Raw genomic sequence first — 143633 nt, forward strand, 5'->3', positions numbered from 1 at the left:
GTGCTGTGATTGGCCTCCTGGTTGGAGGGAAACTCTTCTGGGTCCTTGACGGTATAACGTTGATCGGTGCTCAGTAGTTTCGGGATTGGTCAAGTATGGTACAAACAAGTTGTTAGCTTTGTTAGAAGTTTGTTAGGTTGTTAAGTGTGTTGGGTTATGGATATATAGCTAAACTATTGTAACAGATAACATCAATCAATTCAAGAGCCTTCATTTTCCTCTACAATCTATCTTGTTTCTCTCTATCATCTTCCTCTTCCTTTGTATAAATTCTTCATCTTTTGCAATGTAGTTAATACGATCAATCCTATATAACAATAAGATCTCCTATATCTTAATCCAACCTGACCTCACGCATTTCATCTGTGTGACAACTCTATTCTATTGGCAGCCCTAGATCTAGCAAACATGTCATGTTTATTGTTTTCGTCCTTTATCTTAATGAGTCGTGTACCTGACTCGTTAACGGGTCGTGTCGTTTCATGTCGAGTTAATATGTCATGCAAGAAATTGTTATGCCTTATGTGTAGACCTAGCAAACGGGTCGTGTTCGTGTCATTTACGTGTCATACGTGTGACCTTAACGAATTCTCAATGTGTGACCTGATAACAACCCAACTCATTAATTGATGACCCTATAATATTCCAGACTCGTACAATTTGACTCCAAAGATATTATTTCCGTATCATTTTAACTAGTCGTGCAAGAAATTATCAGAGATTGGCCATATCAATCGTGCAAGGATGAATGGAATCATCCACAACCTAAAAAACCTCATTTGTCACATGCATTCCAACAGTGTGCCGCTTTACAATTACAAACCCCACATTCATTCTTCCCCTTTTTTTCTTAATTTAAGGCAACTCCTTTGTTGCAAGCAGAACGCAACGAGGTGGAAATCCCTTGCACCCTGGTTCACGGACTCACACCAAATACTCCAAAAATGGATCCCGCAACACCAAATCCAACCCCCGATCCGTTCCCTCCCTACACCTGCCCGCAATGCAATTTTCCCTAACCTACTCCATCTAACAACTTAAGGTCATCTCCAACCGAAGGAGGGCCAAATGATCATGCTTAGCCCTATAGTCCAGCGAGAAATTATATTTTAATGAACAGTGTCAGTCCATATTTTATACCATCTCCCACTAAGAGGGCCAAAGAGCCATAGGCCAAACATAGCCATTTGACCAAAAACTCATCTCCAACCAAAAGGGTCAAAGGGCCATAAACCAAAAATAACCCCCTCAATAATTTATTATTTTAATTGAATTAATATGGTTAATTAAATTAAACTATCATATGAAAATAAGGTTTTCGGACATATTTTGAGTGTTACTTGCCACAGTAATGAAGAAAAAGTGGTATTCTTGTACCTGCCACAAAGTCAGTCTTGACATTCTAGCGCTGAAGGGTTGGGCTGGCTGACTGGAAATGGCGAGCTCACTGGCCTGATTTGGGGGGTTTTGGTTCGGTGGGGCCTACAAACCCTTTGACCTAGCCCTCGATTGGAAACACTTTTCATGTTATTTCGAGTTATTTTTAGCCCTATAGCCTTTTGACCAAATAGTTAGAGATGCCTAACAATCCACTTATAAACCGTTGTCCCACGCGATAGTAGGGCTGGGTATTGCTGTGTTTTGAAAAAAAAAAACTGCTTCTGTTGTTCTGTGAGAATAAGCTCATTTTTGCTGTTTCACATTTTCAACTTTTTCACCCAAAGAAGCTGCTTTTAAGTGTTTACTAAACATCTTTTTAAGCTCAGTTTTTTTTTATACTCATTTTTTATAAAAGCACCTCAACATCAAACCAGTACTTAAAAACATATAAATTTTTATGGCAGATGTAACTAAAAGTGGTCGTTAGCCATTCCACTAGCATTCCCCAACAGGTCCATATGTATACACACAAAAAAGGAAAACTTTGGAGTGAGTAAATCAATCACTGAAAAGAGTAATAGGGAGACCCTATATTTATATTATATTGATGTACTTATCATATGATAAGTGATTCATACAACTAAGATGAGATAAATTCATTAATTGACACGGTATTTATACATGACTTGCAAATCAGATGATACACCAGGTACGACAGTTCGTTACAGCCCGGCGCCTTCTCTCTCCTCTGCCAAGTATCTCTCTCCCGTTTCTCATTCATTCTCTCTCAACCCAAAACGCAGACGCACAAGCCATGGAACGCAAGATTTCTTTCCTCCCTCACCTCCTTGCCTTTCTCTCTCTTCACCTCCTCCTCCTCTCTCCTCTCGCCGCCGCGAAGCTCACGAACCCTCCCGGGCTCGCCAGGTCCGGCTTCCCTTCCGTGCACGCGAAGCAGCTGATCAGAGCCTTCAATCTCTTCCCCGAGGAAGACATCAACATCATCGACGCCCCCGATTCCTCGACCACCGCCGTCACCGACGCGCCGAGGCTCGTCGAGAAGCGCTTTAGGCTCCCCAACCTCGTGTACTCCGGTGACTCCATCGAGGACCTCGGCCACCATGCCGGTTACTATAAGATCGAGCATTCTCATGCCGCTAAGTGAGCTTCGTAATCTCTTTAAATTTCGTCGTCTTTATGATACTTTGAACTGTTAATTTCGCGCTGCATGGTGGATTTGAAGTAATTTAGGGGTTTTTGTTTTGATCTCATTTGAACTTTAGGGTTTTAGGCAGAAAATTTATGCTTAGCTGGACCTCAACTTAAGAAAATAGGTCCTCAAATTATGCAAAATTTTGGATTTTTTCGATTGTATAGTGAATTTAGCTGCCCGCTTCGTGTTCTTACTATTCAATTTTTGTGGTAATGTAGGATGTTTTACCTCTTCTTCGAATCTCGCACCAACAAGAAGGATCCTGTTGTTATTTGGTTGACTGGCGGTCCGGGGTGCAGCAGTGAATTGGCTGTATTTTACGAAAATGGTCCTTTCACCATCGCAAATAACTTGTCCCTTGTGTGGAACGAGTATGGCTGGGATAACGTAATATGAAACTCTCTGTCACTTTATGCTTCGTTGTTATGTTTGGATGTGATTGTTTATTGCCGGCGTGAGCAATGTTAACAGATTGAAAGTTGCAACCGCTATCTTAGAATCTCTGCTATTGACTAATTCATTTCTGCCCATATGACGAGATAATTACACACGTATGTGACTGAACATTTGATAGGAGAGGTTTTAAAACATGTCCTAGAAGTATTTGTGGTAATATTTTGTTCTTAGTTATCGTTCATAGAACCTTTTCCAAATCATGTTGCACTGGAATGAAAGTGACTCGAAGACACACCTCTTCACTTATATTTACTTTTACCTGCATGATATCTGAGGCTGTCACTGGTTATATGTGTCCTACTTCTGTAAGTCAGAGCTTGATGCTGTTGGATGATTTGGGATGATCATATAATGTTAGTCATCCAAATAAGAATCATTTGGAAATGATGGAACTTGATGTCAGCTCATTCTTCATTTTCCGGAGACGTAACCAATATTTTGATACACTTTCTGTTTTGCAGGCATCTAACCTTCTGTATGTCGACCAGCCTATCGGGACTGGCTTTAGTTATAGTAGTGACAGACGTGACATTCGTCACTCTGAAGATGGTGTTAGTAATGACCTCTATGACTTCTTACAGGTATGTCATTATCCTTCATTTATAAAGCAGTAATGTTAAGTATAATTTTCACAAACTGTATGAGCTTTTAGTTTCCTATAAACATATCACCAAATGGCAGTTATTTTGTGTATGGAATATGTATACACACATACATGTATATATACACACACAGACACACATATGTATGTATATATTAATGTCATTCTCAAACTTCACTGCAGTGCCTTTTAGTCGAAAAACTGCATGATTATTAACTTGAGAATTTGGAGGAAAGCAAACATCTTAGATGTTTAACGTTTATTGCTGTAATGGATAGTAATATGACTTATTGCCTATCTACGATATTAGGCCTTCTTTGCTGAGCACCCTGAGTTGGCAGAGAATGACTTTTTCATAACTGGAGAATCATATGCTGGACACTACATTCCTGCTGTTGCTGCTCGAGTTCACCGAGGAAACAAAGCTAAAAAAGGAATTCATATAAATTTAAAGGTTATATATCTCAAATATACACTAGCTTGATAATTGTAATGGGTCATATCGTGGTTTATTAAGTTAAGAAAAACTTGTTGAACAGGGATTTGCCATTGGCAATGGGCTTACTGATCCTGCAATCCAGTATAAAGCTTACACAGATTTTGCGTTGGACAATGGCTTAATCACAAACACTTCCTATAATCTCATTAACAAAGTGCTTCCAGTCTGTGAAATGGCTATAAAGCTCTGTGGTAAGTGACATTTTAGTGGCGCCTTCCTCATTTTTTTTTTTGTCTCTTTTTTTTTTCTTTTCAAATTTCTATTACCGTGTTTTTATCTTTAGACCCTATGACATGCGAATTTGTTAATTAGAATTTGCAGTTCTTTTGATCATTTTCATGTTAACGCGTTAGGGGTGGCTCCTTTCTTTTATATCCCATCTCTATGTATTTCTTTCTCTCTTTTCTAAGTTATGAATGTTTTATTTGTATTATGCAAGAGTGTCTTTACATATTAGCCACATTAATTGGTTACTGCTGCTGTTTAAATAACATATACTTCTGTTGTTTCAGGCACTGATGGTACAGTCTCTTGCGTGGCTTCGTATTTTGTTTGCAATACCATATTCACTAGCATCATTGCGAAGGCTGGAAACATAAATGTAAGAAGATCAGTTACTCATTATTATCAGAATGATTGCTCCTTAATCTTTATGTTGTCATTTTATTATTCTACATGTTCTTTTCCAAAAAAGCACATGAAACTTATTGCTCTGAAAATTTGAAGGAAATGGTTCACATGACTCAATTAAAGAGGCGGAAACTAATGTGTTTCTACAATTGCATGTTCTTAAACATTTTTTTTTTTTTGCCTGAACCTCAGCCAGGAAATATTTATTGTTATTAGCAAATTTCGTGAGCATTTGGTATTCCACTAATGATCTGAAGTTTGACAGAATTTTTCTAATATTATGAATATGCAGTACTATGACATCAGGAAGAAGTGTGAGGGTAGCCTTTGCTACGACTTCTCAAACATGGAGAAATTCCTGAACCAGAAACCTGTTAGAGAGTCACTTGGAGTTGGGGACAGAAAATTTGTTTCATGCAGCACTACAGTGTATCTTGCCATGTTGGTCGACTGGATGAGGAACCTCGAAGTGGGCATCCCTACTCTTCTCGAGGACGGAATTCAACTGCTTGTGTATGCAGGAGAATATGATCTAATCTGCAACTGGCTTGGTAGACCTCTAGGCTTTATCTGATACGACATGCCAAACCACTCGTTAAATATATTTTCTTTTAATTTGTGATGTGTAATTCTTACCCGTGCATATAAATTTGTATGCGATAGGTAACTCAAGATGGGTCCATGCCATGGAATGGTCTGGTCAGAAAGAGTTTGTGTCTTCTCCGGAAGTTCCTTTTGTTGTCGATGATTCAGAAGCAGGAGTTCTCAAGAACTATGGGCCTCTTAGTTTCCTTAAGGTCTCTTTCTCTGTCCTTTTCCCTTACATATCTAGATTTCTCTCTCACACATATCTGTATTCCATCCATCCATAGACAATGATTAATTACCGATCCCGATTGCTGAACTAGTTATATGGTATGCTATCTTGCAACAAACAGGTCCATGACGCCGGTCATATGGTTCCAATGGACCAACCCAAGGCTGCACTAGAGATGCTGAGGAGGTGGACTCAGGGATCACTTGCTGAATCCGCAAGGGAACCAGAAAAACTGGTTGCTCAGATGTGATTTTGCGCAGGAACATGAACGGAGTGAAGAGTATAGGATGGATTATACGCTTGTAAATATTTTGCCTAGACTGGTGAAGCTAATAGTGTTTCTAGACAATGTGCTACGTTTGCTTACACCACTTTTAAGATGAATCAGAAAGACTGCTTGTGGATAAGTATCTGTAGTCTTATATACGATTTACGCCTTGGTTCTGTTTGTAAATTTGGGTGGTTGAAGTAATATGATCTTCCAACAGCCAACAGAGAGCATTCATCTTTGCATACGAGATAGAAGCAGAGGGATATTCCTCTATCAGTCTCCGGTTACGAGAATTTATTCTACACTCAAGAGATTCTATCTTACAAGTTGCAACCATGAGAATGTATTAACATAAGATACACTTGCCGAATGCCTTGCTTTAGATTCCCGTATCTCTATATAGTCAGTCACCTGTAAGTGGCGGTTAGTTTCTCTCCTATTGTTGTCGATCTTATGTGTCTTCTCATGCAGATACAACAGTTTCTGAAACAGCTAGATGGAGAATTCCTCAAGATAATCATGTCATCGCTTACAAGAGTGGGATGAATGTTACGCAGGCATGTCTCCTGCAAAAAGCATGAATATGTGCAGTAAAGGAAACAGTATCAGTGAGTTTCCATTTGCTCCCCCGGTCGCTTTTTCTGTACATGAATATGTGCAGCTTAGCATGTCTGGTAGTACGGGAGAACGTCCTTTTGCTGATATTGTTACCTATATTCCATACGGGGTCATTCATAACAAACCTATACCTTCCCTATTTACTCAACTATCCTTGCAGAACGGGACTCCTTGTATATCGGTAGGTGATTCTTGACCATTGATCGCTGTTAAACCTACATTTGAATTTGACCAACAGTTAATAGGCGATTGATCGCATACTAAACATAGCAAAAATCCCAAAATATTTTCCTGATCTAAGAAAACTCTCGGACCGGGGAAATGTGGAAACACAACTAGGGGTGGGTTCGGTTCAAATCGGTTCGGTTTTTTTGCCAAAACCGAAAGTTCGGTTCGGTTTTTTCCGGTTCGGTTTCGGTTTTTTTTTCAAAAAATGAAAAAATTTGAAATCTTAAATTTTAACATATCTAACACAATCATAATATAAATATTCCAACTAGACTTAAAGATAATGAAAATAAACATTTAAAGTTCAACTAGAATTATAACATAAAGGTTTTTTTAAAATATTTGGGGTTTAAAGTTTAACTGTAAATAAATTTCTTTTTAGACGATGATGATGGAGTACGACCTTATTCATTCCTCTCTCTCTCTCTCTCTCTCTCTCTCTCTCTCTCTCTCTCTCTCTCTCTCTCTATATATATATATATATATATATATATGTATTCTTCACTAGCAATAAGATAAACATTCTATAATATACTATTTATTTTGATTATTGTTTAGGTAACAATTTTTGATATTTTCTTTATCTTTATGGTCCGAATTTTTTTTATCCATATATGTGGTTACATAATATAATTTCTACATTCTGTGTTCAGCTTCTACCACCAACAAATTTTGAAGAGGTGTTCATCAATATTTTTGAATATATTGATATACTTTTCAAAATTGTTAGGCCACAGAAGCTACTATACTTGGCCATAGGTGAGAAAGTTTGAATTTTGTTTTTGATCTCGTAGTGTTTAATAAACTCATGAGACTTTTATACGCTATTTGCTTTCCCTAATCAACTGCAGTGCAATTGAGATATGTGTTCTTATATATGTGTTGCACTTAATGATATAAACTAGAAATATTGCATGTAATGGTATTAGTTCTAATTTTTGTTGTAAATGGAGAGGCTGAGAAGACAATTTGAATTGGAAAGCAAACAAGTCCTACCAAAGCAGCAGTCCGAAGTATCATATTCTAATATAATAAAATCAAATAATTAAATAAATAAAATTAAAAAAATATTAATTTAATTATTTCGGTTCGGTTCGGTTTTGTTCGGTTTCTAGACCACCAAAACTGAATCAAACCAAAAGAGTTCGGTTCAATTTGATTTTTTCAATTCGGTTCGGTTTTTTCGTTCGGTTCAGTTTTTTCGGTTTCGGTTCGGTTTGGTTTTCGGTTTTTTTCGGTTTTCAATTTTTTAAACCCACCCCTAAACACAACGGATGCTTGAAGCTATGATCAAATGCTATGTTGATGCATAAAACCAGAGGGGTCTTGGGACAACGTAAATCCAACCGTAAATCTGCAAGAAAGTAAGAACACAAGAGGTATCGTGGTTCACCCCAATGTTTGGGTTACGTCCTAACTGATATTGTATTTCTCTATTTGTGAGAGGATTGTGAGGGAGAGAGAGCTTTGAATATGAGAGTGAGGCTTGAGGTTTGTGAGGGTGAGGAAGCCTTTTATAGAATAAGGGCTCTTCACTTATTACATATTTTCCCCTTCATTTATTACATAATTACATTTGAGTCCCCCTATTATACGAGGTCTAAATACGGAGACCCTAAGTATGGTACAAATAGTAGTCCCCCAAGTCTTCAGTCAAGAGAGTCTTTTGGCTGGAGACTTGAAATTCAGTCCATGTGTGGGCCGAAGTAACTAGATGTCGTCTAGGATTGATACTCGATAAGAGGCAATGCTCAATCTGAAATGATGCTCAACTAGAAGTAGCACATGTTGCGAGGCTGCTCGACTTATGGCTTATGTTGCCTTGGTTGGCTCGGCTTGTGGCGTTGAAGGTGAGGGAGTCCCTTTTATAAAAGAAGGGCTCGCTACTCAGTACATAAATGATAGGCTAGAGTTGATGCTCACGGCGAGGCGGTTGCTCAACAGGCGGCGATGCTCTCTAATGATGGTGAGGGAGTCCCTTTTATAGAATAAGGGATCGCTCCTCAATACATAATTGATGGGTTAGAAGTGATGCTCACGGCGAGGTGATTGCTCAGCAGGCAACGATACTCTCTAATGATGGTAAGGGAGTCCCTTTTATAGAATAAGGGTTCGCTCCTCAATACATAAGTGATGGGTTAGGAGTGATGCTTGCGGCGAGGCGGTTGCTTAGCAGGCAGCGATGCTCTCTAATGATGGTGAAGGAGTCCTTTTATAGAATAAGGGATCGTTCCTCAATACATAAATGATAAGCTAGAGTTGATGCTCGGGCGAGGCGATTGCTCAGCAGACGGCGATACTCTCTAATGATGGTGAGGGAGTCATTTTTATAGAATAAGGGTTCACTCCTCAATACATAAGTGATGGGCGCTCTTTAATGAAAATGAGGGAGTCTCTTTTATAAAATAAGGATTTGCTCCTCAATACATGAATAATGGGTTAAGTTCCTCAAGCATTTTTCATTAGGCCCATTTGTGGAAGCCCAATATATGGTACATAGTGTAGTCCCCAAGTCTTTAGTCAATAGAGGCTGTTGTCTGGAGACTTCAAATTTGATCCATGTATGGGCCGAAGTAGCAGTTGATCGGAAGCGGTCTTTGTATATCATGCACTGAAGCTTTGTAGGTGAAGCTTTGAAGCTGGAGTTTTTGTAAATGAAGCTTTTAAAGCTGGAGCTCTGTAAATGAAGCTTTCGAAGCTGATTGACACGAGTGATGCTCATGAATGTTTATGTTGATTGACATGAGTGATGCTCATGGATGTTGACATGAGTGATGCTCATGAATGTTGATATAAATGATGGTCATGAATGTTTATGTATGATTGCATTAGTTATGCTCATGAATGTTTATGTATGATTGACATGAGTGATGCTCATGTCTAATTTTGGATTACTGGACGTACTTTTGATCACCTAGTTAGTGATAATAACGGCAGGCTGCCGAATAATTTTGGAGTACTGGACGTACTTTTGATCACCTGGTTGGTGATAATAGCGGCAGATTGCCGAATAATTTTGGAGTACTGGACGTACTTTTGATCACCTGATTGGTGATAATAGCGGCAGGCTGCCGAATAATTTTTTTTGTAGTACTAGACGTACTTTTGATCACCTGATTGGTGATAATAGAGGATCTGGCTCTTTTGGGCATATGGGCATTCGCCCTCTACATAACATTCTAGCCCATTATTTTAGGCTTACCCTTTTTTTTTATTTATTATTTTTTTTTATTACCATCTGATGGAGTTATACAGATGTCTCCGAAAGATAAGAAAAATAAATCACATCATTCAAAAATAAATCCGACTCTCAGCTCAATAGGTCACGTCCACAATTCCCTTTTCTGCATGCCATCACCACTGCAATTATGTCTGCTTCTTTTTATCTTATTTTGCTTTCTACTTTTCTTTCTGCTTTCTGCTTTTGTTTCCCACTCCATTTCCAGACATCCTTTTGCTTTTTCTTTTCTCTTTCCACTGCGCCTATGTCTCTGTCTCTGTCTCTGCACTACTATACAATGCCAGCACTACTGTGTCTAATCTAGGTCACCTGTTGGAAAGAAATACCAGAATTCTGGCAAATTCATCGCACATAACCCGAAAAAGTCAACCGGAATTAGAACTTGAGCTTTCTGATTAACCCCACATCAATGTTCCTTGACTTCCCTGATGGCCTCAGGGGAGCACCAGGACAAGAATCAGCTGCTCCAGTTTCTTCGTCCGAAATGGATTCCACATCAGTCCAAACCTCATCTTCTGAAGTTTGAACTGGAGAATCAAATTAAGTTGATGAGCAACCATGCCCCCACACTTGCTGACATATTTTTTGCATTGCGGTGCCTTCACTAGGTTTTCCCGACCAGGGGCAAAGGGATCGAAGACATCATCCACTGGTGTCCTGGGGCTGCTATCATTAGAACAACCAAATAGGTTGTCCTCATTTTGGATAGCATATGAATCCAAGCAAGTTACATTAGATGACTTCTTGCAAACTGACGGCGGAGATTTCAGATCAACGAGCAAGTCCCTGTTTTCTCGGACTGCATTAGGAGTAACAGGCCCTAGAAAAGCCACCCCATTAGCAATCAATTTCACCGGTGGCTCCGCAGCGGCCTTATGAAGCCCCAAAACACTAGCTTTATCAGATTCTTCCAAAGATTTCGAAGGTTGCAATTTGCATTCCTCCAGTCCATTGGTACAACCTCCAGAACCCATTCATTCAAACAAATGGTAGCAACAGAGAGAGACAGAAGAGAGAAAGATAGCAGAGAGTTGGAGAACAACAGAAGCAGAAGATAGAGTGTTCTGTGAAATGAGAAACTAAGTCAGTGGCGTTGTTTGTGTTTCGAGTCATGGTGTCGTTTGTACGAGCAAAAGGCGTTGGGGGACTGACGAAAACCCAAAACTTGTTTTCTGGTTGGGCTTCCTTCTCCGAGACGACCGTTTCTTCCTCGGAACGATCGGGAAGGAATCAAGATCAGATTTCGATTTCATGGCAACACAGGAACGGATGAAATCACATCTGCAAAAACAACTTCCAACTAGTTGAAAAAGTTCTCTCTCCACCTCTCGTACTTTGCAGCAGTCTTAGTTTCTGTCTCTTTTGTTTTGGTGGGCTGTGGGGAAAGGCGTGAGTTCAGAGGTAGAAAGAGAGAGAGAGAGCTATGTCTGTGTCTCTGTGTGGGTTTTGCATATACATGGTGGAGGTGAAAAAATGAAAGAGAACCGACACAACTTTTTGTATCGTTTCCCACAGACTGCGCCAAATGTTGATGCACAAAACTGGAGGGGTCTTGGGACAACGTAAATCCGACCATGAATCTGCAAAAAAGTAAGAACACAAGAGGTATAGTGGTTCACCCTAATGTTTGGGCTACGTCCACACTGATATTGTATTTCTCTATTTATGAGAGGATAATGAGGGAGATAGAGCTTTGAATATGATAGTGAGGCTTGAGGTTTGTGAAGGTGAGGATGCCCTTTTATAGAATAAAGGATCATCACTTATTACATATTTGCCCCTTCATTTATTACATAATTACATTTAAGTCCTCCGAGTATTTATACGAGGTCTAAATACGGAGACCCTAAGTATGGTACAAACAGTAGTCCCCCAAGTCTTCAGTCAAGAGTCTTTTGGCTGGAGACTTGAAATTCAGTCCATGTGTAGGCCGAAGTAACTAGATGTCGTCTAGGACTGATACTCGATATGAGGTGGTGCTCAATCTGAAATGATGCTCAACTAGAAGTAGCACATGTTGCGAGGCTGCTCGGCTTATGGCTTATGTTGCCTTGGTTGGCTCGGCTTGTGGCGTTGAAGGTGAGGGAGTCCCTTTTATAAAATAAGGGATCGCTCATCAGTACATAAATGATGGACTAGAGTTGATGCTCGCGACGAGGCGATTGCTCAACAGGCGACGATGCTCTCTAATGATGGTGAGGGAGTCCCTTTTATAGAATAAAGCATCGCTCCTCAATACATAAGTGATGGGTTAGGAGTGATGCTCAAGGCGAGGCAGTTGCTCAGCAGGCGGCGATGCTCTCTAATGATGGTGAGGGAGACCCTTTTATAGAATAAGGGCTCGCTCCTCAATATATAAGTGATGGGTTAGGAGTGATGCTCGTGGCGAAGCGGTTGCTCAGCAGGCGGCGATGCTCTCTAATGATGGTGAGGGAGTCCCTTTTATAAAATAAGGGATTGCTCCTCAATACATAAATAATGGGCTAGAGTTGATGCTCGCGGCGAGGCGGTTGCTCAACAGGCGGCAATACTCTATAATGATGGTGAGGGGGTCCCTTTTATAGAATAAGGGTTCGCTCCTCAATACATAAGTGATGGGTGCTCTCTAATGAAAGTGAGGGAGTCTCTTTTATAAAATAAGGGTTTGCTCCTCAATACATGAATAATGGGTTAAGTCCCTCAAGCATTTTTCATGAGGCCTATTTGTGGAAGCCCAATATATGGTACATAGTGTAGTCCCCCAAGTCTTTAGTCAATAGAGGTTGTTGGCTGGAGACTTCAAATTCAATCCATTTATAGGCCAAAGTGGCGGTTGATCGGAGGCGATCTTTGTATACCATGCACTGAAGCTTTGAAAGTGAAGCTTTGAAGCTAGAGCTTTTGTAAATGAAGCTTTTGCTCTCGAAGCTGGAGCTCTGTACATGAAGCTTTCGAAGCTAATTAACATGAGTGATACTCATGAATGTTTATGTTGATTGACATGAGTGATGCTCATAGATGTTGACATGAGTAATGCTCATGAATGTTGACATGAGTGATGCTCATAAATGTTGACATGAATGATGATCATGAATAGTTATGTATGATTGACATGAATGATGCTCATGAATGTTTATGTATGATTGACATGAGTGATGCTCTTTTTGTTTTTTGATTTATGTTTCGATGATTTGTTCGGTTTTTGCTGTTTTTGATTGAGAAAAGTAATTGTTGATGTACAAAATCAGTGGGGACTTTGGTACAACAGAAAGTGTTAAGTTTGTAACCTTCGCTAGATTGCTCTGATCACTAGTGTGGATAAGTATATAAATGGATAGAGACATGGAAGCAAACACAAGATATACGTGGTTCACCCAGATTGGCTACGTCCACAGAATAAAGGAGTTCTCATTAATTGTGAAGGGCTTACACAAGTACATAGGTTCAAACTCTCCTTTAGTAAGTACTAGTGAATGATTTAGTACAAATGACATTCGGAAATATTGTGGGAGAATGATCTCCTTTTATAGAAGAGTTTCTAGCTTTGTTTTGATATTGACACGTGTCGTGTTGTTATTAGCTTCTGATGTTGACATGTGTCACGCTATGATTGGCTTTTGATGTCGACACGTGTCGCGCTATGATTGGCCTCCTGGTTTGAGGGAAACTCTTCTGTGTCCTTGACGGTATAACGTTAACCAGTGCTCAGTAGTTTCGGGATTGGTCAAGTATGGTACAAACAATAGTCAATGTGATGCTGGTTTAGCTGAGCAACAGAGTAGTAATGTAGTTGGGGTTTTAGATTATGTGGGATTGGATTGTAAATTTCGTTGCAAGTTGTTTCGAAAGCATGATCAAATATCTTTGCTTGTTAGATACACATACTTAAGCTATGCAATTATGCATGATGTTCATTTTCAGATTAGTTGGTGGCATAATATTTTCACATTGTAGCATGTTTGTACCATACTTAGGGCCTCCGTATTTAGACCTCGTATAAATACTTGGAGGACTCAAATGTAATTATGTAATAAATGAAGGGGCAAATATGTAATAAGTGAGGAACCCTTATTCTATAAAAGGGTCTCCTCACCCTTACAAACCCCAAGCCTCACTCTCATATTCAAAGCTCTCTTTCCCTCACAATCCTCTTACAAATAGATAAATACAATATCAGTGTGGACGTAGCCCAAACATTGGGGTGAACCACGATACCTCTTGTATTCTTACTTTCTTGCAGATTCACGGTCGGATTTACGTTGTCCCAAGACCCCTCCGATTTTGTGCATCAACATTTGGCGTCGTCTGTGGGAAGGGATACAAAAAGAGTCAGGCCCTCTATTATTTCCGAATGTCATTTGTACTAAATCATTCACTAGTACTCATTAAATGATAGCTTGAGCCTATGTACTTGTGTAAGCCCTTCACAATTCATGAGAACTCCTCTACTCCGTGGACGTAGTCAATCTGGGTGAACCACGTATATCTTGTGTTTGCTTCCCTGTCTCTATCCATTTACATACTTATCCACACTAGTGACCGGAGCAATCTAGCGAAGGTCACAAAGTTAACAATTTCTGTTGTACCAAAGTCCCCATTGATTTTGTGCATCAACAACTACTTTTCTCAATCAAAAATAGCAAAAACCGAACAAATCATCAAAACAAAAATCAAAAAACAAAAAGAACATTGAAATCCCTCAATTCCAAACAAAACCCACCTCCCAAAATCAACTAAAACCCTTCACCAAATCACTCAATCTTCATCATCACTCTCATTACTAAAGTAACCAGCTTTCTTCACAACCTTCTTCTTCTTCTCCTCCGCCTCCGCATCTGCCCCCAACCGCAACCTTAGATTAGCCACATCATCCAGCACCGACGCCCAATTATCATCCTCAAACTTCTCACCACCACTATCATACTCTTCCTCGTCTACAAGCGCCACCCTGCCGCCATTACCATTACCACCGCCACCGTCACCGCCACCTCTTCTCACTCGCTTCGACGACGGCTGCTCCCTGGGCTCCAGCTGGTTCTTCGGGCACTCATACGACAAGTGCCCCTCTTCGCCGCATTCGTAGCAACGGCTCTTGTCCTTATACTCCCTCTTACGAATGAATTCGACCGCCCGACCGTTGTCGGTAACGATGAAGATGAAGAGCTTCCTCCTGTTAAGTATCTTATCGTGCATCTCACTCACTGCCACGGAAGCATCAGTGCGGGACACAAATTGGACGAAGGCGATGCCGTGGCTCTGGAAGGTCTTACGATTCTTGAGGACGGTGACTCGGGAACCTTGCCGAAGTAGGAGAAGAAGGTGTGGAGATCCAAATTGGTGAGGGAGTAGTCAAAGTTGAAGACATTGAGGGTCGATTTCGATGGCGCTAAGGTTCCTGAGTCGGACACACTTACAGTTTTTCGGTTAATGGGTTTTGGGGTTTGTGGGGCGGAGGAGGCGTAACGATAGTAGAAGGTGTCGTATTTGTCTTCGTTGCTGGTTTTCTTATTCTTCTTCCTTTTTCCGCCATTGTCGATGCCACTCTCGAAGCTCCCAACTTTCAGTCAGAGATGAGGATAGTGGGCCTCAATCAAAGGCATTCAAGAAACTTACATCCACCCCGTTGCGTACGAGGTGATTTTCTTACGGACCTGATCGGATTTCACCTAGAAAATGAGAACCTCATCAAAATGAATTTTAAATATTTTCAATTTTCTCCAATATCTTAACACAACTATTTCACCAAACAATATTGCTTGGAACAAAGTCAAATAGTTAGAGATCATATATTACACTTTCTTCCTATTCTTCCTTGTTTCGTAATGAACAATATATCAAAAAGTCACACAATCTTCTTAGCAAAAAAAAAAAAAATCACATAATTGTTACTTACCTCCATACAATTCACATGTCTCACATAAATGTTGCTTACCTCCACAATTCACATGTCTCAGTTCTCAGACTCATCAGACTCATAATGTTATAGCATACATACTATTCTTCTTCTTCTTGGGCATAAAATGCCAAAAGCACTTGCATTTATCAAATCAACACTTACATGAACAACAACATGCCAACAAAAATTGACTTGAAAAAACCTCACTGTCATATGTTTTATTATTTTGCTGATGTGATGTGCTCAAAATAAATGGTTAGATTGGCCCAAGTGTTACGTGTTCATGCATAAAATGATAATGTTGGAGGCAATGTCATCATCTCTTCTTGTATATACCAAATAAGCAAACAAATCAACAAAAACCCAGAAATGCAGCTCACATATGTAATTATACGAATGCAAGACTCGGCATCTTACTTGATAATATCAGACTCGTGTCTATGACCATGATGATCTTTTTAGGACACAAAAAATCACTCTTTTTTCTTTATATACTACTTAGGCAGAAAACACTAAAACACAACCCCTAAATCCAACTCAATCAGATGTAAAACAAATTCGAATATAATTTTCTAAATTCAAATAAAAAAAATCTATTTGTTTCTAAAGCCCAATTATATTAAATCACAAATTTGAAGCAGATTTTGGCACACAATAGGTCAATAAGGTAGGAATCGTTTCAGACTAACCTTGATGGCCGGCGTTGGAGGAATCGTCCAATTACTGTCAGAAAGCTTGAGGAGGAATTTCAATTTGAAAGATCTCAAGCAAAATGGCTTGCTTGGTGAGGAGGAGTCTCACAAGATTTTCAATTGGAAAACAAGACGACGACCAGGCAAGGAGAAATCAGGAGGAAAGAGATGACTGCGACGCATTTTTGTCCGTGTCAAAAATGTAATAATGCAAACTTAGCAGGTGTAAAACAAGAAGCACACTGTGCTTATAAATAGTATTTCAATGTGTTTTGGGTTTTAGTATAAATTAAACTAGCAAAGATACCTCGCGCTCTACCACGGTTTGAAACCTAACCACAATTTAACACTCATCTCAAGTAATGAGACCAATTAATCTTTCCAACAATGATTCGCAACTAAGAATAAGATTGGTCCACAAATCAATAAAAAAAGAAAGAAAGACCAAGTGAAAATCTGAACACTATTGCGGATCCATAAATTTTATCTTGAGTGGGTGCAAAACGTGCCAACATACTTTGAACAACATATACCCTTTAAAAAAATGAGAACATACTACTATACTTCACAATTAAACCAAATTTAAATCAATAACCTGCGCAACTTATTGTTGTCACTTTTTATAATCAAATGTTTTCTATTTTGCTTTTTTCCTTTCCGTTGGTCGACTTCTTTGCAGCCTCTTTCTCATACACAAACGTTTCTCAAATCTTCTCAATTTCAAAACCACACCCATCTCTAGATAATTCAGAAACCAAAAAAGCAATTTAAAACATCTATCTCTAAACTATTCAGAAACCAATCAAAGTATCTGCATGATAAAATAATTCTTTCAATAACTCCAATATAATACAGAATACCAATTTCAATAACCCCAACCGTTATTCAAATCTAATAACCCAGAATACTAAATTCAACTCGACTATAATCAATAACAGCCCCAGAAGTTTAAATTCCTTACCTTGAGTAGAGAGGGATTGGAGAGACAAAGGACACCAAGTTTGAGCCTGGAAACAAGACCCTCAAAATCAGAAAAATTACAACAACAAAAAACCCTGATAATTACGCATTTTTTTCCAACGCTATGCTTTGGTTCAATCGAGAAAGGGGAATTTGCACCGCAACGTAGAAATCAAGAAATGAACAGACGAAAAACGAAAATGGGTAAAAAAAAAAGGTCGTACCCAGTGCACAAGGCTCCCGCTTTATGCAGGGTCTGGGAGAGGTGAATGTCGGCTAGCCTTACCCCCATTTATGGAGAGGCTGCTCCCAAGTCTCGAACCCGAGACCTACCGCTCATGGGCGAAGGCACTTGCCATCGCACCAAGTGCGACCTCTACCAATTCAAACAATAATAAAGGAAAAATAAAATGAATACAGGAGCCCATCAAGACTAAAAATAAACTGACAACCTAAAACCAAACTCTCCAGTGTAGCCATTCTAAATCTACTCTCTAGTCTAGCCATTCTAAATCTATGTACGCTGTGACTTTCAAGACTTGTTTTCACATGTAGCATTATGAAATCAATCTTTTAGACACCATGGGACAAGAACAATGATAAATTTCCTTTTCTAGAACAATACTGGAAATATTTAAAATAACCGGGAGGACCATCAAGTTTCAGAGAATTTGGGAGTGAACTGCAGAATACATGTTCTTTGTCGTACTCCCTTATAGTTCTACTTCTAAATGCGTCTGCTGTTATATGTTTTGAGCTAAAATCACAAAGCCATATTTGTAAATAATTCTTTCAATCCTTGGGTATCCAGAAAAATCACCAGAAGATATATTTCTGTTGTAAAGAACATCCTCAAATGTAAAGCATGGAAAATTGCTTACCTCCCGTAAAGAGGGTTATGGAAAACGCGCGCATGGAATGTTGATGCGTCGCGTTTCACGCGTGCGCTTTGGAGCGAGTCGCCAGATTTGCGTGAACTTGTTGCGGCGGTGGTATGAGAGAACCGGTGGAGCAGCAAGGAAGAGGCGGAGGAGATTGGGATGAGTATTCGGTCCAATTGCAGAAACCAGAAAAATGACAAGATTGGTTCATCGCACGTGGATGTCACGTGAGATTGCCAAATCCGGAAGAATAAATAAAAGAAAAAAGAAGAAAACATGGTCGTTTGGAACAGAGGGAGATGGAGAGAGACGAAGCCTTCTTCTTCTTCTTCTTCCAACGAATTGAAAGCTCAGTCGCTGATTGTTGTCTCTGGACAAATATGCAGCTGAGAACAAAAGCTTCAGGTGATTCCTAATCACATTATTCTTCTGCAATCAGACACCGCCTGCCCAGTTCTAGGGTTTCCTCTGAGCCCCCTTCCCTTCTCTAAAGGTTCCATTTTGCTCTTTTACTTTTCTGATTTTTCTTGTTTTTCACCTTATTTGATTGAATAAATCGGTGAAAAATCGATTTCTGAGAATTGGGTATTGGATATTTTGTTGTTTCCTGATATGGGAATTGGTTCAAATTTGAAATCTTTACTTGTTGGCTTTTGGATTAATGATTTCGTATTTCTGTATGCATTGTGATTTGGAAGACAATAGGCAACAATTTGATTCGTAATTTCGATAGAGACTACCGGAAAGATTGAATATAACATGTCAAGATTTGATGGACTTGTAATGTGATAAGAAAAATATGGAATTATTAATAACAATCTTAAATAGTCATTTTGTTTGGTTTTTCGCGCTCGGGTGGAGCGTAGAATGAATATTTTGGAGTGCCAATCAACTATAATACAGGCAGTTGAAATAAAAGTTCTCTTATATTGTGGTTGAGTTCGTTCGACGTGCATAAACTGCGTTGTGATTCTTATGCCGAAATAGTATAGAGCCAATAAGTATAGATTCCACTTATCCTTTTCAGTTGGTAAAATAGCTCTTGAGTGCCTTTTTCTGTTGAATTTCTATATCGACTAATGATGCATGAACCTACAAAGTTAATCGACTGTATTGATAAGTCTTTGTTTTTTCTTTTTTCGCGTGTACCATTTAACTTTTCTGACTTTCCGCTCTTCCTTTTTGGCTAAAACAGTGATGATGAACTGCCTTTGGCTTTGAAAAGATGCATGAGTTCTCCATCGTGGAAGGCTTTATGGGGATAACTGAAGGCTTGGGAGAGATGATTCGATACGTGGCAAATGAACCGTCAGTAGGGCTTTTTTATATTCAGCAGCACACACAAAATGCAGTGCCCAATCTTGTTAGTCTTAGAAGTAATGTTGCGGAAAAGTCTTGTGAAACAGCTTTGCACACTGAGGATTCAGAGGATTCCATAGCTATGTTGAGATCAATGAAAGAATGTGGATTCCCCGTTGCCGATGAGATGATTAGAGATATAAAGAAATCTCTAGTGCTTATGTCAACAAAGAAGCCGAAGAGAGGTGTAATCCATCAGCAAACACCAGGTTTTCAGATGGGAAGAACAAGCTCTTGGAAGCCAACAAGTTGGGTTCGTTCCCCTGGTGATGCCCAACAGGATACTGAAAGCGGTTATATTTCTACCGTAATCAAATCTGCCAGACAAAAGGCGAGTAGTTTCAAGTGGCCGCAACTTGATCCTAAAGAATTAACACAGACCTCTAGTTCTAACCCATCACTATCAGTTGCTTCTGCAAGCACCAGTTCATCTGAGCCGGATGTAGAACTTGAAGAGTTGCCCTTATCGAGTCATGTTGCTGACGAACAACAAGAAGAACAAGCTGATGGTAGCTTGTCGAGTCCTCATTTATTATCAATGGCAGAATACTATGATGAATTTAAGGCTGATGAAGAAAATAAACTACAAGAGTGGTTGGAAGGGGCCGGTAATCTAGATAATCGCAGAGGAGCAAGCGATGCAGAAAGATTTTAGCTTGTCAAAACTACGATACTGAAAGATCTTTAGCCTGTACATACTGTGTTGTCGCGTGTTATTCTCTGTGGATTGTAAAGTATACACAATTATTTGAATATTCCAGGGTGATAATAAAGATTTATTCTCTGACTCTTATTGGTTCAAGAAAACTTATGGTATTTGATGATGGTGAGTGATTTGAGTTTCATGTGGATTGGCTACCATGAATCTTGAATTCCGTCGTGGCAGGAGTCGTCAATCCACCCTGACTTCGTTCATCTCGTATCGGAGAATTGCGGTTGTGCTTTTGAAGGATGCACTAGTCGACTTCAATGTCCTCGTACTGACGGCATTGTTGTGCTTTTGAAGGATGTACTGACGGCGTAGTACTTTTGAGGATGGCTACGTGGTATAAGCCTTCTACAAAATAGTTTTCGCTTCAAACGGATCAAAAATGTGTGAGTTCTTTTATCGTTCTCTTTTCTTTATCAACAATTGTCGTCCATGAGATTTGTCATCGTTGAACAGCCAACGGTTATAAGAATTCCCGTCCTAAAGCTGTCAAGAATGCCACGTCCTAAAACTAAGCATGTACAGAATTATCTGATTGTTAATTACAAGCACCAAGCAGACAGCATTTACATGGCAAACACTGAGAAAATTCCAGGCAGCACTGGTTTGTGATCCAAATACAAATTGGTCATTCCATTGGTTTAGAGAAAGATTTTCTTGCATTTTATCATATAAAATCTTGTCTAAATTGTAGCACAAGGAAAATCATAATCATGATCCGAAATCTGTTTATATTATTTCGTAGTTCGGTAAAAAAACAACACCGTAAATCTGCGAAGATTGCTTCCTTCACACGTTAATTTAACAAGTTGTGGACCTGGAAAGATCACAACTCAAGTCTCATTCCACCAGTCAACAATCACTGGTGTCGGGCTTATTGGAAGATGGCGCAGAGTTGCTCTTGCTCAATTCAATTGGATACCAAATTGCTCATTGACCCGAGTGGAGGAGAGCAAGCGGCACAAATTTCTTCTGCAATTGAGGATGGTGGCGGTGGTTATCCAGCAAAGAACATGCTGAGCAGAAAATAGATCTTGCAAGGCTTGGTAGCAGAAGGGCCAACTCCCTTGGGCCGAAGGGTGTAACAAGGCTCGCCGAGTGGAACCACTTTTTCAAGTTAAAGAAAAGTTGACATCCCACCCAAGGCTCGACCAAACAAAAAGTTGACATCTCACCCCTAACAGAAAAAGGTCATCTACTCATTCTTCAACACGTTGGAAAATAATCAGATGTTTATCGGCAAAATTTTATAACCATTTTGAAAAAAAAGCAGAAGAAGAAACCATTACCACAGTTGGCCATATAAGACAATTCTGACACACTAAATATGCATAGAGTAATAAGAATATGTAAGGACCCCTTCAAGTTTACCTGGACCAAGTGCGTTGGAGGGAACTTGACTTGTGGTAGTTTCGTTGACAGTTTACCATTAACCAAGTTTCCCATTACCATTGCGCATTATTTTGGCCCTTCTGCGAAAATAAAGGAAAATAAAAAGAGAATAAATTAATAGTTTAAATGAGTAAAAGAGATCAATCACATGAGAGAAAAAAGAAATGCATGAATTATCTACGAAACAGAAGATTCAGAGCTCATACCTGACCAATTTTTGTTTCAAATTGTCAGCTTTCAGCTTTGATGTCCCTACAAAAACCAATATAATTGTTATTCCCATTTATATAGTTTACTAATTCTTTCTTACTTTTCAGGAGACCATATGGATTAAAATCAGTGTGAACCACTCACCAGACTTTAAAGTCAATGAAGTTGAAGCTGGTTTGCGATTACCCCTCTCAGCTTTTATCAAGGCAATAACATAAAAACTCCCAAATTCTAAATCAGGCTCCCTAAATAAGTCTGCAAGAAGGGAAGCACAAGAATGGGCGTTCTTTGATGGGTTCCTGTTAATTTTTATCCTCAGGGCTCCAGCATTAGCATAGTGAGCCATATTAGCAGCTTCTCTAAGCCCACTAAGAAAAGCGTCATGCATGGTTGCAGGATATCTCCGATTGGTAGCCTCACCTGCAAAGAAAAGTCGTCCATCTCCCACACTTTCTGCTAAAATATCATAATCATCTCCTGATGCCCCTACTGCAACAGTAGAGTAAGCGCCTAGGCTGAAGGGATCGCTTCCCCATCTGGTACAGATTGTTTGGATGGGCTCTGGAACAGCAATTCCTTGTGGTTCATAATTACCTGCTTTGATTTATGTCAGCACCTCATAAAATTACTATATAATCGGCAGCTATCTAATGGTTGATATATAAAAACTTGAACCACCAATGATATTCGGAATAATGATTGGGAGTCGTCATGATTACATATAGCAAAACTCCAGAACTGGGTTTAGTGATTGTCTGCCTATTTCCTAAACATTGAAAAATACCAAGAATGGAAAAAACATGAGTATGGAATTGGTATTTAAGTTTATTTGGAATGATATTCACAGCAAAATTATATATTCTAACTTGTAAATCATTATTTATCATGACAGTTTCTATTCCATAACTAACTGTTGGGTTAACTATCGAACTTGAGGAACTTTAAATATGTATGGGAACTATGATTTCTTAACATATCATATGACCAAATCCTTTAAACACGGAATCATGTTAGAACCATATGTATTTGTGTAATTTGTAGTCAAATATATGAGAAATGCCAAAAGGGCAAAGCCGCAAATCATATAACCAAAGTTCAAAGAATGAAAGGATTACCCTTGAGAATCTGAATAACCCGAGTCACAGCATCTGTAGGGGGCATGGTCTCAAACTTATGTGCAGCTTCACCTGCTACTAAAGCAATCAAAAGGGGACCGCCAGCAACAGTTGCATAGCTGTAAAACAAGAAGAACTCTCCTCAACGGCTTGGATCATCAGAAAGGTAGCCAAAGGTATCAAGATCTGTGCCCCAAAACACATGAAGAAAAAGCATTGCAACCTTATTCAACAGTCTGAACCCCACCCTCTTTATTCCATCAAGTTTTCTCGGGGGCAACTCTGGATTAAATTTGATGGACCCGCTTTTCAAAACCCCAAATGGGCCATATCACCCTCAAAAACCTAGTTGCCAGCAATAACCTGCACTCTGCCACTACCATACCTAACGGTATTCACAATTCTCTCATATAAGATCGGCACATTCTCTGCCAAAGCATGCACCAGCCTTCCATTACCTCCAGGCAAGAAGCAATGGTCTCCGCCCATGTCATATGGATCATCTTGGTCCCAAAATGCAAGTGACAGTTTAGATATTAAATCTGCATTTGCTTATTCCAAATTTGCAAGATGCCAATTAAACAAGTTCGTCTCCTCAGCATCCACTGCCTACCAGAACATTTCCAGTGCTGCACCAAGAGACGCATCAACTGAAAAACACCCCATTAACTGCCTAAGGCTACTTGCCTTATCTAACAGATGGTTAAAAGCTGCTTCCACCTTCATATCCATATCAGGGTCTACAGGCTTCCCATCAAAACTATAAGGCAGGCACTTGTCTCTCACTTTATGAAGCACATAACCCAATTGGCGTGCAACAATGCCGAGTGGGTTCCCTAATGTGCCAGTTAAAACACTTCCACCTAAATCTGCAGCTACACCTTCCCTAATTCCTCCCTCCATTTTCTTTGTATAAACCCACCCACCTGCACGGTTCCGGCCTTCCAAAGCTGTCACTTTAAACCCAAAACGCATCATTTGCCTGGCAGCAGCCAGACCAGCAAGCCCATGACCAATCACAATCACATGTGGTTTACTAGGCTCAGACGGAATCTTCTCTTTAATAGCCGGAGCAATCCCAAAGTTAATACATCCATGTGAAACTAGATACTTATAAGTAGATTCCAAAAGGGAATAGCAATGCTTAGGTATAGAATCAACAAACATCTTTCAACACATTTTCGCGCCATCTAGCAATTATATGGTTTCTAATGATAATGTAATTGACCTGCTCTATTCCCCCAATAACTCGAATTACTGGGAAATCAAGTTTCTCTTCAGTGAGGGAATCGGCAGGAAAACCAGCCGAGAGGGCGATCAGCGCCTCGGCTGTGGATTCCTTGTCGATCACAATAATCTTGTCGGAGATATCAGGCACGGGTTTCCTACATTGTGTCTAGTCGAATGAACTGAAATGGAACTTGAAGAAGAAGCAAGACCGTTACTATTACCGAAGCGCCGTTCAGAATCGAAGGCAGCTGAAATGACGTCGCGACGCGATGAGACCTGCCTCGTCTTCGTTTCTTTGGGACCGAGAAGGAAAGAAGATGGGCGGAGCAAGAGTTTTCGACTGTGTTTGGAATCGGCGGTGCGTTTGAATTAGGTTTACGGATTGGATATTCTGGGGGCTCAAAAAGGGCGAAGGGGATAGGAGGGAAGGAGGAAAAATCATCGGGAATTCGTTTGGCGGATCCATGGCAGTCCGTTCTGGCTGTGGTGGTGGTGGTGGTGGTGGGGGCGGTAAGTTAGAGGCGGTTGAAGAGGGTTGGACTGTTTATTTCCCGGGCAAATTTAGCACGGTAATTTACCATTAATGCAAAGTCTCTTTACCAATGTGGTAGAAAAATGCAGAGTAATTGCATGAAATCGTGGATTCAAACTCCGTTGAGAGCAGTTCCACCGGGGACTCTTTAGGCTTGCACCCAGCTAATTTATTGGCCTGGCACCCAGCCAATTCACTCCAGCCCAACAGATAGGCTGGCATCCAACCCAAGCTGGTCTCCAGGCCAGCCTAGAATAGACAGAGCCATGAACCGGCCCATTTGACGTCATCGTGGCATCGGAGGGCATTTGAAATTTTTTTGCCCTAAACGCTTGCGATACACGTACGCGTGGCCATGCATCCCGACAACAAAAAGTGGGGGTGGCCCACCAACGCAGGCCCACTGAGATGATCAGATGGAGTCCATGTGTTCGTTTCTAGGCCATTAGATTTCCAACGGTGAAAAAAAATTGAAATTTAAAATTAATGGGTACTGACATGGCACAATGAGGACCGTTTGATTTTCAGATCAATGATCCAGATTTTTCAGACAAAAAACTTAATAAATAAATAAATAAAAATATCAAAAATTAATAATATTTTTTTATAAAGTCAAAAATTAAAAATAAATTATTACTTTTTATTATTTTATAATAAAAATAATAAAATTTTAATAAAATTGACTAGGCTATTTTTTGTTAGGGATAGAGATATATTTGGCCTATTACTATTTATTAGGGTCTATTACTGTTCACTTAGTGGATTAAATAGGCTGGTTGTTAGCGCATTTTTTTAGGAATATACTTGCTCTGAAGCAGTTGAATATTAATTTAATATCTAATCTAACAAAATTTATCTTTGACAAAAAAAAAATTATTACTAATTTGTTTGGGAAATGTGCTTTTTAATAAAATTCTCAAGAATAAGAAATTATATTAGGGTAATTAATTATTTTTATAAAAAGTCTTAATCTCCCTAAAAACAAAAAGTCTTAATCATGTGTCCTTTCTTCCACCACATCAACCTTCCGTCGCCCTTCTCGTCCAATAGAAATGTTTTTGTTTATCGAGTGAAAGGACATTTACAAAAAAATTCATTTTCACCTGTAACACATAACGCCACTTAATGTTTCAATTTCACCCCTCATTTAAATGACTAACTTGCCTCTAATAATACAGGCATATGCTGAACATTTTTTATTTTTGTTTTATAAATGAAATGAGATAAAGAGAGTAAGAGAGAACGTGGAGTTAGCCCTGGCAAATGGGTCGTGTCGTGTCATGTCACATCCGTTATGACTCATTATGACATGTTAAGAAAAATATTTTTTTTCTTCTTAAATTTGCACATACCACACATTGCCACATAAATATTACTTCCAAACATTAAAACATATTTGTTGTTTAAGTACTACATCTACACTCGAAAAAAAGAGCTTAATAAACAAACATCCATACACTACTAGTCTATTACAAAATATTAAATGTGCAAGGATATGCAAAATGAAAAAAGTTTTTTCTTTCAAGGTTGTGAAGCCTTTCTCAAAAGTTTAAACCTTGTCAATGGAACTCAAAACTTACATGTTATTCCTTTTATAAAATCATCAAAATCGGAGTATGTGAGGATCAAGGAGTATGGAACTCATTATATTCATATAGGGTCAAGGAGTGTAACTGTAAAAAATTATCAAAATCGGAGTTAAAATTACCGTTAAATCATGATTTTTCGTTGATAACCGTCGAAAAGTTTTGTCCCGTTACTTGGATCTTTGAATATTTGTTTTCTGCAATTTTTTGCGTATGCGATCTCGAAGTATATACAAACATGTTTAACGATTAGATCGTTGAAACTAATTTCGTAGAATGCATATCCTATCAAAACAATAGATTCACTAACACTTAAGAGTTTATTCATACCTTCATTAAGTATAACATAAGATTTTGTGGTATCCACTAGTGTAAATATTTTAAATTGAAGATCGAGTTCATTCTTTGTATTCGTATAGGGTCAAGGAGTAAAGTTGTAAAAAAATCATCAAAATCAAAGTTAAACACCTTTAAATCATGATTTTTCATTGATAACCGTCAAAAAGTTTTGTCCTGTTACTTGATCTCTGAATGTTTATTTTTTGCGATTTTTAGCGTATGCGATCTTGAAGCATACACAAACAAATTTGACGGTTAGATCTTTGAAATTAGTTTCATATAATGTGTATCTCATCAAAACGATAGATTCACTAACACTTATAATTTATTTATACTTTCATTAAATATAAGATAAGATTTTGTGGTATCCACTAATTTCAATATTTTAAATTGAAGATCGAATTCATTCATTGTATTCATATATGGTCAAGGAGTGTAACTGTAAAAATCATCATAATCGGAGTTAAAATAACCGTTTAATCGTGATTTTTCGTTGATAATCGTCGAAAATTTTTGTCCCGTTACTTGATCTTTGAATGTTTGTTTTCTGCAATTTTTGGTGTATATGATCTCGAAACATGTACAAACAATTTTGACAGTTGGATCGTTGAAATTAGTTTCGTAGAATGCGTATCCCATCAAAATGATAGATTCACTAACACTTAAGAGTTTATTCATACTTTCATTAAGTATAAAATAAGATTTTGTGGTATCCACTAGTGTAAATATTTTAAATTGAAGATCGAGTTCATTCATTGTATTCATATTAGGTCAAGGAGTGTAGCTGTAAAAAAATCATTAAAATCGGAGTTAAAATAACCGTTAAATCGTGATTTTTCGTTGATAATCTTTAAAAAAATTTGTCCCGTTACTTGATCTCTGAATGTTTGTTTTTTGCAATTTTTGGCGTATGTGATCTCGAAGTATATACAAACATGTTTGACAGTTGGATCGTTGAAACTAGTTTCGTAGAATGCGTATCCCATCAAAACAATAGATTCACTAACACTAAATAGTTTATTCATACTTTCATTAAGTATAACATAAGATTTTGTGGTATCCACTAGTGTAATATATTTTAAATTGAAGATCGAGTTCATTCATTATATTAGTATAGGGTCAAGGAGTGTAGCTGTAAAAAATCATCAAAATCGGAGTTAAAATAACCATTAAATCATGATTTGTCATTAATAACCGTCGAAAAGTTTTCTCTTGTTACTTGATATCTGAATGTTTATTTTTTTGTGATTTTTAGCGTATGCGATCTTGAAGCATACACAAACAAGTTTGATGATTGGATCATTGAAATTAATTTTGTAGAATGCGTATCCCATCAAAACGATAGATTCACTAACACTTAGAGTTTATTTATACCTTCATCAAATATAATATAAGATTTTGTGGTATCCACTAGTGTCGATATTTTAAATTGAAGATCGAATTCATTCATTGTATTCATATAGGGTCAAGGAGTGTAGCTGTCAAAAATCATCAAAATCGAAGTTAAAATAATCGTTAAATTGTGATTTTTCGTTTATAACCATCGAAATTTTTTGTCTCGTTGCTTGATATCTGAATGTTTATTTTTTGCAATTTTTGGCGTATGCGATCTCAAAGTATATATAAATATGTTTAACGGTTGGATCGTTGAAACTAGTTTCGTACAATACGTATCTCATCAAAACAATAGATTAACTAACACTTAAGAGTTTATTCAAACTTTCATTAAGTATAACATAAGATTTTGTGGTATCCACTAATGTAAATATTTAAATTGAAGATCGAGTTCATTCATTGTATTCATATAGGGTCAATGAGTGTAGCTATAAAAAAATCATCAAAATCGGAGTTAAAATAACGGTTAAATCGTGATTTTTCATTGATAACCGTAAAAAAGTTTTGTCCCGTTACTTGATCTCTGAATGTTTTTTTTTTGCAATTTTTTGCTGATGCGATCTCAAAGCATATACAAACAAGTTTGACAGTTGGATCGTTGAAATTAGTTTTGTAGAATTCATATCCCATCAAGTTCAATGGTGTGTGTATATATTTATATATTAAATAGATTTAAATTTATTTATTTTGTACATATAACACTTAAGAAATTGAATGATATGTATATTTAAGCTGATCCAATGGTCACCAATTTTTAATATTTAATTTGATATATATATATATATAATTATTATAGTTTTTAGGGGTATAAATTTTTTTAAATTAATATATATAATTATTATAGTAATTTTTTAAGGAAAACTAATGAAAAGGGCTTGAAAACTTTGAGTTTTAATGATAAGGACAAAATAAAGAGTAAAGTGAATAGTACCAGGATTGACTTTTTAGTGTAAAAATGTGGTTTTTCGTTAAAGTGAACAGTACCGGGAGCTTTTCGTTAAAGTTCCCAATTTTTTAAGGTAATAAAATTAATATTTTGTTTATCGTGTATCGTGTTACCCATGTATATACCCGAACCAACCTCGTTATCTAACAAGTGCTTATCGGGTTACCCGATAACCACCCGATTCGTTATCGTGTTGACCCGAACACCTGTTAATTTCGTGTCATGTCGTATCATGTTTGGTTATCGGGTCGTGTCAGGAATTGTCAGGGCTACGTGAAGTGATGAGAAAGGGTAAACAAGTTTATTTTACTTTATGTTTTTTAATATTAAAGATATATTATTATCATATGTGGATGAAACTTAAAAAATAATAGTAAAATTTGATTTGTCTGAAATTATATTTTGTTTATGTTTTTTTTTATTTATGTTCAGTTTTAATTAGAAGATTAAATTGGTAATTTTATGAAGTTGGTTGACAATTAGAGTTTTATTGATAGGGTTAATCTCAGTTTACTATCTTGAAATTTCTTGGTTTTCAACATTTCATACATTAAGTTTTTTTTTTATCTCAGTCGGGTACCTAAAGTCATAATTATAAGACACTTTCTGACACACCCCGACCCGGAAAGTCCACTAAGACTCCGAATCGAGTTGTGCTGGGCGATACCTGGAAGGTGATAAAGCCATAAAGTGTGATGATATAGAAAATGTGAATAAATTTAATTCTAAAAGTGCCAAAGTACACGAGTGCGCGGTAAGCGGGCATGGACCCATTTCACACGCGATGTCAGAGTATAAGTAAACCAGGTGAAGTAAATTAATGAAAAGTGAAATGTTAGCTGGATCCACCTATGGTGGCCTGTACGGCTGAACCTATAGCTCATCAAGTATGCTTGCACACGAGTCGGAACCACCTAATGTGGTAAGTACAACAGGACTAGGTGTAATAAGTACGCTTAAGTGCTACGATCACGTAAAAACTGTGCGAATAATCGCAGATTACCTACGAGTCGAAACCACCTATAGTGATATGTACGATAGGACTGTGCACCAAACTTGGATCCAAGGTGAGCGTGCGGTGCGGGAGGTAAACATCACATGAAAGACTGTGCCCTGGCCACGAGCAGAAGCACTAACACTAGGGTGCAGGTTTATGAGCTCTAAATGCATCAAGGGTAATCATAACCATACAACTCACATCCACAATCTATAAACTCACTTGGAACTTGCATGAGCGTTCGCAACGTCAACAATAACATAAGTAACTACTAAATGCATATTCTAAATATAAAACATTTGGCATGGCATTTAAGAGCATACAACCATTTAAATAAGTTTTATGGGAAAAATACCAAGCATATATATACTGAAAACCAAAAGCCCACTCGCCTGGAGTCTACGCTACAATTCCCTGACACAACTTCGAGACGTCACGAACAATCAGCGCCTAGAACAATTACCAAACCATATCTTAAAATTCTTGTCAATAGAACACTTAACTTACAAATCCTATTCGGGAAGATCCGTACGTCGGATTCCCGATCCGTAAGTTTCTAAAATCCTCAAATATTATGTACTACAACGTATCAAAGTTTAGTGACGATCCAACTGTCAAATCGTCAATTGCTATAATAATCGGGTGGCGATTCTTAATGAAACTAGGTACAAATGACGAAAATTTGTTAATCGGAAGGTCAGGGGATATCTCGGCCTAAGCGCCGCCGCAGGTGGTGGTCGGCCCCCCGATTTGCCAGAAAATTCAACTATTTCTAAAAATTACCAAATTTCATAGAAATGAAGATTTCAATTAGTAGAACAACTTTCATACTTGAGACTAAGGCTAATTTTGTTGGGAAAAGCCTCAATTTCACGAAAATCAACTTTGACGCCCCAAATGTTGATTGGGCTTTGTTCCTGGCCTCAAGGGGAGTCTAGTGGTAGTGGTAATTGGGACAGAACATTTCCAAAATGGTGGATTTGAGCCATGGTGCTGTCGTACCCTCTGTGTGGTTTTGCAAAAATCAAGCCAAATTCTCTAATTTTTGGGGTGGAATTGACAGAGGTATCGATTGGCCTCGATTGACACCAAGATAGCCGTCCATGGTGGCCAGAGTTGGGAGATAAACCCGAGTCGGGTCACGGTTCCTCAAAGGGATCCAGCCGATGCCCTTCTTCTTCTCCTCCCTCATTTCCCTCCTTTCTTATGTTTCTGATTAGTCTGTTCCTTCTCTCTCCTTTCCACATTCCTCAATGTTTCTCCCCTGTTCCTTCTTTATTTCCCATCCGCGCTGCCCATCTTTGCTTGCTTCAATCCTAGCTACACACGTGGCATGACTAGATTAAACTCCAGAAATCTGGAGCTTTCTAGAAAATAGAAATTTACAATTTTGCCCTCAACTTTAAACGTTAATATCTCTTTCGTTGTAACTCCAAATTGCGTTCCGTTTGCGCCCACGTATCCTTAGCGATGAGTACTACGAGAATACGCCAAGAAAATAAACCTTACGTGACACGACACGACAATCAACAAAAGTCAACACTTTGCCTCAAAGGGCATTTTCGTAAACTCACTTATTAAAATTATAAAATCATAATTTTTAGGGACGGGCTGTTACACTTTCATACCTCCATTAAGTTAAGGGACCAATGATCGTGTCACGTGGATATTAACAATTTAAAAATTAAAAAACAAAAAAAATTAAAAAATAAAAATCAAATCCCAATCATCTCTCCAAATATAAGAAAGCATTTTCCCAAATCCCTAAAGTCAGAAAAGGATCCTTTCCGGATCTGCTTGTTGGGATCTGGTAGATCAATCAATCATGTCCGTTCATCGTACATCATTCAAAACTGACCGCACGATATATGATGAACGAACTTAATTAATTGATCTCTCGGATCCCCACAAAGAGGATCCGGATAGGATCTTTTTCCCCCAAAGCCAACAACCCCAATTTTCGCCATGGACCCATATTGACACGTGACGCTAAGCCATTATCCACTTGGAAGCCACGTCACTAGTTAACAGCTAACTTAACCGCAACCTTAACAAATTTACGAAACTGTCCTAAAATTTTGACTTTAGGTACCACTCAGAGATAAAAAACTTGATGTACCAAATGTTGAAAACCAAAAACCTTGATAATAGTAAACTGAGATTAACTCTTATTAATATGTAGTTTTGATTAATTGTTTCATGTTTAGATTATATGAAGAGATAATTGTAACAATAATGCTTAATTTTAACCCAATTGGAGTAATAGTCATCAACTAAAAATATATGATTATTAGTTATTTAACTCATCAAAACATACTGTTATGATTAAATTGTAAATGTTTTATTAATTTTGGCAAAATTCCTAAAATAAAATAGCTATTTCATTATTTTCTCCATAACCAAAATTTACCATTCATCCTAAGTATGATCCGACCCGTCAATATCCAAATATTCCATATTTACCTTAACAAAAAAATTAAGAAAAAAGAAAGTCGGTTGAAAGCTGCAGGCGTGTCGTTCTTTCATACTTTTCTTCTTCAACCTCTTCGTCTCTGGCAAACCATCGATCCAGTTGGCCTCTACGTACCACCGTCGCATTCCGATTCGCTGCCACGAGCTCCGACCTCCAATACGCCTCCGGCTTCGACGACCTGATCCATATCTAGCTCCAGACCCTACCCTACCCCAAATCCCAGCTCCGAAACACTCTTCACTTCTCCACTAATCTCCCATTCAATTGACTTCCGTCCGAACACAGTTCTACATCTCCAGGACGACGCCGTTTTCCGTTCAAGATTCGATTACGAACATTGCCGCCTCAATAATCGGTGATCATTTGATTTTTTCAATGAATTTCACTGTTCATTTTTTCAATGATTATCGAATTGAATCTGTTATTGGTTTGTTAGAAGCTTAGGTCTTCCTATTGCGCGTAATTGCTTTGGTTTCGGAGTTCTTCGTACTGGATCTAGAGGTAATATTTGTTTCCAATCTTTACCTTTCCGTTTGGTTGCTGAGAAAGTTGTGGGGAACATAAAAAAAATGAATGGAAAGTTTGAAGTGTTGCGGCATATGTTGTGTTTTTAGCTTTTGGGTAATATAATATTCAACTCAAACATGCATAGTAGTTGTCTCGAGCTCAGTTGAAGATATTCCACTTCTACGTCTAGGAGATATTGCATATGGATTTTGGAACTGGAATTTTTATAATGCCATATTCGGTTGCTCGAATTTCGTCGAAAGATTAGGAAAGAAATTAATTTGAATTGGAATTTACTTTATTGGTTGTTTAGTTGAAAAAGAAAAGCTAAATATTTTAGCTCAACAAAGTATTATTGAAGATGGCTTATTTGAGTTTCCCATTCCGTCCTTATTAATTGAAAAAAACCATCCCTTTATTTCCAGTTGGGGATAAGCTGGAATGAGTTGAGTTGTACAGCTCCGCCGAGGTAAAAGCTCACTATGGGACTTTTTGATGGATTGCCCGTGTCTCCAGACAAGGCAGTAAGTTCAAGTCACTTATCTTACTACACCTGTTAATAACTATATATTTGGTTGTTTGCACTGGATATGGAGCTCATAATCCATTTCTCAGGCAAAGGGGGTTTGGCGGTGCAGGTGTCTATGGTAGGAATCGCAATTCGTAAAAGGGTTCTGCATAAAATTAACTTTTGACTGTATAGAGTTGGTTCTATTTTCATTATTCTTGATATGTCTTCAGAATTCACAAGACATGTTCTTTATTCGATTGTAAATAAAAGTTGCATGCTTTAGCTGCTAGAAACTTAGTGCTTTATTTTTTGCTGTTGGTGCATGTTTCTCATTTCAAAGTTCTGATAATATATCTGATTTGACTTCAATAAGGAAAAGATTCTTGCTAAAAGTTTGATTGACGAAAACGTGTTGTGTCATCAGTTCATAGATGTTTACCGTTTGCTGTAGGCTTAAATTTATACCCGCCATAATGCTACTTGTCAATTACAAAATGGGGTTTATTTACTATATTTTGCAAGTTTGACTTGATCCCAACACTCCTTGTTTTCTGAAGATGCAGTTTTTCTGGAAAACACCCGGGTTCACTTCATCTTATTTGTTTGCTTTTTTTTGTTGTAACAAATTTGTCTTTTGTGTATGCTTCCTGCACACACCCAGTTTCACCCCTTTGGCATGTCTTAAATAAAATTAGGTAATAAAAAAATGTCGTACACACTATAAAAGGTGAAGATCCTTATAGTTTTCTTCAGTAAAACTGGAAGGAACAGTTTATTAGTGATTCTAAATTGAAAAATAATCTCAGAAAAAAGTTTATGGAATCCACGTTGTAATAACTATACTTATCAGAAAAAGAGCTGTAGGTTTTTATATGTTCATGCCTGGCACTCTGTTAGAATTTCGACTCCCCTCTGGATTTTGTTCTTTAATGCATCTGGCAATAGACTGAGGGCCTGTTTGGAACTGCTTTTAAATTGATTGAAAGCGCTTTTAGAGAAAATGTTTATGTGTTCCAAAAGCACTTAAAATGCTTCCTGCAAGAAGCACCAGTTATGTGATTCTTGGATATGAAGAAACAAAGTGCTTTTTTAGGATTCAATTGTCATTTTACAAAGGATTGGTTCCAAAATCATTTTCACCAAAAGTGCTTTTAGCCATTTTAAAAGCACTTCCAAACAAGCCATAAACTTAGCAAATAGAGAATAACTAGAAACACACAAGTTTTATACTGCTTCGGTAGAACCTTTGCCTACGTCCTGTTGTGATTTCTCTGGTTTGAGAAATCACGGCTTCTTTGAATTAATAATAGAGTAAACAGTGCTTTTGTAAACCATAGAACTAATCCCTCTCTTTCTCTTGGTTGTCTCTCTGATCTCTCTTGTGTTTATAGGGTGTGGCTTACCCACCTATTTACTTATTAAGTCTCCTAATCTATTTAGGAAGGCACACTTGCATTCCCATTCCGTTTCTGCATTTAGGATTCCTAATCTAATTGTACAAGAAAACTTAATTCTTTCCTAATCATGGTAGGACAAGAATCTGTGCACCTTTATCTTTCCTAATACAATCCTAAACAAAATTGGACTATTAACAAATGACGAACCAAATCCTAACATGCTCTTGATAATGTTTTAAAAGGCTTGCCTCAGGGCGCGCCTAGGCGCCCTGTGAGGCTAGGCTTGAGGGTTGCCGCCTCTGTTTTGAGGGAGTGGGCGGAAGGCGCCGACGGAGCCGCCTAGGTGCGCCTCAGGGGATTTTTTTTTTTACTCCCAAACTCAAATTTTGGGTAGGGTTTTAACTGCCTCATACCTCTTCCTTGTACTATCATCTCTCTGCCTTTTTTTCTGATTTTTATTTTTTTATATAATGGATGTGTGTGCTGTCTGCGTGCATTATTATATGTGTGCTCATTGTGCTTTTCATCCTCTATTATATATATATAATATAATATATGTATATATATGTGTGCCTATGTATTTATAATATATGTGTGTGCTCAGGGTGATTATTGATTAATAATCTTTTTTTTTAATATAATATATATGTACGCTCGGTGTATTTATTAAAAAATTTAGGTCCCGTGAGGCTTTGCCTCACGCCTAGGCTGGGTTATCCCTCGGATGCCTCGCCCATGCCTCACGCTTTTAATACATGTCTTTTACATACAGAGAATTCACTGTAATATCTAGAAGCATGCACCAGCATATGAAAACAATAATTTAATACAGTGTTTAAACTTTAGCATGCATGCTTTGTTATGCATAGTGCTTCTTGATGTTACTTTCTCAATTTTTCTTCTGTCATCATGGTAATTTCAGTATCTGAGGGAAGAGATTGCAAAGATCGATGAGAGCTGGGCTGCTGCTCGTTTTGATTCATTACCTCATGTTGTTCGTATTTTGACGTCCAAAGATCGTGAAGGTGAAGTCCAGTTTTTGAAGGAGCAAAGTGATGTTGTTGAGGAGGTTGTGGATGAAGTTGTGCATAATTATCACAGTGGCTTCAATAAAGCAATTCAAAATTATTCTCAGGTCTTGTATATCTTTCTGGATAAGAATATTTAATCTATTTGTCCATTTTTTTCTTTAATTTTTTCAATCTTGTATATTTTTAGCATCCGTGGTCGTATAAGAAACTGAATCTTGTGGGTGCTTCAATAATTCATCTGTTTCCTGACAAAAAAAAAATTATTTATCAAAATGTTTTGCTTTGAAAATGCTAGTGTTTTAATGGTTTTTTTTTGTTTCTGATTTTGGGGGAAGTGGACGGTTGTCAAAAACAAGAGTTGACTCTTGCATACTACTATCTTACTCTACTCAATTCTTTCCAGATCTTGCGGTTGTTCAGCGAATCTACTCAAAGTGTTGGTGTCCTGAAGGTTGATTTGGCTGAAGCAAAGAAGCGTCTCAGTGCCCGTAGTAAACAACTGCATCAGTTATGGTACCGGTCAGTTACTTTGCGGCACATAATCTCCCTCTTAGATCAAATTGAGGGCATATCTAAGGTTCGTCTTATCTTCTTCTTTTTTTTTAAATTTATTAATTTATTAATTTTTATATCTTTAGACAATACCAGGCTCAGGAGTATTGGGATTATTTCATTCAGTCAATAGTATTTGAACTCTTCACCATGAAGTTAGCTTTTTGGAGGGTGTGTCAACTGCGTTCTGCTCAATCCATTGTACTTGAGTTGCAATTGTATTAGTTTGCTCATTCATATTTAAATCCATGAGTATGCATATGTACATAAAGAAATTGATGAGCATGTGTTCATGTCTATTTTTATTTGAATTTTGAAATAAGTTTTATTTAAACCCTGACCTTTACAGCTCATGAGATAGCTGGGGGCCCACATGGCGGGCTATTAGCTCAGTGGTAGAGAGCGCCCCTGATAACTGCATCATTGTGCCTGGGCTGTGAGGGCTCTCAGATATCATGCAAACCCTTTCTATACTAATAGAATAGAATCTTACTCCATTTAATCTAATAAAAGTTAAATGTTTTTTAGTACACGCACGCTCACAGCTTACAACTCATTACTTAGCAATGTAGCTTTAGATTTAACACTTATGTTTTATGCTTTGATACATCTGTATTGTCTGGTATCCGTACTTTTTCATTGAACTACCGGCGATAAAAATATTCCAACTGAATCAACTTTGTGCCTAAATGTTTCATTTCATCTATTATCTGGTCAAAATGTGGCTCAGGTTCCAGCTCGGATAGAGAAGCTGATTGCCGAAAAGCAGTATTATGCTGCTGTTCAATTTCATGTTCAATCAATGTTGATGCTTGAAAGAGAGGGGCTTCAAACGGTAGGGTGTTTTATATTAAAAGAATAAAATATTATCTTCAAACAGTACATTTGTCAACTACTTTATTTGTTTTTAAATTGAAATTTGTACATAAATGTTTTTCCTACTCTTTTATGGTGGCTTGGTTGAAACTTTAGTTTTATCTAACTACTAGATCCTAAAACAGTTTGTCCCATTTTATTCTCAAGTTTCATTATTGCCGGCCGGTTCAGTAATAATGTTGTCAACTTCAAGGTTCAATATTTTTCTTCATCCAATATATCATAGCGTTTCACCATTTTTCTTTTTTATATTTTTAAATTGTTAGCTTCTTTGCACCACAAGGTGTGGTGGAACTATTTTAATGATATTAGATATTGAATTATTATCTGGTTGATGCGTCCTTAAAGGTGGTGCATCTGACACTAACAGTTCTTGAAAATATCAGAACAGGGCCTTTAATAGAAATTCACTTTCATTTTCTTCTTCTGGATGCAATATAACTTTGAGGAAACCGTTTTAGTGAATATATGATTTGGTAGTTATAATTGATTGGCTCAGGTCGGTGCCCTTCAAGATGTTCGCTCTGAGTTGACAAAGTTGCGAGGAGTTCTGTTTTATAAAGTGCTAGAGGATTTACATGCTCATCTTTACAACAAGGGTGAATATAGGTATTTACTTGTGTTGACGTTTTTTTCCTTTTGGGTACCTTCATATACTTAGCATCATTTTAAAAATAAGACCTTCTAGGGGAAAAAATGAAGAAACATTTTACTTTATTGCTTTCAGTTTATTTGCATACTTATGGGGTGGCTGGGATGTTCTGGGATTTAGGCATTATAGGATTTGTTTTCCATCTACTGCTTTCTATTTCATGTTAGCTGCACACTTTTTTGTTCCTGCTGCTGTGACAAACCATAATTATATGAAATTGTGATGATTTTATAGAACTCTACTTCTCTGGGAGCACTTGTCCTCTTCTTTTGGGGAAATTGATGATTGATCAATTTTCTAGCTTTGTATTTTTCTTTTTATCCTGTGCTATACTCTCAAAAGCTATTTCTCATATATATTGTCCTTGTGCTGATTCTTTCTGCAGCTCAGCTGCTTTAAGTTTGCAAGAAATGGATGATGAGGTACCAACCACCACAGCTGCTGTATTTTCACTGAGTAATTCACAATCCCTGTCTCGAAGAACCAGGCTGTTAAAAGGTGACAATCAGTTCGGTAATCAAGGAGATGGATCATATAGGACAGGTTCTGTTGATGGAGGGTAAGATTATTATCGCATTATTATTGCATGCTGGGTTTTTCCTTCAACCTGCATTATTATCGCATTATTTTCATATGAAAATTATATCACTTGCAAGTTGTGGATTTTTTTGTTTATACTCTCTTCTAGAATCAAAGTAAGTTCACAATGCCTCAAATTCTTATTGGACATTTTATCTGCTGCTGCATTATTTTATGTGGTTAATTTCTTCAAGACCCTCCTGGAGGTTTGTATATTGGTTTGAATATTATAGTATCCATCTTCAATTAAGAGGAAGGTTCCCCGTGAGTTCAATATGCTGGAGAGAATATATTTTAGGCTTTTTAGCCAAAGTGGTCCTGAGATTTGCATAACTCCTCACTTTGGTCCCTGAGATTTGAAATCAATAGAAGTGGTCCTTGAGATTGTCCACCATCAATCATTTTGGTACTTTGATGAAAAATTATGTTAAGGATCAAAATGACAAAAATACCCTCAATTTAATAAACAATAGGGCAAAATGATTTGACAAAATTTGAGGGTATTTTTGTCATTTTATTCTTATTTAATAGAGATATTTCAGAGAATGACCAAAATGGTTGATTGTTGACAAACTCAGGGACCAATTCTATCAATTTCAAATCTCAAGGACCAAAGTGAGGAGTTATGCAAATCTCAGGGACCATTTTGGCTAAAAAGCCTATATTTTATTGGCTGTTGAGTACCCATTGAAAGTAGTCTTTGGAAAGAAGTTAAAAAATGCCACTAGTGTTTTTATAGTAATGTGTGGCTACTTGTGGATAGGCCTCCATGATTTTTTACATAGCTTTTTTGCAATATTCTTTTTACGTCTGTTCGATTGAAGGTCATAATCTTGTATGGATGAATTACATTTATAATTGGAAGATTGAATTCTTAATATTATTATGTTGTCGTTTTCCTTTGGTAATTCTACATCTAAATTCTAAATGTTTTAGTTCATCTTTTGATGGTGTTGATGAGGAGGGCACTTCGGAACTGCATGATGAAGCTACCTCAGATGGGCATACTTCAGTGAGGATCAATGGTGATGTCAAAATTGTTCCTCGTGAGATGCCAACATGGCTTCAGTATTCCACTCCGGATGAATTTCTTGTATGACAACTGTGATTATTCACATCTCATGTTGTCTTTTGAATGAATTTCTTTTGTGCTGAAAGTTCTGGGGTTTTTATTTGGATGTAGGAAGCAATAAAGAAAAGTGATGCTCCACTTCATATCAAGTATTTGCAGACCATGGTTGAGTGCCTTTGCATGCTTAGAAAAGTTGCAGCTGCTGGTGCTATAATATGGTTTGTTATCTGGTTTTACTTTTACCTCTTTTGGTTGGTTGTCTGCCGTATTTCAAGAATACTTATCAACTTATTTGATATTTTGTTCTTACCCATAACAGCCAAAGATTGCGACCTACAATTCATGAGATCATCACATCCAAGATTAAAGCTCATGCCGAGCTTCTTAATTCCTCAAGGTCTGGGATTGGGCAAGCTTCCCGAACTGCTACAGCTGGCCTACATTTTATGAAGGGGCAGTTACAAAGTTATCAGTTGCCAAAACAGAAACGTCAGAATGGGATATCACTGTCTGGAACTCTATTGGCAGTAAGCCCTGTCTCACCTGTGATGGCTCCTGCAGGGAAAGCACAAGCCGCGGCAAAAGAACTTCTTGATTCAGTTTTGGATGCTGTTGTTCGGATATTTGGTGTGATATTTTTCAGTTTTTAATGTGTTCTTTATTCTATTTTAGGTTTTTAGTTATGTGCATATACGTATATGTATTTAACAATGAAACTAAATTCTCCTAATATAATTCTTCAGAGAACCATGTTGTTGTTGGGGAGCTTTTGGAATCAAAGTCCTCTGTTGACATGAACACGCCAAAATCAATGCCAACAGATGTAAATCGGAATACTGATTTAGAAGCATCTCAAGTTACTGGAGGCTATAGCATTGGTTTTTCCTTGACAGTATTACAGGTAAGCTATCTGTTTCAAGTTTTTAATGGTTAAAAAATTCCACATGGTGTATCCCTTAAAGGAAATTCTGTGCAGTGACATGCATGGCAGTTCTAAAACTTACTTTATTTTTCCCTTTTTCTTTTCATGTGTTAAAGAGTGAATGCCAACAACTTATTTGTGAGATTCTGCGGGCAACTCCTGAAGCTGCATCTGCTGATGCTGCTGTACAGACAGCTAGACTTGCAAACAAGGTCCCTTCCAAAGACAAGAGGCAAGGAAATTGGTTTCATATTCCATCTAACTGTATACTGCTTGATAGTCTGGTGGTTTTCTAGTTAAAAAACTAATGAAAGCACCACCAGTGGGCAGTGGTTCGAAAATGCTTGATAGTAGATATGTTCTCGACTACTTTAATCTATGGGTGCTCTTCATTTTAAAGCCAATCCTTGGGTATGCAGAATGAAACACATGGTTAAATGAAACATTTGTGACTGGTTGGAAAATTTTAATCCACCATAAACGCCAAAGGTTCATATATTGTTGTATAGATATGATGTCACTTGTGACATTAGGTCCCTCTTCTTACTCTTTGGGATATATCTCCTTTTGCAAGGAGTTACTATGTACTTATGCCTTTTTTTCATGATGATGGGTTACAGGGATGGTGCAGAAGAGGGTCTGACATTTGCTTTTCGCTTCACAGATGCTACAATTTCTATTCCCAACCAAGGTATGCTTGATTTTCTCCTGCAGTACTTAATACCATCTAGAGTAATGATAGTTGAATAACACCATGCAGTAATAATTAAATATACTGTGTCTATCCTTGTTAGAATGTCAGCCATATCTGATGGATAGCATCAAACTATGGCAGCCTTATTTAGTAAATGTTAATGTTATGAATATTGCAAGGGTTCATGGACCCTTTACTTCACCTTGTTGCTTGTACCTGTGTCAATAAGACATGACACTGTTAACTGGTAAGGATATGTCAATAGGAACTGCTGATGCATAGAAGACCTTTGGAGAAATACAAACCCTGATATACTTGGGTGTGGGCCCTCACATGATTTCCATAATCAAGTTCATGTAGCTTTGATAGCTTTATAAATTCCTTTAGAAATGAGTTCTTTCTGTGTACTTAGTTGATGAGCTACTTGTTAGTTATGCATATTAGAAGCATAAAATGCTGATGACAGAAGATTTTTACTTCTGAGGTTCTCATAGAGCCCTTTGTTTTTCACGATAGACATGATACAGTTTGTTTGATATGTGTTACTTCAGAGGTACTGATAGTCTTCTTGAGCTTGTCTGATGTGTGTTCAAGGTTACTCAATAAATTAGTGCATTGAATTATTGATTGTGTCATAAGACCTGTATGTCCAAGCCCCAATAGAATTATTGCTTTAATCATTTATTTTGTTTATGTTTCTCATATTTCTGGAGATTACCATGACCATGGACTACAAGGGAGAATTTTTCCTACTCTGAATCATTCTGATTTATCATTGTAGTGAATATCACGTTTAAGAATGGGAAAAACAAGGCAAACTCAGGAAACCGAAAACAAATAATCAAAGATAAATCGCACCAAGAGTTTACGTGGTTCGGCTATTTGCCTACGTCCACAGGGCAGCAACAACAAACTTTCACTGTATCAATAATGAGTACAATGAATAATCTTGTCAAGCCTCTAGAAATAAAACTTGACGAAAAACCTGAAAGAACAAGAGCAAGAAATACACCCTTCTCTCTTTTCTCTCCTCTTGCACGCACTTGGCCGTTACAATATTCTTTCACTCTAACTCCTTTTGAGTGGTATACAACTTATTGTTTTTTTTCCACATTCAAAACTAGTGCAATAGCCCCTTTATATAGACATAATAGAGGTTGTCTTCAATAAGGAATACTAATCCTAATTGGAATATAGTTATGAATCCTTCTCCAGTTGAGAAACCAACTCCAATTGGGGAAACCACTCCATTTGGGAAAACAATTTAATCCTCTTAAGACTATAATTCCTAATAGACTTAGGACAACTCAAATGGGCTGGGAAATACAACATTCATCACCTCAAGAATTTCATAGAGAGACCTTAGATCACTATCACTTTTCTTGTATAATTGAAATGCTCCGTTGTATGTAAGTCGTCGGTTTTTCAAAACCATTGCTTTATGGCATTTGATGTCACAACCAATCTTCAAGTTGGAGTGTTTTGTTCTATCTACTGAATAAATTACATACTTCTTAAGGGTACTTTTCTAGTTTAAAAACTTTCTCAATAGGCTGTTGCTTTCATAAGTTATATTTCTAAATTCTTCTCGATTCAAAGTTTCTTCAGCTTTCAACGTGTTGTGTCTGGCATTTCTATTAGTTAGTAACATGTTACGGTGGTCTGCATCTTCCATTCTCCAGGGGTTGATCTCATTCGTCAAGGCTGGAGTAGGAAAGGTCCAAACGTTTCACAAGAAGGTTATGGGTCTGCAGCTATCTTGCCTGAGCAAGGCATATATCTTGCAGCATCTGTATACCGGCCTGTTATTCAGGTTTTACGATCGTTCTTAATCATGTCTTTAAACATGAGCTTTATGATCTGTACACAGTGGTTTGTCTTTTGACCTTTTCTGACTTTATATGTTCTTCAGTTTACAGATAAGGTTGCATCAATGCTTCCGAAAAAGTATTCCCAGTTAGGGTAAGCCTCAAAATCATATTACTCTTTTCTTTGTAATTGTGCATATCACTTTATGTTTAACAGCAATGGGGCATGCTATTTGTTAGTTTCTTTCACTTTATTTCCATTTTATTGCTTAATCAAATATTACTTGGCATGGGAAGGAAATATGCTGATAGAAGAAAATACTGTTGAACTTTAATCTGAACTTCTGATCCTGTTTCTGTAATTAGTCTTGTTGATGAGCTATATAAATACTAGCCTCTTGCCACAAGCGTAGCCACATGCCTATGTGTGTGGCAATTGGCTCTTTTTATTGTTTTACATTTTTTTTAAAATTTTATTGTTTTACATTTTTTTAATTATAGTTATTTTAGATATTATTGTTTTTATTAATATATTTTGAAAAATAATGAACGTAAACATTCACTGTCACGTAATGTTGTTTTTTTTATTCCTAATGGGAGTAGGGTAATTTGGGTATTATGGAAGCTTCACCCTTTTTGCCTTCTCCCTTTATCCATATATATATACAAGCCTCTTGCCATAGGCTCCCTCATGTGGCAATTTTCTATTTTACATCTTATTCTTTACCTGTAATTTTTATTCTTGTTTTTTGTTTAAAATATTTTTTTATATAAAAAAAATTAAAGAAATAAAAAAAGAAAAACTACCGACCTGTGTAGTTGGTAGTTTTGTTCTGTTTAGAATTTTATTAAAACGAAATTGTTTCATTTTAAACTCTTAATTAGGGAGCGGTAATTTTGGAATTATGAATGATTCAACGTTTTTGCCTTCTGGCTTTAAATATATATAGATATGTTGGCAATATTCTCTAAAGTCAATGCCAAGTCGTCTTTCTTGATATATTTGAAGTTTTGAACCTACTCGACCTCTTTTATCTGTCTAAGTATATTTAAGAGGAAGGTAAAGGTAGCATCTGTCCAGTAACTGTCATGTATGCATTGCTCATCTGTCCACCAGAAGGGATCCAATTCAGTTGTGCCATTGCCAACTAGATATTGATAGCTTACAGTTCTGAATAGTCATTTGTATATATGTTGTCTCTATCAAAAAAAGGAAAAAATGTATCACTTTTTGCAGTCACCCTTCATATGTCCATACTGATGCATGAGTTTCGGTATTTTACTATGGATAGGCAGAAGTATGATAACCATCAAATATGGTCAAACACACGAGGGAATGGGTGGTGAAATCTTTTCCTGCTTAGTCACAATGATATGGACTTAACTATTGTAGGGGCTACAAGGAGGAATATGGGTTTGAAGTTTCGAATGTCTCAGGCATAAGTTGTAGTCTCACTAACCCCACACATATAGGTTCAAATATAGTAATCCTTCAAAATTGGGACTCTTGCTGTTTGAAGTTGGTTATGCTTTGGGTTAGTGAACAACTGGTCCTGTTATCTGTGTGCTTATTGATCCACAGATGAGTTCGGTTCATCTTCTTTGTTATCTTCATATTTCTTGTTATTGTTATCATGAATTTGGTTGTTACATTTCCTCTTCTTTGTTTCCATTTACTTTTTTGGAAAAAATTGTAATATTAACTTCTGAATCTGCAGTAACGATGGATTGATGGCTTTTGTGGAGAACTTTGTGAAGGACCATTTTCTTCCCACGATGTTTGTGGACTACAGAAAAGGCGTACAGCAAGCTATATCAAGCAAGTTTTATAACTAATTATTCTACAGTGATCTTGTTTATTCTTTTTATTTTCTTGCATGGCATGAAACTATGTCGATTAAATGATGTCACTCATGTGTCCTAAAACCTAATAAAATTTGCTTTTGAAAAAAATGTAGATACTATTATTTAATGATACTTAGGTGTAAGAAAAATGTAGATACTTATATTTAATGATACTTAGGTGTAAGCTATATATCTTTAAGTAATCTTACCCAAGTAAAAGGTTGGAGGCTCGTGCACTTTGTATAATTACTGTTTGAATCCTGTAGACGTGCAGATTATATTTTATATAGAGTTTCTATGGCATTGACTTTTCAGTACGAAATGACCATGAAAAGCGGAAGACTTTCATTTTCTCGGGAACTTTCAATGCAACCCTAACAAAATGGACGTTTAAAAATTAAAACATATTCATAGGTACATGCTTGGACACCATTTCTGTAAACAATAAGGAATTCCACTATTACTGCCTCACTCATCTGGAGCATTGAACAAAAGTTTTCTCATACATAACAGAACAGTCACATCATTTGCACTAAAAAGATCTGATTTTGGGAAGTCTTTGAATTCTTATAGGTCCAGCTGCATTCCGGCCCAGAGCACATGCTGCTGCATCTTATACTCCTTCAATTGAGAAGGGTCGACCTGTCTTACAGGGACTGTTGGCAATATATTTTTTAGCAAAAGAGGCAAGTTTGAACTTTTCCTTAAGATAATTTCATTTATAGTATTGCAGTAGTGTCTCTCTGCTCCACTGCGGATGATTCTTTTTTAACATTGTGCTCAAGTTATTTTAAATATATGGACAAATAATCTCGTTTGAAATTATTTACTCTAGGTGCTTGGTTGGGCACAAGCTATGCCTAAATTTGCCGTTGACCTTGTGAAGTATGTGCAAACTTTCCTTGAGCGAACCTTTGAACGATGCCGGACGGCATACATGGAGGCAAGGATGTTTCCCTTCTCACTCTCCTATTACCTTAGCGCAGCAGTATTATTTGTAGATCTGATATATTTTGAGTCTACTTGTTTTGCTTTATGTTAATGTTTTGAATATTTATTTTTCTTCTGGATTTGGTTGTTTCAAGCTGCTATAGCAAAGTGTCATCTCCTTTCCTTTCAGAAAGAGAAGTAGAGTTTAGCGGACAAGCACTATATTGACATTATTTTTACAATATGCAATGGCCATACAGTTATAGGATTGATGGCAACCATACATTAGAACATAGATTTAATTACCGCAATAGTTGCTATATTGTAAGACTTGAGATGCCAACTGTAAACAAATATAAATGTCAACAATGTGAAAGAGTGATTTTCACATTTTATTTCATTTATAGGTTCTTGAATTCTAATCAGTACCCTGAAATGTAGGTGGCACGTGCCATGATATTTGATTTGTTTAATCCAATTTTTGGTATTCTTCAGGCGGTTCTGGAGAAACAGAGCTATATGCTCATTGGAAGACATGATATCGAGCAGTTGATGCGTCTTGATCCAGCAAGTACCTGTTTACCAAATTCGTTTGGTCAGTCAAACTTCGAAACCCATTCTTCAGATTCTGAAAGTCTTGAGGTTGAATTACAATTAAGCGACTTATTATTGAATTTGCGGCCTATTAAGCAGGTATTTCAGTTGCCAGTCTGATGTTAAAAGTTTTTTCTACTTAAATGATAAAATTCTTATTGTTATCATTTATTGTTTCTATTTTATCACTAAAATATTTTAGACTAACTTCTCTTCAGATCTTGTAGTAGTGAGGCCTTGCTGACGAAGTAATTGATTAATTCATTGAATTTTTAGATTATGGATGGATTGACTTTCTTTTTCAACTCTGCCTCTCACAGGATAATCTAATTCGTGATGATAACAAACTAATATTGCTGGCTTCCCTTAGTGATTCATTGGAGTATGTTGCAGAGTCTATTGAAAGGCAAGTTCTCATCCGGCTGCAGTCTAGAATTTGTTTTGAATTTTCTTTTATTACATCAGTGGGGTATGTAAGTGATTACATAGCAGACAACAAGAAACTTGTTAATTTATTTTAAAAGCAGCAAGATCCTATTTTTAATCCCTATGCTTTCCTCCATATGGCAATGAGTTGTGTTATCCGAGACTAATGTGGCAACAAGTTCTCTTATGTAACAAGTTATCATGAAAACAATCATGCATTTCGTGTGGATGCTAATGAAACTGTCTGATGCTCCTTTCCTCGAAGAAAATGCAATGTATGCCCACAAAATTATGTTGCTTTCATGAATGCAAAGAGTCAGTTTCAGGAGTTTTTCCCTTCACTCCCTTGTGTGTGAAGTTTATTATTTATTTTCAGAAGTTTCTACAACCCCCTTATTTTTCTGATCTTTGTTTTTAACTTGTACATGTCCAGTTTCAACCTTAAACATGGAATCTTTTTTATGCTTTTATTCAGTTTGACTTCCTACATTTGTTACACATTTATCCATGATAGATGAACGAGCACAACTTTTTTTCATTATATAGGCTGGGGCAGACAACCTTCAGATCTCCAAATCAAGTAGAAGAGAGTGGTAAGAACCGTCATCAACGAGCAACTAGTGATGCTTCTAGGGATCTGGCATCATTTGCAGATGAGTATAGAAAATTGGCAATTGACTGCCTCAAGGTTTTACGTGTTGAGATGCAATTGGAGACGATTTTCCATATGCAGGTATGTGATGTTTAGTTTGTAAATACTGTCTCGGCTGAGAGTGATACCTGTTAGAATTGTCCTGTAATAAACATAGCATCGGCAGACTGAAATGGTTTAAACAGGAAATGACAAATAGGGAATACATGGAAGACCAAGATGCAGAAGAACCAGATGACTTTATTATTTCACTTACTGCACAGGTCAGTATTCATCTCCAGCGTAAGCGGATGGGAGACATTGGATAAATTATACTTTTTTTCTCTTGATGTGGAGAGAGATACTAAACATGAATTGTAATACACCACTTCTTTCTTAAAGGATATTTATTTTAATGAAAAAATATTAATTTTTTATGAATCAGTAAATTCTGAGTGCCACATTCTCTTCTTACATAATATTTGGGTTTCTTTGCCCATAGATAACACGCAGGGATGAGGAAATGGCACCTTTCATTGCAGGAACGAAGCAAAACTATATATTTGGTGGGATTTGTAGCATCGCTGCAAATGCATCCATCAAGGTTTGTACTTTTTATGAAGTCTCTGAATCTTATGTTAGATTGTTCAGTTATCCATCTACCAGCGTTCCAGTTTGTAATTTCAGATATTTGCATTCATATAAAAGGTAAAGGTCGTACCCAGTGCACAAGGCTCCCGCTTTACGCAGGGTCTGGGAGAGGTGAATGTCGGCTAGCCTTACCCCCATTTATGGAGAGGCTGCTCCCAAGTCTCGAACCCGAGACCTACCGCTCATGGGCGAAGGCACTTGCCATCGCACCAAGTGCGACCTCAGATATTTGCATTCATATATGCATATATATTTATAGTCCCTTTTTCAGAATCTCATGCAAACGTCTGGTTCAAGTGATTCAGCTATTAAATTGGTGCTTGTTAAGTCATCCCATCTAAAACATCAGAATACATGCATTGGAAATGTAAAAAGGCTTCATTTTCTTAACAATTTTTGCTGTATTTTATTATCTTCTCTGAACTTCTTGATTCATCTGCCATTGCAAGCATGAGGAATTGTGCCGAGAAAATATTCCATTGCCTTACATTACCTTCTTTGCTTTTTGTTGCACCATCATTGAAATCAGGGCTCAGGAATTCATATATAGTATTCACCATCACCCATTTTATCCATTTAGTGATTGAAATCCAAAGAACCGCATGAGAGAAGGCTTCTTTATAATGTGCATTTTATCTATTCCGTCGGACCAAAAATCTTTTCCATCTGTTCACTGCTCAATGCTGATGTGAGATAATGCAATCTTAACAGGCTTTGGCTGATATGAAATCAATCAACCTTTTTGGCGTTCAGCAGATATGTCGGAACACAATTGCGCTGGAACAGGTAAGTCATTTTCTAATCCATATCTGAATGGCTTAATTCATTTCTTAATTGCTATATCTATTTGATATATCTTGCTCTGTGTTAAGCCCTTATTTGAACACTCCAAATATTGCTGTGACAAGGCTTTCTGGTTCCGATCCTGAAGTTACTGACATTGCCACATTTAATAATTATTGTTGGCACTGCAGGCCCTGGCTGCTATCCCATCAATTAACAGCGAAGGTGTACAACAACGACTAGATCATGTCCGAACTTACTATGAACTCCTAAACATGCCATTCGAGGCAAGTCATTGGTATTGCATTTGTTTTGCTCTATATTTTGGTTTTCCCATGGTGATCAATATTTTTCACCTGTTGGTTTGCAGGCCTTGCTAGCTTTCATCACAGAGCACGAGCACTTGTTTACGACTACAGAGTTAGTCGACAGATCTCTCTTACCTATACATATCATGGTCGTAATAACTTGTATAGCTGCTGGATAACACGTTACATTTCTCTCACAGGTATGCAAATCTTCTAAAGGTCCAGGTTCCAGGAAGGGAGATTCCTGCCGATGCTCTAGATCGTGTATCACAGATTTTACCCCGTTAGCCTTTTTCAGATTCATTCTATCTTTTCAAAGACTAAGAGTTATGTGCTGTGGAAAAGGTGGTAGCATCTACATAAAGTGTTGGTCATTCTCAAAATGGCGGATGCAGCGAAAGCAATACAAGAGCGAATTTTGTGGAAGTTGCCGGCCAACATGGCACACCATGTTGTGTCAAATTTTTGTTGCCGAACGGTATAATGACGACGAGGGTTCCATTTTTCGTTTTGTTCTCATAATTTGTTCATGTGTAGTATCAATTTTTTTGTATTTGCGTTTGCAGTGTGTAACAACTTAATGCTTAGTGTTGGTTGGGAAGAAATGAAAGCCGATGTAAATTTTCGTGGTGGTTAATAGTAGTAAATCGTTTGTATTGATTCTCAAAAGCGTCGGTTTATCCGAGGGCGAGGATGGGGCTACGGCTCTGCCCGTTTCATCGTTTAGTTTATGCCGGGTTATGTTCGGTGAATGATTTCAGTTGTTTCAACTCGGAGAATGATTTCGGTTACGCTCCGGGAGGTTGTGACCCAAATTTGGTTTCGAGTCTGGGCAATTCCGCCTTCATTTACTAATTTTTGCCCAGAAACGACCGTTCTATGAAACAGAGCATCTCCAAGTGCCAGTTCTAAGTTATTCTTTTTATACAAGCGATATTCAAGGAGGGTGAGTTGAACACGAGACCTCGGATTCGGGATTTTATATCTCGAGCAATGCCTCCCAGATGCTATTTGGCTAGCTATGATAACAATTGCCCCTTGTGATTTCTCGAAACATGCATATAAAATTACGCAAAAGTAGGATACTTCATTCGCGATTCAGTTGATGAAAGTTACAACTCGAACTACAGAAGTTACAAAACAATGAGATTTTGTACATTTCACTATTCACCATGCATCTGATTGTAAAATTTTGGATTCACTCTCAACGCCTTCTTCGCCAAGTTTCGGATATCGTCCCGACTGGATTCAGCCGATATTCGAATAATCTCTTGAAGCCCTCCACTGGATATGAAATCCCTTGCATTGTCCTCTGCACCAACAACAGATAAAATTACCGTCCAAGTCATCCTAAGCATCTAAGTTTCCACAAAATCTATGCATGACTAATGACTAAAGCATATCATAATACTCTCAAATACTCGCTATTAGTTGTCCGATTAACGTGAAACATGTAAAATTCTCAGTCAAAAATGGCCAACCCAGAGAGAGCTTACCGTTTTGCGCTAAATGGCAGAGAGCAAGCTCGATGTGGCGTTGGATTGAAGTTGACGTGGTGTTGGAGTTGATGATCAACCAGGTAAGGGCGCCATCGTCCATCAAAAGTGAGCGGCCTTTTCTATGTCCTGCAAATGTAGAGCTTAATATTGAATACAATGCAGCATGATACATGTACGCAGCCACAAAAAGGACTGCTTCGACCAACCTTGAATAGTTCCGCGCGATTCACATTTTGCAAAGTTAGCCAGTCCTCTAGCAACCTGTGCGATGACTTCACTACTCCCCAACCTTGCCATTCCCAAGAGTGCCTTAATTCCTCCATCTTCCTTCAGCATTGTATGTAATCCTTCTGTAATTAACAAAAACTACGCATGACCTCTCATGCTAATAACCTTCAACAAGATGCGGCTCCATCCGTTTAGACATAAAATATATTGGGATATGTTGACACGTTGAGTACACAATCTATGCAGCAAAGGAATGAACCTAAAACTCGAACAAAATAACTCTAAACCATATAGTGCTTACCATTTCCACATAAATTAGCGAGTGCACCAGCAACCATTCTAAGAGTTTGTGGATCATTTGTGTTTCTTGCTGTCTCTGCGAGTAGTTGAGCTCCACCTCTGCTCATAATTAGGCCTTGATTTACCTCTGAGAAGAGTTAAAAGAGAGACAAAAATCGAAAGAAGAGGGGATAAGTAAATAAAACTAAGAGAATGATCAAATATTCAACATGAAACTACCAAGTTCTTTCCCCACCAAAACTTGGGAGTCATTTTCGCCGACTTACTAAAAGACCCTTAGACCCAAGATAACAGGAAATACATTAAGTTTTATGGTTGTCAAAAATATATGTGGTTACATGTTCATAAAATCAGCATCTTTGATGGTATGCGCTTAATAATCAGATTGGTTTGCATTTACCACAACCAACGTAGTCTAAACAAGGTTTTTAAAGCAAGGTCTATACCTGAAAAAGACGACCAAGGGAAGGCAGTGAAGGATTGTATCTTTACTAACTAAAATGCACAGGAAAGATGAAAACGGAATCAGAATTACCATTCATTGCCAAATTGGCAATGGCCCCAGAAGCAACTCTAAGGATAGTTGTATTTTGTGAAGACCGCAACAGCGCAAGCAAAGCATCTAAACCGCCTTCCTCAACAATCTTTGCCTGATTAGTATCTGAAATAAAAGAAAATCTTAATTGGTACAATTGTATACACAACTAAATCCTCATTCTAATTGTATACACAACATATGCCATAGAATATCACTTTATGTGAAAATCGAAGTGGCATACGTCAGTTTTAAATAATTTTTTTTGTTTTTTCAGTAGACTGACTTTCTGATGTCAATGTAATTACTAATATCACGTCCATCTTTAGCACAGTAGTAGTATCACCTCCTTGGAACGGGGATGAAAAGTATGCATTTATCCACTAATAATAATAGACAATACAGGAAAGTGCATACCTTCAGCTGCAAGGTTGGCAACCACCTTCACAGCATGGGTTTGAACATCTATATCTTCGGATGTCAGCAGTTGTAAGATCTTTTGAAGCCCAACTGAATTTATGAAGTAAATTGTCAGCCGAGATATATCATTAAGTGGAATTAGAAAAGGGAAAGATAGATAGTTCTAAAAAATTTATGAGGCTTTAATATATAATAAATCTTGCCTTCTTCGCATATTTTTGCAATGGTGGCCCTCTGACCAGAAATTGAATCCCTTGATGGATTCGAATTGTGTAATCCCATTGGATTCCCAAACGCAGAAGACCCTTTATGTATATTTTCCTTCATATACGACTTCTTGTCCTGGAGAATTTTCCACTGTAAGACATTATATTTGTTGAACTGATATTTTTTAAAATGCATAAGCAACTCACCTCAAACTCATCTTCTTTCTCCGGTGCAGCCTTCTTTAATTTGATTAGCTCATTTTCTACAGACTTCCTCAGCTTCTCTTCAATTAAAAGTCTTTGCTTCGCATCTTGAAGTTCTTCCTTGAGTCTTGCCTTAATAGTCCCAATGATATAAAATATCACAAACTATTTAGTAAATCACACTTAACAGACTACTAAACTCATGGAAACTGTATGAGCAATTGCATGACCACAACCGTAATATATATTAGTCTACATTTTGTGCGAATAGAATATTGAACCACACTTGTCGCATTTTATATGTCAACGTACCTTCTCTTCTGAGAGATCAGTGCATTCTGATTTCAAGGACCAATATTTGTTTAGAGTTTGTTCATGTAGCTGATTCATTTCTTCTAACTGCACTCTAAGTTCATCAATCTCTTTCTTCCCCTGGATTTTAAAACAAAATACAACTTACTGTATGAAAAATGTGTGCAAAGGAGCCTTGAATACGAACAATCATTTCACCACATTTAGAGAATTATTAATTATCACAACAGGTGGAATAAAGACAGATAGCAGCTGCATAGAAACTTTTCCCAGCTCAAAATGAAGTGATATATTACTATGAGGAACTTAGGGATCAATTTTTCTTTTTGCCTATATAAATGTTAAAAGAAAAAATAAACAAAGAATTTCACAGATACATGATAATAGAAGAACACTGGACTCAACATCACAATGAGCTCATTTAGTAAGTTTTAGGAATAAATTTAACCTGCATTGAGTTTTGACGGTTACGTCGTTTCTTCTCCACATCCAACTGCTCTTCTAGATCTTCAAAACGGGCATGCTCATTTTCCAATTGGTCCATTAACTCAGCTATTTTTTTCTCATACATCTGAGTAGTGTCTGCAAGTGCTGATTGATATGCAGAATTTTCCATCTGATGTTGCTACAAAAATGAAGAAAGATTACGGTTGGTACTCACGTTGCTATAACTTGTACTAAAATATTAGCTTCCATTATTTAGAACTGAAAAGAGAAGACTATAAATAAAAGGTTGAAGTTTAAAATTTTCAAATAAAAAGGTGGCCATGATTAGGAAGAAGAGATAATATTTAAATAAAAAAAGCATGCCAAGGGTATTACAGATAACTGTTAGAATTAAAGATGACAAAAGAAGGTCCTGTTTTAAATGCATAATGAGCTTACCTGAATAGCCTTTTGGCCGTCAGTCAGAAGCTTCGTTGTTTCATCTAACTGTTTCTCTGTGCTTTCAGCACGAGCACGCTCATCATCTAGCTCCTTAATCAACTTTGCTATTTTCTCTTCATACATCTGAGTGGTATCAGCTAATATTTTCTGATACATAGAACTTTCAAGCTGGTGTTGCTACTAACAGGCAAAACAACACTATAAATGCCATGCTCATAAAGGACAAAATATTTGATTATGAGAACAGTAATGTGTTTACATATGTTTGAGTGTGTGTGCGTGCGTATAACTCCTGATATACAACTGATTTACTAGCCTACATTTTGGTGTACTGTTATTCTAAAATTCTAAGTCGATGCACTAGCCACTAGAATGGTAATACCAACATTAATAACCTGTATAGCCTCAGCCAGATTGACTAGAAACCAACTAGACGAATAGTCATTAAAATGAAACAAAATTGCAAGGCAATGGAGCTGTGGCAATACAGCCGTTACAGTATCAATGCTGGCGCACTGGATCTAAAAAAAGGAAATACCTTGCCATGTTCTAAACTTGCTTCAAGTTTTGCAACTTTATCATGCATCAGGTTACTGTGTTCTTTCTCATGGTTCAGTTTATCTGAAAGATCTTTCAGATCCAACTCCAAACGAGTATTTTCCTTCTCCAGAAACTGCATGTAAAAAAGAAGTATTAGATGGAGGGAATGACAGACCAACCCTCATAACAATAGGCACGACAAGAAGATGACTAGATGAAAATTCATCAAAATGAAATGAAAATAAAAAGGCAACATTCTTTCACCGAGTCTTCAAAAAAGAAGTACCTCTCCACGTTCTAAACTCGCTTCGAGCTGTGCAACCTTATCATGCATCAGATCACTGTGTTCTTTTTGACAGTTCAGCTCATCTAAAAGATCTTTCAGATCCAGCTCCAAACGAGCATTTTCTTTCTCCAATAACTGCATGTATATTAGAAGGAAAAAGCGTATATACCTCTCATAAAAATAGGCTGTATGTGAGTTGAATACAACCCTCATCATATTATGACCAGCATTTCATCAACCAAATTACAAATGGCTTCTAGGCGAGGCAACTACCTGAGACTTTGTGCTTAGATTGTTCTTGGCCTCAGCAAAAGAATCTTGACACTCTTTCAGCTGTCTTTCCAATTCCAATTTATTACTGTCCAACAACTTTTGTTGCCTTTCTAATTGTGCAGTAAGATGGTCTACTTGATTCTCAAGCTTCCGACATAGACTCTCATAATCAAATTCTTCTTTAAGTTTTACCATGTTTACTATTCTCATTGCCTGCAAAATAAATAACAGGTGGTTTGTATGAAAGATTTTAAATTACCAACATAATAAATGAGAAATTAGGAAAAGAAATAGCTCACCCTTTGTCCAAACATTATCGTGCTAGTTGTCTCCGCATAGTGTCGTGCTGACGGCCCAATCGTTACTATCAGAGAGGTCCTCGCAGAGCCTGTTTCATAGAAATACATAGAATTTCCTTTTAGAAAAATTAGGAAAAGAAATGCAGCAGAAATAAATGAAAGCAGGTATTCATTTGTATGCATTAGGCCTTTTCATATTTTTTCATTCTTTACATACATATGTGTATAAATAGGATAAAAAATATGAATAATATATCAAATTACTGTTGTCACACTGGACACAAAATGCATTCAAGATATAGAGCATTGGCTATGGCCCAAATACATAGCAAATAGCATTACAGATGTAAGAAGAGCAATCCAATAAAATCTGTGCAATATCAAGATACAGAGCAGAAAGTAAATATACTGGGACAACCTCCAAATGAATCACGAAGCAACCTTGTAAGCTTAGAATCTCTGATAGGGATATGTGGACTGTTTTCCGCCAATGCATTTATACATTTTCCAAGGGAAGTAAGTGAAAGATTTATAAATTTCGCCTCCTCGAGCAAGTGACCCTCACTGCCTGCGACATGAGAAAAATAATGTCAGGAAGAACTAAGTGATGGAAACAAAAGCTCAAGTACTACTTCAGGTGTACAGTATCGTTGACAAACCAGATTTATCTATTCTTTCAGATCCTGCAAGATCGACAATCAGCAACTTGCTTTTTCGAACTATAGGTGCACCATGCCTAATAGATAAATCAGCTCTAGAGGCTTTTTCTTGAGAAGCGATCTCATCTGTACCATTTTCTTGCACAGATCTACGAACAAAAACCTATAAGCATAAAGATTCAGATCATTGTTATTCAAAGAACCAATATCTAAAATTTGGAAACAAACATGAATTGATAAATCCAAAATCATACAACAGACCCACCATAAGAATCGCATGACTGCGTGAAGATTCTGTATTCAGCTTCGTGTTAGCTGCATGACGATTTGCCTCACCAATTTGTAGCAGTTGTAAAAAGTGATCAAGGTCTTTAATTCTTACTACTGAAGCACCAGGAAGTGACACCTCACCAGTCTTGGGGTCCTCGTGAATAGGAATATTAATCTTTTCTGGTGCAAGCAAATCTTGAATAGATTCCATGTACAACTGGAGCAAAAAAACATTTCTTAATAGATGAGCAATCATCCAGCATGGTAGTAACTTGCCGCTCTACTTCAACAGATATGTGAACAGATGACAAGCAATCTTTAGAATTTGGTAACAATGTTAAATAAGAAAAGGTTTGACAGGAAACCACTATATTTCCTTTCCTTGTCATCCTTCTTTTCCTGGATAAGAAAGAAGAACAGAGTTCTGAAAGAGAGGGTGGAAGTTCAGAACTTGCTGATAGTGATACCTCAATGTAGCCTCACTCAACAAGGGAATGTGACGGGGGCCTTACACTGGACACATTGTTTACTGGACCCTTGTTCAAATTTTACGAAGCACATCTCCAGGTATTCCTAACGAACTCCAAAAGATTTTTGTTCCTTAGCAGTGTAGCGTTCAAATCATGAAATGAAACGTTGCTATTAGGTTCCTACAGCGCAGTGAACAAAATCATGCCTACAATGGACTCTGTAGCAATTCACTTATATTTCACTCAAAACAGTGATACAGAACCCCGACCCTGGTGGATCATGGAACGCTTGAACAAGAACTTCAAATCAAAACAACAATGAAACACAAACAGAGACACCCACCTGCAAGTAGGAAACTTCCACACTATCAGAAGCGGCAGACGTGGTCGAGAGTATGTCCTCCAAGGCTCTAACCATAATGCCACGCTCGGACGCATCATCTCTACCCAGACTGCCAACTGTGTAAGTTTTCCCAGTACCGGTTTGGCCATAAGCCATAACTGTCCCATTATATCCACTCAACACACTCTGCAAAAGTACATCAAACTCGACATTACACAAAATCAACCAATTCGAGAACCACAATTGCAATCGAAGCACACATTGAGCATCTCGACACCATCAAATGCAACCCGAAAATGCCAAAGAAATACTGATAAACAAACAAGATACCTCAACTACAGGTTTTGCCACCACTTGATAAACCCGATTTTGTGAGGCGGATTCCGTAAAAACTTCATCAAATCTGTAAGACTCTGAACTCCAATTGTTCTTTCTCAACTTCAGCCGCTTCAGCTACATATCAGAGAAAAAAAATACGAAAATTTAATTTAATTATAAGTAATTAATCTGGCTTAAGATTAATAAAAAAGCTTGGAAATTTCAACTGCAAAATCACACCTCAGGCTGCAGCTCAACACTGTCTGCGAAATCAAAATCCGAAATGCGATCCTCCAGATTTCTCGGTCGAAGCCTGACAGCGACCCTCACTCTTCCGGCCTCTGTTACAAATTAATCCAAAAAAATTAAAAACTTGAAGTTTGATTTGAAATAAAAAAAATGGATTCTTTGAACATGAATTTCCAAAATTCCAAAAATTTATAGTTAAATGTGGGAGAGGGAGAGAGAGAGACCTTGTTGATATTCGGGGTTAGAGTGAGGAGTTCTCGAATTGGGAGTGACGGAGCGCCGTGAACTGGAAGAAGAAGGCCGCGAGCGGTGGCTGTTGGCTTGCGAGGACGACGTCGTCTGTCTGGTGGAGTGAGCAGGAGGGACTTGTGCCGACGACGTCGTTTGCCTCTCGGACCTTCCACTAGTACTGTTACCGCCATTAGTATGCCCTGCTGCCGCAGATGCAGTCGACGACGACGATGATCGTACGGAAGAGGAAGAAGAAGAAGAAGAAGCAGCGGCCATTGATTTTGGAATTGTCAGAGGAAACTGAGAGAATGGCAGAGGGAGATTCTGTCTCTTTATTGTTGTGAGGAGAGAGAAAGAGAGAGAGAGAGAGAGAGAGAGAGGCCGGCACGATGGGGAAGAGAAAGAAAGAATAGTAAATGAGAGAGCGATTTGCAAATGACAGAAAGAGAAGGCAAACTGGTTCCCGCGTTGTGGGTTACGTTTGAGCAGACAAAGAGTCGGCCGTTTTTTTTCTTTCCTCTCTTTAATTATTTATTTATTCGTTCCATTATTATTATTATTTTTTAATTATCTCTTCTAATCTCTAATCTCTAATATTAGAAATTCAGAAGCACATTTTAGTGTCTCAAGGCTTCATAAAAAATAATTGGACTAAAAAGCCCCTAAAACAAAACAACAACTAAAACTGACCGAATTTTATACATAAAAAAAACAAGGGCAATTTTGTCAGAAAAAAATATTTAAAAACACACTTAGAAATTTAAAATTGTTAAAAAAACTCAAAAAAAAAAAAATTTAACGTAGGTTTAGGATCACCACGTTTTGTTCAGTTTTGCAACTGCTATCAACATGTTGCCGTGGGGTTTTAAGACTCCAACGTGGGATAAAACGAGTAGAACCAATGTCTGATCACCTCGATCTTGATCTCGACTCAACCTCTCCAAGTACGTCTTCCCGATTCATCGATTCTTCTTTTTTCAATTGTTTTGATTTTTTGCTTTGCCATTTGTTGATGGAGGTGTGCGATTCTGAATATGGTGGAATTTGCAGTGATATCAAAAGAATTATGTCACGTAATCAAAACTTATGCCCACTAAGGTATGTGCTTTAGCTTTTGCAATTTGCATTTTTGTGCTTGGATTATTATATTGTTTGTCATACAAATCTATTTTTTAATAGTCGAAAGGCATAAATGTGTAGGTTCGGTTACCTCAAATTGTTATTGGTACATGTACAATTCGATATGGAATTTGCTAAAAGAAGGGCATTGGTTTTTAGACATGTGAATTGGAATTTATTCACTTATGCCCAATTCAAGCACAAGAAACATATTGATGTATATGATGAATATTTTGAAGTGTTAATTCTTTGTATTTGTGCTGCTTCACTTTGTTTTGCAGCGTGCGGTTAGTTCTTATAATGTGTATTAGTGCATGACTTCCTCTTACTTAGCAACAAGGATGTACCGTAGTTTTTCAGGGTGTTGTAACCTCGAGGTTATCTTTTCTCTCTCTGGAACTCTCTTTTTAATCATTGACTCATATTCCTCAAGGTAATGAAGTTAATTTGGTCTTCACTATTCTATGTTTTATTTGGTTAATTTTTTTACTCACTCACTCTCTTCTTTTTCTCTCTTTGTCCGACTAGAAGAGTTCAGTATAAAACGAAGCTGCCGCCGACTGTTTTCCTTTTTTGTTATGGTTTAGGTGAGGGGTGAGTGTGGTGGAGAGACTAGCTCTTAGGTTTTGGCTTGCAGATAACCCTACGTGGAATAGTTGAAAGATCAAAGGCGTTGCAAAAGAAGTTTCCCATCAATGGCTCCCCTTGGATAAAAATAATAACATCTAGGAACAATTCCGGGTTAGCATACTCACTTAATACCTCGAATCTTGCCACGTGGGATTAACTTCAAGGTGTGGAATAACCAAAGGGGCATTCAAAATTTTAGCAACATCAATTGCATCAAAAAACCTTTTGATGAAAAAAAAGACCAATTACAATAAATTAGACAATCTCATTTTGCACACCAACAACTTGCTCTGTTGATCCACATGCTACACAAATTCAAAACCAGTATGTAAATACATGTGATCAACTAAGGCATCACATTTTCATGCACTATAGACTTTGATTTACTGGTTGAATTATGAATTGATGTTCTATTATGGAGAAGTGTCCTCACACCATGAATATTAGAGTGAAAAGTAATGGTGCTATTAAATGTATCTTTATCCTCTAACCTCACAACATTAACATAAATGGTAATGTACGAAATATGTGACATGAATTTTTATTATTGATCACTTTCATATGTTACTTAACTATTATAGTAATTTTCCTCTCATGTTGTCTTTTCTTTTGTCAAATAAATTATATTGTGTTTTTTTTAAATGTAGGAATCCAAAAGAATTTAAAGTGGACTTCAACAGATTAAGTATGTAGGGAAATGATAGGAGCAACATATCAGAGATCGTCACCTTATCTGCGTTATTCCTTTTTTGTATTGATTAATATTTTAGTGTGTTTCAATTACTAGTTCAATTTATATTTTGTTTATATTAGTATGGTTCATTTGCCATCACAAAAACAAAAATAAAACACTTTTCCACTCAAACCAAATGTGGAAGGGAAAAAAAACTTTGACTACCGCGCGTAGTGCGCCGTGATGTAAAAAAGACTTTTCGCATGAGCAAGGCGTGTGCAGAAAGGCTAGTTATAGTTATTATTATCAATTTAGTATTTTGTTTCTTCCAAATTGTGTAAATTATAGGCTAATGTGGGAAAAAAAAATACTTAATAATCTCTCGTGGTTATGTTTTTCATCAAAGTTGAAATCGAGGTTTTTGTCTATTCTTAATCCTAATCAAGAATAAAAGCACCTTTAAAAGCATTGAAGTTTGTTTGACTCTGAAATCATACTTGAAACCACTCATTTTGTCGTTCAAGGCAATTTTCTACATTCCCTTTAAGGTTGTGACAATCATATGAGCTTAAAACGTATTTTATTTCATTTTCACATGAATTGTAATGAATCTCCAATTCACCCAACTTATACTCTATTCTACCAATCACTTTGATGCATTCCAACCAATCCGTACGTAACCTAAAGTGTTTGACATCGATTGAAAAGAAACATGACCTTGCGTCTAAATGTTAAGAGTTACTCACTAGATGAGATTTTTTATATTTCAAACTTTTTAACTTTTAAATTTCTAATTAAAAACACTAAAATTAAAATTTTAACGGTTTAAAAAATTAAGATATTTTTTATATGTAGAATGCTTTATCTAAATGCGAATGTAGAGATTCTCCTTTCTGTGAGATTTTCTGTATTGTGAATTATTACTGCCTTTTATATCTGTGAATTAGGCTTGTCAATGTTGTCAGTGTACGAATTATCAAAAAGTATATGTTGTCATGTCATCACGTGAAAATATATGTGGTCCCAGGAAACTTGTACAGTGCTGGCAACAGTATGAAACTCGACCAATCCCCCTATCGTTGACCACACATGAACAAAATCTTTTTATGAATCCACAATTACTAATACTTGGCTTACTTTAGAAAAAGTTACTGTTTTTTAATTACATTTTGAAGCCACTTAGTACTACAGTCTAGTGATATTTCTTTTCATTTGTAAGTAAGATGTTTTAGGTTCAATTCTCGTCAAATGCGAGTTTGAACCATAGTATTGTTAGTCCATTGTGAAGCTAAGTCACTCACTTCCGTAGTATAGATAATATCATTTGTTCAAAACTCGTTTTGTGTCATTCTTCTCCTGCCCTAGGGAATAAACAACTTAACCCCAAAAAAAAAAAAAAATTACATTTTGACATTTTACAGGCAGTGGCGTAGTCAGGAATTGTCAGAATGAGGGTCAAAATATAAAAGGGTATAAGCTTTTACCTTTCTTTTGTCACGCTCCATAAAAACACATTCGATTGCAAAAACTCATCAAACATTTTCACAGTCTCGCCTATTTCTTCGCATTTGAAATACAATTCAACCAATGCGTGACCCACATACATGGTCTATGCAACCTTGTCATGTTTCTTAGTAACACATGTATTATTTCCTCATATGTGAGTGCCTTAACCTCGTACACACCTTGTGAGCAATGGGAATGGTGAAATTATTGGGCTTTTCATCATTGCCTCTTGACTTCGATATAGCATGTTATGGAAGAGATATAATGTATCTTCTCATCGATTCTCTTTACAATAGCTCCTAAGTGTGGCATTTAAAAGAGGGACGGTAAAATTATTCCTCACTCAACATTGCATTAAATACCTCTTGACCATCATGTATTGGTCGTGGTGCATAATGGCCTTAAATAGAGCCTCATATGACTTGAAACTTCTCTGTACAGCCAATTCCTTCATATTATCAAACAAATTAATAAACTCTTTAATAATGACAGCCTTAGTGTAGCACTCCTTAACGACGTTGTTTTATGTTTTTTATCCCGGGACGAAAATGACTTTTAAAAATAAAATGCAAAAGAAGTAGCGAAGTATAAAACACAGAAGCAATTAAGTAGCATAGTAGACTTCGGTGGCAGTTCAAAGGACCAGAGGGGCAAAATCCTCACTCTCAATGACGATTCCCGAAGACCGAAGGGTGTGGCCGCCCCTCCTTATCCCATGTAGCTTCCCCCATGGTTACAGGAGAATTAACCTTGTCACTAACATTACAGTCGAGTATTATTCATCTTTACAAGTCCATAAAGTAGAGATCTCAAATTTCATTCTCATGAACGCAGGCCGTAATAACGAATATATACGAACCATTGTCTCGTTGAGCCCAAGCATCCCAAATACCCTTATACCAAACCACAAAAAAAAAGTAAAAATAAAGATGAACTCTGGTCAATGTTCGTATACAACCTTGAGACTCCCTGAATTTTCTAATATGCTTCGATGTAGTCTATACACGGGAGGATATTAAAAAATTTCACGACTAAAAGTTGGAGAAGATAACTACATGCAAAAAAGTGTGTTTTATTATATTAAATTAAAGGAAAACATAAGGAAGCAACTTCCTTCTCGTTCATATGCAAAGGAGTAGTAGTACGATTGTCTGGTTGGTGAATCTATGTCTGCTATGTAGGCCCTCTCATATCCACAACACCCTTTTTCGGAGGCAATTGCATCAAAAACAAAAGAAACCCCACTTAACAAAGTTACATGTGGTGTTTTCGACATTTGCAATCAGAAAACACAATCATGTGGTGGTGATTCTTCATTTCTTGCTTAAATAAACATATATTTTTTTAAATTTTATTCTTTGTTTCTGTTTGATTTATTCAATCTAAAATGTGCACGTGCTGAAGGCTAAATGAGGGATATTAGAGAACTTTAACAAAAAATTGTAAGTACTGTTCGCTTTAACGAAAAATTACATTTTTACTCTAAAAGATCAATCATGGTACTATTCACTTACAACACATTTTTGTCATTTTCGTTAAAATCAAAGTTTTCAAACCATTTTCATTAGTTTTTTTCTTATATTAAAATCACTAGATTAACAAAATCGTGATAGAAAAAACAAAGAAGTGAAAAGTAATTCTTATACAAGTTTTGTTTTTTTTTTTTGACATAAGTGGGGACAGCAGGTGGCGAACCACGGTTATCCAACTCTTTCGGGCCTAGTGGAGGCTAGTTGAGAATTTTGCACTTCGACCCACGACCAAACAGATTCACTATTTACAAAGTATCAAACTCAGAACCTCTTGTTATCAAGTTTTTGTTACGTTAATTTAGAGAGTACATGCTTGTTTTTACCCATTAAATGCGGCAATCGCCATTTTATCTAAAATTCGTTAATCATGTTCTTTAATCATTCTTTAAAAAAATTATAAAAAAAAAAAAAAAAAAAAAGCCCTTTCGTTTTTGTTCATTCTGTTTTAGTGGGTCAAATCAAACTCGGATCAGAAAATATAGTATTATAGTTTCTGCCTGTCATATTCTGAGATTTTGGCAAATGCGACGATGCCGTCCCGACATGTCACCCTCTCTCCCTTGATATTTAAGTCAGGAAGTTATAGCTGACCACTTCAATCCAATGCAAACCAATAGATACATGTAATAATTACTTAATACAAGAAAATACATGCTGCATCCCAAATCTTATCCTCATGGAACAAATTTTGTTATGGTTGCGGGATGTGAGCAGCCAGTCGACTGGCTGTACAACGTCAATCGACCAGCTGCTCAAATCACGAAATATGTCATAAGAATTATCCCGCATTGGTGAAAAGTTAAAAACCCTCCATTATTTTTACACTTGTGTCGGAATCATTTGAATCAATCGGGGAATGCAGTGCTCGTTAGACATAACGAGGTAGTGATTAGTTCGACGAGCGTAATCCTGATTAGAACATAATTAAAGGATTAATAACACTCATCTCCCAGATGGCAGATGATAAGAGTAAATTCGAGTTATATTTTAAGTGAAATGAGTTGGATATGTGAGAGCGAGGAGATGAAGTGTCGGCAGGTTGGCTAATTTGTTTGGTTGTGTTGTTTTGGCCGGCAAATGTACCGCTCATCCAACCTGGAAATGTTTGCTTATTTCTTGCAAATTCGAAATGGCCAAAACTGCAGCAGCTTCCCAAAGACTAAATCTTGCACGTTGGTCATTAAGAATACGGGAAACAAAACAACCATAGGATCTTAATAAGACCCGGTTTTGGTTTAGAGGTTTTGGTTAATCGCGTGCGACGTCTGAATTACGCTATGCGGCACAGAAATTGTTACGCTTGAGCTCGACCGGCATTAACCATGGCTTGTATAGTTGTATTCCATCATCAGCCGAGGCATTCCCAGCCAGAACATCCAAATACTGCCTGAAAAAATGGGGTAGGGGATGCAATTCAGCAGCTCGACTTGGCAAGATGTTGGTGGAGTTTTTAACAGCACTTTGATGATTGTATTAGCTTATGGTAAAACCGAGGGAATGCTAATGCCAGAAGTCACACACAGCAACCTTCCTAACTTTTCCAACCCAAGGCGCCAAGATCCCCTTGTTTTAAGTCCATGTGCTTTCCAAGCCTGAATATAAGGAAACAATTAGCAAGGAGATCCAACGGATTAGCCTGCTAACTAGGTACATAATGACGGACGGACATAGGATCTTAGGTTAAGATAGACCAACCAAAATAACATAATTCCAACACATAATTTTGACATGGATAATTTCACGCAAGTGCTCATTTCAGTCAACCGGTGAATATAAAGAACTTGAGTAAAAGTTTGATCCGAGGGTAGAAAATCAAAAGAATGTGTTTGTATGTAAGAAAACGAGAGAAGAGAGAGCATTCGTAAAGCGATAGCAGGGTGATCTGAAGAGCAATTACCCAAGATCTGACGGAAGTCTGAAGCCACCTATACGTACACGCTTTAGTGAATGTATCTGGAACAAGAGACAGAAGTAGCCAGCATAAGCAGAACAGAAATTTCAACAAAGAACAATGCAAATGTGAACTAGTATTGAATTAAAGATTTAAGCCCATTTTTCCAGTAAATTAAAAATTTCCAGAATCTGGACAGAGACTGAAAGGTCAATAGGCCACCATATGTTGAGTTTTTATCATGAATAATGCCCACATCGGGGATGTAGAAAACACTCCCGTCAATAAACAAATCTAACCTCAAGTCCAGCATTTTTAACAAGTTCTCGTACTTCATGGTTCCTCCCTTCATGAACCTGCACAAATACAGATCAACAAAATGAAATTTGTGTGACCATTTTTGTACACTTGTCATTTCATGCTTCAGCTAGCCACAACTTTACTGTTATTCAGTTTAATGCTCTGTGAAGCTCCTAACTCAGAAGGCTATGCGGATGCCCTAAATCATGATAAAGAGAGAAGGACATGAACAAAGAATCAGTACCACAATACGCAAACGGGGTCTTGGCATATCTGGTTGTTGTGGCAGTAATTCCACAGAATCTGGGGTGCAATGGACACCATCGATGCTTGTTCCCTCACTGATGGCTAACAGGTGCCGCTTACTAACTACACCTTCTATTGCTGCAATGTATCTACAATTACAGTGTAAAGTTGCAGGTTAATAGATATATGAATTTAAAGAAAAGATTTCACACAAATTTTCGTTCCATATGATCTTTCTTTATTGAAAGTTAAACATGATAGTCCTCAAATAGTAAAAGAGAACAGAAAATATGGACGTTCTTACTCCTTTGACAAGTTTGAAGACGGATGTGATATCTTCTGAGCAAAATCTCCTGAAAACATAACATTGGATATGATGTCAAATGAATCGGTTCTATATAGGTCTTTATGCAGATACTCTGCATATATGGTTTTAGAATATACCATCATTGGTCACAATGATCAACCCAGTTGTGGCAACATCAAGACGGCCAACAGTAAATAGTCGTGGTCTGGGTACTCCTGAATTTCTCTTATCCTGAAAATGCAAACAAGTTCATTACTTGACGAATTGAATGCATGAATATGCTACCAGTATATACTATTAAATGCTAATAATTATCCTGAATCCGTAGTTGCCCATATAAAAGTGCAATATGCATGAGGTTGTAAGCCTTAGCATACCCAAGTCTTCAAATAATCTTCAAATAGACCCAACACAGATTTATTCTCCCCAGATGCGCAAATGTACCTATCATAATATCATTGCATTAAACCCAAAATCGAAAAATCTGCAATAAACCACAACAACAGAAGACAAAACAAGAGATGCGAGAAGCCAGTAGCGGTGGCATTACCCTTTTGGCTTGTTAAGGGCAAGATAAACCTTTGGAGGCAGTCTCTTCGGAATCCGATTTCCGTTGACATATATAATATCCCTTCCAGGATCAACTTTAGTCTACACATAAACAAAAAGAACACTGATTTTACACCAAAGTATAATCATGCTGCTAAAAGAAAAACCAAATACAACCCAACACATGAAATCGGGGAGCTATCAAATGACGAAAATATATACAGAAAAAGAAACATACTTGAGGAGTATTGCACACAGAACCATTCACAGTGACCTTCCCATCAAAGATAAGCTGCTCACTGCTCCTCCTCGATGCCACTAATTCCCAAAAATAAATGGTAAATTAGAAAAACCACCCCACAACTATAAGTTTTATACAAAAGCACTCAACTGGAGAAACGAAACTATCGTCTATCCACTTGCCATGCTCTAATTAATTCTTAGTTATGAAAGCCCTTCACCCATTAGAAAGTACTTTTCTTCTAAAGTATCGAGCTTGAAGTGTTTTTCGCTAAAGTTTACTGTTATCTAGGCACAGAAAATCCCATTAACACTGAAAATAAATGAAATTGCAGAAATGGGTTCGGTTCCAATTTGAATTTCAACAATGCCATTCTTCTTATCCATTTCAGAGACGAGGGATTCGATACAATTACCTCCGGCGGCAGCGAGAACCTTGCTGAGCCGCTGCTCGGCGTCTCTGAAATTCTCGTTGTAGAACCTCCGGGCGGCTTTCGAGTACTTGGGCTCGGCCGTGGGCACGCGCTTCTCGGCGCCCTCCTTCTTCTTGGCACTCTTACTCTTGGTCTCGATGGCCTGGAGGAAACGCGCGGGAGGGTGCGACTGGAGCTTGAGGTTGCCGTCCTCGCCGCGGACGATCCAGGGGATGATGAGCTGCCCGGCGAGGGCATCCTGGTCGAGCTCGGCGGAGTCGGGTTTGGGCTTGGGCTTCGGTGGCGCGAATGTGATGTTGAACTCCTGAGAAGAGGAGGAAGTGGCGAGGGAGCAGGTGAGGCGGGGGAGTGTGCGGATGGGGATGAGAGAGAGGGAGGGTTTGGAGAGGAGGGAGGAGGAGAGAGAAGCTAGCGCTGCTGCTGCTCCTGCCACCGACGCCATTTTTGGTTGCCGGGTTTTTTTGGTTGAGGTTTTTTGCAGGAGTGGATATATTTTTTGTTTTTTATTTATTTTTGAAACGAATTATAATTGGGCTATCTTTCGTCAAATTATTGGGCTGGGTCCAAAAATAAAAGAAGAAAAGTAATCGGGTGGGCTCGACCCAAGCCCAAGATATAGAGAGATTTTTATTTTTTTTATTCTAGTCTTTAGAACCCGTTTGAAACTGACTTGGTAGAAAGCACTTCTGCTTACAAAATTTCTTATTGAAATATGTTGATATTTTGTAACCAAAATGTATGTTGAAATATTAATTACAAATTCAAGTCCTTAATGAAATAGAAGTGCTTTTTGAAAAAGCATCTAACAGCTACTCCAAGAAACGCTTTTTCTTGCGATATCAAATGCGTTTCAAGTTGGCATAAAGGTTTGAATTTGAAAGCCTTCAGAAGCAGGTTGACTATACGCATTTTGAATAGAGTTTGGAACATTTGTTCAAGGGCATGTGTTTTTCATATTATTTTTGTTTTATCCCTTGAAGCTTTCAGACAACGCTACTGACGTTTTCATGTTATTTCACATTCCCGTAGTTCAACCCATCCAAAAAATTTGTTGGCCTATGAATGTGGTTTCGATCCTTTCGATGATGTCTGAAGTTATTTCGATATACGATTTTATCTTGTTTCACTTTTATTTATTATCTTTGATCCAAAAGTAACGTTTTCCTTTCCTTGGGCAGTACCTCTCAACAAAATTGATATGTTTGGATCTTGGTCCATGATGGGCATTTTATTGATTTTGACAATCCGATCTCTTTATGAATGAAAAAAGTGGCGGTTCAGATCTTCCTCTTGCATTGCATCAACCACTAAAGTGAAGCCAAAAGGGAAGGATTTCTAAAAGGCTCCAATCCAGTGAAAATCCGCTTAAGCTAAAAGCACTGGTTTTCTCCTGACCAGTCAACAACTAGTACAGAAGAGAGCCCCGAAACGGGAGAAAACCCCTCCTTTCTACCTTTCTTTCTCGTCTGCCATTAAATAAATCTTTATTTGAGTTCCCAATGACTAGTGAAACTCTCCCCGAATGAACCATATAGCTAAAAAAAAAAACCGTGAACTAGAATAGAAGAGCTTGCCGCATCAATGAATAAATACATCGTAGTAGCCTCTTTAGAACTATCATAAATGATATTTATTTCGGTAGAGGCAAAATAGAGAAGTTGTTCAAAAATCACAAGTATCGAGTGTGAAATTGGTTTCATCAACTTTTGGACCCAGCAAATCAACACTAACCCGTGACTCAAGTAAATTGATATGCATGGATGAAGTGTGGTTTTACAGAGACACTACTCGTGAACAAGGAAAGGGAAAAGTTGGAGAGTTAGTCATCTGCAAAGTTCAAAATTCAAAGTGTCTAGGATATTAGAAGAGGTTTCAGATTCCCCGACACTCACCATTTTCACCTCCGCCCAAGCCTTCGGCAACCCATCCGAGGCCGGTAATTCAAATGAGGTCAGAAATGGTGGGTGTCGGGGGCGAGGAAATATCAACCGTAAAAAGAAAATAGTGTCTTTGAAATTAGAGAAGCATTTGGCACTTCTTTCTTCAAGAGAGGGTTTTACAAGGCGAATATGAAAGAAACGATGTATGTAACTTATGATGCAAGATACAAGCAAAACTGCAAACTGCAAAGACAGATAATTAATTTATTGTAACGTAATTTCTTTTTCTAACATTACAATTTTAATTTTGGAAACCCGAAAATACAGCGATCAGAATCATCTGAAAAAATTTACGAGCAACGCTGCACAGAGCGTGCTGAGAATCTCGTAACAGATCATTGTGACAGATGACAAATAGAAATCCCAAAAGGGAAACAGTTAATTTTCATTGAAGTGTAACTATACCCTTATGCTGTGCGTGGCAGGCATACTCCTTTGCACCAGAATTAAGGCCGGAAAACTTGCCGCCATTCAATACACTAGTGAAAATTGAATGCACAAACAAACCTACAGCGGAGACCAGCATCTGATCATAATTCTTTATACTACTGACTGATTTGATAAAGTAATTTGTTGATCAGGAATATAGAAAGATTAATTGACAAGCAAAACACAAATGTACTTACTAAACGTGTTTCCCATCATGGAACTGAGCATTTTTTGAAGATTTGAAAGTTTCCAAAAATTCCTTGGCTTTCTCTAACTCGTACTTCTGCCTAGAATTGTCCCACTTGTGTTCAGTTGCTAAAATTTCAATCACACGTGGCAATGCCTTGCTTGCCGCATCAGTGTCGAGGAAAGCAAGCCGAGATCTCCTAGCAATGAAATCAATGGCAGATTCACAGTACTCATTTCGAGCACAGTAGGCAACCTCAGCCTCTAGAAAGGGGTATCCATGGGCAAGCCTCTTCCCCAGATTTTCGTTCTAAAATTTGAAAATATGAAGTTATAAGTGAGCATAAACTTCAAAGCATATGACTAGTCCAAAAAACAGAGAAACACAATGTACGAAATTGCACAATGAAACCTTCGATTATAATTTTTTTTACAGGGATTACGAGTTTACACATTAAACATAACATATCTAGACTTTTAAAATACGAATACATGAGTGTAAGTGTACCATTCTTCAACAATTATACTTACGAAGGAAGTTGAGGAATCAGCTACTAATATCGTAATTTAAGGACACCAGAAGCATATTGTTATTTACGAGAAATCCATATATTATAACAGATTACAAGTAATACAGTAACTTTTGGAGCAAGAAAAACCAACCTGAGCAATGGCAGCAACTCGTTCAGCAAAAGTACCATATGCATGGGACAGATGCCTTGCTGCAGCAGTGTCCATCACTGCAGGAACAACTTTACCATGGCTGTTCTTCATGCGCACATATTGTTGAGCTATAACTGTAAAAGATGCAGGGTCCCATCCGTCTCCACCGACGATCTGCAGCTTGGAGGTCAAACATCCATTTTCTGGGGTCAGATTTCCAGACTTTATTGCTGCATTAACCGCATCTTCTGCCATGCTGAAAATTTTCTAGTCAGCAAAATATAAGTTGCCTAGTTTCAAATGGAAAACCTCTTAACTATAAACTAAATCATCTCAGCTCAACCAAATAAACCTTACCCACGGTAAGTAGTCCACTTGCCGCCCGTGATTGTTACCAAACCAGGATAATCTTCACATACAACATGATCTCTGGAGATGCTCTCAGTGCTTTTTGCAGATGGATCCGTTGCCAATGGCCGAATACCACTCCACGCAGAGAGAACGTCCGTGCGGCGTACCTATATTTTCCCAGCAATGCTTTAGTCCCAACAAGACAACTAAATAGAAAAAGAAAGAAGACACCTAGATTGAGTTACAGCATTAAATGTCTTCCACTACTTCCCGCATTTGGACATCAATTATCAACCCGACTTAAAAATTCAACTAGTCAGAGAAATCCTTAAGGAGAAAGTGTTATACTGAGGGAAATAATAGACAATCAACTGACCAAGCTGCTCATGTTGATAATTAAAATCCAAATACAGATCATAAGATCACACTGAATCTACACGCAATATTCTAGCTGACTACATAGAAAGGAAGTAATCATTAAAAGAACAGATTTTTAATTTTATAACTGCTAATGTCTATTTGACGTGTGATAAAATGGTGTTGGGTCACAAACTTGGATTAGCAATGCAGGAAAAGATGCCTCACAGGCACAGAGAATCACAGACCTTGACATTAAGGTAATCACAAATGGCATCCAGTATGAACTGAATCTCATCCTCATGTGGTTCAGGAAGAAGAGTAATAGAGGTGTTGGAATCTGTGGTGCCAGCAATTGTTCGTCCCAACCATGGAAGCATGAAAACAACACGTCCATCCTTAGTTTTAGGAACAATCAAACCCATACCCTCAGGAGAGTAATAGTCAGGAAGTACGATATGTACACCGCTGCTTGGGCATATCATTGGTTTTGCATCTTGATCTGCCATCTTCCTTAAAGAGTCACAAAATGGCCCGGCAGCATTCACGACGACTTTTGCATATATATCAAACTCTTTCCCTGGTAACTTAAGAAATTCAGTAAGAATCACAACGTTCAAAAGGAAATTACTAAATCATCATTTTTACACTACATTAGTATATAAACCAGTTGTGGAAGTGTGCGCTCATTCTACCTGATAAGTTGTCTCGGATTCTTGCACCAATTGTCCGATTGCTAGCCTCATCCTTCAACAAAGCAACCACTTCTGCATGGTTAAGCACTGCTGCACCAGCTACGGCAGCAGTGCACGCCAATCCAACATTAAGACGTGCGTCATTCATCTGCCCATCATAATACACCACGGTGCCCTTCAAGCTTTTATTGTTACCCTTCCTGGCAAGGGTGGGGAACAGCTCAACAGATTCTTGTGCCGAATAATATCTGGACACATGTAAGAGTCGTAGTCCTGCCACCAAATCGTACATTTTCAAGCCCATCCAGTAGTACACTACCTCAAACCAGTCAAAACACGGTGTCATGCATGGCAAAGCATGACAGAGGTGTGGTGCATTCTCAATAACCTGTTTACGCTCCTCAAGCGCATGGAATACCAACTTCAGCTGTCCATAGTCAAGATTAAACACGGCTTTCTCCAAGTACCGAACACCTAACATAATAAATTTTACATAAGCCGCCCGGATGGAATCAAAACTTAATTAGAAACGAAAATATTTAAAAAATTAAGATAATGATTACTAACTCCAAACGAAAAAAATTCGAACATCATATCGTGTCATATCTTACAGTCAATTCAGTTAGTATTTAAAAATTATCATAGCAATATGAACCGGCCAAATCATAGATTCAAAATTGAAAGATAACAACGAAATTTCGGATTATTCCGTCTCGATTTACTTTTAAGATCAATATAGACAAAGTTAAAATGTATCAATCTACAAAGTTGACGAAATTACATCGGCTCTGTAAATTAATCCACTCCTGTAGCTCAATTTCTCTTCAAGCACACAAATGCATTGACAGGAGGCCAAAACGACGAACGAAACAAAAAAAAACGTCGACAGCAACATTAAGAACCGGAAATGACAAATTGAGAGGACAGGGAAATCCATGTAATGCAATTATGCAACACAATATATACAGACAAGTATGAATTCTATATATACGGATACGTGTACGAATGTACATACGCAATACGCCTACCTCCATGAATTAGCTTGGTGGACCGCGACGACGTTCCAGAAGAGAAGTCCTCGCGCTCGACGAGGCCGACGCGGAGGCCTCTGGTGACGGCGTCAAGAGCGACGCCACTTCCGGTAGCGCCACCGCCGATGACGAGAATGTCGAGCGGGTTGGAAGCGCTCGCGCTAATCAGAGCGGCCTCCTGAGCCGCTCTAGACGGAACGACAGCGTTCGGGTCGCTGATCCTCTGGCGAACGGCGCCGAGGGAGGAGGGTCCATTGCCGCGGTCGTTGGCGGAGAAGGAAGGCTGGAGGAGAAAGGCGCCGCTTGCCGCGGTGGCGACGCAGGCGGCAGCTCCGAGCCGACGCAGGCGTGTGGCGGTGGCCATAAATTGAGAGAGAGAGAGAGAGAGAGAGAGTGGCGGGAGCGTGGGGTCGTAGAAAAAGGTTGTTTGCGTTGGGAATCGGTCGCGGGGATTTGGATGGAGTGAGATGAAATAGTGTCGTATGTGTTGGTTGAGGAAAAGGACCCACCGGATTCTTTGTTTGGATTTTGGATATTGTGGTCGTGACTGTTTATTGTATATAATGTTATCAATTTTCGTTAGGTACTATTTATATACAATTTTAAAATAAATTTTGATCGTACAATATACGAAGATCCCAAAAAAAAAAAAAACTAATAAAAAGGGCTTGAAAACTTTAAGTTTTAATGATAAGGACAAAAAAAAAATGAATAGTACCAGGATTGACTTTTTAGTATAAAAATGTGATTTTTCGTTAAAGTGAACAATACCGAGTGCTTTTCGTTAAAGCTCTAAAAAAAAATCCTGCGAATATCCTTTTCTCTGTTGGTTGAAACTTGATAGAGTGACACTTTCCTTCCTTTGTCCTTTTTCTTATTTTTCCTTTTTTTAAATAACAGCATGCCACTTTTTAATATATTTTTTAGGACTTTATCAACTCTGTTCTTTCTCAACTTGAAAAAAAGGTAATTCCCGCTTTACTATCTCAATTATTATAAAATTTTAACTTTCATACATTAAAGTTTTTAATATCCTATCTTTATATCTAAAGCTTAAATTTTGTAACACTTTTATACTTCTATTATTCTTTTCGTCAGAGCACAGTTAACTAATGACGTGGCATACAGCTGAATGATGATTGTGCAAAGATATGACACCGTGGATACCACATGGACAACGACCGTACCTCGTATGACTTTTTTTTTGCAAAAAATTTAAAAACTTTAGAAAACTTAAGGGCCTTTTTCATATCTTATTCAAATGATTTCATCATTTATCAAAACATTTATTAAGGACTTCTCTTGAAAATAATTTTCTTTAAGACTAAAAAACTTGTTTGGTATTAAATTTAAAAATTTTAAATCTTAAAACTTAAACTAGACAAAAGAGATCCAAAGAGAAGGAGTTACAGAAGAGGGAGATAGATGAGAGAGGAGAAAAAAAAACGAAAGAGAGAATTAGAGGAGAAAGAAAGAAGAGAGGATTAAAGGAGATAGAGAGAATGAGGAGAGAGAGAAAGAAGGAAGATGAAAGAATAAAGAGAACAAATTGGAGAAGATAAAGAGAAGGAGAATGAAGGAAAAAAATAAAAGAGAAAGGAGGAGAGAAAGAAAGATACATTCGAAGTGAGAGGAGAGGGTAAGAGAGAGACAAAATAAATGAGTGGGCTAAGTTCTCTAAAACCTCACTTTTGATGTTTTTAGATAATAGGCCATTTTTTAATTAGTTTTGAATTCAGTTTTTTAAGATAGTCTAACCAAACAAGTTTTTAAGCCTAAAACTTGAAAAATATTTTTGAGTTAAAAAAATTGGATTCACATAGAGTACCAAACAAGCCCTAGAATTTTTCCTAATATTCGCCCATAGTGCTACCACCCTCCCGTTACTCTTTTCTCTATCTCTTGCTGCTTTTTGTAGCTTCACATCCCAACTCCGAAGTTCTCTTTTAGCTTCATGAATCACATAGAAACAAGTCAAAGTGGATTAAATATTAAGTTTCATAGAGTAGAGTGACAACTTTTGAGTTTCAGAAGGCAAGATGGGACCGAAATCTAGTTATCTAGTTTCAGAGAGCAGAGTGGCTACTTTTGAGTTTCAAGGGCAAAGTGGGATCGAAATCGAGTTCTAGGGAGTAAAGTGGCAGCTTTTGAGCTTTAGGGAGCAAAGTGAGATTGAGATCGAGTTCCATATAGTGTAGCTAAAAATAAGTCTATTTTTTATTTATAGTTGCATAAGCCTAATTTTCAAGCAGAGTAAGCTCATCAATAGTGGTTCTTCATACATCCAAGTTTCGTTTTTGGACACTCATCAATTTGTTTTAAAACAAAAAAAACTTTTGTGTTCTCATATAAAATTAGTACAGAGTGCTTGGTAATTTCTTAAGAAAAATAATTATTTTCTTCATACAGGTTTCGAAACAAATAACGTGATCATTAAGTGAGTGATGAATTTTGCGACTGTTGAATTTTGTAGTAAAATTGAAGAGAAAGCCTTTATAATTAACACCAAATGGGCGTCCAACGAAAATGTAAAATAGGTGTCTAGAGAAAAATAAATTCATAAATTCATAAAATAAGAATAGTTTGGAAGTTTAATAAGTCATTTAGGGTGTCAAAAAAAAAAATGTGAGAGTAAATTAGGTTTACCAGAAACGAGTCCAGGCCCATTATAAAGTTGCTAATCTATTGTACCAAAGCAATCACAGTCCGACCCAAGGCCCAGAATAACGAGTCCAGGCCCATTATAAAGTTGCTTCAAGTTAGTTTCATCGTCTTCATCTCCGAGCAGGGGAGCCAGTTCTGCAACTGAAAAAAAAAAAAAAAAAAAAACAGTTAGACGTTTGGACTGCCATGGCTCAGATTCCCAACTTAGACAATGCTCCGCTCAATCTCACATCCCTCAGGTACCAACTGATTACTTTTTCCATTTAATCTCCAATTAATTTTGTATTTTCTTCATATATATATATATGTATATATGTATATATACATATATGATTATATTATATAATTCTTGTGTGGATATTATGGTATAACAGGGAACAGTCTCTGAGGGAGCTCGTAAACATCCTCAAGAATGTGAGCTCCAGTTCCTTATTTCAATTTATTTTCCGTTGAAATTTAAATTAAAAATGTCTTGAATTTTGATTTGTTTGATTGTACTGGAATTTGTAGATTCGAGGAAAGAAGTGTTTGGTCATTGATCAGAAGCTCAGCGGCTCTCTCTCGTCGATCATCCAGACTTCGATCCTCAAGGTAATTCTATCACATTATTTCCATAGAAATTCATGTTTTTCTGCTGAATTTTGTGTAGTTTGTGATGTGATTTTTATGCTTGTTAAGCTAGAATTTAATGGGAAACTCGCATTTGAAATTTGATTTTCGCTTCTTAATTTTCGGCAAAGCATTTGTTACATTCAACTGAAATGAGTTGAGTATAATGCAGGAAGCTTTTCTGGTGGAATTTAGATTGTAATTGTTGTTGTTTTACTGGTGCATGCAAACAGGAACATGGAATTGAGTTGCGGCATCTTTCAGCTGATCCCATTCAAACCGACTGTTCCAAGCTGGTTTACCTTGTCCGTTCAGAGCTTACGTTGATGACATTAATTAGTTCGCATATTCATAATGATACATCAAAAGGACTGCATAGAGAATACTATGTTTATTTTGTCCCTCGCCGTGCAGTTGGGTGTGAGAAGGTGAGCGTGCCTTGGCTATTATGATTACCTTGTATAAGTGATGGTTTTCAATGGATGCATTGCCGGTACATTTGAAAATTGAATGATCATAAATTCCCTTTTGGTTTTTCAGATTCTTGAAGAGGAAAAGGTCCATCACTTGTTGACTATAGGGGAGTATCCGTTATACATTGTTCCTTTGGACGAGGATGTTTTGTCATTTGAACTTGATCTTTCTTGCAAGGTACTGGAGAAATTTCTCATTTTATATTTTGTGGATTTATTTTAATTATTTTTTAACATCAGATATTTAAACTTATTCTGCACTATTTGATCTATATTTATTAACTTTCTTTTCTCTCTGCATGGTAGGAATGCCTAGTTGATGGTGATACGAGCTCTCTTTGGCATATTGCAAACGCGATTCACAGGCTTGAGGTTGTAGAAAATACATGCACATTTTTGTTCAGTTTACTTTAGGTTTAGCTTTCTCTTTTTAATGGTATTTATGTGATTTATTTGATCATGCAAGAATGAATATATATGTATATATATAAATACACACACACACACACACACACACACACACACACACACACACACACATACACACACATACACACACTTGTATAACATTGGAGCAAAATAATATTATGATTGTAGTGAGAAATTGTGCTTCTAGTTACTCTAGTTAATGTTCTTTCCCTGGGTGAAAATTATGCCTTATTTATTGTTTTGTTTTGAAGTTTTCTTTTGGGGTGATACCAAATGTGAGGGCTAAAGGCAAAGGATCAGTGCGTGTGGCTGACATTCTAAACCGTATGCAAGCTGAGGAACCGGTTAACTCACCTGATGTAATTTATGCATGACTTTAAGCTCCTTCTCTTATGAATTAATTTAAAAAATATATATAAACTGCATATTAAAATGTGCACTTCATAACCTTCCACTAATATCTTGCTTGTAACATCAGATGGTTGTGCCAGAGATTAGTACTCTCATCCTTTTAGATAGGCAGGTATACTCTCTCTCTCTCATTCTCTTAAAGTTATTAGTTTGCCACACAACATGGCGTATTCTGGCCATTTCTTGTGGATACAAATTTGTTTGCAAGACATGCAGTAAATAACTTTAAATTCATTTAGTATGCCATTTTGTTAAGTTTATACACAATTTAAAGTTTTTATTTGGGAAAGGAATAAAAAAATTGCATGGTAAAGTTATGAACCCTTCTTTATAATCATGGCATATACCATTCATTATTCAGAAAGTTACAAACTCACATCCAGCTACTGCATATTTTGCTGCAACTGTACCATCAATTGTGGTTTTTGCTTACATCAATTATTCCTTGGATGTAGGTGGACTTGGTAACTCCCATGTGTTCTCAATTAACATATGAAGGGCTTCTTGATGAGGTAAGTCATTGTAAAAACTGGTGGAAGTATGTATTCAGTAGCAAATCAATCACATGGCATGATTATGATAAACGCTGCATGGGTATGGTAGGTAACTAGGTATAGAAAGCATATGTTAAAATTTTGAGTTGCTCGTGAGGTTTTTTCATCTGGACTGTAGCATTCTGATTTGATTGGCATACTAATAAAGTATGCAAGTTTTGCCAATAACTTTCTCATTTGTTTTTCATTAAATCAGTATATTATATCTACTCTGATTAATTATTTGCCTAATACCTAGATTTGTAAGTCAACTGAACCTAAGTCTTTTTTTGTATTAAACCTAAAACTTTAATGAGAAACCTTAAATTAAGGAGAATTCTTGTTTGTTTTTAATTTGAATTAGTTGCAAGCTATCCCTAATCATTTCAGTGCAGTTTCTGCATATCAACAATGGTGCTGTCGAGCTAGATGCATCTTTCATGGGGGCGGCCCAACAAGAGGGAAAGAAGATGAAAGTTCCACTTAATTCAAGGTGTTTTCATTGTTTCCTTGAAAGATTTGCTAATTCAAGGGCATCATGTCACACATATACTCATTTTAAGTCTTTTGGCACATCCATTACACTCGTTGCTCTCAAATGCCTATACCATCTTAGTCTTTTCTTTCTGTAATAGTTTTTCTTTACTCATTTTTCTTCCTATGTGCTTCTTTGGTCCTCTGTGTTTACACTTATTACTGTGTATCGTAATAATTACAGTGACAAGCTGTTTAAAGAGTTACGGGATCTCAACTTTGAAGTTGTTGGCCAGGTTGATCCATATTCACCGCTTTAGATTGTTATGTTTTCTTTTCCTAAAGCTATTTCTTCTAAGTTCTTATGAAAATGAAAAATCCTTCCTAGCAGTTCCATTTCTCATTGCTACCTGCAGTATGATTGCAGATTCTACGTCAAAAAGCACAATCAATGAAACAGGACTACACCGATGTGACTAGCAATGTAAGTGAATGTTATAAGAGCTGAATACTTGCCCTTCTGCAATCATGAGGTGATTTCGACTCAATTTTCTATTCATGAACCTGATGGTATTACCAGAATTATTTTTTTCTTATGAAGTAGGAGGGGGAGGGCGTCAGGTAGTCGACAGCCGGCACTCCATGATCACGTCGAATCCTTATGAAAATGAATCCAGAACAAAATCGCGCTAAAGCTAGGGCGTCACCCGTAAGTGGCGCGCTGTGTGGCCTGAGCACAGTGATAAGTGAGCAAGGGTCGCTGTATCTCCATCGGCACCCGGATGCAGTGTTAAATGAGCAAGGGGGCCATAGAAACTTCTTTTCGAACGACTCCACTCAAAGTTGTTTGGGAGCATATGCTCCTATCAACTTTACCCGGGACACACAAAAGAAGTACTTTGATCCTATTAGACGGGGGAGGGTGAAGAAGCTAGGACAGAAGGGTAGAGTTCAAGAGAGCAAAATGCGTTTAGGAACGTGGAATATAGGAACCTTAACGGGAAAATCTATGGAAGTAGTGGAAGTTATGGTGAGGAGAAGGATAAATATTATGTGCCTACAAGAAACTAAGTGGGTTGGTAGTAAGGCAAAGGATCTAGAAAACTCAGGGTTTAAACTTTGGTATTCGGGCACAAATAGAACGAGAAACGGTGTTGGCATCATCGTGGACAAGACCTTGGTACAAGATGTTGTAGATGTCAAGAGGGTAGGAGATAGAATCATGGCAATCAAGATTGTAATAGGACAAGAACTTATCAATGTGATTAGTGCGTACGCACCTCAAGTAGGGTTGGATACGAGTTCGAAGGAGAAATTTTGGGAAGATCTTGGAGACTTGGTGCAAGGAATTGCTCAGACGGAGAAGTTATTTATAGGAGGAGATTTAAATGGACACGTGGGCAGGGAGACAGGCAACTATGGAGGTTTTCATGGTGGCCATGGTTTTGGGGAGAGAAACGAGGATGGGGAAGCTATCTTGGATTTTGCAATGGCATATGATCTCTTCTTAGCCAACACCTTCTTTAAGAAGAGAGAAGAACATGTGATCACCTACAAGAGTGGGTCGTCAAAAACACAAATAGATTTTCTTCTAATGAGGAAAGGGGATCGTATAACTTGTAAGGATTGCAAAGTTATACCAGGAGAGAGCGTGGCTAATCAACATCGCTTGTTGGTAATGGATGTACATATCAAAAGAGTAAGACAAAAGAACAAGACTTGGAAGTGCCCAAGGACTAGATGGTGGAATCTAAAAGAAGAAAAACAAGCCATTTTCAAAGAGAAGGTAATCACCCAATGTGTGTGGGATAGAGAGGGGGAAGCTAGCCAAATGTGGGATTCCATGGCTAGTTGTATCCGAAAAGTAGCAAAAGAGGTATTAGGAGAGTCCAAGGGCTTTGCCCCACACCAAAAGGAATCTTGGTGGTGGAATGAGGAGGTACAAACAAAGGTGAAGGCTAAGAAGGAATGTTGTAAAACCTTATACAAGGAGAGGACTGATGAAAATGGTGAAAGGTATAGAAAAGCGAAGCAAGAGGCGAAGAAAGCTGTCAGAGAAGCTAAGTTAGCGGCTTACGACGATATGTATAAACGACTAGATACCAAAGAAGGAGAGTTGGATATCTATAAACTATCTAGAGCAAGGGAAAAGAAGACAAGGGACCTAAACCAAGTGAGGTGCATCAAGGATGAGGATGGAAATGTTCTTGCTACAGAGAACGCGGTTAAAGACAGATGGAGAGGTTATTTTCATAATCTTTTCAATGAAGGACATGAAATGAGTGCTTCTTTAGGGGAGTTGAGTAACTCAGAAGAGTGTAGAAACTACTCTTTTTATCGTCGAATCCGGAAGGAAGAAGTGGTTGTAGCTTTGAAGAAGATGAAGCATAAAAAAGCAATAGGCCCAGACGATATACCAATCGAAGTGTGGAAACTTTTGGGAGAGACAGGTATAACATGGCTCACTGACCTTTTCAATAGGATTTTGAAAACGAAGAAGATGCCAAATGAGTGGCGAATGAGCACTTTGGTGCCTATCTACAAGAATAAGGGCGACGTACAAAATTGCATGAACTATAGGGGTATTAAGCTAATGAGTCATACAATGAAGCTCTGGGAGAGAGTCATTGAGCATAGATTGAGGCAAGAGACACGGGTTTCGGACAACCAATTCGGGTTCATGCCAGGGCGCTCAACCATGGAGGCAATCTATCTCTTACGAAGATTGATGGAAAGATATAGAGATGGGAAAAAGGATTTACACATGGTCTTTATAGATTTGGAAAAAGCGTATGATAGGGTCCCAAGAGACATTCTTTGGAGGATTTTAGAGAAGAAAGGAGTACGAGTAGCATATATCCAAGCTATAAAGGATATGTATGAAGGAGCAAAGACTGCCGTAAGAACTCATGAAGGACAAACCGAAAGCTTTCCCATAACTGTAGGATTACATCAAGGCTCATCCTTAAGTCCTTACCTTTTTGCGTTGGTAATGGATGAGTTAACACGACATATTCAAGATGATATTCCTTGGTGTATGCTTTTCGCAGACGATATAGTGTTGATAGATGAAACTCAAGAAGGGGTAAATGCAAAGCTTAACCTTTGGAGAGAAGTGTTGGAATCTAAAGGTCTTCGCCTAAGCCGATCAAAGACAGAATATATGGAGTGCAAGTTCAGTGCAAATGGAGGCCAAAACGAGTTAGGGGTGAGGATCGGAGATCAAGAAATACCAAAGAGCGACCGTTTTCGTTACCTAGGATCTATCTTGCAAAAGAACGGAGAATTAGATGGAGATCTCAACCATAGAATACAAGCTGGATGGATGAAGTGGAAGAGTGCATCCGGCGTGTTGTGTGACCGCCGTATGCCACTGAAGCTCAAGGGAAAATTTTATAGGACGGCAATAAGGCCGGCGATGCTGTATGGCACAGAATGTTGGGCGGTGAAACATCAACACGTACACAAAATGGGTGTAGCGGAGATGAGGATGCTTCGTTGGATGTGTGGGCACACGAGAAAGGATAAGATTAGGAATGAGGATATCCGGGGTAAAGTAGGAGTAGCCGAAATTGAAGGAAAGATGAGAGAAAATCGGTTACGGTGGTTTGGACATGTGCAAAGAAGGCCTACTGACGTTCCGATTAGAAGATGCGACTATGGGACAGAGGTTCAGGGTCGAAGGGGTAGAGGAAGACCTAGGAAAACTTTGGAAGAGACTCTAAGAAAAGACTTAGAGTACTTAGATCTAACGAAGGACATGACACAGGATCGAGCACAATGGCGTTCTAAGATTCATATAGCCGATCCCACTCAGTGACTTGGATTTTCCAAGTCTCCAACCGAGAAGTTTTCCTCACTCGGGAAATTAAGGGAACACTACCCCAACCTACATGCTCCACTCAGAAAGCTTCAACATACAAGCTTTAACAAAAGAAAATTCAAAGAACTTAGCGAAGAAGGCTTTGGTGTATTTAACACAATACGTTGAAATGAAGGAAAGCTTATTTATTGATATCCCCGATAAGCTACAAATATGTACATATACATGAGTCAAAATAAGCACACAAGAGGGAGCCTTCACAAAGGTTGCTTAGGAGAAGTCTCAGCAGTCGGTAGAGCCCTAGAAAGAGAAGGCACCGGAGGGGGATCATTTGGAGCCTCAGTACTGGACAGAACCCTAGAAGGAGGAGGCATCAGAGGTTGATCATTTGGAGCTTCATTACGCGGTACAGCCCCAGAAGACGAAGGCAATAAATGCCTTTGGAACAAACCCACAAATCTCTGATGATCAAGTAAAACCTGACCATCAGTTTCCTTCATCTGGTCAAGCTTCCTCTTCATGTTTGTAGCATAGTCATGTGCGAGCCGGTGCAACTGTTTATTCTCATGCTTGAGCCCTCTAATCTCCTGTTTGAGACTCATCACTTCAGCCGCCAATGATTCAACTTGGCGGGTTCGAGCAAATAGGCGTTGGGCCATATTAGACACAGAACCTGCACACTGAACACTGAGAGCCAGCGAATCCTTAACAGCTAACTCATCAGACCGTTTGGAAAGTAGTCTGTTATCTTTGGGAGTGAGAAGGTTCCTGGCCACCACCGCAGCGGTCATATCATTCTTCATCACGGAATCCCCAACGGTAAGAGGACCAGTAGGGGAGACGAAGGATGGGCGCCATATGTTGTCTGGAGAAGGCGGGGCTGCCTCTTCAACAAGGTTCAAGTCAAAACGACGGTCGGAGGGGCCAGACATTTTCAAAGGTGTTGAAGAGAGAAGAGGTCGGACAAATCAAGATCTTAGAAGTGCAAGAATGAAGCTTCTACTGGTGGAGATTCAAGTGTGCTTTGGAACTTAATGCCAGCCCCTATAAAAATCTGCACTCGACGAAGCTTCAGAAATCGAAGAGGCGCCTGCTCAGAAATCGAAGAGGCGTTTGCTTTCTCAAAAGCTGGGCTGCTTAGAGATCACGAGGGTTGATCTCAGAAATCGAAGAGGCGTTTGCTTTCTCAAAAGTTGGGCTGCTCAAAGACCACGAAGGCCGATCTCAAAAATCGAAGAGGCGCTCGCTTTCTCAAAAGCTGGGCTCCCCAGAGACCACGAGGGCCGATCTCAGAAATCGAAGAGGCACCTACTTTTCCAGCCTTTTCCAGCCTTGTCAGCACCTGTCACACGCACACTCAGTTTTGCGGAAATTATGGGCATTCTGTCAAAGACTTCTGGGGAAGTAGAAAACACATGAATCTTACTGTTCAATCACCCACTTCTCACACGCAACAATAGCTCATGGGTACCACAGATAACTTTGCCAAAGTTCTCTGCCAAAGTTGAGCACGTGAAGCTTGCAGCTCCCACTACATCGCTCTGACCAAGAAGGGTAAAAGAATAGCAAAGAAACAGCACTAACAAAGTTTAGACCCATAAATTTTGAAGGTCTAGCTACCATATTATTACCCACAAGGGTAAAGGAACAGTACCACTGCTGGATAATTGGAAAGTCCCTGTGTGTCAACCTCTGTGCTTCGTGGCAAGGTAGACTAGCAAACATGCCCAACCTTTACTCACATTCGAGAAAACACTCCCAATAAGATTGCATGCTCCAAAATCGAAGAGGCACCGTCCTCCGAATCTCGAGAGCCAGACTCCCAACATGACTACTTTCTTAAAAATCGAAGAGAGGGTAAAGGAACAGTACCATTGCTGGATAATTGGAAAGTCCCTGTGTGTCAACCTCTGTGCTTCGTGGCAAGGTAGACTAGCAAACATGCCCAACCTTTACTCACATTCGAGAAAACACTCCCAACAAGATTGCTTGCTCCAAAATCGAAGAGGCACCGCCCTCCGAATCTCGAGAGCCAGACTCCCAACATGATTACTTTCTCAAAAATCGAAGAGACACTGCTCCCTGAATCTCGAGAGCCAGACCCCCAGCATGATTGCTTTCTCAAAAATCGATGAGGCATCGTTCTCCGAATCAATCGAAGAGGCGCTCGCTTTCTCAAAAGCTGGGCTGCTCAGAGACCACGAAGGCCGATCTCAGAAATCGAAGAGGCACCTACTTTTCTAGCCTTGTCAGCACCTGTCACACGCACACTCAGCTTTGCAGAAATTATGGGCATTCTGTCGAAGACTTCTGGTGAAGTAGAAAGCACATGAATCTTACTGTTCAATCACCCACTTCCCACACGCAACAATAGCTCATGGGTACCACAAATAACTTTGCCAAAGTTCTCTGCCAAAGTTGAGCACGTGAAGCTTGCAGCTCCCACTACATCGCTCTGACCAAGAAAGGTAAAAGAATAGCAAAGAAACAGCACTAACAAAAGTTTAGACACATAAATTTTGAAGGTCTAGCTACCATATTATTACCCACAACTGTAAAGGAACAGTACCACTGCTGGATAATTGGAAAGTCCCTGTGTGTCAACCTCTGTGCTTCGTGGCAAGGTAGACTAGCAAACATGCCCAACCTTTACTCACATTCGAGAAAACACTCCCAATAAGATTGCTTGCTCCAAAATCGAAGAGGCACCGTCCTCCGAATCTCGAGAGCCAGACTCCCAACATGACTACTTTCTCAAAATCGAAGAGAGGGTAAAGGAACAGTACCATTGCTGGATAATTGGAAAGTCCCTGTGTGTCAACCTTTGTGCTTCGTGGCAAGGTAGACTAGCAAACATGCCCAACCTTTACTCACATTCGAGACAACACTCCCAACAAGATTGCTTGCTCCAAAATCGAAGAGGCACCGCCCTCCGAATCTCGAGAGCCAGACTCCCAACATGATTACTTCCTCAAAAATCGAAGAGACACTGCTCTCCGAATCTCGAGAGTCATACCCCCAGCATGATTGCTTTCTCAAAAATCGAAGAGGCATCGTTTTCCGAATCTCGAGAGCCAGATACCACAGACCACTTTTTCAAAGTGCTCTGACAGAGTTAAAACATGTGAAACTGGCAGCTCCCACTACCGTGCTATGACCAAGCAGGGTAAAGGAATAGCATTACTACTTGTTGTTAGGGAGACTCCTATATATGTCGACCTCCATCCCCAACGGACAGGCAGACTTGCAAAAATGCTCAACCCTTCATCATATCTGAGAGGGCACTCCTAACGAAGCCTTTCGAAATATTCAGCTTTCTTTCCCCCCGATAATACCTCTGCAAACAAGCTATACTAGAGCAAGAATATCTCATATCATCAGGGTTAAAAGCAAGAGTATCCCATATCATGCTTTTTCCCTGTCTTTTCTTTTGGCCTTGTTTTTACCTGCAAGACAAGGAGAAAGAGAGCAATCAGTCAGCACTTGGAATCAAGCTTCCAGCCAGGAACTGACTGCCTGGAACCCCTTACCTGATTACTTACCTGGCATTGCTCTCGAGTACTCATCTTCAACATCTTATGTTTCCAGGGAAGATTCCGCATCTGCTTGAGGAACAGATAGGGCAAGTGCGAAGGATACAAGGAAGCATGTGGAGACAAGCGTAACAGCACACGTGCCGATACATTCATTACTCTGTCAAAAGCAAAAGTATCCCATATCAGCAGGGTGGAACGTACTCTAGATTTGATGGACTTGTTTTGACCCTCAAATTCTTCAGTCGGCCTTATACTCTGGAGGAAACCAGAAAACCCTCCAGCTCAGTTCAAGAATAAGCCTGTGGAAAGTTACTTCTTCAAAAGCAAAAGTATCTCATATCATCTCTTCTCATTTTTCTTCTCTTTATCCTTCATGCTGCTGCAAGATGGGGAGAAGGTGAACAATCAGTCGGAGCTCTGATTGCTTACCTTGTCTGTCACCTCTTTCAGCAAACCCCCTAGCTTGGCGACTTGGGGGACTCCTACTACATGGTTTGTATCGCGCTTGACCAAGCCTGAAACTACAAGTAAGCTTCAAGTGAAATTGATACATTACCTTGTGCATATCCACCAGTTAAAGATACCACCCCTGGATGGAGGAAGAGTACTTCCAGAGAAGATGCCACATCTACCTATGAGACAGATAAGGCAAGTCAAGACGACACCACACTCCGATACTTATAAGTTTCGTGATTACGAGATCATTCTCCCACAATATTTCCTAATGTCATTTGTACTAAATCATTCACTTGTACTCACTAAATGAGAGCTTGAACCTATGTACTTGTGTAAACCCTTCACAATTAATGAGAACTCTTCTATTCCGTGGACGTAGCCAATCTGGGTGAACCACGTACATCTTGTGTTTGCTTTCCTATCTCTATCCATTTATATACTTATCCACACTAATGACTGGAGCAATCTAGCGAAGATCACAAAAAGCGATCGTTTTCGCTACCTAGGATCTATCTTGCAAGAGAACGGAGAATTAGATGGAGATCTCAACCATAGAATACGAGCTGGATGGAAAGAGTGCATCCGGCGTGTTGTGTGACCGTCGTAGGCCACTGAAGCTCAAGGGAAAATTTTATAGGACGGCAATAAGGCTAGCGATGTTGTATGGCACAGAATGTTGGGTGGTGAAGCATCAACACGTACACAAAATGGGTGTAGCGGAGATGAGGATGCTTCGTGGGATGTGTGGGCACACGCGAAAGGATAAGATTGGGAATGAGGATATCCGAGGTAAAGTAGGAGTAGCCGAAATTGTAGGAAATATGAGAGAAAATCGGCTCCGGTGATTTTGAACATGTGCAAAGAAGGCCGACTGACGCTCCGGTTCGAAGATGTGACTACGGGACAGAGGTTCAGGGCCGAAGGGGTAGAGGAAGACCTAGGACAACTTTGGAAGAGAGTCTAAGAAAAGACTTAGAGTACTTGGATCTAACGGAGGACATGACACAAAACCGAGCGCAATGGCGTTCTAGGATTCATATAGCCGACCCCACTTAGTGGGAAAAGGCTTTGTTGTTGTTGTTGTTGTTGAAGTGCTATATAATTTTGCATATAGAACCAGACAGTTTCTGAATTGAAGGACTTTGTAAAAAAACTGAACTTGTTGCCAGAAATGACTGTAAGTAATTCTTTAAATCGTTATAGGAATCCCTACAGGGAGTTTTATATTCTGATTTGCTACAATTATTGCTGTAGAGGCACATAAATCTTGCTCAGCATCTGTGAACGTTCACGTCAAAGACATCATTTCTTGGACAGCTTGACATGGAACACACAATTATTGAGGGTCAAAGTTATGACATGTAAGCTGAATTTTGGCTGCTGCTGTTGTTTAGGGGTTTTAAGCTTCTCATTTTCTTTAGCCATGTAATTAAGACTGAAAGAGTTTGTGAATGCAGATGCTTTGAGCATATTGAAGAAATGATCCATAAGCAGGAGCCTCTTGTGAACGTCCTACGTGTTCTCATATTGTTTCCTATTACAAATTCTGGGTTGCCCAAAAAGCATTTCAACTATTTAAGGCAAGTGCTCTTCACTCATCTCACAATATGTTTCAATTTAATCCTTTTGGTTTTATATCTTATATTAAATGGTTTTTGTATTCTTGGTTTAGGAGAGAACTAATCCATAGTTATGGATTCGAGCACATGGTTACACTGAATAATTTAGAGAAAGCTGGATTGCTTAAAAAACAGGTTCATTTTTATTTTACCCTCGCAAAATCATCCACTGGTTTCCTTGGATAATTTAGTAACTGGTGAATGGACTTGTTTGCACAAAAGAATAAATGTGGATTCATTGTACACGTCTGAACCTTGCAGGAGATGAAAAGCAACTGGCTGACAGTTAAACGTGCCCTGCAACTTGTAGTTGAGGACACTGACACTGCAAAGTATTATTCTCCTTCACTTTTAATTTTCTTTTTGGCAGTGTTCCCTTTTCATTGGTACTAACTTGGGAGGCAATTTTCTTATATCACAGTCCCAATGATATTTCCTATGTGTTTTCTGGATATGCACCTCTTAGCATTCGCCTCATCCAGCATGCTGTTCGATCTGGATGGTGAGCCTAATTCCTTCACTAAATTTTTTGCAGCATGTTTGTTTTCTTTCCGTTTTTGTTTGTCTGTTTCTCATCTTCTTTCAGTAGATCCCATCAATTCTTCTTCACCACGAGTATATATTCTGCAAGTCATTTGCCCTTTGTTATACTCAAGCTCTTAGAAAACCACAGGAAATGATAAAGATGTACAATCTATCGTTTAAGTTTTCTATTAAGGGCCCATACAATTTAGAATAGTTTAAGACTGAGGCAAGTTCAATTTAATTGCTGTAGACAAATTTCAGGTAGGCACTGAAGCCGGAAATGTACTCATGCAAAGTGGACAGCTGGGTCCCTAAATTTATGATGTTAAATGTCTATATTTAATTAAATCAACGTTGGAAGTTTCTTATCTGTAGCCATGGTATAATATTCTGGGAAGTTGCTATTACAAGATGGTTTCTTGGTCTTGCCTCTTCTACATGATTTACCGTCGTCCCATCAGAAATTTATTACACCAGTCTTTTACTAGATACAGGTTGGTTTTGTTCATGTTATATCGGTATCTGGGTCTCTTAGTTGAAATTTCTTTATTTTTGTAGAGCTCTTACTTCTTACTGAAAATAAGTTTGGCAGTCGAGGATCAGAACTTCTGTTTCATATAAGGATTGCACAAAAAAAAAAAAGACTTTCATAGGACTCAAATTAAAGTCTTGTGGCTTTTTTATGATTAACTTAAGGCTCATTATTCTTTTCCCCTTTTCCTCTTCGTATTGCTTTGGTTTTGGCGGAATTTTCATTGTTGTAAATTTTCATGATCTCGATACGTGTTTAATTTGCTCTAAAACATGCAACTTTTTTACTTTCAGGCGTCCTATTGAAGAGATTCTGAGGCTTTTACCCGGACCACATTCTGAGGCTTTGCACATTTCTTGAGTTATTTGTTCTTATTTTATCTTTGTGTGTGTATGTTGGATTACATGTTAAGCTGATTTTTTCCGTTGTAACAAATTTACTGGGCAGATTCTCAAGCAGCCCGTCGTTAGACACTTTGCAGGGGCATTCGGCTAATGTAGACAAGTATGTCCCAACTGGTTCTATTTTATAAGATTCTGCTCTCAGTACTGTATTTCTTGATTTGTTGTTTGCTAATGCTGCGTTTGTACTTCATTGTAATGTTTCTTAATATCTCCCAGGGTATCTGATGGAAGGCGTTCTCTAGTACTTGTCGTCTTCGTTGGAGGTGTAACGTTTGCGGAGATCTCTGCTCTTCGATTTCTCAGTGCTCAGGTATGTTGATTGTTTTGCACATATGAAATCTACGACATTTCATTAGATTATGCGATTTGGTAGGTGGATAGGTTGGATCACATTTGTACAACTGTTTCAATTCACGTGTCGGGGTTGATTATCCCAAATTCTCTCCTTTTCTCTCATCTGTTGCCTGCTTGATGTCCTAATTCCTGAATCTATGGTAATTTGGATCTTGTAGGAAGGGATGGCATATGATTTGATAATTGGGACCACGAAAATCGCCAACGGCCGTAGCTTGATTGAAACATTTGTGGGAAGTTAGAATGTCATGAAAATTTTTGTAGATCAAATAAGATTGGATGTGATGAAACATGATCTATCTTAGCACTAACCATTTACGAATAAGCCTCTTTTATTGAAAGACCCGCTCTGCGATTCCTCATAGGGCTCGTTTGTGATTTTAAAATGGCTGAAAGCGCTTTTAGAGAAGCTGTTTTTTGGTTCCCAAAGCACTTTAAGTGCTTTATGCAAAAAGCACCCGTTATGTGCTTCTTCTGGGAAGCACTTTGAGTGCCTTTTCAGGATTTACTTACATTTTTATTAAGAACTGGTTCCAAAAAAATTTTCACTAAAAGCGCTTTTAATCATTTTAAAAACAGATCCAAACAAGCTCTTGATCAACGGGAAGTGATTCGAACTTAAAACTTTTCCTGTTACTAATATAATGTATTTATATTCTCAACTTGTGTTCTTCCTGCTGTTTTTCTAATACATTTAACTATTCACTCAAAGAAAAAAATGGATTTCTGTTTAAATAATAGATGAAGAGTGTTTGAGAAGCATGAAACATGTAAGTTTACAAACCTACCGTTTTTGACCTGGAAAATAAAACAAGAGAGATTGTGTCGCATCCGAATTTTTTATCCAAACGTTGCGAGTGCATAAAACGTGGAATTCTGGAAGTTGTGAAAATCGCTATCTGAAACAGAAAACCCGGTCAACTATATTTGGAAAAGCCGGCCATGTTGAATTGTAGAAAAATCAAGAATGTTCCTGCCTTCTTGCTTATTAATTAATTTTTATGGTAACTCTCCAATAATATAGAACGCTTGATATGTTGATATTGTGTATTCAATGCTTAAAATATTCACAAATTTTTCGATATTTCCGTCTAAATATCCGAAAATCAAAAACCTATATAAAAAGGGGGTTGAAATGCAAACTTCACCCTATATTGATGAAACATAAAAAAATCAATATCAATGATATTTACTCCTTCACTACAGAAATTTTGCCAGAATTCATTGCATACTTCGAACTTTCGAATTATTTTTGAGAAATTTTCCTCTAATTTCAACTAAGTCTGAATGAGTTGATGTACCTACCCCATTGCAAATTTCCACAACTTCCGGCAACTGATATCGATACATGCATTGATATATCCATAAATTTACATACTGATATTTCAAACATTGCGTATATTACAGTGTATTACAGTAAAACTACACTTCATCCTACTAGCATTGTTGGGGAATAAAATCATCGTCGACGCGTTGAAGCAGCTCTAAAACACTTACAGCTTTTCTCTTGGCCCTCTCAGTGCCATTTTCCGACAATTCCTTCATTGCCTCTTCCGCACCGAGTTCCCTTGCTAGTTTCAACTGCTGCAAATCACCTGTGCATAACGACCATAACACAGCAGCAGCATTCTCCCGGTTGCGTGGGAAACCAGTTCTTATAACTTCCACTAAAACTGGGATTGGCTCAGCTTGAGCAATTGCTGCCTTCCCTTCTTGGTGGCTAGCCAGAATGGCCAGGATCGCTAGCGCTTCATCCATCATCCCGCTTCCCGCGTCCTTGAGCAATCTCATCAGTGGGGCCACAATACCTGCCCTTACAGCCCTGGCCTTGTTTCCCTGATAGATTGAAAGATTAAAAATAGCGGTAGCTGCATCCTTTTTCCCTCTCGGTGTCCCCTCGCACAGCAATTTTATAAGGGCTGGGATAGCTCCAGCAGCTCCAATTGCCACCTTGTTTTCATCTACAACAGACAAACTGAAAAGAGTTGCAGCTGCATTTTCTCTAGCCTCCATGCTGCCATTTTTCAAAACATCTACTATATCGGGTATAGCTCCAGCATTTACAATCCCTCCCTTGTTGCTCTCATTTATCGAGAGGTTGAGAAGTGCTGTAACGGCATGCTCTTGGGTCCGAGAATCAGCGGACGACAAAAGCTCAACAAGGAGAGGAATGGCTCCTGCCTCAGCAATACACACTCTATTATCTGCATTCCTCTTTGCCAGCAAGCGGAGTTCACCAGCAGCTGCTCTTTGTTCTTCCGAGTTCCCCTTTGCTAGTTTTTCTAACAATGAAGCAATAGAAGCACGGTCACAGTCTGAAATACTGCTTCCTGCTTTTCTGTTTTTACCATTCCCTTGCTTTTTGGGCAGCTCAACACCATTGCTTTCACACCACAAAGCAATTAGACTCTTCAAAACATAGTTTGGTGTTATGGCTGTGTGCAACAATGTCTGCTGTGTTTTGGGACAAGTTTTGTGTCCTGCATCCAACCACTTCTGAATACACGATCTTTCGTATGTCTGCAAAAATAAGTGAAATCATTAACCACAACGAGTACAACAGAGAAACTGACAAAGCGGTATGTTGTTAAAGAAGATCAAGGATGTACCTGTCCAGTTGAGACAATCACAGGATCCTTCATTAATTCTAGTGATATTGGACACCGGAAATCATCTGGTATGACAGGAGATCTATGCTTGACCGTGCTCTTGTCACATTCTGAGTTGTCGGCTTCTGGGTTTTCCATAAGCACTAGGTCCTTTAGCTTCTTAAGCAGAGATTGCATCTTTTCAAAATGGTCCCCTAGATCTCCGTCACTTGCGATAACCCATTCATGGAAAGCAAGTGACTCTTGCTTTAGATCGTTGATGGTTCTGAGGTACAACTTCTCCGAAAGTCTTTTTATTACTGCAGGGTCAAGATCTGTGCCTCTTACTGCTACGGCTAAATCCATCTCTAGTTGTGAGTCAAGGCAGTCCTTTTTTTCTTTCGCTCTTTTGAATTGAGCATGCACTAGTTCAATCTGAAAGAAATTACATGGGTTACTTCGTGTTAAATACTTTAAATACTCCATAATTTGACACTATTTTATGCGTTTTATAATTTTATGCATTAAAAAAGCGCAAAGAGAAAAAAGATATACTATGAGTCGTTTTCTGCTAATAATCTTCTTCAAATGAAAATATGGAATGCAGGTTGTAAATGTACCTGTTCGCAAACTTCCTCTGACGTGTCAAATTTCTCATAAGGAATTTTGCTCAATGCTGCTTCAATTTTTACTGTCATTTGGTGAAACTTATCAATAATCTCGTCCCTCTGCAAAGCCTGTTACATAAGAAAACACTGTCTACCTTTAAAACCCTGACGAGCAATTAGCATACATCTTGGTAAATAAAACATTTATTGATGTTCATATTCTGTTGTTTCCAACAACAGCAGTAATCAAGAAAAATAACATGCTCATATTTAGTGCTACTACACCAGAGATCAAGTGTGCATGAGAAGGACATCTACCCGTCTTGGAGGAAGTCAATCTCACTTTCTATATGTTAAATAAGAATCGGAAGAAATGAAAGCACGAACTCACAGTGATAACGTAAACACTAGTACTACACGTGATCATTATATTCAGTTCAAAGTCAGGATATCACAAATAGAATGCGAGTAGATGCAACTTATTGTTCCAAAACCTCCTTTGTATGAACGCACTACATTCTAAGAAGTCAAGTTACTCGGTCCTTAACAAAAAAAAAAGGTTTCACAGCAACTTAATTAACCTGGCAATGAACTATTAAAACTGTTAAATAACAATAATGCAGAGTTAACTTGTGTGTTGCATAGATGAGAAATTTTCAAAGTTAACAAACATGGAGTTCAAAATAATATTCGGCGAAGGTTCTTAATTGGTTGTTAACCAGAGAGATTGGCATAACTCCTCAATTTGGTCCTGACAATGAAAATCAATGTAAGTGGTCCCTAAGTTTGTCCACCGTAAATCACTTTGGTGTTTCCGTGAAAAATGTGTCATCCTTGGTTGCTTGGTGTATTTTACATGATTGAGTAGAGTTGTCTACTTATTAGATTAGCAAAACGCATAACATTTCTGTTTGTTGCTAATTAAGGGACAAAACATTTTCATTGCGGTATTATGCTCCTTCTAGCAGAAAACAAAATGGACAGAACTTGAGCAATATATATTCGATTGACAATTTTCAGAATCCTTTTCGAACTAAAACCACCTCGGCTAAGAATTGTGTTTCCTGCAAACTGGGAACTTCAAAATACCTTAGAATTCCTACAACATCAAATGCTACAAAACCCAAAACTTTACTTTTCTCTCTCCACTTTCCTTCGTTTTCTCAGCAACCAAACAGAAAACAGAAAATTGAAAAACACAAACAAAACAAAGCAAGTACCTGATAAAGCTTGCTCCCTTGGTTGACCGACTTGATGAGCTGCTTTGCCGAATTCAAAGCCTCCCCCAGCGACTCCAGAGCTTCAACTTCTCCTTCTCCCAGCGGTATATTGCCATCCCTCAATTCCTCGAACAGAGGACTCAAAAGCTTGACTCTCCGCACGAAGTTGCCGTACATCTTCCTGAACGCGTTTCGGCACTCGGGCAACTCGGAAATCGCCTTCACCGACTCGGCGAGTTGACTCACTACTGACCTGCTCGTATCTTCTCCCGTTGGACCCATGTGGGATTGGGAGCTGAATTGGACTGGGAGGGGCTGGAGCTGGAGGTTTTAGGGGAGATGGAGAAGGCCCAGATGAGCAAACTGAAGGATTGGGATTGGGATTGGGATGGCGGTGTCAAGAAAGAAAGGGGCAAAATTGGAATGCAAAAGTAAACGCCATGGATGGTGGTGGTGCTGGAAAAAGAAGGTGGTTGTTGTGTATATATATGGTAACGCCAAAGGTTGGAGTTTGGTCTGTCGACTGTCGACTCCTGACGAAGGAGAGAGTTGTGAAATTCTTTAAACGCACAAATAAATAAATATATACATAAGTATGATACTTTTACAAAATCCTCTTTTAAGTATTCTGTTCTGGTGTTATTTTTCAACTCTTGTGAACCACGAATTAAATATTAATAAAAGTTATTATGTTTAACTTATTATGCGACTTAATCTAAATATCTCATTTCTTACTGTAAATAATATCATTATACTAAAACAATTTCTCAATCATGTATAGCTTAGTATGTGCTTGTTTTCTAATAACTCATAGTCCAAATTTATGAATAGTTCCTTTTGTAGTTGAGTCTCCTGAATCTCTTCCTTGTATTTGGAGTAATTTAGGTTAATATTGACTTGTAAAAAAAAATTGATGTTCACCTACTATAGGATATACGTAAATGTTTTACTGACCCATAACAAGGTTTTATGCGTCGCAATTTAATACCAAACATACATCGTTATCGTATTTGTATGCCTTAAAAGTTGAGACATTGTTCCACTAGGTAGAAATCTTGCTTAAAGAACAAGTAATGTGATTCAACTATGGATTCATGGTAAGTTAGGAAGTCATTGCTTAATCCTTGTATGGGGTTAACTGTTAGTCAGATGACATCACTTATGACCAAATTTTTGTTGCCTTGTGACGGAACTGCCCCTTACATTGCGTTGCAAAAGAACTAATCAAAGCAGATGCATTAAGTAAAATAAATATTTGTGACGATAAATTGATAATGAAAATAATGGAACTTCGTTAACTTAAGAATTATAACGGGTATGTCTGGACCAGAAACTTTCATATTCTAAAGTATTTAAATAAAATGAAGAAGAAATAGATCGTATAAATTTACGTAAAATGAATTTAGAATATGTATCACATGAGCGGTAACAAGGTATATAAGAGACATGTACATTACTTCTTTCAAGTAATCATTTTGCAAATTCCCTTTGCATGACTTTGTAATACTCGTATGATTCATTTCTGATCCTTCTTATCTAACTTTTTGTAATTCATTTTCTTGTTATAACACCTAAATCTTTGAAATTTGAAAGTTTCTCACTTGCCATTTTCCAGTATGTCAAAGTAGGATTGAAATTTGATCTGGTCATACATTAATATTTTATTTTTCTTTTGTCAGCCCGCCGATTTGTAAATATGATTTTAATAAATTGCATCCATCAACAAGGGGTATTTTTGACCTTTACCAAGTAACTTGGCCAAGTCCTTCCTATTGTTCACTCCCCCCCCCCCTATAAATTAGCCAATCGGTTAGCTGTGCTCCGCTTCAACTTAAAGCCAAAATCTCGTCTTTTTTTTTTCCTTTGGAAATTTATTTTATTATGCCGAAAACGTTACTCTGTACATTAGGTATCATAATATAAATGGTTGAAATTTTTTTTCAACTACTTATATTATGAAGTTTGATATACTGGACCGTGTTCCCGACACACTAAATTTTTTTTCCTCTGTATGGATCTAAATTTTACCATGCTCTTCCAATCTTTGCATTAATGATTATTTTATGGCTTAAAGAATGTGAGTTCTTGATGGAAATTGAAGGTGACGTTAATCCATCATGAGTTGTTTGATAGAGAGAGAGAAATTGAATGAATATGATTTCTTATCAGCTTTAAGAGGCAACTAATCTTGAATGTTTTGTATGTTAATTATGATCGTTTTTTGGGGGATATTATCTTAATTTCGTAGTCTAATCAAAAGGAGTGACTAAGTCGACAATAGAGGTTGACATGCGAAAGGTTTACGAGTTATGAAGGGTGGAGTTTGTGGGTTTCAATTTTTCAATATCTTCAACCACTTTTATGAGTTTGGTAACAAGAAAAGTTGAATTGATGTCATTTGTAAAATAAAATTGTAACGTGTGCAATCTTTCTTCAATGGTATTGGTATGTAGCTTGTAGAAAATGAATGGTTCAGATTGATAATAAAAGATTTAATACTGGTGGAAATCAAATCTAACAGCAAAAATACCAACACTGAGTGCTGAGTAGCTTTGAAGTTGCACCCCAATATTTGAACATATTGTATATTTTTTTTTAGTGGTATTCTCATTCACTTGTAAGTGAGAGGTCTTAGGTTCGATTCTCACCAAAGATAAATTCGAATCATATTATTACTAGCATATTGTGAGGCTAAGCTCACTTCCTCTAGTTAGTGTAGATAATATCTTTTATTCAATAAAAAGAAACATATTGTATACTTACTCATGAAGGAAAAGAAGAGTCACTTTTTTTTTTTTGGTAATTTAAAAAAGGGGAAACCATTAGCCACCGCAGACCTTCCATTTTGGGGACCAGAAGATTCATAAAGGCATTTCAGCCTCTCTGAGGCCAACATCTTGCGATTTACGAGCGCCAAGAATTGAACTCCAAGGCGTGTTGTGTGAAATACGGGTTTGAAATTCGTTCCAAACCATTGAGCCACTCGTGGTGGTTAAAAACAAGTCTTCTGACTATTACTTTTTTTTTTAGTACATCTACATTTTTACACTAATAGGAGGGGGAGTTCGGTTAAGCCACACAATGGACAACCTAATTTGATATCAAATTCGTCATCCACTTGATTCGAACCTAAGAGGAATACCACTAGACCGTAACACTGAGCGATGACTATTACTTTGTATTTATTTATCTGGGTAAACCTATTACTTTTTATTTTGATTAGCCAATTTTTGACACGAGCCAATTAACAACCCGGCTAGCTAGCTTATCCAGTAATGAAGAGGCCACCAGGTCAGTCAACTACGCGTTCCAAAGAACAGTTCCCGCCGGCGCCTAATAACGAAGCGCAACGTGTCGCGATCATGCCGACGTGGAATGGACACCCAATCCGCGGCCTGAATATTTGGTAAGGTAAGGACCCACGACCCTCGTTTTCTATTGTTCTATTGGGCAGATGAAGAATGTCAATCACTGGATATCGGCAGGTCCCTCTCCTGCTTCCGATTCGATCTGGACCGTTCAATTACCCTTGTCAATTTGCTTGGCTACACGCTCCTTTCTTTTCAGGTTGAAAAGAATAATTAAACCAAATAATTATACATCCCACTTTAATTAATTACTCTATTGAAATTAGACTAAACAAACTTTTGACTTGTAAAATAATTAATCACCACCGATAGATCAAATTTTAGTCCCTGCGGGACATCTGATAAAATTGGAATGATAAGTAAATTCATATTCATACCGTGTTTTCTATAAAAGTTACTTTTTAGTTTTATTATGATTTATGTAGAAATGGTTCCATCTTCTAATTACACCAATGCCCTTTAGAATAAAATCTCACACTTGTTGCGATACAGATAATTAAGTTGAGGACAATATTAGTGTTGAATCATTCGACCCATCTATTTGAAAGTTTAACAAGTTATTGTGCCATGCTATATATAGTATATAGTATTTTATCTTCATGTGTTATTAGCACGAGAGACCACCGTTTTTCTTCTCCTGCTATTGGGCCTCATAATGAAAACTAATGTATGTTGTTTGTATTAGAATAGTTCGTGTTCCCCTAAGATCATAAGAGACCTGATAGCACAAGGATTTTGATCACTAGATAAGATTTGATGTTATCCTTATCTCACAGTAATTGAAATCTGATCGTTAATTCTTCAAGATAATTAATTTTCAAATCTATGAGATAACTCTAATTGAATTTTGTTCTTTCTCAATACAAAACCCGGCCCAAAGAAGTGCTTGAGGTTAACTTGAAGAATTTAACTTTGATGACATGTGTTTGAGTTTAAGAAATTAACTTGTATTTCGAACGGTGAGTTAGTACTATAGTTTAATGATATTTATCTTTACTTGTACCTAAGAGATCTTAGGTTCAATTCTGACGTAAAAACGAATTTAAATCACATTATTGCATATATATATATATTTAAGGCTTATTCGTCAAAATAGTTATTGAGATTGACATAATTCTTCATTTTGATCTCTGATAATGAAAATCGATGTTGTGATCTCTGAGTTTATCCACTCTAAATCATTTTGATCTTTTCGCGAAAAAAACCATATCTTAAAGCTTGATGGGAAACAACTCGCAAATCTCCTCAACTGTATTCACCTTAATCAAATCTGCAACCTTTTGAAACATAAGATCCTGCAATTCCTTCACACATAGAAAGTTTGCGGTGCATAAGAGATTAATGACAACGTTGGCTTGGACACTTCCTCAACAAATTCAGCCTCCCAATCTTTGATTAGTTGTTGTGTGCTTGTTGTGCTTTTAGTAACACCCTGATAAGAAGCATTATGCTTAATCTTCCACCACTCTTATCATCATGACTGGGTTTTGGAATTGACCTCTCGCTATGGTATCACATGGTTGACACCGATGACGTCGACTAGGGATTTTATCGGTTCCGACAGCGCTGCCATATATAGCTTCTTCTACTTCGAATATTCCGTTATTCGAGCTCGTCAATTTCACAACCCTACTCTTCGACACCGACATCATGGCGTTTGGTCGTTGAAGTACAACGTTAGAGAAGAAAAACTATTGTGTTACGAAATGGTTATCGAGCAAACTCTAATATTGTGTTTTGGTTATTTAAAGAAATAAGTAAATAAAAGACACTTAAGGGATGATTGATAACCCTGACCTAATACTATATAGTATTAGCATAAGTTCTGTGCAAACAAACCGAAGTGGTCGAAACCATACAACTAGGGCTTCAAACTTTCAACTAAGACCTAACAGATAGGAAACCCTAGCTAGCCTAGGGTTTTTTGGTGGATACTGGATAGCAGTTAGCATTGCGGAAAAGGGTGCGGCAGCCGCAATCTGGCAGTACGCTTTCCTAATTGAATGGTATTTCCCACACGCATTGGGTCTAAGTCTAGGAGGTTGTATCCTAATTTGAGTTGGATTAGAATCTTGGAATGCAGGGTGTATACTTATATACTAAAAACGGGGATGAAAAATTCAAGAAGCAGCATCCTGAATTCTCTGACACAAGTACAAATATTCTCGTCCAATTATTACTTATATGATAATTTCTAGCTAGCTTAGCATATCTTTGTATACTTATAATTTCTTGAATATAAAACCTGCTTTGTTATCAATTAGGGTTGTAGTCCTTCTGACTGTCATATGTTGATGATGAGGACCCAGAAGAGAATGAGGCACAGCTCCTGCAACACAGAGTTGATGGACCTTCCCATTGAAATCCTTATCAACATCCTTTTGAGACTGCCCGTAAATTCGCTTCGTAGCATCCAGTGTGTATCTAAGGCATTCTTAGACACGGTTGACGACCTCTCTTTTGTTACACTGCACACGCATCGTTTACTTAGTAGTAGTACTGATTGTACCAGTAATGTTCCTCGTCAAGTACCTCGACTTATGCTTCTCATCGAATCCTCGAAAGGTAAAGGAAATATTACGCACCCATTAATATACCATGGCGACAACACCACCTTGAGAAAGATCAAACATGGAAATATTTCTGGGGTTTGGTCCAGGCTTCCATATATCTTGTCTTTTGCTTTTTGCAACTTATTTTTATTTCGAGGGAAGATCAGTTCCAAAGCATACCTACCTTTCCTATTGGATCCTCTTAAGGGGGAAGTTCTAATACTCCCTGCAGCCAATAATACAGGTCTCAGCTGCCAATGTGATTCGTACGGCATGGGATTTGACAGCTTAACGAACAACTTCAAGGTTGTTCGTATTTCCCAACATACCAATGAGAAACCTTCGTGCAACAAAATGGTGAAAATGGTATCGGTGGCCGAAGTTCTTGTTCTTGGCACAAGCTCATGGCTAGAGATATATTCAGTTCTTCCTCCTTGCCTCCGGTTCTCCAACGAAATAGCATCGGCACATGGAGACACGCATTGGTTGGTTCTTCGTCCAAATGAGTATTCAACTGTTCAAGCAGAAAGCGATCTACCAAGTATACTTTCTTTCGACTTCAAGAAAGAGGAGTTTTATTGGACTCCTCACCCCACCTTAGAAAAAAAGTCAGGTACCTCGCTCGCGCTTTTTCACTTGCTAAACTTGAGAGGATCATTAGCCCTAGTGGATGGTTCGTCAGATATTCATATGGAGATATGGGGATTGAAAAACTATGACAAGAAAGAGTGGGTGCTGAACTACAAAATAGATATGAAACATCCTTTTCGGAACCTTCATGTGTCGGCATGTGGTGAATGGGAGCGCGGTATATTTTTCCAGGATACTTGCTATGATCACACCAATAGAAGTATATTCTTCTTGGATCTGACGAGTATTTCCATGAATCTTGCAAAACTGGAAGGTAGTAAGTATTATAAGAGGATCTTTACTTGTACCGAGAGCTTGATGTCTCTCAGGAATTATGGAGATTTGGTTGAAGCAAAACAAGTTACTGAAATCTCCTTGTCTATTGAGAACCGGGCTAAAGTTGGAAAAGCAAGCGGGAGAGATTTGGTTTACTTTAGAAGATCAAGAAAACCAAAATGATGAAAAATGTCTAAAAGATTATTAACACTTCGGTCAGCTATGTTATAGTGGGTTCCCAGGCATTTACAGATTATTAGTGTGTGCAAATTACGATCATGCAGTTCCAACTGAAACTATCGGATGAAACCCACAGGCCAGCAAAAAGCAAAAGCTACAAGCTATTTCACAATATACACAAATTGGGAAATTACAGAAAGGAAACTAGGTCTCCATAGCATGAATAAGTTCCTTATTTAATCAGCTTTCACGGATTCTGCTGCGTTGTTGAAGGGGCTGGACGGGGTAGTCGCTTGGCAATTTCCTGCCCAAACAAGACACGGTGTCAGCATTCCTAGTAATCGATGAGCTTCGGATTTAAGGGTTTATAATTTGATTTAAAGTTCTGGCTTTATAAGGTAGGAACCTGAAGTTGGAATGGAGTCTACTGTAAATAACAATTCAATGGCTAATACAGAAATATCCTATGACCGAAACATAAACGTTACTAGGGTTACCTCAAACAGCTGATTAATATTATCTGCTGTCTTTGCGGATGTCTCGATAAAGAACATTCCATTCTTTTCTGCATATTCAATACCATCCTTTACATACAAAACAGGTGTTTATTTAGTCATGTGAAAGTCTATTTTGCAAAGACATGCACTAGATTGAGTGGTAATGAACTCACTTGAACAGGAACTTCACGTTTCTCATGAAGATCAGCTTTGTTACCGACCAAGGCCAAGACAATATCAGGGCTCCCATGTTTCTGCAGCTCCTGTAGAGAGCTAATATTTTATCAGTTGTTGGAAAACGCAAATTCAAACCAACAAAAACCAGTTATAGAAAACTTGAAATAATTTAAGTGTAGTTTAAACAAAATGGATTTTTGGTGAAGTCCATGTAGCAAGGCAAATTATCAAGGCAAAGTTGCACATTCGATAAGAGCATAAGCTCCATAAAGAAGATTGATAGGCAAACATCCAATTATGAGCTCCTAGTTCAATACAGTTAGCTGCTCTTCCTCCTTGGTATTAAAACTATAATGCGTGGAGTAGTTATAACATATGAAGTGGATCTTTTACGCATTGACAACAATCTGGCTTAGAGGTTCTTAGTTAGCCAAGTGGAACCTCACTGTCCCACATGTTCAACTCTTTGCGAGATAAACAAAGAAACTAACCATTAATGGTAGACTATATGACGCTTTACCGATGAGGTAAAAAAATCTGTACATTTTATAACCTCATAGTTTATTAAACAGTTTTTTTATCTTTGTCAGACCTGTTGCTTGCTAAACGTGGATGCAAGAGTATAAGGATGATTTCCATTGAACAAAAAGAAATGATTTACACCTAAATAAAGAAACAACAAAAATATCACAATTGATGTTTGTGTGCCTTCGTAAAAGATACCTTAACCCAATATTGCGCTTTGTTGAAAGAATCTGGACTTGTTATATCATATACAATAACTGCAACTGCAGCACCACGATAATAGAGTGGGGCCAATGCAGCATACCTGAATAGGAGTTAATAAACAATCAATAAAATTCTGCAAAAGGAGTACACTGCGGGAGAAAGTATCCAGGAAGGAGTACAGGAGAGGGCAAAGGAGGATGCCTTGGAAACAAGAACATAGGATGAAATTTTACCATAAACCAGTAAACTAGTGTTACATCTAAAACGATTGGCAAAATACCTCTCTTGGCCTGCAGTGTCCCATATTTCAAATTTAACTGTTGTAGAATCTTGTAAAGCTATCGTCTGTGACAAGAATGAAGCTCCAACAGTCACCTGGAAATATTAAAAACCATAAAATTTGAATAAATGATCATCATATTAGCTTCTATGTACCTCAACGGAGAGGCTAGATATTGAAACCCAAAAACAGGGTACATAGCAGTAACATGTTCCTTACCTTGGATGTGGGGTCAAACTGACCACGAACAAAACGCAGAACAATACAGCTTTTACCAACACCAGAATCACCCAACAAAACTAGCTGAAGAGTGACAAGAATGAAAGGTTAGTTGCATTCAGTCATATGCTTTATATAAACCATGATGGACATTATTGCTTTTATCAATTTTATACAAAGAGTCTCCTGTTCTTCAAAATTTTAAACAAAATAAGCAGAATCCTCTTAAACTTCAATACTGAATGCATCTCACTACTGATTTTTTTTTTTTTAAAGTTTTTTTAACGGCAACATTTGCTCAACTGAACTCCGTAATAAATTCTAAGTCTGCCAATATGCTCGAGCTCCACCTACTACCAGTTTGCAGAAGACAACTCATCCGATAAATTTTAAAGATCCAACCCGGCATAAATAAATGATTGTCAAGAAACTAGTGTTATCATAAATCCAAAAATTCTGGACCCTATTTTTAATGTACGCTGTTAGGACGCATTCCCTAATGTATGAGATTCACATAGAAAACTGTTAAGCGTATTGAAACACATTAGTCATATATGTTAAGTTAAAGTTAGCATTTTCCACACCCACACTAACTTTCAAATGAGCAGAAGTTGGTAATGACTCAAGTATCAAGCACTGTTAACTCCATATATGTGGCAGTAACATCATTAATTGCATAAGTTTAGCCTAAAAAATACCTTCACACGGAGATTTTTGGCATCAGAAGCTCCACCGTTCTCGGAATTTGGCCCGGCCAACCGCCCTGAACTCCTATCTGCAAGCAACCAATCCCCATTCAATCAAATTAAAAAACACAAGAAAATGGAACAAAATTATCAAAAGGGTAATCACAATCGAAGCAATTAGCGAAACGCAAATCCTAATTAAGCAAACAAATAACCCTTCTCTCTCTCTCTCTCTCTCTCTCTCTCTCTCTCAATTCAATCTCGTTGAGCTTAGAAATCAAGGAGATAGACCAAATAAAGAGGACCCAGATGGAAATTTCAATGTGATCGAATCGAAACAGTAAATCCTAGAAACGAAATCCCTAAAAGGATCCAAATTTACATGCGGATTTACCTGGAAGGGAGGCGGAGCAACCCATTGTGAGCCTCTGATGTTCTTATTGAATATGCAACTGTAAATAATCGGTGCCCGCGTGCAGGTGGGTGTGAAGTGGATGTGGGTCTAGGGTTTATGTGGAGGAGAGGAGAAGCGAGGGAACAGGGAAGGTGAATGAAATTGCAGAGATGGTTATGGGTTATTGGAGGTAAAAGTTAAGGTCGTTAATGGCTGGTACAAACTAACTTCCTAAGGAAGAAGAGCACTTATTTTTAACGTATAGTCTACTACAAGCCTACGAGGTGTTTTTGTATATTTAGAATGAGAATTGTTACTCGCATTCAAAATTTTTTATTTTGTATTTTAAACTTTCTATAAGTAAAAAAAAAAATATAACGAGAATGTAGGATGAACTTTTAAAAGTGCTAATAACAGTGCCATTTAGAAATTTGAAATGTACAATAAAATTAAGACAATTTATGTTTTGCCTTTTCTTTTAAGAAACTTGAAGATTATATATTTTCTAGCAAATAAATTTAGGGGCATATGCATGCCCTTGATCAATTATTTAGTCTTTCTCGTTTACTAAAACGTGGAAAGGAAAATTATTTTGACTTTTAATTTTCTGCGTTTGAAATATAGAGAATCAGAAAATGTGAGTTTCTCCAAAAATTTCTTAATCAAATATTTGAATATCAAGAATTTGATCAACTAGTCACATCTAACTAGGAGGACTAATTTGTTCCAAAAAAAAAAAACTAGAAGGACTAATAAATTTTATTCCCTTATCATATTTATAAGTTTTTCAATTCTTTTAGGGGATGTTTGATAACCATTTCGTTGAAATTTTGTTTGGTAACTACTTTTAGTTTTTAGTTAAAAAAAAAAGGGTAAATTACATAGTAGCCCATCAGGTTTGAAGTCTATTACAACCCTATACAACATCTTTAAAACATTTCACTTTCATACCTCACGTACTATTTTATTTCAAAATAATAGCTCCGTTACATTTTCTATCCATTGATCCGTTAAGCGCTGACGTGGCTACCACATTTGTGCCATGTGGCAAAAAAACAATTTTTTAATTTTTTTTAAACCTGAATCTTCTAAATAAATATAAATAAATAAATAAATAAATAACCAAAAACAAAAGCTGAAACACACCTCCTAGCAACCCCCACTTCGTCTTCCCTCCCTCCCTCCCCTACCCAACCTGCAACCCAGAAGAAGAAGAAGAAGAAGAAGAAGAAGAACCCATCTTCATCTTCCACGACCCCCCTTCCTTGCAACCCACCCCTTTCTTCCCTCTCCTGTAACTCCCCGCCCCCGAAATAGTTATTTCGCGAAATAATTTTGATGATAGGCCCAATGTAATATTGTTGATAATTTACTATCAAAAGTTAAGATTCTTTACTTTAAATTCCTTAATTCCTCATAGTTTGAACCATGTTTCTCTTATCAAAACATACAATTAATTAATTATTTTCCCAATTTGTTTCCATTTTCATCCCTTAGATCAAGATTCCAACTAAAAATTTATTCTCAATTATTTAAGGCCGCATCTAAACTTTGTTAGACTGCCTACGTATCCTTGAGTGGGATCAAGTCTTTCGTAGTTCACATTTCCAAAATTCAAACCAATTTTGAATATATTCAATTAATCCAACATATACCACCATTGTCACAGCCTGTCCCGGAGATGTGTATTATTTATTTCTCGAGGACGTGAAAGGATGGTTTTATCCTTAGACGTTGAGATTGTAGTGTATGTGTGTGACATATTATGAGACTTAGAGGTTATTTGCTTGGTTGGTTGGTGACCACGTGGAGCTCACACACACAACACTCACCCTTTCTCTTTTCTCCCGTGCTCTATCATCTCTTAGACTTTCTCTCTCTTCTCTCTTGTACGGACGACACCTAAATCCCTTTGAAACATGACAGATCAAGGGACTTAAGCACACCATTGTGTTCATGAAGCTCAGACAAATCGATTGGTACCATTTTTAGGTAAGGAAACCTTCGATTTCACGTAGAAACCCTAGCTTCAATTTTGTCACTGTTCATGCATACGTGAAATCTTGTGTTTCAGGGAATTTGAAGCTTATAGGAAGCTTAAGGAGGTCCTTATGAGTCTCGGGGTATTTCGTTGGAAGGAAATGAATGTCGGAAGGCCAAGATCGACGTGTATCTAGGTAAGCCGAACTATCGAGCTTTCTCGGAGAAAACCTACTAAATCTTAAGCCTTGAAACTTATATAACGTGATTCTACATGTTATTAGCTTCATTTTGGTACCAATTTTGTGGAAAATGGTGAAGAAACGAAGAAGAATAGGCATTTTAAAGTTTTACCCGGTAACCGGCGATCGACGACTCACCGGAGAAGAAAGAAGTATATTCCGTCAAGGTTGACGGAATATGCTAGCGCCGTCAGTCATCTTTAACTGTTGCCGTTGGGTTTTAACGGAATATTCCCTAGAATATTCCTTACGGCATTGACTGATGCCATCAGTATGCTTGTCACGTGGCTGTGCGTGGGGGCGCGTAAGGGTCACATGGCTATGCGTGGGGGTGCGTAGGGCCGTGCCTTTGCTGGCGCGTGAGTGGTCCAAAAATTATTCTAAAAATTTGGGGATGATCTTGAGGTTGTGTAGGTCACTGTGGTATATTCATATACCCAATTTGAGCTATGTATGAGAAGTTATTAGCTAGTTTTGTCTATGTGCTTTAAAATAACGTTTTTATAGTTAATTTGCATATAGGTGAGACTTATCCCGAGGACGAGCGCATTCAAGGGCGATTCGGGGGCTACGACCCTTTGACATACCAGTGAGTGGGCTTTTGGTTTTCAGTATATATCTATATACTTGATATTTTCCCAGAAATATGTGTTTAAATGAAAGTATGCCTTAAATGCCATGCATATGAATTTATATGTCGTATATGAATTGGTATATGATGCATTATATATAATTGTGGTGTTGTGGATGCTTAGGTAAGCTCATGTGAGTTATGTTTGGTTATGTGAATTATCGATGATGTGATATGTGATTGAATAACGTTGAGCTCAGAAAACTGCACTTAGGGTGATTGTGATTTAGCCAGAGATATGGCACATGCCTGTTTATTATGTCACCTCCGGCACCATATGCTCATATTGGATCCAATTCAGGTGCACAGTCTTGTCGTACATACCTTTATTATGGTTCCAACTAGTAGGTGACTAGCGATTTATCGCCCAACTATTATATGAGAGTAGTATTGAGCATGATTATATTACACCCATTATTGTAGTACATACCTTTTCATTTGGTTTCGACTCTTGTGCAGTATATTGTCGTATAGGTCATTGTAGTGACTCTGGCTAGATTGACATTTGAGCTATGAATTCAGTTGTACAGACTACCACAGGGGTTCCGGCTAACATGCTATATTTCTATGAAATTATTCATACCTAAATTGCTTACTCTGTTATATCTTGGCATGGTATACATATGAATATGATTATATGAAGCATAAATTGAGTTGATATATTTCATATTTATTTATATATATGCTTATATTCTGATTCTGGGAAAAATTATACATGTTTTGCAGCGAAGGGCTAGATATGTTGATAAATGAAATGGTTTTGTAAAACATTTGTTTTTGCCCACTCACGTTTTCTGTTTTGCGCCCCTCCAGGTTTTAGGTAAGTTTGCAGTTGCTGGGTGCGAGGACTTCGGCGGTTCTGTCATATCTAAATAATAGTAGGACATTCCTAGTACTGTATAATTAGTACTTGTCCTACTGGACTACACCTAGACTTTCTATGCTCTGATTAGGAGTATTTACTTTTGTATCTTACTCCTAACACTTCCTGTTTAGTAGTGTACTCTAGTAGTTCGGTTTTTAATTATTCTTATATTTCTTATCATTATTGCTTCTGCATTATGCACATGGTTACGTCACTCTCACGTGACGGCCAGCATGCTTCGACCTCGGTAGGGGTGTGTCAACCATTATGTTAATATTCAAACCATAGCAGATTATATCTCATAAGCATAATTAGAATAATGAAATTCGCATAAAAACACAATGTCGGCTCCTTGGTCGTGCGTCGCCGCGGGTGGCTGTCGGCTGCTCCGACTTGCCGGAAAAATTCAACTATTTCTAAAAATTCTTAAATTTTACAAAATGTAGAGCAAGTCAAGGTGAACAACTTTTATACCTGGGTCGAAGTCCAATTTGGCCAGAAAACACTTGAATTTGGCCACGAACCACCGGAACCCTATAATTTGGCGACGCCTTAACTAATGCATAGGCTTTGTTCTAGGCCTTAAAGGAAGTCTAATGGTGGTGGTAATTGGAAGAGAACGTTTCATAATTGATGGATCTTCGATAATATACCACCGCACCCACCGGGGCGGGTTTCCCCAATTCAAAGCCAATTCTCCATATTTTTGGGGTATAATTGGTAGATGGAGGATTTTGGAAGAGGTTGTAGGTGGTGGATGGGTGAATTCCGACTGAAAAATGATGGAAAGTGGCTAGAATCAAACCGGGTCACCGCCTGGTACACGGGTCAACGAGTTAGGGACCGGTTTCTTCCTCCTTTTCTTTTCTCTCATTTCCCCTCCTTTCTCTCTTTCTCATTGGTCACTCAATTATTTCCTTTTCCCTAATTGGGCAGCCCTCCACTATCCTTCTTATTTTCTCTCGCATTTTCTTTCTTCCCCCCCCTTTTTATGTTTTCAGCCACTTCTGTAACTTTTTTTTTCTTTTCGTAGCCTATTTCCATCCAAAACACAAATCTGGAACCTTCCCAAAATCATGGCAAAATGACTATTTTACCCCAACTTTTGTTCGTTTCTATTTCATTCGTTATAACTCTATTTGTCGAATGGTTTCCTCCTACACTCTCGTGAAATCATCTTCTATCCAAATGTGTCAAGGAATATGCCAAAATATACGAGGATAAAATACGTTACCATATAATTACGTTAAGCCAACTAGTGGCATTTTCGTCCTTTCCCCTTAACAATAATTTTACTACAAAAATTATAATAATTTCCGGAAATAGAACTTTAAAAGTTCTCAATTCAACTTCTCACAACCATATATCGATTTATTTTTTTATTTTCTCCACATATTCATATCTTTAAATTTTCAGGGTATTACACCTCATGTCTTCCCCAAACCCATCGCACCCATCCTCCACATCCTCCTCCACACCCACCCTTGCACCCACCCGCGCACCTACCCTCCGCACCCACCCTCTACACCCACCCTCTTCCCTCCTCTACACACCCCACTCCTTAAATCCATATCCATTGGGGAATATGGGATCTGGGTTATAGGGAAAGGGATATGGGTTTTTTTTTTCTTTTCTAGGTTGCATGTAGTGGGTGTGGAGGAGGAGGTGGAGGATGGGTGCATGGTGGGTTTGGGGAAGACGGGAGGGAGAAGAAAAGGGTGGGTTGGGGAAGATGAAGATGGTTTTTTTTTTTTTTTTTTTTTTTTTTTTTTTTTTTTTTTTTTTTTCTGTGTTGCAGGTTGGGCTCGGGTGGGGGGGGGGATATGGGAAGATGGGTGCGCGGAAGAGGTGGAGGATGGGTGCGGAGGAGGATGTGAAGGATGGGTGGGAGTGGTTTTGGATTTGGGTTGCAGGGAGGGACGACGGATGGGAAAGATGATGACGGGGATGAAGTTTCTACTGGGGGGGGGGGAAGGGGTGGGGTGATGAGATCTGGGTTTTCTAAGGATTTTTTTGTTTTTATGAAAATTTAGGTTAATTTTTTTTGCCACGTGGCACAAATGTGGCAGCCACATCAGCGCTTAACAGATCGATGGATGGAAAATGTAACTGATGTATTAGTTTGAAATAAAATAGTACGTGAGGTATGAAAGTGAAATGTTTTAAAGATATAGTATGAGATTGTAATAGACCTCAAACCTGAAGGGCTACTATGTAATAAAAAACTAAAAACTGAAAAACCAGAACTACTTTATTGAGTTTTCAAAAATTTTACCTTGAGTTGTCACACTTTTTCTATAAAAAAAAATGAAAATTGAAAGTAATTATGAAACAAAATTTCCATTTTCATTTAAAAAAAGAAAAACTAAAAAAAATTGAAAATTGAAAATTAAAAACAAAAAACAAAATAGTTATCAAACGACCACTTAATTTATCATTTCTGTTAAATAAACATGCCCTAAATTTTAAAATCACTTCACATTTCCTTTCATCATACTTTTTCTTTAGTGGTTTTTTTTTTCATTTTATTTGGGTCAAGACTTGTTGGCATTGTTGACTTTTATTTAAATACATTTTTTAATAAAAAAAGTATTTTTGTATAGGGCAAGAGGGGATGAGCACAAAGAAACTACTAATGCACTTCAAAATTCTAAAATACTAACTTAATCACTTGGAGGTTCACAAAGGTTTATGAAGACTCAGATCTACACTAACTGAGCCAAAAAAATCAGCACCATAATTCAAATCCTTGTAAGCATGTTGAACATTGCTTTCCTCAAATCTTTGCTACAAACCTTGCAGAAGAACAAACATATGATAATCACTCTAAAACAATAGTAACATATATTTGGGCATTACTCTAAACTTTGGGCCTGGTGTTCTTCTTTGGCTCATCCTAGTTAATAATGTTAAGAACTTTGAGCCAAGTTTTTGTTGCTTGTTCAATTCAAATTCATTCATTGGCCCAAATCACCAAAGCATCCAAATTTCAGTTCACACAATGCTTTAGAATTTGGACATGCTAGCAATCTTCTCACTTACCTTTTGATTACAACCTTCTCACTTTTACACATGCTACATGTATTCCACTAACACACAAAATTAAAACTTTAATTACTTTTGTGATGACTGACTAAAATTTTAATTATACTAACAAAGAAATAAAATGAGTAATGCTAGGTAAAACCAACTTTTTAGGCCAAATTTGCAAACCATGTGACGTGTCACTAATATGAGATAAGCAGGTTAATCAATAGTTAAAGTAGGGTAAATTACACTTTCATACCTCAGGTTTGGGGTCCGTTTCAATTCTTTACAATATCTTTAAAACATTTCACTTTCATACCTTAAGTACTATTTTATTTCAAAATAATACCTCCATTACATTTTCCATCCATTGATCTGTTAAATGCTGACGTGGTTGCCAAATGTCTGCCATGTGGCAAATAAAATATTTTTAAATTTTTTTTAAAAACCTGAATTTTCTCAAAAAAAAAAAGAAAAAAAAAGAAACCCACATCTGCAAGAAGAAGAAGAATAGGGAGGAAGAAAGAAAAAGAAAAAAAAATTGTCCCTCCCCCCCTAGCGACCCAGAAGAAGAAGAAGAAGAAGGGGAATAAGAAGAAGAAGAAGAGGGAGGAAGAAAAGAAAAAAAAAATTTGTCCCTCCTCCCCTCCCCCCACCCAGCGACCAAGAAGAAGAAGAAGAGGGAGGAAGAAAAGAAAAGAAAAAAAAATTGTCCCTAACCCCTCCAACCCCAGTGACACAGAAGAAGAAGAAGAGGAAGAAGAAAAGAAGAGGAGGGAGGAAGAAAAGAAAAAAAAAAAAATTTGTCCCTTCCCTCCCATTCAGCGACCCAGAAGAAGAAAAAGAAGAAGAAGAAGGGAGGAAGAAAAGAGAAAAAAAATTGTCCCCCCTGCCCAGCGACCCTCCTCCTGTCCCCCCCCCGCCCAGCGACACACCTCCGGTCCCCCCTCCCGGCCCGGTGACCCTCATCCCTCTTCTTCTTTTTCTCATTTTTCTTCTTCTCGTCGCACCCCCTGGCCCGGCGACCCTCATCCCTCTTCTTCTTTTTCTTATTCTTCTTCTTCTCGTCGCACCCCTCGGCCCAGCAACCCACCTCTGGTCCCCCTCCCGGCCCGGTAACCCTTCTCCCTCTTCTTCTTTTTATCCTTCTTCTTCTTCTCGTCGCACCCCCCGCCCAGTGACCCACCTCCGGTCCCCCCTCTCGGCCCGGCGACGCTCTTCCCTCTTCTTTTTCTCCTTCTTCTTCTTCTCGTCGCAGATGTAGGTTTTGTTTCAATTTTTTTTTCTTTTCTTCCTCCTTCTTCTTCTTCTGGGTCATTGGGGAGGGGAGGGAATTTTTTTTTCTTTTTCTTTCTTCCTCCCTCTTCTTCTTCTTCTTGCAGATATGAGTTTCAATTTTTTTTTTGAGAAAATTTAGGTTTTAAAATAAAATTTTAATTTTTTTGCCACGTGGCACAAATGTGGCAGTCACGTTAGCATTTAACGGATTAATGGATGAAAAATCTAACAGATGTATTATATTGAAATAAAATAGTACTTGAGGTATGAAAGTGAAATGTTTTAAAGTTGTTGTATGGGATTGTAATAGACCTCAAAACCTGTGGGGCTACTGTGTAATTTACCCATTAAAGTAATAATCCATTCATCAACAATCATGTCATATGGTTTACAAAATTTGATCTAAATAGTTAGTAACATTACCAAAATAAAATGAATAATGTAGGTAGACCAACTTTTTAGACCAATACACCTTGGAAAAATGAGAATAAAGATCTTTCTTGAGGCGCTTTAAGAAAAGTTGGTTTACAAAATTTTGTCTAAATAGTTAGTCTCCCTAACAAAATTTTGCTAGCATTTCTCTTAAGAATTTAAGTGTTCTTATTTCCTGGCAGCCAAATCTCATCCAAAACTTTCCCAAATACAAAATACAACTTCTTGCATTATTTGAAAAGATTGGTACAAGTGAATTTTATTGATAGAAGATAAAAAAGTTATACTTAGTCGAGAAGGCACATAAACATTACCCCTTTAGATATTTACTTTATTTCTCCCCTTAAAAAATGAGTCCAAATTTATCATGGTTGGCATCGGTTGTACCAAATAGATCGATATCCAAGTGCTTGTTAGCTAGCTATCTATAGACCATAGTCTAGGATGGAAGGTAGCATATGGAGAATGCAAGGAATGAAGGATATATCCCATCGGTATGTGAGGTTGGAATTAAGCAAGTATAGACATTCTTGGGTGATATTTAGAGGTCCTGATGAGTAGACTAAGCAACTTCCTAGGGGACAATCCCACCTGAAGTCAAATAATTGGAGTCCTTTCTAAAGCAACATCATTGATTTTTCAGCTGTTAAAGGACATTTTGCTTATAGTCTCCCCTTCCTAGTTTAACACTCCAATCTTTAAACTGTAGTAGTTGGTGCTACCCAACAATTCCTCTTCAATAATATTGGAGTACTAGAGCATTTCTAAATCTAAGCTAAGTATATATATTTTCATATTTCTTTCATTTTTGAAATCAATATTTAGTTTTCAGTTTTTGAAAATGAAAAGCGAATTAGAAAGAGACATTGTAACGGAACTACACAAACTACACCCGGAGGGATAGACCAGCTCTTGAGACCAAATCTCTAGTTTAATAATCGGCTCCAAGTCTCTAGCCCAAACGACTTTACTATCTTAGTTCTTCATCAAGACCCTAATCATATAATTACGAAGCGGATTTTCTTGATTTAATATCATCAACAAAGGCTATTCTTTTGGATTTCTTTTTTTATCGTTCTCCTTCTTTATATACAACTATTTTGAAACTCCATCTAAACAGATTTTCGAACATGTCACTTACTCTATGAGGGAATATAGCTGTATTATCCATCTAATTTGGCTTTTGAATGTGAAGACTTTTCGTGAGACCTCTCAATTGCTAATTGGATTCGACATGTTACTAGTTTTTATAACCACATTGAGATGCTGACAAGATAACACCCCACCACAAACGTACAAACACATACACATGGTTTCAAACTCTCATTTTGCCTAACTCAGTTGGGAGATTGTGTATGGACATTTTGTCGGCCATTTCACGTTATGGTCTTACAGACCATGCATGCATGGTAGGATGCTCGTCTCGTCTTTGTAGAATTATTAAAGAGACGGACCATACGGCCCACTTCCAACAACATCGATATTGTCTCAAATTTGGTAATTACCACCTGCATAATCCGTCAAGTGTGAGGTTTTATCACAAAAGGTCTCGGTGTTAGTTAGAGTGGAGTTAGGACATTTAAACTATTACTTATCTTTTAGTATGGACGATGTGGGATTCAACACACCCCCTCATGTGGGAGCCAATTAGTGGGTCACACGTGGTAGATCCACACATCGGCAACCACGTGGAGCTAAGGGGACACACCCTACACGCGGGGCCAAGGGATTCATCATCATTGCGTGGGGCCAAGGGGGCCCACCCATCACGTGGCTATACAATACGGGCCCGCTCCCTGGCTCTGATACCATGTAGAATTATCAAAGAGACGGCCGTACGGCCCACTTCCAACAACACCGATATTGTCCCCAACTTGGTAATTACCACCTGCACAATCCGTCAGGTGTGAGGTTTTATCACAAAAGGTCTCGGTGTTAATTAGAGTGGAGTTAGAATATTTAAACTATTACTTATCTTTTAGTATGGACGATGTGGAATTCAACAGTCTTGTCATCTAAAGCATTATCTCTATTCATTTCTCATGTGTTTTTATTTTATTCATGTTTTATGATAACTCTCTTTCTAGTCTAAAAGAAATCCGAATTGATGCGAATACCTAAATAGCGAATTTGTACGTAGGAAAATTATTAGCCAACCAAGAATGGGAGATACGAACTTAAAACTTCTGGAACATCTGAAAAGAAAACTATCACTGAACTAAACACTAGCTGGTTCGGAAGAACAATTGGCTCCGTGAGATATACACAAACAAGCACGGGTTCTGCGGAGTTTTAATGGAGGAGATATAAATAGAACAACAATAAGGCCTGCATATCTAAGGTGACGAGAATATTAGGTGAAATAAAAATAACTGACTACTGTTGGCAAACGTATTTTAGTTTTTGAAATAAAAGATGTCGAGCCATTGGAGTTTTATGTGTGGCATTGCTGATTAGACTAACCCACTTTAAGGGGATCGACTTCATTGAAGACTGATAGCAAATGGGTCATTTCCTTCTGATGATACCACTGTTTTTGTTATGCACAAAACATTCATGTTTCTTAGTCCTTGATATATAACAAAGGGTAACCTCCACCGAACCCTGAATAAGAGGTGGATCCATTCATGGGCCCGATTGCTTCAGGAACCGTTTGGAAGTCCGAAGAAGCGTCTATGAGGATCTTCGAGGGCCATCCAACAACTTGGATAGATGATGGAAGAGAGAAGATTATCATGACTGTGCAGAAGTTGTGCAATAGAATTGCTTTGAATCAAGAAGAAAGATCTACTATCAGACATAGATGAACGCATAGAAGACCATCATAGCTCCGTTGTTCTCTGACCTTGGTTCCAATGAAGGACTTTCTCTCTCCTTTTCCCACTTGACCAACTCCCAATTATTCTTTTTCTTTTTTTAATTAGTGTCTAGTCAGGTTGTGCTACCTAGTATTTTAATTAATAAAGGAAGGGGTGTGATATCCACACTCCTCATTTTACTTCTCACACATATTTTTAATTTTCGGCCGTCAGATCAGATGAATTGAAGAAGATCAACAGACATAAATTATCAAGGGGTGTGTGAGAAGTAAAATGGGATGTGTAGATAACACACCCCTAAAGGAATAATGTATTATTTAACCAATATGTAAATGTTTGACATTAAGCAATGATGTGACATAGACTGGACTTACATTTGAAGCACACATTATAATTGCACCAATTAACCCATTTCGTCATGAAAGTGTTAGTGTTGGTTTAAATGTGGGTAGTATATGTTACGTTAGCACTTAATAAATCTAACTAGAGAGTAAAATCAATCAAAGAGTTAATTTGGTACAATCCAAAAATCACGTAGTGTAATATACGAAATTTAAAACTTCATGACTCAGTGTGCAAATGACTCTAAACCTTGCGGTACAAACTTAGTAGCAGATCATTTGGCTTCGCAGAATTGTAAGGAAGTATGTGATTTTGTTTGGGTTGTTCGACCCCCATCTTCCCTTATTCATGTTATGTGTAACGATGGCCTCCCGTGTCCTCATTAACTGTATTGGTAGGGCAAGGAGGGACGCTTTAGCATGAGGTGTGGCGTCTAGATCTCTTGTAACCTCCTTGCACTACCTGTTTCTAGTGTTGCTTTGATTGTTTGCTTCGTTGTAAGCTTTCGGTTTCCTTTGGTATTTTTACCCGGTGAATGAATTTTCCAGATTTTCAAAAAAAAAAAAAAAATACAATTGATGCATACCAATTTGCATTATTGTTGCCAACCTAATTTCAAAGTTTTCTGTTGCATGGGTTGAACGTATAAATTCACCGACGGAAGGTGCAAAAGCTGGAGTAGTTGCCACAGACTCGCATGCAATAACAAGTCTGGCAATGCTGCATGTGTATGTTGCCCATTTAACACCATTCCCAATTGGGATGAATAACCATAATGGTTCCACTGATCCCTGCCACAGATGCGACACTCTGCCTCCATTAGACTCTTAATTTCACCGACTAGGATTCTCTTCCCTCATCTATCTATCGTTTTCCCTCCTCTTCTCTCACATTTTCAATTTTGTCTTTCTTTTTTTATATAAAATTAATCTAATATGTTGAGTTGACTTAACCGTGACCGTTCAAATAGAAGAGGAAGGAAGGGGAGGGAAAAAAAGAGAGGAGAGAATCCTACTCCTAATTTCACTCTGCAAAAAAATTGATGTGGCAGAGATTTTACGAAGAGTTTCACTTTTGAGAGAGTCTTCTTAGAGCATCTCCTCAAAATCATAGTTGGAATGACACTGTGCATATTTGACATAAAAAGTCTTTCAACCGGAAAATGATCCTTGCTGAATCTTTTTCCTAGGGATCCCATGATCTTGACTGTTTATTGTACATTGTGAGATCAGTTTTTGTTAGGTACTACTTATATTTAATTTTAAAATTTAAATTTTGAAATGATTTCTGACCGCACGATGTATGGATCCTTTTCCTTTTCAACCGAAGTATTATTTGCTAATTGGATTTGAAGGCTTTGTGATTTGAAATCAAATTTGACATCAATATCAAATTTATTTTTAATTCATTTTAATGGTGGATCCTCTATTATACTAACATTTCAACCAATAAAAATTTTGTTTCAACATTTTTTTTTAATAATTACAACAATTTAAAGCTTTATTCAAATAAGAAAATAACATTTGACAATCCGGTTTAAGAAGTACAGAATTTGACTTAAGACTTCATATTATCACATCAGCTATCAATTGTAAATTAATTTGTAGGGCACAAAGTCAGACCTTTGGGAGTGAAAAAATGAATGAGGATCCTCTCTTGATCCTCTTTGTGAGGATCTTGGGGATTGTCAAATTGTGTCCGTTCATCGAACATCATGCGGTCAGAAGTCATTTTAAATATTTTTATTTAAAATTAAATATGAATAGTATCTGAATTTTAAATATTTTAATTTAAAATTAAATATGAATAATATCTGACAAAAACTAATCGCACAATTTATGATAAACAGATATGATTTGAGGATCCCATGATCCTTACAAATAGGATCCGAAGAGGATCCTCGGTGTGAAAACATATTCTTGTTTGAAAAAGTGAAAGGGGCCGCACGAGGGGAAGGGGGATTTTGTCCTGCTGCCTTGGAAAATCATCATTACTAATTACCGTAGCCAAGCGTGCGACAAATACGAACACTAATCCCTATATTTTAAGTAAAAATGATTCATTTTGCCATATTTGGTGGAGGATTAGGCGGCCTAATTAAATCCCTTATTTATTTTCCTTGTTCTCTTTCTCGGGTTTATTGCGCCATCTTAGAGCATCTTCAAAGGAGTTGGCAAATATTTTCAAGTGTCATTTGCTAACTTATTTGATACTTTTATGTTATTAAAAATTTGTCCCTCAAACTCACTCTTCAAATTTTATATTTTATTTAATAATATTAATATTTTAACTTTAGCTTATCTTATGGAGTTCAGATTTTATTTTTAAACTCTTTGTTAAACAATGTTTTTGAATAAAATATATTGCAAGACTCAATTTGCTAACTTGAAGAAGTAGTAAATGAATTAGTAAATATACAAGTATAAGGTCAGTAGCTAATTCTTTAATTGGTTAATTGAGTTGCTACCTCCATTGAGAAAGCCTTGTTTTCTGGGTAAAAAGACAAGGGTTGCTTGACAACCCACATAAAAAATTATTATTATTATTATTATTATTTTGTTTTTAATATTATATGAAATGACTTAGGTCGTATAAAAGTTAAAAAAAAAAAAATTGAATACACCCCCAAATTAGCAATGTCATATGTTTTGTGTAAATGTTAATATAATTGAATTTTTTTTTTATCGAAAAGAAATGAGTGGTAAAATAAATTAAAACTATTGTCAAATTTAGACCATATTCTTATTTTTTTTTGAAAGACAATTTAGACTATATTCTATGACTAACAAGGGAGAGTAGTAAGGTATGAAACGAAAGTGAATTATTTCAAGAGTAATGTCACATTTGCCATATATTTGTACTATTAATAAATGTAGGACCCATCAATACATATGAGTATCATCTTTATTAAAGATATGGTATAAATGATAGTATGAATATGTAGTAAGAGTAGTATTTTTGTTATTCCAATTATTCCAATTCTTGGATGAATAATTGAAATAACAAATTAGATATCAAATTAGGTTGCCCATTGTGTGGTTTAGCCGAACTTCCCCTTCCTTTATTGTAGAATATATAATTGTACTAAAAAAATAAATGAATAAATAAAATTCTTGGATGAAGAAAATAAATGTGAATCTCATTTTAAAAATAATAATACAATACCCTCAAATTAGAACTGAGATCAATTAGGGAGAATAGTTGATTGACCCCTAATTCACTAATCATTCCTGCCTCATAGATTAGCCAAGTTGGCCCTTTATTATGATGTTGGGTTCTTTCTCCTTTCTCAGCCTGCGGATAATATCTGTGATGCTTTACTCGAAGATTGTAATGTTTCAATAAAATATCTACCAGTCCGCCAAAAAAACCTAGGGAGGCTGATTTGATTCTCTTTACTTCTTTTATTCTTAAGTTTCATAATAGGAAATTTTATTTGAACTCACATAACTTCAATCTACACCAAACTTAAACTGTAAATGGAAATTGTCTTTTTTACCTTATCGTATAATTACCACCAAGTACAAGATGAAATTAACACTAAAACTAAAACCTATCAATATACCCACACCTAATATTCAAATCCTAACATAAAAAATCACCATTTTTACAAAAACTCTATCAACACTGACATTAAACATAGACAAAAACACTGAAAGGACCACCAAACGGTGATTCAGAAAGGGTCTAAACTACTGAGCAAGTTGAAAGCCGAGCTGATCGATTTCATGAGCCATGCCGATTTGATGTCCCAACCAAGCCACTACATAATATACTGGGAGATCAAAGGAGAAGTTCAAGAGAGAGTTGTTAGTGAATGTTGTAGTGAAATGGATGCATTATTTTTGGATCATTGCTATCTGGTCTCGAGGAGAAGCAATTCGATCGGGTCTCTTGAGCTTTGAATTGTGGAGAAGGAAACTTTCAAGAAAATTTTGGAACATTTCATAAGACATGGGTCTGCAATGAGTCAATTTAAGACCCCTAGGTGCACTACCAACAAGGAGCTCTTGAGCATTCTCAATTTATGCACCATTAAAAGGGTTTACAGCACTGCTTATGCTAAATGGCACGTAACTGTATTTGGTAGAAATGCATGTGGCGAGTCACTTTAGATCGATGTTAAAGTCTGGAATGTCATAATTGTAATTTTAGGGTTCTTGTGGACATGTTGTATAGACAGATATACCTTCAAGTGAAAAATTAAATTGATCGGTTCTTCAAATTATTAAAGTTCAATAAGCCAATAACATATAGAACATTTTCTGATGTACCCAAATTCAAGCTAGTTAGCTATGAGGGAATTTGTTTTTCTGTTAGATTTAATTCAATTTGAAGTTTTATTTTATAAATAGGTGTAAAGATAACTTCATTTTGAATTGGTTTTGGGATGGTAGTTAAGTAATAAATTAAGGTTTAAAGAGATAATAATTCTTTAATTAAAAAAATATATGTGTTGAGAATAAGTTGAACGTAGAAATATGCTACTTGACCCAAATAAATTTCCCTTCCATAATTTCTTATTTTTTCGATTCTTGATAAGTAAGCATGTTATTTGTTGGTACAATTGTACTGATAATCATTGTCAACACATAAAGATGTCAAATCTCAGAGACCAAATCCATACTTTTAATCTTTTTACATAAAGAGCCTTGTGAACCACCAAATCTAAGATTAGGCCCACATAAATATATTATTAGAGTTTTAAACTTTGTGGTATAGTTGCTTTTTTAGTTGGGGAATAATCTCTAGCCTCTAGGTTATAAATAATTACGTCTCCTTCAAAGAGAAGAGGCAAGTCTTCTCCAGTTCTCCCTGCGTATATGAACACCGTTAGAGAGAAATTCTAGTCAACTCGACCACCTCTTCTCTTTTGAAGTAATCATCAAAATGGCAGCTTAACATTTTAGGAAAATCCTGGGTCACGGCCCTCACCAAATTAAAGTTATCTAACAGAAGCATGAAAGAAGAAGAAAATCCCTGTTATCTAGAGCACAAGTGAATCCAATATCATCCTCAAAATAGAGGACTAGTTCCTTACAGTCCAATGATCACTAAAACAACATAATTGAAGTTGTTTATCAAATCTAGAGAGAGAGAGAGAGAGAGAGAGAGAGAGAGAGAGAGAGAAATTGTAGCATGCGAAAATTGTCTAATATTTTTGTTCAAACATATCTTCTCATTATGTATGTGCTAATACGTATGCTCTCATAAAAAAAATAACAATATAGTAAATTATGGATCACCACGCTCATGCCAGCATATGAGCATTGTGACACATCGCCTGAGGATATAGAACCTTGCCCTCTGCTCCTTCACCAGCATACTGCATCTCCGCCCAAATGATCGACACGGCTCTCGCACACGCCTACAACAGAAGTTGTTTCTGCTGCTGCTGCCTTGCCCTTGCTTCATACTTCTTCTTCTTGAATTACTGTCTTACTTAGATACTCTTACATATATTGATGGACTGAGAGAGGACTCTTTGTTTAGTAGGTGAAGACAGAAGAGTGAGTGGCTTAAGGACCTTTTTATAAGTTTGATTTGGGCAAGCCAGCCCTTACTGAAAAGACAAGTTTGTGCATGGTAAGTTTATCAGAATTCAGGAATTTTGATAAGACTCCAAGAAGGGTTTCGGGGTCATTTGCGAGATACCCTACGCTGTCATCCACTTGCACACGGGTACTCCCATTTTTAAATTTTGAAAAATTATTATATTTGTTAAGTACAGTACTATTATCTTGGTTGTTATGCATTTTCAGGGACGAGAATTAACAACATTTTCAGGGACGAGAATCCTCTTCGGATTATTTTTGTGGGAATTTGGATGATCAATCAATTATGATCGTTTATCGTAAATCGTATGATTGCTTTTTATTAGATACTGTTCATATTTAATTTTAATTAAAAATGTTGAAATGATTCCTAACTGTACGATATACAATAAACGAACATAATTGATTGATCATTTGGATCTCCACAAATAGAATCCGGATGGTACCTATTCCCATTTTCAGGTCTATAAGATAGGAGGTGGAGAATAAGGAGATTGTCATATGGAATTATTATTGAATATTATTTAAGTTTTAGTTTTAATCCCAAATTTTAATCACAATTCACGGTGTCTTTAAATCTGCTGTGCTCAACTTTTCTTTGCCAACCCTTTGGTAGGCCCAAATTTTTACACTTGTCACTTCTTTAACTCTATTTACCACGAATTATGTAGCTGGACAATAAATTGATAATATTGTATCAAAATTTTAATTTAATTTCATCATTTAAAGTTGCTCAACTAGAAAATGTTTATGACTCCATCCATGTTTCACAATGAATATAATCCGAATGTGAAAATACATGTGGGTGTTTTTTTTTCTTTTCAAACAAACGAAATTATCATTAAGGGGTGAGAGAATGAGCTGTGTTAGTAATAATGTGGTTCAAATTTGCCTTTAACAAGAATCGAACCTAAACCTCTCATTTACAAGTAAAAAAGAAAACCATTAGACCGTAGTATTATGTGGCTTGTAAATAAATCAAAATATTTGCGTGTCAAATGTTATTAAATTGATAATGCTTTTGCTGAGGACTGATTTCCTCTTCACCACCATTCACGTCTTGTTTCCATAGTTAATAAAATACGGAACATGTATAGTACATAAAAAATACGTATGTACATATTTAGCAATTTTATTAAACTGATACTTTGAAAAATTTGGCCATTATTTAAAATTTTGATATTTATTTAAAATATTTATTTTTTCAATAATATGTTAAAAATATGTATAGAATATGCGATTTTTTTTTTCTGTATTGTTGATAAATATGTCTAAATAACATGCATTAAATGTGAAAAGTACCTAAGTACATGTATAATTCGTGAATCATATGTTAGAGTTAAAAAAAAAATTACAATTTAACGAATCATTAACACGTGTATGAAAAACAAATTTTTTTTTAAAAAATACATGGCACGTTAATGATACGTGTATTATATATGAGTTTACCAACTATGCCTGTTGTTTCAATAAAAATTTTGTGATCGCATGATTAAGGTTTGTTATTTTATTTTTTATTTTTTTTAATTCCAAATAAAAAGAAGTTTTGTTAATTTTATTATTTTAAGATTGATTCATTTGGACGCGTGACAAGATTTGGTTGGTGGTAAAGACAAAGTTCTTCCTGATCAACCGTGAGAACCCAAACATTTTTCTTATTAAAAGTTTCAAGACTCCAATCCATATGATAATTTATGACGATAATATAATAATTGATAGTGTAATGTTAGAGACACCAAAATTTTAAACTAAATTTGTAAGCCAAATGATATGGTGGTTGATAATTAAATTATTACTTAAGTGTTAACTAACGTGTTCATTTTCTATTGATTACACATTATTTAGTTTGCAAATTTGATTTAAAAATTTGATCTCGCTAGTATTATCCTAACTGATATGAATGCAGAAAACATATTCTCGTCTAGGCTTCTTCGTTTCTGAATTACATCCCTTTCTGTTAACAATATTAGAATTTCCACCAACCAATATGTAATTTGAACTCGGACCTTCACAAGTTTATTTTTTATTTTTTACTATAATCTCTTTTATCTGTTTTATATAAAACCATCGTTTTAATTATTGGTCTAAATGATTTTCTCAGTATCAAAAAGCGTTCAGAGTTCAATTTTCCCACTTCCAATTGATAAAAAGTGTGGCATGATCAACATTTTGCCACTTCTGGTATTATTGATTTTGAAAAATGACGGTTGAAATCACCGGCCAATACATCGTAATTAAAAAGCAATCACTATAATATTCCACAGAAGTGGCAGATTTTAGGTCGGGGCGATGAATATCTTCAGTATTCTGTGTCAACGATGAGTTAAAATTTTGTTGGAGATCAGATGCTTTGCTTTAGGTTGGAACTTACAAACCCAAATATTCCTCATTACATCATCATCATCCATATAATCAATATAATGGGATTACAATGTTCAACAACAATACTAATAAATATAATCAAGTGTATATATTTGTTTGAGCCCAAAATAATATTATTGGGCCAAGCCTAGGTTTGTTCTCGGCCCAGTACTCTTACGGAAGTATTGTGGGTTGTCCAGCTGTCATGGGCCGACCAATCATGTTGGCCGAGTCCTATTGTGAGAAAAAATGATTTGGATAAGGGCAAAGAGGTCGAATCCTGGTACAACGAGGGCTCTCAAAGCTGAAGGCGCTGAGAATTAGGGAATGAATCTGGTTCATTATAGAACTTAGTTTAGGAACCTATTGGAACTAGGATTGGCCGAATCATAATCAGATTGGGATGAAAAGTTCTAGTCTGAGTACATCTCTGGTTCGGCCAGGGGTAGGTTCACTGCTATAAATAGAGGAGGGAGTGCATCATTCAAGCTCCCTCTAATTCAACACACAAACTGCCATGCGCAAACTCTCGCTCTACGTGAAATCTCTCAATAACCTTGAGATTTTTATTTTCTTTTTCCTGCCGACACATCTTTAGTTTGGATAAACAATACTGTGAAGGCAATTGACCACATCTTCAGTTTGGATAAACAGCACTAGAGCCGTAGAATCAGCCGATCAAGGGGCACCTTCACTTTGGATAAACAGCACTGCTTCTCGGTCGACTGATTACCTATCCAACTCTCGGTCGACAAGGATTTTCGAGTCCTTGTTGGTAAAGGTCATCTCATCAGCCTTCTCGGCGAAGTGAGGTGTTATCAGGTTACTACATTCGGCACATTGAAAATCGAATTTGATATTGAACTTCGTAAAACTAGCAGCCTTGTCTTCAGGCTCTAGAACCCAAAGGCCAAGATGTGTTCCTTCCTCGGTAGTAGTTGCAAGAACGAGAAGTCAGCAGCCCGCTCAACGCAACATCAACATTTTACTCCCTGACCGAGCTCGGCCTACGAGTTGGCACGCCCCGCACACAACCGAACGACGTAGTTAGCTTACTGATTACTCGGCATGCGTGCTACGTAGACTTGGTAGTTTTTAGGGTCAACAATATTTCATCAAATTTAAGAGATTTTTTTACGTGAACAAAATACAAGTCGATACATCACATATTATAATGAAATGATAAAATATATATTTTCAATGTTCCTCCACTTTTATATTATAACCTAAGTACATAAAAATCTCCCCAATAATTGTAATGGCAAGACTGAATGAGTAGTCAAGGAGCTCGATTATAGGAGTAATTAAACCGAAAGTACTAAGGTATGCATGTGAGTAAGCTTCCCGATACGTGAAGTAAGTTGATCACATGCATGGAAAGACATGCCATTCCCTTTCGTATCTAATCTGTAACAATTTTCTTTCTTGAAGTACAAATAGAAACCATATATATATATTGAAATTTCTTTCCCCTTTTATCTTCATATTTAAAGCTTCCAAACCATATTAACTGTATGTCATACCAAGAAAGCTTGACAAAATTATGTTCTTATCTGCTTGAGGGGTGAATATTATGCGATAAAGCTTTGTGAGAATCTTAATTAACAACTTTTATAAGTTTAATGCCATGTACATAACTTTTGGCTTTTCCAACCATTTTGTGCCAATTCTTGTTCCTTTCTAAATTCTAATCTTACTCCCACTCAACAAGTTCTAGTGGGAATACGATCTTATTGGCAAGCCCCTCTATCTTGTACTCTAAGCCCAACGACTACAAGTGTGTTCGGACCACTGTTCTAAAAATCTCCGTCTAGTGCCGTCTAGGCGCTAGGCGGCTGACTACCGTTCTGATTATTGCGTAGACGTTTGATAATTAAGAAAGGACGCCTAGAACTGTTGAGATGCTCACTTAGACCATCTAGACACCCGCCAAGGTTGCGACTCACTTAGATAGAAAATAGATAACTTTCCTTTTGCATTTTATTGTTTCCAATAAATTGTAAGAGACTAATTTAATACTTAAATAAACACACATTATATGTTTGTTCCCCATGTTTTCATTATGTTCTAATACTTCATAATATATATGTCATTCTATTTTCTAGGTTATAATGAAATTATATATTTTTTAAGTATAAAACATACACTTATTTAGACGAAATACAATAGATTTACCTAAATCCGCTTAGTCCGCCTAGGCGCCCACCTAGGCACTAGGCTCTAGCCCACTGCCCGACTAGCGCCTGATGTCTTTTAGAACCTTGGTTCGGACGGAAACGATTTACTAATTAGTAATTTTTGTTATAGGTGTGACAAATGATGTGTGTATAATACCATTATTTTAGGCTCCAGATTGTTGAATCTGATATCATGTTCATGCTCTCTTTTTCTCACTCGTCATCTGTGAGAGAGAGAGGGTATGCCTAGCACATGAAACTTTTATTGGAAAACAATTCAGAAATAAATAAATAAATAAATAAATAAAAGAAAAAACAGAACTTGAAATTCTAATACTTTATTAACCAAATACTTGCTTATACATAATGAAATACAAAAACAAATACAGAAATAAAATGGTACTAACTTGATTAACTACAAGTAGAGGCTAGCGTAAAAGCTATGTCCTTCGAACAGTATTTCCGTCCCACTCTTGTGCTTGTGGTTCTACAACGTCTGCTTGACCAAGATACAACTACCTAATTCTATATCCTGCACTGGATTATAGAATTCTAGCGAATTGCTTTATGTGTTTACTCTCTGGAAAGTTTGTACGGAAGAGGAGGAAGAAAAGATGATCTCACTTGGAAATTGTGATTGCAAATATATAGGTTATTTCACACCTCTTCAAATACATGGTCAACGTATTTGAAAGTACACAACTCTTTCTTAATCCTAAATTAAAATTAACGAATCTGATTAATTTTGACTTCCAAGGCCCCAAAGCCCAATGCCCTTGTCTTGATATAATTATAAAAGTCTAATCCACACAACCATAAGGCCCAAGCCCGTTATCTTGATTAATTAATATTAATTGTATTTAAGGCAATATATTATATAAGCCTAATCCACACAATCATAAAGCCCAAACCTTAAATCCATTTCCAAATGGTCCAAGTTCTAATCGCTAGAACAAAGGACTAGACCTATATAAATGGCAATGGAAACTAAAGGTTCCCGATGTGGGACACCAAAAGTCTCAAAACTCTTACAACTTTCCCTCCCCAAACTGAAAGGACTTAGAACATAAATGCCCTGGAAATTACAGGGAAAGTAACTATACCTACCCCTCCATTATCATCATGGCATATCAATATCTAGCTAGGTCATTCCCCTGCGAGAAAATCCCAGCTCAATCTTCACAACTACTAAAACACTAAAGACAAGGGGTACAAATACCAACCATGAATCCAGTGCGTCAAGCTTAAGTCGATCAACAATGGCCATGGGATGAATGAAATACATATAAGACATATTCGGAAAAGTACAACAACAAGAAGACATTAGAGTCATAAATATAGAGTCATTAAAAAAAAAGACATTAGAGTCATAAATATAATTAGGGGTGTGCTATCCACACACCCCATTTTACTTCTCACACACCCCTTGATAATTTTTGTCCTTTGATCTTCTTTAATTCATCCAATCCGATGGCCGAAAATTAAAAAGGTGTGTGAGAAGTAAAATGAGATGTGTGGATATCACACCCCATATAATTAATCGAATTAATATAAAATAGAGATGAACTTATTTGTATATACGGAGAAAAGGTTGGCAATGTAGAACTAGTCAAGCCTATTATTAAATGTGAGATACTCCTACTCATAATCACAATCATATATTTTATGTCCTACCATAATAAGTCTTACCAAATAGAGATTACGTAATTGGTTAATTATAGTTAAGACTCTATTATTCTAGCCATATTGAACAAGGAAATTAATCACAGGAGAGTATGGTTAAGCTTTAAATCGTAGGGGGTATGAAAATCTACAAAAACCTAAACCTAATTGCACAATTTGACTTTTTTTTTAATTTCTTTTTGTCCCGTTATAATTTTTTTTGGACAAGAAACGATAGTAGAATTTCATTACCGAATCACAATTACAAAGAGTCCAGAACAATTACAAGAGTTGCAACATGGGTATAATCTCCAGTGATCAAATAAATTGATCTGGAGGTAATTCGCACAAATTAGAGTTAATAATAACTCCCAAATTGGCAACCACAACCGCACATGCACTAGCACAAGCACTGACGTACAAATCTACCACAAAGATGGCAGACGGAACAGATCTATACCACAACCCATTTAATGTCACCGCTAGAACAAGCGAGATCACATCAAAACCATCACTTGGCAAAGTGAGGCCACAATGAAAAACCAAGTTTGACAATAGGGGTCACATCAAACCACCGCTCACAAACTGGCCACATCACTTGCAAGGCGAGACATTATTCGCTAGAAGCGGTACAAAGAAACCTACACTCAAACTATACAAATCCAAGAAAACGAAATCCTCCGGTAGGCTTCATTCCAGCCATTGACCCATCACCACCTGCAACTAGTGCGGTCCGCTGCAACTCGCGAGCCAAGGCTGCCAGAGGAAGGTGGGGCTGCCACTAAATAGTCGAGAAGAGCCACACAAAACCCGGAAAAGCAAGCCATAGGGGGATCCGACTCACCAACAACCAAAAATACCAACCCAAACCTGCAGATCTAGCCCCAAAACATGGGAGAAGCCCTATACGGGAATAAATCTCGAGAAACGGGTCAGAAGCCTGCATAAGAGCCGGAAAAGTTGGTCACCGACAAAATAGTGGGGAAAAAAAGTGCTGGGCAGCACTAAGGACCAGTCGGGATAAATTTAATTTTCTACATGAGATAAATTTGTATAAGATGTTGTACCACATCATCATGTTGACATGGTACGACTATTGAGGATGCCATGTAATATTGTAAATGCAAGAATGCTAGAAATTTCATATTTTTTTACATGATTTTTGTGAAGAATTGTCCATGTCGGAAGTTTATCAAACTTTGCATGGAGTTATAAAGTGTTGGGCTCATCTCCATATTGTCAATTAATTTTATAGTGAAACCTCAACTTCCTTCACTTTTCTCACTCAAAAAATTGACACATCCTGATATCCTACTAAGATGATGTGGTACGCATATACTATTTAAATGAGAGGAAGTTCTTCTACGTACGAATAAGTTGAATTGGAAAATATCTAGTACAATAGGCAAACCCCCATCATAGACTTGTGCATACATTTTAAATAAAGAACAGATCATACTGATCAATAGATTCGCATTGTGGTAATTAAATAAAATTTTGTAAGAAGCCATATATATATGAAAGAACATTTATGTCATTACTATATGTAATTATATATCTATGTATACGTAGATAATGGAAATTTACATCTCCATTATCATCTTTAACAACAAAGCTTTTCAAACATATATATCACACAAGGGCACAGAGCTCTCTTTTTATCATGGCCTATTCTTGCCCTTGCTTGAAGAACACAGCTCCAACCCAAAAGTGTGATCATTCACGTAGTGGCTAGGGGCAGACGAGCGACGAACACCTTTAGGCAGACAACTCTCCACAATGTGTCTTCCCAACCCATTTGGAGCATCATGGCCCTTAATATCATAAGGTACTTTAAGAGGCACGTAACTTGAAGGGTTCGAGGGGATTGAATCCAATGGCCTTATGGCAGCCACAACTCTCCCTTCAACGCTCCTTTGGATTATTGTAGGAGGAGGAGCCAAGAGAATCAAGAAAAGATAGAGCATGACCATTAGATAGAAACTAGTACTCTTGAAGGGCATTGTGATTAAAATCCAGATAAATTTATTGTGGAGAAGAAGATGGTGAATATTAACAAGTAAGGAGGAGGTCTTAAATAGGGTCATGGGGACCGTTAGATATAAGCTTAGATTGATGTGTGACCAACTCATGGCTAGCTAGCAAAAGCACTTGCTATGCACTTTTTTGACAATTCAGATAGGGAAGCCCGTGTACTCAATTACTATTTTGTTGAGCTTCTTCTTGTCAAAGTCCAGTTCTTTGACTTTTTCTTATACGAGTTCCGTTCTCTCAGATTTCATGTTCTGATTCTTCACCGTTCGATCTTAATTCAACAGTAGAGGAGAAACTACAATAACGATAATTAAATAACCCCTATCATTGAATTATGATTAAACAATAGGTGACCACAACTTTCTTGAACAAACTGTAATTACATCAATGATCATCTAGAGATCTTAATGACTTTTCCTTCTATACCATAATGAAAATATGATATATATTTTAATTGTGATATAGTCACACTGCAACCGTGAGATTTCGTAAGAATCGTACAATGTGGGGTTACAAACGCCACAATGACCGTGACACCGTCGGAGATGCTATAAGTTCTTACTAAATTGATATCAAACATGCCCCAGTCAAACCTATCAGTCTATCACCTTCAAAAAAAGGGTAACACATGGGAGCATCTTATTGGTCCATATGGCAGTAGTAGCTTACCTGTTTGCCGACTGTACTTGTTTATCCTTCCAACATTACAACTGGCCAAGTTAATCTTCTAACACGTCTTATTAACCAACTTTCAATCTGCAAATGCTTTTGGCATTGTCCAAAATCTAAACAACCCCTTGCAAATCTGTAGCTGAAGATATTACAATTTAATGAAGCTACAAGTGTCCTGCTTTATTGTTCCTTGCTTCTTGGTTTAAATCTGGTTGGTAGCATTAGGCTGTGGGAGCAAAACACTCACCGATATATTTCTATCTTTGTTTTAACTTTTGAAGGACATACAACTGACAGCCATGCTTCTTCAGGGGCACCAACCGTTATTTGACATATTTATTTGAATACGCTTATACTTGATGAATAATATTTGCATCCTTATATCGGGAATTGAAGAAGTTGAGGTTCCACTATGTTTGTACCATATTTGACTAATCCTGAAACTACCGAGTACCGGTCAACGTTATACCATCAAGGACCCAGAAGAGTTTCCCCCCAACCAGGAGGCCAATCACAATGCGACACGTGTCGACATCAGAAGTCAATCATAACGCGACACGTGTTAACATCAGAAGCCAATCACAACATGACACGTGTCAATGTCAGAACAAAGCTAGAAACTCTCTTCTATAAAAGGGGATCATTCTCCCACAATATTCCCTGATGTCATTTGTACTAAATCATTCACTAGTACTCACAAAATGAGAGTTTGAACCTATGTACTTGTGTAAACCCTTCACAATTAATGAGAACTCCTTTACTCCGTGGACATAGCCAATCTGGGTGAACTACGTACATCTTGTGTTTGCTTCCCTGTCTCTATCCATTTACATACTTATCCACACTAGTGACCGGAGCAATCTAGCGAATGTCACAATCTCAACACTTTATGTTGTACCAAAGTCCTCATTGATTTTGTGCATCAACATTTGGCGCCGTCTGTGGGAACGACACTTATTCCCACTATCTTCAGCTTCGTTAAGCTGGTTTCCACCATTCATACACTTTCTTTTGACCAGGCATCCCTTTCCAACATGGGGAGCGAAGGAAGCCACAACACACAGAATGACACCCCTCTTGCACCTGGTGTGAAGCAACGAAGGAAGGAACAAAAAAAGTTTGCTCTTTAGGCTAAAGTCGATGAACTGGAGGCTCAGAATAACAAGATAGCGATGAAGAATGAGATCATACAAGAGTAGTATGAGAAGGTCTTCCAGATACTCCACGAGGCTAGATATACTAAAACACACGAGCTCATCACCCCTGTGGAAGTCAACCATCAACTGGGTACCCCTCAACACGGAGGGTTATTTGCCCTCGACATGGGTATTCCTGTTAAGGAGCGAGCTACTCATCGAAATGGCGACTAACATGAGACTTCTCTCAACCCAGCTGCTTCGACCCGAAGCAGGAGGAGTGGAGGAAGGCACCTCCTTACAAAAAGAGTAGAAGGATCGAAAGCCGTCTTTGTCGAGACTTCCTAAAGCAACATCGAAACAATCCCATCCATGTAAGCTCGGAGATCAATGACCCAAGGGTCTCTGAAAGATTCAGTCCCCTCCCATGTCCCAGGCCGGCTACCAATTTGGGGAAGGGGCAACAAGTCCTAGAGAAACACGAAGGTATAGGGGACTCAGAGATGTTTCGACAGACATACCTTGGAACTCAGTATGGTAAGTCCAGGGAAAAATCACATGCTCTTGATCAAACCTTCCTACTTCCAAACGAAGATGAAGATTTACGAAATAAAGCTCAAGTGGTACATGACTCCACTCAGGACCCTCCTGTCCTACATCTCCTTAAGGAAGTAAACAAGTTGAAGGCTGAACGATAAGCTGAGATACCTGATTGGAACCAACCTAGGCATGGCCCTCTTACAAGGAGGATTCTTAACACCCCCTCCAAGTAAAGATAAAGTAGAAGCTTGGCTTGTAACTATATACTGGAAATGAGGATCCAATTGAACACCTTAACCTCTTTGAGTCCACCATGGCATACCGGATGCACACCGACGAAGAACGATGTCTTCTCTTCCCCTCCACCTTCTCTGGCAGAGCTCTAAACTGGTATTGTCGTCTTCCACCTGAGACGGTAGACTTATTTGAGGAATTGAGGAAACCGTTTGTTTCTGAACACATTTTCCAGATCGATCGCTTGCACTCTGCGGATGACTTGTACACTATTTACCAGAAGCTAGACGAGTTATTATGTATGTATCCTGGCCGCTTCAGCCATGAGTATTCCAGTTGTGCCAAAACAGACAACAAGACTGCCCTCAAAGCCTTCACGGCAGGCCTATGTGATTGTTTCTTCAAGTACATGATTAATGCCAACACTTGAAAGACTTACTCTGAGATAATGACATAGGCTTACAACTATGCCTCCGCTGAGGCAAGGACATATCAAGGGAAACCCCCCCACAGCCACCCCTTATCAGCAAGTAGGGAGTGGAAGCCAGATCTAACCAAATGAGAAGACCTCGAACTTCCAAACGGCAGCGGTGCCTTTTCCTGCCTTACTTAATACTTTGCCAAGTCAACAGACATATCAATCTTAGGGCAAAGGAAAGATTTCCATCCTCACCAATCCCATTTTAATAAAAAGAGTAAGGGACACTATCGCGATAACCAATGGTATCACCACGATAATGCCCGCCCCCAAGTAGTCAACACAGTGGGCCAAGCACGTGTCAGGATAGGCCCTATCCTGAGGTATGAGACATACGCGCCTTTAAGCGCCACATGCGTTGCCATTTACCTCAGCATAGCACACCTGATATCAAAGCCAATGTCGAAGCAGTCGGGTTACAAGCCCACGAAGAACACAGACATGTTTTGCTGCTACCACGAACATAACGGTCATGATGGTGAGAAGTGTATCACCCTTTGTGATCATACTGAAGTTTTGGCGCGTGAAGGAAAAATTGATCGATTCCTCCTTCATCCTTCAAGGGATAACCGTAACCAACGCCAAGTGAATGTGATTTATTCCATAAGCGGCGGCACACCCATATCTGAATCTTCCAATAGGGCTATGAAAAACAGCAAACGAGCTTTAAGGCTTGGCCACCAAGTGTTTCACGTGGAAGACATCAGGGGAGGCAAGTATCAAAAGCCTAACTGGGATCCAATATGTTTCTACCTGAGGAAGAAAAAGGTATCATCTACCCTCACAACGACCAATTGATCGTGGAGTGTCACATAGCCAACTTTGAAGTAAGACGAATCCGGGTAGACACGGGGGCTTCGGTCAATATCATGTTTGCTGAAGCTTTCATGGCACTTAATGTAGCTGAACACTTGCTCGATTGCTTGATTTCTCCTTTGAAAAGCTTCTCCGATGTTATCGTGCAACCTATAGGGAGCATACACTTACCTTTCACCATTGGTACAAGCCTTTACACAGCTACCATTACCACTAACTTCCTGGTAGTTGATTGCCCAACGGCATACAATGTCATCTTTGGACGCACATGCATCAATGATCTCAAGGCCATGGTATCCACACATATGTTGTTGATGAAATTTCCAACCCCTTATGGCAATGGTTACATCAGAAGAGATCAATTTAGTGCACGGTCATGTTACAACACTTCAGTCAAGCAACAACACCTGCATGTGCCCAAGGTAACCTTTTCTATACATGACCAAGTCATAAGACCAGCCTGGACGAAGCCAACTTGGATCTTCACGGTGGCAACAGTCAACCCGACGATTCTCGAGATGACTCTTTCACCCAACAAGCACAACCCACTGAAGAGCTGGAGAAGGTTTCTATATCAAAAGATTATCCAGATCTCATGGTGAAGATTGGCACTAACTTGTCACCACTCATTCGGTTGGCATTGATATCTTTTTTGCAAGAGAACACTGAGGTTTTCACCTGGTCATACGAGGACATGCCATACATCTTTCCCGATATCATATGTCATCACTTGAGTATTGACCCCAAGACCAAGCTGGTGAGACAGAATCGAAGATCTTATGACGCTGAACGATACGAAGCAATGAAGGTAGAAGTTGAAAAACTCAAAGGCATAGACTTCGTCCACGAAGTCAATTACCCAACATGGGTAGCAAATGTGGTCCTTGTTAAGAAAAATCCAACCACAGAAAGTCTCTTGCTCCAAAAGGTCTTGTGGAGAATGTGTGTCGACTACACCGACCTAAACAAAGGATGGCCGAAGGATAACTTTCCTCTTTCTCTCATTGACAGACTTATAGACTCTACGGCAGGGTGTGAACTCCTTAGCTTCATGGATGCTTACTCAGGATACAACCAAATCCTCATGAACCCTCCGGACCAAGAACACACAGTCTTCACTACTGACATGGGACTATATTGCTATAAAGTCATGCCATTCGGCCTAAAGAATGCAGGAGCGACTTATCATAGACTAGTCAATTCAATGTTCACCGAACAGATTGAGATGAGCATGAAAGTTTATGTTGATGATATGCTAGTCAAGAGCAAACATGCTGACCAACACATTGCTAACCTATCTGAAACTTTCACCATTCTGAAGAAGTATCGAATGAGGTTGAACCCAAACAAATGTGCCTTCGGCGTAGGTTCTAGCAAATTCTTAGGCTTCATGATAAGCCAACAAGGCATTGAGGCCAATCCCGAGAAGATCAAAGCAATCCTCGACATGAAGGAACTGGTAACTTCAAAAGACATCCAGAGCCTTACTGGCAAGGTGGCAGCCTTAACTAGGTTCATCTCTAAAGCCACAGATAGATGTGCTCATTTCTTCAAAGCACTTAAGGGAAGTAAGAAGTACATTACATGGACTAATGAATGTGCCGAGGCATTCAAAAACCTCAAAGACTACATGAGTAAAGCCCATTTACTCTCCAAACCTAAGGTTTGCGACACTCTCATTATCTATCTGTCGGTATCGGCTTCAGCAGTAAGTTCCGTTCTCATTCGAAAAGATGGTAATGTCGAATGACCTGTCTACTATGCTATCAAGGCCTTACAAGATGCAGAGGCACGATACTTCAACATTGAGAAATTGGCTCTAGCATTAGTTATGTCTGCTCGAAAACTTCACCCTTACTTCCAAGCACACTCCATCATTGTGCTTACCAATCATCATCTTCGACAGATACTCCAAAGTCCTGACACTTCAGGGCAAATGATAAAATGGGCGATAACATTGGGTGAGTTTGACATCTCCTACCAACCAAAGCCAGCTGAGAAGGGCCAAGCAGTGGCAGATTTCATCGCCGACATCACATATCCTGTTGACATTGTTTCTACGCCTAAAGAAGTGGTTTCATTACCCTCGGAAGCTCAGAAAATAGAACCAATAGCCTGAGCATGGAGTCTATATGTTGATAGCTCGTCCAACCAACAGGGTTGTGGAGCAGGACTAGTCCTTACGACCCTTGACAAAGTGGTGATGAAGTATGCTTTTCGTTGCAAATTCAAGGCGTCAAACAATGAGGCCAAATATGAAGCCCTTCTAGTAGGCTTATGTTTGGCCAAACACCTTGGGGTTAAACGAATTGATATCTTAAGTGACTCCCAATTGGTGGTTAACCAAGTCACAAACAACTTTGACACTAAGGACAACTCCATGGCAACATATCTGGCACAAACACAATTGTTGCTCAAGCACTTCCACTACCAGATCACCCAAATTCCTTGAGCGGCAAAAAGTCATGCAGATGCTTTGGCTCGCCTCACCTCAGCGGTGGAAGACAAGATTGGGAGAAAAATTCAGGTCGAATTGTTGGCAGCACCAAGCACCATGGCTGTGGAAGTATGCAACTTACAACAGGGGGATAGTTGGATTACCCCGATTTATAGATTCTTTGTTCATGGCACCCTTCCAAATGACAAAGTCCAAGCTAAGTAGATTCGATACAAGGCTACCCGTTACTTGATCATTAATGACCAACTCTACAAGCGGGGTTTTAACCTATCATATCTAAGATGCCTTACGCCCGCAGAGGCAGAAATTGTCTTTCGGGAAATACATGAAGGAGTCTGCGGAGATCATACTGGATCTCGATCCCTAGCACACAAGGCTTTTCGCCAAGGATATTACTGGCTAACACTCCACCAAGATGCCATCAGAATATCTCGCTCATGTGATACGTGTCAACACTGCGCAACTATTCCTCATTCCCCTCTCGAGCAGCTCACTCTTATGATCAGCCCTTGACTTTTCGCCCAATGGGGACTTGATTTGATCGGCCCAATGCCTGCAAGGAAGGGTAAGGTTCGTTATGCAATCGTTGCAGTTGACTACTTCACAAAGTGGGTTGAAGTATAACCCTTGGCAACCATTACTGAGGTAAAAATAGAAGACTTCGTATGGAAGAAAATCCTTTGTAGATTATTTGGCATGAATTCAATAAAGAGGTGATTTAGACAACTCGTTCCTAATCCTCTTACATTCCTAACAATGAAACACTCGGGTTCAAAGCTTCAACATGAATGTTTCCAACATGAAACAAAGTCTAAGTATATGTTAACAAGACTATATAAATAAACGAACAGCTTCACAATATATTTGTTCAATCATACATTCTAACACATTCATACATAAGCCAACTGTGCTTCGAAAGGGTTCAATATACTTTGTGTCATTCGACACTTGCTACAATGTGCCTCGACACCTTGCCCTTATTCTCACCAACTAGGTGATGAAATGTGAAGAAGGAACTCATCTTCATGCCACCAACCAGGTGATGAAATGTACAACTCGTACTCTCCTTCATGCCACCAACCAGGTGATGAAATGTATAACCCGTACTCTAATATCATTTGGCAACTTACCATTCATGCCACCAACCAGGTGAAGAAGGAACTCATCTTCATGCCACTAACCAGGTGATGAAATGTACAACCCGTACTCTAATATCATTTGGCAACTTGCCATTCATGCTACCAACCAGGTAAAGAAGGAACTCATATTCGTGCCACCAACCAGGTGATGAAATGTGTTGAAAGGTGATGAAGGAACTCACCTTCGTACCACCAACCAAGTGATGAAAACAACTCACGATTCATTCCACCTACCAGAAGATGAGTGGTACAACTTGTACATGTAAACTCCTAACATTCACAAATAATAAAAAACCCTCAAGCTTGACAACTCAACTAGGGGAGCACTTATGCCCAACAAGAATTATAGTCACCAACAAATTCTTATTGCAAGCCAACAACAACTTCAGTGCATGACATACGAAGATCAAGCTATTCAGCCCTTTTGCATCTGCTTCAGACATTTATCCTCTGTAACAATGCAAACATTACAACTCGTAGAAAGCTTCACACACTCTTGATCAAGACAGTGTGAAGCAAAACCAATTTATGGTGCCAACAAGAGCTTCATCAATGGAGGGCAACCACAATTCTCAAAAGCTTCACACACTCTTGATCAAGACAGTGTGAAGCAAAACCAATTTATGGTTCTAACAAAAGCTTCATCCAAAGAGTTCAACCACAATTCTCAAAAGCTTCACACACTCTTGATCAAGACAGTGTGAAACAAAACCAATTTATGGTGCCAACAAGAGCTTCATCAATGAAGGGCAACCATAATTCTCAAAAGCTTCACACGTTCTTGATTAAGACAGTATGAAGCAAACCAATTTATGGTGCCAACAAAAGCTTCATCAAATGAGTTCAACCACAATTCTCAAAAGCTTCACACACTCTTGATCAAGACAGTGTGAAGCAAAACCAATTTATAGTGCCAACAAAAGCTTCATCAATGAAGGGCAACTACAACTCGTAGAAAGCTTCACACACTCTTGATCAAGACCGTTCGAAGCAAATTCAATTTATATGGTTCATCTAAACCTTCGATTATTACAAGGTGTGGCTTGTATCACAATCTCTTGCTTAACAGTGTGGAAGCAAAATTTGTATATGTTGTCTCTCCCACATTTTCAAATTTCTAGTTTCCCAAAAAAAAAAAAAAGGGAAATTCAACAAAGCTTCATCAATGGAGGACAACTACAAATTCTCAAAAGTTTCACACTATCTTGATCAAGATAGTGTGAAGCAAAATCAATTCATGGTACCCAACAAAGCTTCACCAACAAAAGCTTCATTAATGGAGGACAACTACAAATTCTCAAAATCTTCACACTATCTTGATCAAGATAGTGTGAAGCAAAATCAATTCATGGTACCTAACAAAAGCTTCAACTCCAAAGCTTCACCTATAAAGCTTCACCTACAAAAGCTTCACCTACAAAAGCTTCAACTCCAAAACTTCACCTACAAAAGCTTCAACACAAAAGCTTCACTTACAAAGCTTCAACACAAAAGCTTCACTTGCAAAGCTTCAACTCCAAAGCTTCACTTACAAAGCTTCAACATAAAAGCTTCACCTATAAAAGCTTCACCCACAATAGCTTCACCTACAAAAGCTTCACCCACAAAAGCTTCACCCACCACAAAAGCTTCACCCACAAAAGCTTCACCCACCACAAAAGTTTCACCCATAAAAACTTCACCCACAAAAGCTTCACCTACAAAAGCTTCACCCATAAAAGCTTCACCCACAAAAGCTTCATCCAGCACAAAAGCTTCACCTACAAAAGCTTCACCCACCACAAAAGCTTCACTCACAAAAGCTTCACTCACAAAAGCTTCACCCATAAAAACTTCACCAACAGAAGCTTCACCCATAAAAGCTTCACTCATCACAAAAGCTTCACCCACAAAAGCTTCACCTACAAAACTTCAACACAAAAGCTTCACCAACAAAAGCTTCACATTATCTTGATCAAGATAGTGTGAAGCAAAATCAATTCATGGTACCCAACAAAGCTTCAACCTCAAAGCTTAAACACCAAAGCTTCACCTACAAAGCTTAAAAAATATATATATTTTCAGAAATTCGAAAATTCGAAAAAAATAATTTCCTAGGCCTCCTCTTCTTTGGGCCTAACAACTTTCATAACAAATATATATGAAGGAGGAGTTTTGGGCTACCACTTAGAAAGGAAATGCCTTATTCGTCAACTTCCTTGACCGGAGACTTGGGGGACTCCTACCATATGCTACTGCACCTTGATACTCGGAAGTCTCACATTCACTCAGTGACTTGGATTTTTCAAGTCTTCACCCGAGAAGTTTTCTTCAATTGGGAAATTAAGGGAGCACTACCTCAACATACATGCTTCACTCACAAAGCTTCAACATACAAGCTTCAACAAAAGAAAAAAAATTCAAAGAACTTAGTGAAGAAGACCTTGGTGTATTTAACATAATACGTTGAAATGAAGCAAAGCTTGTTTATTGATATCTCCGATAAGTTACAAATATGTGTATATACATGAATCAAAATAAATAAACAAGAGGGAGCCTTCACAAAGGTTGCTCAGGAGAAGTCTCAGTAGTCGGCAGAGCCCTAGAAAGAGGAGGCACCGAAGGGTGATTATTCGGAGCCACAATACTTGGCAAAACCCCAAAAGGATGAGGCACCGAAGGTTGATCATTTGGAGCTTCATTACGTGGTATAGCCCAAGAAGACGAAGGCAATAAATGCCTTTGGAACAAACCCACAAACCTCTGATGATCAAGTAAAATCTGACCATCAAATTCCTGCAGCTGGTCGAGCTTCCTCTTCATGTTTGTAGCATAGTCATGTGCAAGCCTGTGCAACTGTTTATTCTCATGCTTGAGCCCTTTGATCTCCTGTTTAAGACTTATCACTTCAGCCACCAATGATTCAACTTGGCGGGTTCGAGCAAATAGGCGTTAGGCCATATTATACACAAAACCTGCACACTGAACACTGAGAGCCAGATAATCCTTAACAGCCAACTTATTAGACCATTTGGAAAGTAGTCTGTTATCTTTGGGAGTGAGAAGGTTTCTGGCCACCACTGCAGCAGTCATATCATTCTTCATCACAGATTCCTCACCAAAGTTGTCTTGAGAAGGCATTGCTGCCTTTTCACCAAAGTTCAAGTCAAAACGACGGTCAGATGGGCTACACATTCTCAGAAATGATGAAGGAGAAATGAGGTGCAATAAATCTCTGAAGTACAAAAATAAGGGGAAAATTCCTGCAAGCAATAACTCTCTGAATGTACTTTTTGCACACAATTAGTGCCCCTATAAAAGAAAGAGCAACAGGGCCGTTGGTTAAAAAATCAAAGAGTCACTACTCTCCGGATTTCGAGAAGCAGGTTTTCCTGAGTAAAATATGTCGACAATCCCCACACGCAACATCAGCTCCTTGGGTACTATAGATAACTTTGCCAAAGATCTCTGATAAAGTTTAGACATAAATTTTGAAGGTCCAGCTACCCTACCATTACCCACAAGGATAAAGGAACAGCACCACCGCTTGATAACTGGAAAGTCCCTATGTGTGTCAACCTCTATGCTCCGTGGCAAGGCAGACTAACAAAAATGCCAAACCTTTACTCATATCGAGAAAACACTCCCAACATGATTACTTTCTCAAAAATCGAAGAGGCACCGTTCCCCGAATCTCGAGAGCCAGACTTTCACTAGGATTGCTTTCTCAAAAATCGAAGAGGCACCACTATTATAACTCAAGAGCCAGACTCCCACCAGGATTACTTTCTCAAAAATTGAAGATGCACCGCTCTCCGAATCTCAAGAGCCAGACTCCTAACATGATTGCTTTCTCAAAAATCGAAGAAGCACCGTTCTCCGAATCTCGAGAGCCAGATTCCCGACATGATTGTTTGTTCGAAAACCAAAGAGGCGCCACTCTCTGAACTTCGAGAGTTAGATTTCCTTGGTTAAAGTTTGTCTGCAATCTTCACACGGAACATCAGCTTTCCAGATACCACAGACCATTTTTTCAAAGTGTTCTGACAAAGTTAAAACACGTGAATTTTGCAGCTCCTACTACATTGGTATGACCGAGAAGGGTAAAGGAACAGTGTTACTACTCGCTGTTGGGACAATTCCTATATATGTCGACCTTCATCCTCCAAAGCCAAGCAGACCTGTAAATAAAAAAAATGCTCAACTTTTCTTCATATCCAAGAGGGCATTCTCAGCAGAGTCTCTCGAAATACTCAGCTTCCCGATAATACCTCTGCAAACAAGTTACACCAGAGCAAAAATATCTCATATCATCAGGGTTAAAAGCCAGAGTATCACATATTATGCTTTTTCCCTATCTTTTCCTTTACCCTTATTCTTACGTGCAAGACAAGGAGAAAGAGAGAAATCAGTCAGCACTTGGAATTAAGCTTCCAATCAGGAACTGACTGCCTGAAACTCCTTGCCTGATTACTTACCTGGCATTGCTCTCGAGTACTCATCTTCAACATCTTATGCTTCTAGAAAAGATACCACATATGTCTGGGGAATAGATAGGGCAAGTGAGAAGGATACAAGGAAGCATGTGGAGACAAGCGCAATAGAACACGTGCCGATTCATCTATTACTTTGTTAACAGCAAAAGTATCCCATATCATCAAGGTCGAACGCACTCTTGATTTGATGGACTTATTTTGACCCTCAAATTCTTGAGTTGGCCTTATACTTCGGAGGAAACCAAAAAGCCCTCAAACCGAGTTCAAGAATAAGCATGTGGAAAGTTACTTCTTCAAAAGCAAAAGTATCTCATATCATATCTTCTCCTTTTTCTTGTCTTTATCCTTCCTGCTGCCTGCAAGATAGGGAGAATGAGAACAATCAGCCGGAACTTGAAATCAAATTTCTAATCTGGGATTGATTACTGGGAGCTCTGATTGCTTACCTTGTCTGTCACTTCTTTCGGTAGATCTCCTAGCTCGGCGACTTGGGGGACTCCTACTATATGGTTTGTATCTTGCTTGACCAAGCCTGAAACTACAAGTAAGCTTCAAGTGAAATTGATACATTACCTTGTGCATCTCCACCAGTTAAAGATACCACCCTTGGATGGAGGAAAAGTACTTCTAGAGAAGATGCCGCATCTACCTATGAGATAGATAAGGCAAGTGAAAACGGTACCACACTTTGGTACTTAAGAAGTTTCGTGATTACTCAGCGGCTTGGATCTTGCAAGTTCCCAAACGAGGAGCTTCCCTCACTCAGGAACTTAAGGGAGCACTGTTTGTACCATACTTGACCAATCCCGAAACTACAGAGCATCGATCAACGTTATACCGTCAAGGACCCAGAAGAGTTTCCCTCTAACCATGAGGCCAATCACAGTGTGACACATGTCGACATCAGAAGCCAATCATAGCGCGACATGTGTCAACATCAGAAGCCAATCACAACACGACACGTGTCAATGTCAAAACAAAACTAGAAACTCTTTTCTATAAAAGGAGATCATTCTCCCACAATATTTCCTAATGTCATTTGTACTAAATGATTCACTAGTACTCACAAAATGAGAGCTTGAACCTATGTACTTGTGTAAACCCTTCACAATTAATGAGAACTCTTTTACTCCATGGACGTAGCCAATCTGGGTAAACCATGTACATCTTGTGTTTGCTTCCCTGCCTCTATCCATTTACATACTTATCCACACTAGTGACTGAAGCAATCTAGCGAAGGTCACAAACTTAACACTTTCTGTTGTACCAAAGTCCCTACTGATTTTGTGCATCAACACACTATAAAATTAATTGGTAATATGGAGAGTAGTCAAACCTCTTATAAGTCTATGCAAGATTCATCCTCTCATAAATTTAGGATTCATTCTCAATATGCCCCCTCATGTGTGATGAATTTTCAAGCCTAACATGCGGACAAGATAACAAAGTGACATGGAGCGCGTGTGGCCATTTGGCTTCACATATAGGACAACATACTCTGATACCATGAGAAAGTTGAGGTTCCACCATAAAAACAATTGGTAATATAGAGAGTAGACCAACTTCTTATAAGCTCATGCAAGTGTAAAGCAACAGATTATGTTGCAACAATGTAGAATAACAATGGAGGTTTTAAAGACAGAGAGAAGATTAGAGAGAGAAGGGAATGAATTCTTGTATATTTCATAATGGTAATACAATCTATACAGGCGGTTATATATTCTTCTAACTAACAAAGCTTACACACTAAGTCACAACAATCTCAACAACCTTAACTACCTTATAACAACCATACTAATCTATTGACACATGACACCGTATCTAACCATTTATCTTATACTATTATCATCCTCCCTCAAGCTCAGGAGAAGGACCACGAAGCCTGAGATTGCAGCAATGAGTGTGAAATAATGGTGAAAATAGCCCTTTAGACAAAATATCTACAAATTGTTCATTCGAAGACACAAACTGCATTTGGATCAATTGTTTGGCAACTATTTCTCGCACAAAA

General features: G+C 37.9%; 10 protein-coding genes, 1 long non-coding RNA gene and 3 pseudogenes across 16 annotated transcripts; 6 read left to right on the forward strand and 8 right to left on the reverse strand.

Moving 5' to 3' along the window:
• Positions 1–2016: 2016 nt before the first annotated feature.
• LOC108169996 (serine carboxypeptidase-like) lies at positions 2017–6003 on the forward strand. Its single transcript, XM_029105799.2, has 9 exons — positions 2017–2541; positions 2812–2980; positions 3511–3630; positions 3961–4104; positions 4190–4340; positions 4662–4750; positions 5072–5330; positions 5443–5576; positions 5718–6003. The coding sequence occupies exons 1-9, from the start codon at positions 2078–2080 to the stop codon at positions 5844–5846; spliced, it is 1659 nt and encodes a 552-aa protein (XP_028961632.2). The 5' UTR covers positions 2017–2077; the 3' UTR covers positions 5847–6003.
• Positions 6004–6064: 61 nt separating this feature from the next.
• On the reverse strand, positions 6065–18501 carry LOC139197431 (uncharacterized). The gene is made up of 4 exons (XR_011582853.1): positions 18363–18501; positions 17483–17528; positions 16519–16693; positions 6065–6700 (listed from the first exon to the last, which is right to left on the reverse strand). It is a non-coding gene; the product is annotated as an uncharacterized lncRNA (long non-coding RNA).
• Positions 14520–15832, reverse strand: LOC139197498 (U11/U12 small nuclear ribonucleoprotein 31 kDa protein-like; annotated as a pseudogene).
• A 74-nt stretch (positions 18502–18575) lies between the features above and the next one.
• Positions 18576–20508, forward strand: LOC103426349 (uncharacterized). Of its 2 annotated transcripts, none has more exons than XM_008364444.4 (2): positions 18576–18855; positions 19558–20508. In XM_008364444.4, exon 2 carries the CDS (start codon positions 19588–19590, stop codon positions 20374–20376), a length of 789 nt encoding a protein of 262 aa, XP_008362666.3. In that variant the 5' UTR covers positions 18576–18855; positions 19558–19587; the 3' UTR covers positions 20377–20508. The 2 variants fall into 2 exon arrangements, with proteins under 2 accessions (XP_008362666.3, XP_028961634.2); XM_029105801.2 differs by having other exon boundaries at positions 18576–18767.
• A 636-nt stretch (positions 20509–21144) lies between these two features.
• Positions 21145–25199, reverse strand: LOC103426364 (protein FLOWERING LOCUS D-like; annotated as a pseudogene).
• A 7444-nt stretch (positions 25200–32643) lies between these two features.
• LOC103426348 (exocyst complex component SEC8-like) lies at positions 32644–50083 on the forward strand. Of its 3 annotated transcripts, none has more exons than XM_029105803.2 (28): positions 32647–33000; positions 33090–33146; positions 33578–33676; positions 35983–36195; positions 36495–36668; positions 37374–37478; positions 38019–38128; positions 38557–38730; positions 39687–39843; positions 39934–40040; positions 40142–40449; positions 40566–40723; positions 40861–40976; positions 41365–41435; positions 43121–43251; positions 43351–43400; positions 44965–45065; positions 45665–45777; positions 45927–46034; positions 46517–46714; positions 46936–47021; positions 47588–47774; positions 47879–47956; positions 48175–48276; positions 49035–49109; positions 49298–49393; positions 49477–49526; positions 49615–50083. In XM_029105803.2, the coding sequence occupies exons 3-28, from the start codon at positions 33635–33637 to the stop codon at positions 49700–49702; spliced, it is 3198 nt and encodes a 1065-aa protein (XP_028961636.2). In that variant the 5' UTR covers positions 32647–33000; positions 33090–33146; positions 33578–33634; the 3' UTR covers positions 49703–50083. The 3 variants fall into 3 exon arrangements, with proteins under 3 accessions (XP_017185323.3, XP_028961636.2, XP_028961637.2); XM_029105804.2 differs by having other exon boundaries at positions 32701–33000; positions 33082–33146; XM_017329834.3 differs by lacking the exon at positions 33090–33146 and having other exon boundaries at positions 32644–33000.
• A 375-nt stretch (positions 50084–50458) lies between these two features.
• On the reverse strand, positions 50459–58441 carry LOC103426347 (kinesin-like protein KIN-UC). Its single transcript, XM_008364441.4, has 22 exons — positions 57938–58441; positions 57705–57805; positions 57477–57599; positions 57147–57332; positions 56329–56550; positions 56064–56226; positions 55823–55972; positions 55405–55493; positions 55106–55318; positions 54833–54967; positions 54545–54679; positions 54004–54183; positions 53567–53743; positions 53119–53238; positions 52810–52938; positions 52600–52738; positions 52394–52486; positions 51977–52102; positions 51443–51568; positions 51120–51263; positions 50911–51039; positions 50459–50726 (listed from the first exon to the last, which is right to left on the reverse strand). Exons 1-22 carry the CDS (start codon positions 58218–58220, stop codon positions 50578–50580), a joined length of 3312 nt encoding a protein of 1103 aa, XP_008362663.3. The 5' UTR covers positions 58221–58441; the 3' UTR covers positions 50459–50577.
• Positions 58442–64553: 6112 nt separating this feature from the next.
• LOC103426365 (putative ribosomal large subunit pseudouridine synthase SVR1, chloroplastic) lies at positions 64554–67858 on the reverse strand. 2 transcript variants are annotated; one of them, XR_011582852.1, is made up of 11 exons: positions 67354–67858; positions 66936–67015; positions 66699–66799; positions 66526–66592; positions 66286–66379; positions 66146–66194; positions 65840–65990; positions 65595–65651; positions 65302–65357; positions 64668–64996; positions 64554–64617 (listed from the first exon to the last, which is right to left on the reverse strand). XR_011582852.1 is itself a non-coding variant. In XM_029105805.2 (10 exons), exons 1-10 carry the CDS (start codon positions 67811–67813, stop codon positions 64936–64938), a joined length of 1176 nt encoding a protein of 391 aa, XP_028961638.2. In that variant the 5' UTR covers positions 67814–67858; the 3' UTR covers positions 64554–64935. The 2 variants fall into 2 exon arrangements, 1 of the variants encoding a protein (XP_028961638.2); XM_029105805.2 differs by having other exon boundaries at positions 64554–64996.
• A 356-nt stretch (positions 67859–68214) lies between these two features.
• On the forward strand, positions 68215–68635 carry LOC114825879 (NADH-ubiquinone oxidoreductase chain 3). Its single transcript, XM_029104918.2, is given in 2 exon segments — positions 68215–68225; positions 68401–68635. Coding segments are annotated over 2 exon segments (246 nt in total).
• Positions 68636–69488: 853 nt separating this feature from the next.
• LOC103426366 (glycerol-3-phosphate dehydrogenase SDP6, mitochondrial-like) lies at positions 69489–73488 on the reverse strand. Its single transcript, XM_029105806.2, has 7 exons — positions 73021–73488; positions 71993–72466; positions 71546–71877; positions 70947–71107; positions 70590–70845; positions 69938–70236; positions 69489–69818 (listed from the first exon to the last, which is right to left on the reverse strand). Coding segments are annotated over exons 1-7 (1890 nt in total). The 5' UTR covers positions 73388–73488; the 3' UTR covers positions 69489–69817.
• Positions 73489–75815: 2327 nt separating this feature from the next.
• On the forward strand, positions 75816–90211 carry LOC103417693 (vacuolar protein-sorting-associated protein 33 homolog; annotated as a pseudogene).
• Positions 90212–91191: 980 nt separating this feature from the next.
• Positions 91192–94896, reverse strand: LOC103426351 (U-box domain-containing protein 14-like). The gene is made up of 4 exons (XM_008364446.4): positions 94282–94896; positions 93074–93190; positions 92475–92888; positions 91192–92385 (listed from the first exon to the last, which is right to left on the reverse strand). Exons 1-4 carry the CDS (start codon positions 94561–94563, stop codon positions 91303–91305), a joined length of 1896 nt encoding a protein of 631 aa, XP_008362668.3. The 5' UTR covers positions 94564–94896; the 3' UTR covers positions 91192–91302.
• A 5068-nt stretch (positions 94897–99964) lies between these two features.
• LOC114825881 (putative F-box protein At1g46984) lies at positions 99965–101290 on the forward strand. The gene has a single exon (XM_029104920.2). The coding sequence runs from the start codon at positions 99965–99967 to the stop codon at positions 101288–101290; it is 1326 nt and encodes a 441-aa protein (XP_028960753.2).
• On the reverse strand, positions 101288–104568 carry LOC103426352 (ras-related protein RABF1). 2 transcript variants are annotated; one of them, XM_008364448.4, is made up of 8 exons: positions 104270–104568; positions 103888–103964; positions 103190–103273; positions 102971–103065; positions 102685–102790; positions 101958–102047; positions 101785–101871; positions 101288–101591 (listed from the first exon to the last, which is right to left on the reverse strand). In XM_008364448.4, the coding sequence occupies exons 1-8, from the start codon at positions 104292–104294 to the stop codon at positions 101535–101537; spliced, it is 621 nt and encodes a 206-aa protein (XP_008362670.1). In that variant the 5' UTR covers positions 104295–104568; the 3' UTR covers positions 101288–101534. The 2 variants fall into 2 exon arrangements, with proteins under 2 accessions (XP_008362670.1, XP_017185326.1); XM_017329837.3 differs by having other exon boundaries at positions 101288–101693; positions 104270–104540.
• Positions 104569–143633: the final 39065 nt, after the last annotated feature.

Source organism: Malus domestica, chromosome 07, assembly GCF_042453785.1.
Source record: "Malus domestica chromosome 07, GDT2T_hap1".
In the NCBI taxonomy this organism is placed as follows: Eukaryota; Viridiplantae; Streptophyta; class Magnoliopsida; order Rosales; family Rosaceae; genus Malus; species Malus domestica.

Coding starts and splice junctions, on each gene's coding strand:
- LOC108169996 (XM_029105799.2), top strand. CDS start 2,078: ATGATACACCAGGTACGACAGTTCGTTACAGCCCGGCGCCTTCTCTCT. Junction 4,105..4,189: donor GAATTCATATAAATTTAAAG/GTTATATATCTC, acceptor CTTGTTGAACAG/GGATTTGCCATTGGCAATGG. Junction 4,751..5,071: donor CGAAGGCTGGAAACATAAAT/GTAAGAAGATCA, acceptor ATGAATATGCAG/TACTATGACATCAGGAAGAA.
- LOC103426349 (XM_008364444.4), top strand. CDS start 19,588: ATGCATGAGTTCTCCATCGTGGAAGGCTTTATGGGGATAACTGAAGGC.
- LOC103426348 (XM_017329834.3), top strand. CDS start 33,635: ATGGGACTTTTTGATGGATTGCCCGTGTCTCCAGACAAGGCA. Junction 37,479..38,018: donor AAAGAGAGGGGCTTCAAACG/GTAGGGTGTTTT, acceptor TGATTGGCTCAG/GTCGGTGCCCTTCAAGATGT. Junction 48,277..49,034: donor CTGCAAATGCATCCATCAAG/GTTTGTACTTTT, acceptor CAATCTTAACAG/GCTTTGGCTGATATGAAATC.
- LOC103426347 (XM_008364441.4), bottom strand. CDS start 58,220: ATGGCCGCTGCTTCTTCTTCTTCTTCTTCCTCTTCCGTACGATCATCG. Junction 52,739..52,809: donor AGAAAGAAGATGAGTTTGAG/GTGAGTTGCTTA, acceptor AAAATTCTCCAG/GACAAGAAGTCGTATATGAA. Junction 51,264..51,442: donor CGCTAATTTATGTGGAAATG/GTAAGCACTATA, acceptor TGTTAATTACAG/AAGGATTACATACAATGCTG.
- LOC103426365 (XM_029105805.2), bottom strand. CDS start 67,813: ATGGCGTCGGTGGCAGGAGCAGCAGCAGCGCTAGCTTCTCTCTCCTCC. Junction 66,800..66,935: donor CTGTGTGCAATACTCCTCAA/GTATGTTTCTTT, acceptor GTTTATGTGTAG/ACTAAAGTTGATCCTGGAAG. Junction 66,195..66,285: donor GATCATTGTGACCAATGATG/GTATATTCTAAA, acceptor TTATGTTTTCAG/GAGATTTTGCTCAGAAGATA.
- LOC103426366 (XM_029105806.2), bottom strand. CDS start 73,387: ATGGCCACCGCCACACGCCTGCGTCGGCTCGGAGCTGCCGCCTGCGTC. Junction 72,467..73,020: donor CACCAAGCTAATTCATGGAG/GTAGGCGTATTG, acceptor TTATTATGTTAG/GTGTTCGGTACTTGGAGAAA. Junction 71,878..71,992: donor AATCCGAGACAACTTATCAG/GTAGAATGAGCG, acceptor TTAAGTTACCAG/GGAAAGAGTTTGATATATAT.
- LOC103426351 (XM_008364446.4), bottom strand. CDS start 94,563: ATGGGTCCAACGGGAGAAGATACGAGCAGGTCAGTAGTGAGTCAACTC. Junction 92,889..93,073: donor CAGAGGAAGTTTGCGAACAG/GTACATTTACAA, acceptor AATTTCTTTCAG/ATTGAACTAGTGCATGCTCA. Junction 92,386..92,474: donor TGATTGTCTCAACTGGACAG/GTACATCCTTGA, acceptor TTATTTTTGCAG/ACATACGAAAGATCGTGTAT.
- LOC114825881 (XM_029104920.2), top strand. CDS start 99,965: ATGAGGCACAGCTCCTGCAACACAGAGTTGATGGACCTTCCCATTGAA.
- LOC103426352 (XM_008364448.4), bottom strand. CDS start 104,294: ATGGGTTGCTCCGCCTCCCTTCCAG. Junction 103,965..104,269: donor TTGCTCCGCCTCCCTTCCAG/GTAAATCCGCAT, acceptor GGTTGCTTGCAG/ATAGGAGTTCAGGGCGGTTG. Junction 103,274..103,887: donor CCAAAAATCTCCGTGTGAAG/GTATTTTTTAGG, acceptor GTCACTCTTCAG/CTAGTTTTGTTGGGTGATTC.